This window comes from Peromyscus californicus, unplaced genomic scaffold, assembly GCF_007827085.1.
Source record: "Peromyscus californicus insignis strain IS unplaced genomic scaffold, ASM782708v3 Scaffold_24__1_contigs__length_46423439, whole genome shotgun sequence".
Taxonomy (NCBI): domain Eukaryota; kingdom Metazoa; phylum Chordata; class Mammalia; order Rodentia; family Cricetidae; genus Peromyscus; species Peromyscus californicus.
Window position 1 is genome coordinate 16,743,553 of NW_026294535.1, and position 144,179 is coordinate 16,887,731.

Consider the following 144,179-nt stretch of genomic DNA (forward strand, 5'->3'; position numbering starts at 1 on the left):
GAAGGTAAATCCTTTTTACTGTTTGATCTCTTATAGAGTTCCGAAGAGCAGAGCAGGGAACACAACTTAAAGTCAGTAGGTGTCTTGCTCTTCCTCCCAGTAAAATGCCTTGCTTTGGGAAATGTGATGTTTTCAAACACAAAAGCCTAGAACTGTGTGTAGAAGGAAAGGCCAAATTTCCCCCACTGAGACACTGAGCTTGATGATTCATAGAGTCAACCAATTGTTTGTTGTTGTTTTTAAGAAACATTGCAATGTCGGTTTAAGGTATGAAAGATGATATGGTAGGATCCCTAGAAACAGAAAAAATGGTAACTACAGAGAAACGAATTAACACGTCCATCACTTCAAGTTATGTCCTTTGCTTTTGTGGCAAGAGTTGGCACAATGTAGTCATCTTCTCAAAGGCAGGCATTTTTATCAGCCAGAGTCTTCATCCTACATGCCAGATCCTCAGACTTTTCATCCTATGGGTCTGCTATTTTGCATCTTTTAAATTATATTTTTCATTTCCTTCCCTGATTTCCCCCTGCTGCTTTTTTTAATTATTCTCTATCTCTGCATGTTTAACCTTTTAAAAAAACTCCCTGAGTAGGTGTGAACATGTAGTGTTTTTCTTTCTTTGTTTTATTTCCCCTAACAAAATGCCCTTCAAGTTCATCCATTCAATGGCAATTAGAAGTACCACCTTTTCAAGGCTGAGCAACATTTTATGCTGTGGATATCGCTCTGTATAAATAAAACACTGATTGGCCAGTAGCCAGACAGGAAGTATAGGCAGGACAAGGAGAGAAGAGAATTCTGGGAAATGGAAGGCTGAGGCAGAGAGACACTGCCAGCTGCTGCCATGACAAGCAACATATAAAAGATACCGGTAAGCCACAAGCCATGTGGCAACTTATAGATTAATAGAAATGGGTTAATTTAAGATACAAAAACAGTTAGCAAGAAGCCTGCCACGGCCATACAGTTTGTAAGCAATATAAGTCTCTGTGTGTTTACTTGGTTGGGTCTGAGCAGCTGTGGGCCTGGCGGGTAAGAGAGATTTACCTGACTATGGGCCAGGCAGGAAAACTCCAGCTACAATTTTATTGTTTATTCATGTTCATATGGAAGAGTCAAAGGATAGGATAAATCTTCTAAAGTCACATCTCTAGGGACCCATCTCCTCTAACTTGGCCTCACCTCCTAACGTTCACCTATGAACCCATCATTGTTAATCAACTGTTGTAATCAGAGCCCTCACGATCCTGTCACTGCTAAGGATACCACCAACTGAGGATAGGGCCTTGAACCCTTGAGTCTTTCGGGGGATACCTCAGACTCCAGCCATAACAAGCATCTTTCCGCATACCTGTCATCCATTTGTACGTATTCTTTGGAGAAATGTCTATTTGAGCCCTTTATCTATTTTTAACTGCTGTTTGCTTTCATACTACTGAGTGATGAAGTTCAGTATAACTTCTTATCAGAGAAATCATTTGCAAGCGTCTCAATCCACAGGCAGCTGTTTCATTTTGCTAATTTTCTCTTTTGCTGTGGAGAATAATTTTAGGATGATGCAGTGTTGGCTTTGCTTTTGTGGTCTGAACGGTCATTGCAATATCTAAAAGCTCATTACCAGGACCATCCAGGTGTGTTTCCCCTGGGCTCTTTTCCAGGTGATTTATAGTGTCAGGCCTGACATGCCAAGACCATATCCCCTTAGAGCCAGTTTTTGTTCAAGTGTAAAATAAAGATGCAATTTTTTGCATGTGCAAATTTAATTTCCCCCACATTGTTTCCTAAATACACTATCCTTTGCCTGCTTTGACCTTTTGATGCTCTTGCCAAAGCTCTGTTTCTGGTCTCTGTTCAGGTTTATCTCTAGGATTTCTGCCCTGCTCCATGAGCCAGGTGTCTGAATTATGACCATAAGGCTGTTTTTCCTTCTATCTCTTCCTTTTCAAGGGCGTATATTTGTCATACAACACCTTATGCTAGAAGGTTGATCCAGGGTGTGAATTGTCCTCTAGAGTATAATGTGCGTCATTCTAGGGTGTGAATTGTGCCTTCTTCACTAGGCAAGACTGCTCTGCAGCTTTCAATGGTCACGTGATCACCCTGTCATTCAGACCCTTTGGGGAAGACACAGTATGCGATCACACCAGTGGTATAATTCAATGCAGCGTGATATATATAAATAAATACAAGAGAAAAAAATAGTACCCTGCCTTTATTCAGTCTGCATCCTGTGCTGTAAGATAAAGCCCTCTAAACAGAAAATTATGACCCAAAGCTGAATCTTTTCAACAATGTACCATTAAAAATGGTAGAGCTATAAGAGAAATGGACACATCCACCATTACCCTGGAAGAGTTCAATTTACTTCTATGAATAATTCTAAATATGAAATAGTAGCAACAACAAAAACTTTAAAAACACAGAACATTTTAGTAAGGCAAATAGGCTGATAGGAAGGCATCATAAGGAAGGCAACTATGATATAAAAGAGGATATATATTAGTTGATTGACAACTTCTTTCCAGTATTCAAGAAGCCCTTCCAAAGGAAGGAGGCAACCAACAATCCCGCCCAGTTATGGAACCTATGACCCACAACAACCAGCATGACACACTAACTAACACTAATGGTGCAGTAGCAGCACTCAGACCTTGGGCAGTAGTGAATAGATCTCTAATTGGACTTAAGACTCTCTCAGCAAGAGGGAAATCATGCCTAGACTACTGAAGTCATGGATCTTGGAGGAGAACCCATAACCATGACTTTTCTAAGCCAGCATAACAGCACATCCCCCTAACTACATTCTAAATATGTGTTTTTATACCCACTTCACCCCTTTTCAAGGAAACTTTCTTTTGCAACAGACAGAGGCCATTCCAGAAAACCACAGTCAATCAAAATGCAGAGTTGAGGAGCTCAATCCAAATGAATACATCTATAAAATAACTCCCACATCTAAGGCTCAGGGATCATTGTAAAAGAAGGGTCAGAAAGATTGTAAGAGCCAGGGGATAAAGGAGTATACTGTGAGACTGTGTCTTCTAGCTCTGTCAGAACCTACACCCCCGAAGTCTCACTGAAATGACTACCTAAACATGAGCTGAACAAGGTCAACAACAATAGACATGCCAAAGTGGAGAGAGGAAAGCTCACAGTGCCTCAATTCTACACACACAAAAAAAATTACAGACAACTAAGGAATGCTGAGAATGAGAGAAATAATCTTCCCCAGGGAAGAACACACCAATTGGTTATCCAATGCCAATGGTAAGTTCTGAAAACATATGTTCAAGTAACATGTGTAGATAGATAGACTTATAAAAACACAGTAACAATTAAGGAAGAAGAGGTCGTGAACTTGAACATGAGAAAGTGTGGGTATATATGAGAGCTTGGAGAGAGAAAAGGAAAGGATTGGAATGATGAAATTTTATGATAATCTCAAAATAAGAAATAACTTTTAAAAAGAAGCAAATAATCCTATTTTTAAAGAGAATTGCTGGAGATAAACAAATTTCAATTTTATTTATGAGGCTATTAAATATTCTTGCTAAAATACAACACAGATAGTATTAGAAAAGTTCTCAATACGATATCGCATGACCGACCCCAATGATGTGAACTAGAGCCAATGCACACTGACTATCCGGTTTACCCCAGGAAAGCACAGATTGTTAACATTAGAAAATAGATTAAAATAATTCATCACAGCAATGAATTTTACAGCAGCAACAACCACGATCTCCATAGCTGATAAAATTCACTATCTTCATTGTTCAAAGGAAAAAAAAAAGATTATCAGAAAATTAGAAATAGAATTAGCTACTTAACCTGATGAACGGCATTCTGTGCTCCCTCACCTCCATCCCCGAGAAACAAAACAAAGAAGTCACAACAACAACAACAAAATTTCTTTCATGCTCGCTTCCAAAGAAAGCATTTCCTCTATGATCATGTCAGTTGAAGACTGTGTTTGTCATCACCAGAGGATTAAAGCAACAAAATTAAATTAAAATCAAATCATTGATGGACTATAACGAAGCTTAGTTGATGCGTAAAATGCAAAATGAACTTACACTGACATGACATTACATCTTGAACATTGTAAACATGTATGTGATGCATTTGTATACCATATATGTGATATATATTGATATATATACATATATACCATATATGTGAGATATATATGTGTGTGTGTATATATATATATATATATATATATATGTATGTATCGAAGGATAATTTCAATAGGATAAAAGAGTACTTAGGAATAAATTTTCCTAAATGTGCAAAAGTTTTATAATGAAACTGTATAAACCATTTGCTAAGCTTTGGTTTTCCTCTGTGTGCAAATGTCTGCCAGTATGTCATAACACACGTGTGGAGATCAGAGAACAGCTTCTGGGGAACCAGTTCATCACAGCATGAGTATCTCAGGGATCAAACTCAAGTCATCAGGCCTGCAGGCTTAGAAATCATTTTTTTTTTTTGAGGAATATAAAACAATCTATATCCTGAAATAAACCATGCCTGGAAGGCTCCATGTGACCTGAGGAATAGTAAGAAATTTAAGTAATCTGCCACAAGAAGAGTTATCACCAAGTCACATCTTCAAAACCCAACTAGTAAATAAAGATTGCCCTGAGAATAATATAGGGGTACATTCTAAGGACATACATAGAAGAGCTGATTTATGACATCAGGGGAAAGAGCTCTTTAACAATATATCTCTTAAAAATATATATATATCTTAAAGAAAACAAACTATTAGCTAAACTTCAGTTCATCAAAAACAATACAATGATTTTTTTGAAGATACATTTGGAAAAAAACTGTTTATAAAATAAAAAGGTAGCATTATTGACAGCACTTAAGAGAAGAAATTTAAGATACATGAAACAACATAAATATTTAGGAGGAAATGTTTGTGAAAAAAAGAAAGCCACAGAATTGCTTGGTGTGCTTCTATTTCTATAGTTTTAGATCACACAAAGTAGCAGCTTTATTTTTAGGAGCAGATCTTGGAGACTGTCTCTTTCCTTAGAGATGAATCATCTCAGCTTAGAGCTGATTGCCAGAGCCTTAAAGAAGGCATACACACAACTACCTGTAGATAACGTGATATTTAAAATAACTGTAGCTATAGATAGAATGGGAATTTATTAAAGTGGGATAATTGATGAGGAATTTGAGTAATATATTTCCATGTCACATATTTTAAGACAACCAGAATTATGATTGACACTCTAAGTGGGGCATATGTGGTGATGCTGACAGACTTCTAGGGGCTCATGTGCCTTTACCAGTCGTCAGTAACATGCTCACATGCAGCTGAGAAGTTACCTGTGGCTTCTTATGCAACCATGCTTCCCATTCAACTTAACCGATTGCAGAAACCTAATGATTTGAGTACCTTTATTGTTCACAAAGAGAAAGAAAGAACACAAGATTTTCCAGGGGTCCTCTGGAAAATCTCATAGGCAGTTTTCAAACAGCATTGTGTTCAGGATTTGATTCTGGGAAAGCAAAAGATCTAGAGTTGAAAAAAAAACATATCAAAAATTTGCACACAATTAAATAGGCTCACAGAGTACCATAAAACAATGCTTGGGCATCTAACCAAGTGGCAAAGGAAGAGAGAAGAGGCTGGAAGAGGGAGTATTTCTATACACACTGCCTTTTAAAAGTAATACTGAAAGAAATTTTCCTAAGTAGCAAAAGACATGATTAAAAACACTGGAAAATAAATATTCTGATAAAAGAATCTTTATCTTATGTCCAATTTATTTAAAATAAAGCAACTCGCCTAGTAATTTATTTGGGAAATAACAAAATAGTCCAAGAATATGTCTTTTTTAACACAGACAGAGAGAAAAGAGAAGTCTGGTTTTTTTTTGTCCAAATCTTAGCCAACATGACCTTAAAGGATTATCTCTCTTTCTCACAAACCTCTTCCAATTTTCTGTATCTGTTCAGATTTTTTTCTGTACTCTCCACCCCATTCAGTGTTGTTTTATTTTTGAAAAGATAATCTTCCTTTCTTTTACTCTTAGCAAAGAACCTCCTACATGGCCTGCCTACCTGATGTGTAGAATATTCACATTCGTCTTCACTGTTTTCATAATTTTATGTACACGATTGCAGTTACTAACATTTAGTGTCCTTTTCTTAAGAAAGGACACTGGCAGCTATCGAGATGGCTCAGTCAGCAGAGTGCTTGACTTGCAGTCAGCAGAACTTGAGTTTGATCCCCAGAATCCACGTTAAAAAACAAAAGTGCCAGGTATTGTGGTATAGACTTGCAGTCCCAGGTCTGTGAAGGCAGAGACAAGAAGATCCGTTGAAGTATGACCAGCCATATTTGACTATGTGGCCAGCTCCAGCCCAGTGAGATAGCCTGTCACACACACACACACACACACACACACACACACACACACACACACACACACACACACACACATACACACACAAACAGTCCTTAAGGTGCAACAATCAAGGTTGTCTTCTGACCTCCATATGAATGCACACATGTGCTGCATATGCACCTGAGCACATATACATGCATCTATGTGTGCATACACACAAAAACATATGCACAAACATCAAAGAAAAAAACTAAAAATTGTTCTACCTTATGATCTAGTGCCGTGACTCCTGGGTATTTCCTTGTCATTGTATCACAGGAATACTTGCTGATCAATGTTCACTGCAGCGCTGTTCACAATAAGTTATAAAGCAGACTGGATGTCCATCAGCAGAGAAATAATTGAGAGATGTGATATATCCACACAAGGGAATTTCACTCAGCCATCAAGAAGAACAAAGTCAAGTCCTTTGCAGGAAAAGAAATGGATGTCTCTCCTCTGCAGATAATCATATTAAGTGAATTGGTAACTTGTGATATCCTGACACTCACACACATATGTGTATCTGTGCACACACATACAAGCATGTGTACCTAGAGGCACAGACACACACACACACACACACTTAGATAATACACACTGAACAGTAAACTATCTATCATATTACAGCATTCTGTAGCAGCTTAACAAATTTCATAAATATATAATCTTGAAATTTCTGAACAGATTTACTTTTGGATGGCACAAGAATTTTTTTTCAATTTGATGAAAGTTTGTGCTTATTTAATTGATCTAAATATATCATTAGTCATATTAGAAATAAAGGGCTAATGGTGCATAAATTTAAAATTTTGAGTTCTTGAATATTTTATCTTATTTAGAAATCGTAGGTGGAGTTTTCCTGTCCTACCAGCCATACTCCCAAATTACTACACAGAGAATTAATATTAATTACAAATGCTCAGCCAATAGCTCAGACTTACTACTTAAATTAACACATTTCTATTCATCTATGTGCTGCCCAAGGCTTGTGGCATTTACCTCTCTAGCATATCTTGCTTACTCTCTGTCTAGCTGTCAACTGTCTCTCTGATTCCACCCTCCGTCTTCCCAGCCTCCTCTGTGTCTAGCTGTCCTGCCTATACTTCATGTCTAGCTACCGGCCAGTCAGCTTTTTATTAAACCAATTCAAGTGACAAATTTTCACAGTCTACAAAAGAATTATTCCGTAGCAAAAACTAAGCTTGGTATTTAATGAATATCTCTTGCTTAGCTTTCAGACTTAAAATTGCCAAAAATATCTTGCTAGCTTTTTATGGGCAAATATAATATCATTGTCATTTTCTGTATTGTATTCCTTTAGGTACATAGGATTGTTTTTCACTTTCTAGTATAGTTCTTACGTATTTTTAATTTTACACCATAGCATTTAAGCTTTACAAAATGAAGGAGAAGGCGGAATAGACTCAATATCATTAGTTCATTGTCTGGAGAAAGTAGCCATTCCATTTCAGCTGTGGTAGAGACATGATAGTATGTTCAGTATAATTCAACTTCTAACCACCCTTATTTGGAGCATGGGTACAAACTAGTGAAATGTAACAATAGGTAGACTTATTATGATTAAGTAACTAGACCATGGGATGCTCAAATATTTAGTTAAACATTACTCTGGGTGTTTTTCTAATCATGCTTTAGGTGAGTTTAACATTTAAATCTACAAAACAAATGAGGCCAATTGTCTTCTCTAGTATAGGCAGGCCTCCTCAGATTTGGAATTCCACAACAGAACAAACAGGGACAACTGCCCACAAGTGAGAGATAATTGTTGCTTGGTTGCCTTCAAACCAGGCCCTAAGTTTTCCCTGTCTGAGGCCTAGAATGGGAAGGCTCAGTCTTTCTGGTTTTCGGGCCTTGACATTGAACTACACCCTGGGTCCTTGTGCTTTTCTGGCTTTTGCCCCCGCACTGAACTGACTCTGCTTCTCTAGAGAACTGTGACTAACTAAGATCTTATTCTAAAGCGTGACTATTTCTGAAAGTTATCATCATAAACCTTTCATGCCACATATGTCAACGTGAATTCATATGTTCCTAATAATTGTACTTGGACTGTGAAAATGACATAAACCATTAAACAAAGCTACACAATATCACATGTTATTTCATTTTTATTGTTTCTTCAATAACACATTAGACAACTATCAAAAAAAAAAACCCACAAAAACAAACAGCCAAGAAGTTAAACTTGCAGTTAAACAATTGTTTAACTGCCGTGCTTAACATCTGAAGTCATGGCAATCGTATGGTTCCATTCATTTGTTTATTTTTATTTACTGTTTTCTTCATCATTTATTACATAGTAGATATAAAAGAAGCTTCTTTGCCTTATAAATCCCAACAGAATAAAAAAAATGTATGTTCATGTCATATCCAGTTCTTATGCCTCAGAAGGCCCAGCGACTTTTATTAAACCAGCCATGATAAACTAGTCTTGTTTTGTTTTGTTTCAAGACAGGGTTTCTCCATGTAGTTTTGGTTCCTGTCCTGGATCTGACTCTGTAGACCAGGCTGGCCTTGAACTCACAGAGATCCGCCTGGCTCTGCCTCCCGAGTGCTGGGATTAAAGGCGTGCGCCACCGCCATCTGGTATAAACTAGTCTTGTTCACCAAATGTCTACCCAGATCATGTGAACTTGAAAATATTTACATTAATACTTATATTTTTGGCATTTTTAAACATGTGCTTTATTTTATTTGTGGTTTGTGTGTGTGGGTACCTGTGTAGGCCAGAAGGCACATCAGTTCCCTCGGAGCTGGTGCTGCAGGTGTTTGTGAGCAGCTCAGTTTGGGGGCTGGGATCCAAATTCTCATCCTCACCACAGAGCAGCAACAATTCTTAATCACAGGGCCATCTCTCCAGCCCCTGTTTATGGAAATTTTAAGAATAGTTAACCCAGGCAGGCAGGTCTTTAATTTTGGGACTAGACTAGTCTACATAGTTCTAGGACAGTCAGAGCTGCACAGAGAAACTCTGTCTCAAAAAACAAAAACAAAAACAAACAAAAGAAGAATAGATAATCTATATAAGCACTTGCTTCTCCCTCAGCCAATTAAAGTTGAGTTTAATAAAACCATTCAGAAGACAGAAAATATCATATATATGGCCACAGATGGAATCAATTTCAAATTATTATGACTTTCGTTCCAAAATTTTAGCACTACATCAAGCATAAATGCAAGAATACATAACTCGTGTGTGTGTCCTTTGTCTATGTATATTTTTATCCAGAATACATTTCAGGCAGATGGAAGAAATTGTCACCTGCTCAATTTAGGGCCTAAAGTTTTTGTTCCAATACTAATGAAATAGTCTTTTAAGGTTTTGTTTGTTCCTGTGTATACTATTACAGGTACAGTCAACTAAATTTTGGTGAAGAGACCAAGGGGTCAGGAAAAATGGATGTCTTCAAATCCTGGCTGAGGGCATTCAACATCCAGTCTATTTCTCAGCCTCTCCAGTCTTAGGTGGTTTTTCTGTGGTTTCTGAGTCCCACAGGACATGCCCCACTCCCAACCCATCGACAGTCCCAAGCCCTAGAAAAGGATTAGAAGCCACAGTTCCAGTAACTGCAGGCTGAAACCAGAAGAGAAGGTTTTATCAAAGCAGGCCAGAAGGTCTTACCTGAAGCTCTAATTTATCCCTAGTAAAGGCAAGCCAGCAAGAAAAGAGAGACCATCTTTGCATGCACAGACAGAGCTTACCATCACCCAGACATTGAAAAGGAAAAGTTGGGGACAGGTTTCAGCTTACTGAGAAGTTCCCATGCCAGTGCAAGGTCGAGGAGGGAGAGCAAAGAGTCTTAAAACAAACAAACAAACAAAAAAAAAAACAGGAAGAAAATTTAAAAGAAGAATGAATTCTCACCCAGTTTCAGAGAGTACAGTCATACTAAATGAAATTCAAATCAATACCCTTTTTTATGGCTTCCACACGATACAAGTCACATCTTCCAAAAAGATGTATAATATGCATCGCCATGATCCAACGTCACTCTCAGATGAGGAGAAAGACGCAAGGATCCATGTTATACCAGGCAGCCAGCAAAGGCATAGGAAAGATGCAAGGACCTTGGTAGCTGCAAGACTTAAATTTAGATGAAGGCCCAGGAAGTTGGTAAAGGGTAACAGGATGCCAGCTGCAAATAGGGGTGCCCTGGATACCTGTGTTTCTGTCCGCCTATATTACTTTCATAAAGTCTGTCATCAAACACCTGCCAAGAAGCAACTTGACAAAGGAACAGGTTATTTTGGCTCGTAGTCTGAAGTTACAGCCCACTGGGGTGAGGAATGCATTCGGACAGTAATACGTGGGTAGTTGCTCATTTGTAGATGAGTCTGGAACAGAAGCATGAGTTCCTGTGATCCGATGACCTTCCTCTTTTACCCTCTGGTCCAATCCAGTATCCTAGCCAATGGGATGGTGCCATGTACATCTGGGCAAGTGTTACTGCTTCAGTTAATCCGTTCCTGGAAAAGTCCTCAGGATGACAAACAAGAGAGCATGTGTCTCACTAATACCCTGGGCATTTCCAATACAGTCAAATTGACAGTGAAGTTGAACCACACTGGCCAACCACAAGTGAATTCTCAGTCCTTAAACTGATAACTGGCCATTTTAAAGGACAGACCCAGAAGTATAGGCTGCCCAGCAAGCAGGAAAACAAACGTTGCTCTCTATACCCTTGCAAGCACTCAAGACACAAAATCAAGATGGAAAAAAACCTCATCCAGTATGATTAGTGTCCACAAACTTGCCAGTTGATGAGGCCATCTCAAAGAAAAGTCTTTTTTTGGGTTGGTTTTTTTTTTTTTTTTTTTTGCTTTTGTTTTTTGTGGATTTGTATGTTTGTTTGTTTGTAGTTCAAATGAGAGATGTCTATCATGGGTTCTTGCATTTGAACACTTAGTCCTTGGTGGTTCTCATACTACCTAGGTGGTAACTCGTACTGTTCGAGCAGGTTACGGAACCTTTATGAGATGGAGCCTTGAAAGAGGAAGTACAATATGGGGATGGACCTTGAGGGTTTATAACCTCACCCCATTTTCTGTTCTCTCTTCTCCCTTTGTATGGATAAAAATGGGGTTCCCAAGATTCTTGCTCCCACCACCATGCTTTCCTTGACTTTTGTGATGCTTCAGCCATCATGTTGGACTCTACCAGTTTTGGAACCCTAAGCCAAAATCAACCCTTTCTTCAGTAGTGGTTCTCAACCTTCCTAATGCTGTGACCTCTTAATACAGCTCCTCATATTATGGTGACCCCCAACCAGAACATTATTTTCATTGCTCCTTCATAACTGTCATTTTGCTACATTATGAATTGTAGTGTAAATATCTTTGCTTTCTGATGTTCTTAGGCAATCTCTGTGTAAGGATCAATTGACACCCCCCAAGGGGTTGTGACCTACAGGTTGAGAATGACTGTAATACATCCTAACATACCATGTCCTACCTGTATCCCATCCCATGATTCTCCATTTATTACAAAGAAGACAGAAGACATTGGAGAATGAACAGGACACAATGGCTGCCCCCGGGAAGGAAAACATCTATAACCAAGATTCACCATACTCAAATGTTTTAACCTGCCAATCTAAAATCTAAAAAGCAAGATGTGAGGTTTATAACTACTTCAACTGTATCTCAAGCAGGGATCTAATCATTTGACAAGAATGTTTACCTTCATACTCTCAGAGGGTCCATGCTCTTAGCTTTGGGGCACACAGAGAACAGGGACTACCCAACATTCCCTCTAAACCATAAAACCTGTTCACAGATAGTTTTTCATTCTATACCCTCTTAGATCTAAATGGGTGAAGGCTTGCAAAACAGCCTTCAAACACATAGCAAGAATACAGGATAAAGTTTATCAACACATGCATGCAAATCATTCAAAGCTATCCACTTACTGACTCGGAGTCACAGGCATCAAAATCACATGGTTTGGGCTCCAACAGGAAAAGAGAAAAAGGCTCTACAGTTTTGTGCCAGTGACATGGATAATCTCTATTCTCTTGGAATTTGCAGGAAACTGCCTGGAATGAGGCTAAGGACAACAGCCTTTTCAGGAGGTCCTGTTTGAGTCAGATAAGAGAAATTGAGATTAGATTTCAAATGTTTTCACTTTGTAAGAACTAAATAGCAAGAGATAGAAACAAAGCATTATTTTATTCAGAAGATGTTTTCATAATTCAACTATGGCAGTTGCTGAAATATCTATGGACTTGGTTGATATTCTCACAAAACAATATGGAATTCTTCTTCTTGTTGTGAATTATGTCAATAGGGACATTATGAGTTTGACACCAAGTGATTTCATTATTAAAGAAAAGGAAAAAAAAAAGGAGTCTTCAGGGGCAACCTTCCACCTTATTAATCTTGCCCGCCATTTGCTGTTACTGAGTCAGTGGCTAGTCCTCTATATTTCACATCATCTTAAGCACTAAGTATGTCGTTAACTTATACTGTTCCTGCATTTGTAATTCAATTGCTAATCTTTGTCCAGATTTGCATATTAATTGCCAGCTTCAATATGCTAGTAAATCATTTTTCAATTGTGTACCATGTAAGAGCTCAATGTAGGAAATGTGTATTCTGCTGAGGGACTTCTCATGTTGGTTCCTGAGAACTGTACCTAGATGTGAGCTACCTGAGGCACAGCTCACACTTGAGAAGAAACAAAGATTACAGATGAAAAATAATTGATGAATAATTATCAATAATATGAAAAAATAATTGCTGATAGTGTAAGAACATTACTTCAGAGGGAGCTTTTGAATGATAAATATATAAAGACAAAGATAATTTCAGTGTTTTATGATTTATTAATTTAAACATTTATTGATTTTCGTTATTTCAAAGATCATATTTATTTACATGCATGCACACATGTGTGCATGCCAGTTGTGTGTGTATGTGTGTGTGTGTGTGTGTGTGTGTGTGTGTGTGTGTGTGTGTGTGTGTGTATGTATGCCACACTGGTTTGGGTGCCATGGATTCAAGGAAAGGCGCTACATCCCTTTGGTACTGGAGTTACAGGCAGTAGTGAGCTGCTTGACCCAGGTGCTAGTGGAAACTGAAGTCAGGTTCTCTGGAAGAACAAGAAGCATATTTAACTGCTTAACTGTCTCCAGCCTCTTCAACACTTATTAATTACCAGTAATTGTGGTGGAATCTGGAGATACATAAATACGTTTGTGTTCCCACTGAGAAGGCTGTAGAAATGGTAGACTTTTAATTAATTTTAATGTTGGGAGCTATTTGCTGTAATATGGATGAGCTTTGACCGTTGCTACTCTCTCTGACTAGAATGCCTTCCCTGCCATCTCCAGAGCCGTACCTGTAAATTCTCTACACTACTACAGGACTCAACACCATGAAATGTTTGTGATTTTTTTTCCCCACCCAATGGTCATCTCTCACCTCCTTCATCTGCCAAAATTTTACATGCAGCTACCTGATCGCGCCTTTTTTTAACATCTGAAATTCTGTTTTTAGACCTGTCTGTGTACATGCTTTGTATGTGTGGTTTAATAATTCATGTAGCAGGCTCGTAGAAGCTGCTTTGACTGGACAACAGTGACCATTCACATGGCCCACACTGGGACTGAAACCAAAGAGAAAGCCTGGTGCTAGAGGGTCAAACCCCTGCTTGATTCTACAAAGACGTGATAATGATTAAAGAATGTTTGTCCGCTTAATCTGCCTCACCACCCTTCCCAGTTCAGGGCACAGAGACAAGTCATTGTCCTAACCCTGCAGTTCACTGGGATTCCAGTAGAATGGAACTCAGCCATGGAGCCACACAGGACAAATCACTCACCAGAGTTAAACAAATACGGTAGAGAAGCCTGATGAAGTCATATGATCTTGTAAGAACTGGATTGGACACCTCCAGGTGGTGCTGTATAACAGAAATCTTGCCAATTCCTCAGCTGATTCTGTTTCCTCAGACTGGAAGCCTCTGAGTCCTCATCCAGAATGGATCTCAGCTGAACTGCTGCTAGAAGCCTAAAAGCTTAACCAGGCTCTAGTTCCTGGTCCTCACGCCTTATATGCTTTTCTGTTTCCTGCCATCACTTCCAGGTATTAAAGGTGTGTGGCACCATGCCTGGCTGCTTCCAGTGTGGCTTTGAACTCACAGAGATCCAGACAGATCTCTCTGCCTTTGGAATGCTGGAATAACCTTTAGGGGTGTGTGCCACCATTTTCTGGCCTCTATATCTAGTGGCTGTTCTGTTCTCTGACCCCAGATAAGTTTATTAGGGTGCACAATATTTTGGGGAACACAATATCACCACAGTGGAGGAGATGAAGACCGTGAATAACAAATGATTACTTTTCTCCTTGATGTGATAAAATACACTGACGAGAGCAACTTTATCAGATTTGAAGGGATAGCCCATCAAGGTGGGGAAGTCATGAAGACAAGCGCTTGGGGCAGCTGCATCCACACCTAGGAAAGAGAGAGAGATAAATGCTAGGTACTTAGGTCATTTCCCACTTTTGCTCAGTCTAGGACCACAGTCTACAGGATGGTGCCATCCGTAATATCCATAATTAAGGTAGGTCTTCCCAAGTCAATTAGCCTAATTTAAATAATTCCTCACGGGCGTGCCTAGAAGCTAACTTAATCCAGGTAATTCCCCTCAAGGATGTACAGAGGCCTGTCTCCTAGGTGATCTTGTCAAATTGACAGTCATCGGTAACCATCACAACAACAATTTAATAAATTATTAGACTCCCTCGCAAGACCTAAGTTATACAATGTTAGATGAGACCTTGCCTTGCGCAGAACCATTTAGTTTTCCATACCTGTTGCCCTCTGATATAGTTCTTCTACTTACAAATTCATTTCAGTATCCTAAAGATAAATTTAGGGTCACTAAACCCTGTTTAACACCACACATTGATTAAATCTTCTCTGATTCTGACCGTTACTCAAATCTTTAATCAGCATATGGATGGACCCTAACTTGTTGAGACTGTCAGTCAATAGGTTCACACTTAAATTTGGGTTTCTCTCTCTCTCTCCCTCTCTCTCTCTCTCTCTCTCTCTCTCTCTCTCTCACACACACACACACACACACACACACACACACACACACACACACACACACACGGCCTCACTTCATTTTGAATTCCTGCAAAAGTTGGGAGCAGGGCAAATTGTTTAGCCTTTATAAAACATGAAATAGTATTTTTCATGTAATAGACAACAAAACCATCTGTGAAAGCCTATGCTAGATATTTCTCATTTGTCTACCTAGACCTGTACTCCATCCTGTTATCTGTGCTGGCCCACTGATCTATGGACCTCATAAACAGACAATTCAGAGAAAAGGACAAGAAATCAGATTCAAATTTTAACCTTTTCAAAGTCATACTGTATAGCAGGCTTTCTTGGACCACCAGCCCCCAAATCATGACGTGGAGACTTATTATTAATCATGAATGCTCGGCCTTAACTTAGGCTTGTTTCTAGCTAGCTTCTTTAAACTTTAATTAACCCATTTCTATTAATCTATGTGCTTCCCCAAGGCTCATATACCTCATCTGTGTGTTGTCCATCCTGCTTTCCTGCTTCCTTGGTATCTGGCTGGCTATTCCCTGACTGGCTGGTTGACTGGCTCCCCTTTTCTCTCTGTCCATGAGCCCTCCTCTGCCTAGCTATTGGCCATCCAGCTTTTTATTAGACCAATCAGGTGCCTTAGGCAGGCAAGGTAAAACATCAACACATCTTTACATAATTAAACAAATGCAGCATAAATAAATGAAACACATCTTTAGTTGAACAAATATTCTATCCCACAACAATACTTACCTGATATTATTCATCCAATGAATTTCATTGTTCTCTGAATATAATCAACTCTTAAAGATGTTATTTCAACACTGAGAGGCCACTCTTTTTCACTTGACAATTTGGACATAGAGGTTCCTATCCTTAGGTGACTATCCACCTCTGACCTTTGTAAAGAATCGCTTTAATAACCTCCTCCTTCTTGAATAATCTTAATTTGAATATGCCCCTCCCCCACTAAAGCTACCTGCTCAGTGATTATAGAGATGTTTTTAGGTAAATTGGAGAGAACGCAGGAATGAATGTGTCCAGTGAGAAGAAAAAGGTTTTGTGTAGATTGAGAAAGACAACTGTGTTGTTGGACGCTAGAGGAAATTGAAAACGAATTAAAACAAGTGGCGAGGAAAACACTCTAGGAGGTTTGTTAATGGTAAATAAAAGGGCCCTGGAACAGCATGGAGGGCCTAATTTCACAGAACTCAATTGGCAAGCTCCCTCGACTATCTCTAGCAATGCATAGCAAAACAAGATTAAGAGGATTGTTAAAAGAAAATGAAACAAAGTAAAAGAAAACAGGAGTGAGAGCTCGGCTGAATGGGGCATAATAGGAAATTAAGTCCTGACTTTCAAAGGGACAGAAAGGGTCACAGGCAGGAAAGAAATAGAAATCTGAAGGGAGACTCATGAAGCCTAGAGGTTGATGGGTAATCTTCGCTCTTCGTTCCATTAGATGTAAGGTACATCAGACTAATTGCACAACACTACAGGCAGCCCAAGTTATAAGCACACACAGTTTGGCCTGTTTGCAGTACGGTTTATGCGCCCATTATTAAGCTTCTGATAATTTATACTATCTTTTCAAACCACAAGATGAGGAGAACATCTTTGTTATTGTTCAGAAATTCCTCTCTGGGCATCCTCGGAAATTTTTATTTTACAAATCCCTACTTACAGTTTCTAGAATTTAAATCTTCAAAATTCCTCTAAACTTTGCCTCCTTGGTTCTTCTCATTTGCTTCCAAGAATTTGCATTTCTGACGAATTAAGAACCACCACCAGATTTTAGGTCTAGCTGTAAAAGTAAGCACAAGGGAAAGGAAAAAAAGAAAACAGAAGAAAATGCAAAATAACCACATTAAGGAAACAATCAAGCTCTGGATTGCAATATAAAAACAGGAGGAGCTGTTGTGTGCTGCCTCGCAGGCTCCACACGAGGGTTGCCAGGGGAACCATCCTTATGAGTTTCCTGGTTCTCAAAAGTGTACCCCTGTGATGTGTTTGTGTCTATCTCTTTTCTTTTCCTTTGGAAAGCTCATCCTCAAGTCTCCTAGCTTCTGATTTGCTTATTTTTTCACCTCTTAAAAATTCCTTGTGTGTGTGTGTGTGTGTGTGTGTGTGTGTGTGTGTGTGTGTGTGTTCATATCATAGAATCCATTAGATTGGCAGTATATAAAAAGGCATTGATTTTTTTTCCCATCAGAAGGTATGAGTGCAATATGCAATAGAATTTTCTGCTTTCCCTGAAGCCTGTAAAACTCAGAAAGTGTAAATTGAGTTTGCCTGTCAGTATCTTTCTTCTTTTTTTTTCTTTCTTTTTTTTTGTTGTTGTTTTACAGTCTATGTACTACTTTTAGATTATAAGTTCCTTCAGGGCAGGCACAAGATCCACAATTTTTCATAGAATCCCCCACAGAAATTAGATAAGCTTACAGCCATGAGAAGTAAATAACTCTTCTTAGCTGTTATTACACATAAGATTAAAAATGAATTTTGAAAATTGTTAACTAACTTTTATGTTCAATTAGCCAACTTGGGTATGGATTTTTCCCCTTTTTTACTTGCCACAGGTAAACAATTATATTTAAGAAACAAGAGAGGAAAGAGAAAACTGTTTTTGTTGTATGATGGGTAATACATGATGGTCCTGTCCTGGTTGAAGTGTTTGGAAGCAGAATGAAAGGACATTGTCATTTCTTCTGGTGTTGTTTTTTGTTTGTTTGTTTGTTTGTTTGTTTGTTTGTTTGTTTTTCAGACTATTGGCTCTAGTCTAAGTGCAGCCTTTAGTTTGAGTAACAGAACCTTGAACAAATGGATTAAGCCAAAACAAAATACAAGACCCAGCTATACCACTCTTGGGCATATACCCAAGGAATGCTCAATCATGCCACAAGGGCACATGCTCAACTATGTTCATAGCAGCATTATTTGTAATAGCCAGAACCTGGAAACAACCTAGATGCCCTTCAACTTAAGAATGGATAAATAAAATGTGGTATATATACATAATGGAGTACTACTCAGCAGAGAAAAACAATGACATCATGAGGTTTGCAGGCAAATGGATGGATCTAGAAAAAAAAAATCATCCTGAGTGAGGTAACCCAGACTCAGAAAGACAAACATGGTATGTACTCACTCATAGGTGGATTCTAAATATAAAGCAAAGGATGACTAGACTGCTACTCACAACTCCAGGGAGGCTACCTAGTAAAGAGGATCCTAAGAAAGATACAGGGTTTGCCCAATGACAGAGAAATGGATGAGATCTACATGAGCAAACTGGATGTGAGGGGGGTTAATGAAGGGCAAGTGTCGGGGGGAAAGAGAGCTTAGGGGAGAGGGAGATCCCAGCTGGATCAAGAACAGAGAGGGAGAACAAGGAAAGAGATACCGTGATAAATGAAGACCCCACAGGAATAGAAGAAGCAGAGTGCTAAAGAGGTCCCCAGAAATCCACAAAGATGACTCTACTATAGACTGCTGGCAATGGTCGAGAGAGTGCCTGAGATGACCTACTCTGGTGATCGGATGGCCGAACACCCTAACTGTCATGATAGAACTCTCATCCAGTGACTGATGGAAGCAGATGCAGAGATCCACAGCCAAGCCCCAGATGGAGCTCCAGGAGTCCAATCAATGAGAGAGAGAGGAGGGATTATATGAGCAAGAGATATTGAGACCATGATTGGAAAAAGCACAGGGACAAATAGCCAAACTAGTGGAAATACATAAACTGTGAACCAATAGCTAAGGAGCACCCATGGAACTGGACTAGGCCTTCTGGATCAGCGAGACAGTTGATTAACTTGAACTGTTTAGGAGTCCCCCAGGCAGTGGGACCGGGACCTGTCCTTGGTGCATGAGCTGGCTTTTTGGAACCTAGGGCCTATGTTGAGACACTTTGCTCAGCCTTGGTGCAGGGAGGAGGGGAGTGGACCTGCCTCAACTGAATGTACCAGGCACTGCTGACTCCCCAGGGGAGTCCTTACCTTGGAGGAGGTGGGAATGGGGGGGGGAGGATTAGGGGGAAGGCTGGGGGTTGGGAGGAGGGAGGACAGGGGAATCTGTGGCTGATATATAACACGACTAGAAAATCTCTTATATAAAATTAAAAAAAAGAATGTTGAACTATCAGCATCCTGTTAGGAAAGTTTATTACTTTAAAAAAAAAGACTATATTTACTGATTTACTAATAAACTATACATAATGAATTACTATAAACATAATATAAAATCAGTAACTAAGATGATTGATTCAAAACCTATAGTGATAAAAAATGAATCCCTAGCTATAATATGAAAGATTATGACAAGAAAAATTAATTAATTCAGCTGTAAAACATATATGTGCAGATCCACCAAATGTATATTATACCTTCATGTATATGTATTAAGTAGAGTGGGCATATGAATTTAAAATAGAAAACAACATTTTTATGTTGAAGGAGCTTAACATGTGTGAATATGTTTCCATGGGAAAATAATGATCACTGTTTATAATTCTAGTCTTGCCTGCTTTTTGAGCACTGTTTCAATTTTAGATACAAGTGTTACAGAAAAAAAAAATCTGACATGTGTTAAGACATTAAAATTGCAAGAAAAACCCTATTTAGTACTATTGCAATAGGTGCTGCCATGCTTAATATTAACTGTCAACTTGACAGACTCTAGAATCATCTAGACAAGTCTCTGGGCTTGCCTGTGAAAGATTATCTAGAAGAGGTTAACTTTTGGGCACACCTGTGAGGAAGTGTCTATATCAGGTAATGGAGACAGAAAGACCCACCCTGAATGTGGGCAGTGCCATTCCTAGGACTGGGGTTCTGGGTTGCATAAACAGGAGAAAGTTGAGCACCAGCCCTCGTCTCCACCTGTGGGTTGCAACCCCTTTGGCAAACTTCTATCTCCAAAAAAATTTATACCTTATGATTCATAACAATAGCAAAATTACAATTATGAGGAATGAAAATAATTTTATGGTTGGGGGTCACCTCAACATGAGGAACTGTATTAAAGTTCTGTGACAGGATTAGGAAGGCTGAGAATCACCAACTTACAGCCTCTTGATTATGGATGCAGTATGACCAGCTGCCGCAAGCTGCTGCTAATATGATGTCACCACCACAGATTATACTCTAAAATTGTGAGCCAAGATAACCACCACCCACTTCTTCCTTTAGGTTCTTTCATAAGGTTTTTGTCACACCAACAAGGAAAGTAACTAATATAGTGTCAAAGATTTTGTTATAGGGGAGAAAGATCTGGCTCCATTCCCAACACAGCAGACTACTAAGAGTTTGTATCTGATGAGCAGTGAGTTGGGGAACTGCCTATGGGTGTAGTCCTTGTATCTAAAATGAAATGTCATTGCACAGGGCGGGGTCCTGCTAAACCAACTTAATGGGGTTTAGAGAACACAGGGGCTAAGAAATTTGATCATGTGTCAAGGGTAGGCAGATGTTTGTCTGAGATAGACTAGGCAAAAGAGATGACCCAAGGGTTACAGTAGCATTTAAATTCACAAACCTACAGCTGCTTCGAATAATTAGCAGATGCATTGATAGAGGAAAATGGACTTATTTACAGTTTGGTCAAAATACAGAATGTTCTCTAAAAGAAGGCACACCAACATGGAGCAGTCTAGAAGGCTGAGTGACATATTGGAGCAGCAGTTCTCAACCTATAGGCCACAACTCCTTTGGCAAACCTCTATCTCCAAAAACATTTATATTACAATTCTTAACAATAGCAAAATTACAGTTATGAAGTAGCAAGGAAAATAATTATATGGTTGGGGATCAGCACAACATGAGGAACTGTGTTAAAGGGTCACAGCATTAGGAAAGTTGAAAACGGCTGGATTAGAACTTCAATGGTGGTGGAATGTTGCAGATCAGGAGCCACCTAGTGCTGCGAGCCACAGAAATATGAAGTAGGAAGTCAGCTGACAATGCCAAAAGCTATTACCTGGAAGAGTCAAGAACTCTTCCAGAGGATAAAGCCAAGACTCAAGGAGTCTTGGTGATGTTGGCTTTTGATTATATTAGCCATTTCCTGCAGTGAATTTCTTGTGTGCTATTGTAGCTTTCCCATTTGATTCTTTTCCCAAGAACTTCTGACAGTGTGGGTGATCATCCATTGGGCACAATTTCCCTTATACTATTGGGGTATTTGGATAACATCCCCCAGCTGTGTTGACAACAGTCACATCGTCAAGACCCCGTTTTTCCAGGCCTCTGTTCCTTTTTAGCATTAGACTCAGAAGTCTGCCTTTCTGTAATTATCTTCATTAGCCAGCGTCCAGCCAGGTCCATCTCTAGACAAAAGGATTTCATCTGATATACTTCTCAAACATCCAAGGACAGACTGCAGATAGAGAAGCATTCAGATCACCTGCTAGTTTCCTGAGAAAAGGTAAAAATATCTTACTGAGACAACCACCAAAGCCAGGTAGATGTTAGGTACAAAACTTTATTTCTTGTGCAAATTAAGCTTAAACTCCCCTTTCTACCATAGCCCAAGTGGTATCCCTAGTTCTAAAAGATTCCCCCTTTAACAATTAATTTAAAACAAAGGGGCTTTTACCTGCCAGGTGCATCAGGCTGTGATGCAGGCTACCTAGCTAACGAGTACACTCGCCCCGCCCAACCAGAAAGCAGCGCAGCCACAGAACTGGTGATTGTGTGTATATATAAGCTGAAAACTTGAGAGAAGGATGGAAAAGGAAGATGGAAAGAACTAAGACAGAACAATGAGAGAACAGCAGGAGAAGGGACAAAGAGGAGCTAAGTATGAGAACAGAAAAGAAGCTGTGTAGAATTGATTTAGAAGAATAAAGTGAATGGACTAAAGAGCTCAGTGTACTTAGATTCACTCAACTTCCCTCAGATCAACTCTTCGCCACTGGTAGCATTTCTTCTGGAACTCTTGGAAAAGGCTATAAGGGGTGGGACCTCTATAGTCTTTATTAACCTAGCCTGGGCTAATTTAACCCTCCTTAATAGGCATTCATTGCCCAACTCTGTGTCTGATTTAATATCCTTGTGACTGTCACCTGAAACCTTTTGGAGTTTAACAGACCACTGGCTTGCACCGCCCACCCCATGCTAAGAATGTTGTCAGGTAGTATCTGAGGCTAAAGCAGAAGTTTTCCCACTTCACTGTACCCTGCCCACCTGTGGTGCCCACCAATGTATTTGAAGTTTGTCCATTTATGACTTTCTTTGTTCTGTGTGAAGAAACATCCTGAAACACTTACCCTAGTAGGATATGGAATTTAGGATGGCAGAAACCTGTGCTCTGGGGCCAACATCATTCATATGTGTCTCTAGAATTAAGTGTCTCCTATCCACCTGTAAGTGAAAGCTGTTTTCAAAACCCCAGAAGAAGAGGATTCCTGCTTTCTCTCTGCCTTTTCTGTGTCAATATTACCATTTTGTTTTTTGGTGTTTTTTTGTTTTTTTAAAGAAAAAGATGAAATAAAATCCAGGAAACATGCATATGTCAAGTTGTCACAACTGTGTGAAATCTCTTCCTGGGAGGCAAGTTCCTGCTCTGGCTGGCAGCAGGCTTTGGCCTTTCCCCCTCTCCCAGTGTGGGATTCAGGGAGAAATTTTACCTCTTACTGTTTCTGTAGTCTCATAATGAATGGAAAGGCACGCTTGTCTGTCTTTAGCATAGCTCCTTTCCTGCAAGGAGAGTTGCACAAGGGCAGGAGGTTACAAGAGGAGAGTGCTCAGATTGAAGCTGTGTTGATGAATTATTTAAAGTCACACCTTGGCGCTGGGAAGACGGCTCAGCAGGTAAAGTACTCGCTGACGCGAAGTACCAGGACCAGAGTTCAGACCCCCAGCACCTAAATAAAGGCCAGGCAAGCATGTTGGCTTGCCCGCAACCCCAGCACTCAGGAGGTAAAGATAGGGGCTCCCCTGGGCAATCTAGCTATCTAGATCAACCAAATCTGTGAGCTCTGTGTTCAAGTGAGAAACCTTCTCTCTCAACATATAGGGTGGAGAGCATCCAAGAAGATATTCAGCATCAATGCCTCCACATGCACACCCATGAATATGCACCTGCATACACATATGCCCAGACACACACACATGAAAATACATGTGCACACACTCATGAACAACACACACACACACACACACACACACACACACACACACACACACACACACACACGCACACTCACATACATTTAAGAAAAAAATCAGAACTCAGTTGAGATTTGAACTCTACACATTGAATGACAAAGACGGTAATTCCAGCTGAAAGATCTTTCTGGTAGATATCAGGGACTGCTCATTCCCTTATCCTCTACGATAGGATGGCTCCATCACTTTTCAATTTAGGCTGAAATTCCTCATCTGTGAACTAGGGAATGGGCATGTCTGTGTTTACAGACTTAAAATACACTGAAAATACATTGAGAACTGATTTATCATGAAGATAAAAGTGGTTTTTTGTTTGGTTTTGGTTTTGGTTTTGGCTTGGTTTTGTTTGTTTCTGTGGTTAGGAGCATCTGTGTCTTCTGTGTTCATCCAGTGAATCAGAGCAACCAGTTCTGATGCTTTCTGGACCACCAAAAGAGGCAGCCATTACCCCCTGTATTTAACTCCCTCTGTGTTTTGTTTAGCCTTTTAGTGAACATTCCTGGTAGTGTGCAACAGTTATCCAGTTGCATAGCTTTCCATCCCACACCCTTTCCTTAAGGCAGCCAATTCAATGATGGACTTCTCTGCATCTCTAATCGCCATGGCACAGATTGAGGTTTCAATAGATGTTTGTTGAAAAGATGAAAAATAGTTCTTTTTTTGAATACCTACTTTGAGTGCCTTGTCTCTAGTTTCTCTGAAGTCATATTCTCCAGCCACCGAAGAAATTCTTTCTAAGCTCTCCAAATCCCTTTCTATGGCAATGCGCTAAAGATGTATTGGATGTAATTGATACTCAAGATAAGCATGAGAAACAGAAATCTGAGAGAACCAAAATTGTATGTGAAAATTGTCTTAAGAAGCCCTTTGTTTCCTTTCTTGCTCTTTTTATAATCTTTCATTAGGGCAGAGAAAGAAAAAGAACCAGAGGAAAGAGAATCTTCCACATTGACAGCAACACGCACACAACGTGCACATGATGCATTCCACAGATGGGGCCTTATTTCCACTTCCTCCATCTCCAGACCCAGGACCATGAAACTTTGTCTTTAGATCCCAATCAGATCTGGCCTCTGTTGAAAGCAGTGCAATACACCAAAATGCTATAATTGATTATCCTGGGGGCAACCAGCAGCCAATTGTTGGCTGGACGAATTTGGTCTGACTCTGATATTTAATCCCAACTGCCACTAATCAGTTTCTGCCATTTTCTGAAATCTCATTCAGTGTCACAGCTCTTGATTCATGCTCCACCAAGTTAACTATATTCCTCCCCTTTCCCTGATGATTTGGTTTCTGTCTGAGAAATCTCACAGAAAGGCTGTACCTCTGGGTATTAGAAGTAGACATAAAATTGTTAATTAGCTTCCACAGGTCTGCATGGAAAGATGTTTCACCTCCTCTCATACTCTCCCTCCCATTTTATGTTTTCAGAAGGTTTTTCCTGTCGATTCCTCACCTTACATTGCTAACAAACCCATCAGGTCTTATTTCCTGCTTCCAGCTCAACAGCTATGTCTAGAACCCGCCACTCTATTGCTGCTCTTAACCCCACCACCACAGAAGTATATCTAAATTAAGATGAATGACTGACTTTTTTAAAGAACCAGACTGTTATTGTTAACTGTAACTAGTAGAATTTGAAGACAATGAATCCATTTATCACAGAAATAATACATGAAACATTAATGTGCTTCTTTATACATAATAGATTTTTGTGTTTTAAGGAAAATTAATATATCCAGAAATTAATCTGGATGTTTAGAGTTGTGGAAAGAGCATTGTTTATGGAACTAGCTTCAACATAGGAATGAGTTTAAAACCTCTATGGACTGTGGTCAAGTATGATCTCATAGAAGAATGAGGTCTAGGCCACAGTGTAAGATCTACTGAAAAGGGAAGATGTGCTTCCTTCTATCTCAGAGTAAGAAGTCATTTAGCCATTTAGCATAACATTCAGCAGTTCCAATTTCTTCACATTCTTGCCAACACTTACTATCTCTCCTTTTGAAAAAGCAATAGCTTTCCTAGCAGGTATAAGATGATACATCATTATGGTAAGTAAGAAGAGCCAATCAAAGGAAAATCCATGGTACACCATATGAGGTATCTAAAACTGGCACTCACGTGGGAACAGTAAGATTCACTGTATCAAGACAAACTAATTAATTTAATTCCCACTCACATGAACAGATTATAATGACTTTTGTTTGGATCTGGATGAAGAATAAATGGAGGGAGCTATTGAATGGATATAAAAATTTATAAATGTAAGCTAAATAAGGCCTAGAGATCTGGTATACAGCATGTGCCCACTGGACAATATTGTATTACAGACTTAAAATTTGATAAGAAGCTAGAACTCAATTTAAATTTGCTAAGTGGGGGCGGGGGTGACCTATTTCCTGATCTGGGTCATGAGGTGGATTCAGAATGTGTTGGAAATAATGTGTAAAATCAGGTGAAGGAGGAAGGCAATAATGATGAGTAAGCGTGTTGAATAGACTCATCAGAAAACTCAATGCTGGTTTTTATGGGCACTTAAATCCTTTGAATAAGGACATTGAATAAGATGTGATAAGAGATAGATAGGTCTTGCTTCATAAGATAATATGATTCAAATTAATTCTTTCCTACTGCTATTTCTTCTGCAGACAGTTGAGTGTCTTTGACACAACTGCACAAACATAGGACACTCATGGGCCCTTCACAGGTTCTTGGTTGGATAAATAATCAAAATGAATCTCAGGAGCATGAGTGTAAATCTCGTCTCATGTTCAAAGGCACTTATTTCATGTGATTCAAAACTCTCTTCTAAAAGAAAATAAAATGCTTTAGGCTTGAAGAACACAGTTCAGTTTTCTTTGTTGTTGTCTTTCTTTTGTTTTTGAGAGAGAGTCTGACTATGTAGCTCAAGCTAGCACTGAACTTACTATCCTCTTGACTCTGTGACCCTTCCTCCGCTGTTGGTATTACATATATGCACTACTGTACCAGAATGGACTTCTATTTCTGTCTCACTAATTTTTGAAGGCCTATGTGATGCTTTATATTATGGCTTTGTAAAGTGATAGTAATCACTCTTGATTAAAAAGAAATTGATTTATTTGCTATGTGTAGGCATATGTGCTTACATAAGTTTCTGTACATCTCATAGGTATAGGTTCTGGAGGGGGTTGCAAAGGCATCAGATCCCCTAGAACTGGAGTCACAGGTGGTTGTGAACCATTTGATGTGGGTGGGTGGGGGAACTGAACCCAGGCCCTCCGCAAAAGCCAAAAGTACTCTTAACCACTGAGCCATCTCTTCAGTCCCAAGTATAAACACCCACACAGCTTCTCGCAAGCCATGTTTTTGTGCCTTATGAAACTCTGTATATTAATTGCATCAAAATTGAAGAAAAGTGGGTTTTAGTAACCATAGTTAAGTCCTCTGTATGGCACAGTTAAAACTAGCTTGTTAGAAGTGCTAATGGACCATTCATTCTGTGCAGTTTATAGAAGCAAAGATAGTGGGGTTGGAAGATGATTCAGTGGTTAGAGCACTTGACATACAAGCATGAGAACTGGAGTTGGGATCTCCAGGAACTCCTGTAAAGGCTAAATGGGTATGACAGTGGCCTATAATTTCAGACTCAACAAGTAGAGATTGTTCCCCAGAGCAAGCCTTCTAGCAAGATTAGCCATATCAGTGTGCACCAGGTTTCACCAAGACACTCAATTTCAGTGAAGAAGGTAAAGAATGATGAATAATGATTCCCAGTGTTAACCTTGGATGTACAACACACGCAAGCATACACACACACACACACACACACACACACACACACACACAAACATCCTTAAACACATTCACACTGAACATACATACAAGAAAAATTGAAAAAGAAAAAAGTGTAATATGTCATGGAGAATAAAATGGTCGAAGAGTGTATGTACTTGAGTCATACACACACTGGTACAGGTAGTACAAATGGTACAAGTGGTCCTGGTTTATAGGAGGGAAACTAGATTATTAACAGTGTGATTTTTCCCTGAAGCCCTTTCCAATTTCATACAAAGCATGACGATATATATATATATATATATATATATATATATATATATATATATATATATATATATATATATATAGTATATGCTAATCTCTTTTCCCAACTACAACCAAAACTTCGGTTTTTCGAGACAGGGTTTCTCTGTGTAGCTTTGCGCCTGTCCTGGAACTCACTTGGTAGCCCAGGCTGGCCTCGAACTCACGGAGATCAGCCTGGCTCTGCCTCCCGAGTGCTGGGATTAAAGGCGTGCGCCACCACCGCCCGGCACAACCAAAACTTTTAAGCCACACACTTCAAAAAAAAATCCTCCATTTTTCCCATACTGGAAAAAACAGTTATTGCAGTCTTATTGAAAGAATTTGGCATACTGATAAACTTTAGGATAAGACAAATATTTTTCTACAAAGAGCAACATGAGAACACAGCATTACAAATTCACATTAAGAAGCAATTATCAGCAGTCTGAGGCACACTGGGCTTTCAGAGCATCCAAACAGGAAGACAATTGTATAAAAATAATTTAACTTCCAATCAGGTCCAGCACAGAAAATTCCCTCCATTGTTACCACCATCAACCCACTGTAATTAACATCAGCAACAAAAAATATTGTTGCTGTGAAGGCTGTTGACAAGGGGAAGGAAGCGTTCCTAATTTATCTAAGATTAGGCTTTTCCTTGTGTGTTAATTGCCTGGGAACCAACAACTATCATCCCATTTCTGGGTTTGTTTGCTAATTTATACCTTAGATGCACACATGTGGGCTTGGTGCGTGGACAGCTAAGTCTTTAAGCTGAGTTTTTAGCCATGTCATTTGAATCCCCCTCATGATGAGGGGGTTCTGAGAACAATATTCTCATTTCCATAATGTCAAGCCAATAAATGTTCTTCTTGTCTCTTACTTGAGTGGATAAATTCTGTATAACCTTTAACTTGGTTTGAACTTTAACTCACGTTTGCAAAGAAAGTCAATCGTTAAAGTCTCCGGGGTGGGGGATGATGTATATCTTTCAATTTGTTTAATAATTTGTAAGAGAATTTGAGGACCATGTGCCACAGCTGCTCCAGGCAGCATGGACTGAATGAGAAGATGAAAAACCTAACTAACTAACTAAAACAGAGTCAGAGAATAGGTAAAAGGTCTTAAGAACTGTTTTTCTTTTTTGTTTAATGATTTTTTTTTTCCTCACAGGCAACAAAATTTGTAAAGATTCTCTTACTACTCATCACAACTTCTAACAGCTCCATCCACACACACACCCAAGCTATGTGCCACCTACACCCATTTTGCCTTAGAGGTGGAGCAGGAATTTTGAAATTGTGACTGATGAACATCCCTCTTATTATTCTCAAGGCATTTTCAAATCCCTATGACTTCCTGTTCAAACAAGTCAATGCCTCTGCAGGGTGTGTGGGCAACCAATGTCGCCAAGTCATCTCTTACTTTGTGAGAATTGTATTCCTAGATAAATATCAATCTTCCTTTCATAGTCTCCTCATCTTTCCTAAATGTCTTGAAATTTCTGGTGTTTGATAAGACACTAAAATCAGTAAATATTACAAAATACTAGACAGTGGAAGTCTCTAAGTCAAATGCATGTTCTAACTGCAGCCAATACTGCAAAATTCTAACACTTAGCCAATAATTCCAATTAGTATTAACTTCCATGATGATACTAAAGAATGAAGTTTGTTTTGCAGAAAATAATTGGCTATTTATTTGTATTAAATGGAGCTTGGTTTTGTATAGTTTGTTAATCTTGGAAAAATTAAAGAAAAGTGACTTGAAGACATGAATATCATTTGAACATCCTTTTACCTTACATGTAGATAATAAATTCAATGGTTTCTCATGTAGTTCACTACAATAATCAGAATTCTCCAATAGAATAAAACCAAAAGTGTATGTGTGTGTGTGTGTACGTGTGTGTGTGTGTGTGTGTGTGTGTGTGTGTGTGTGTGTGAGAGAGAGAGAGAGAGAGAGAGAGAGAGAGAGAGAGAGAGAGAGAGAATGTAGTAAAATTTACAAATAGCTATATATTCCATTTTTATGTTAATATATTATATATTTATAGAATAGATATACACAAAATTTCCATGTATACATGCCCCTCCTAGGGCACTTTATATACATCATCTCTATATAAGGAGAGTTATTATATGACCTTGGCTCACAGTCTTACAAAGGCTGAGAATCCCTGGGAAACACAACAAGCTGGTGGCCTAAGACAAATTCTGGTGTAGCTCCAGTCTGGATCAAAAGGTCTGAGAGGGAGAGAAACTAGTAATTTAAATACAAGCCTCATTCTTGAGTTCAGAGGCAGAAGGAAACCAGTGTCTAGCATAGAGGGGATGATTTCTTCCTTTTTATTCCACCCAAGCCTTCAATTGTATAGATGAGGAAAACATGGTCGACAGGGGGGTGGGCTCTGCTTTATTGAGCTCAGCAACTCTAATAGCATCTTACTGAGAAAAACCCTCACAGACACAGTTACAACAGTGTTTGGGCAATATCTGGGAACTCGTGGCCCATTCAGGCCGTGGCATAGCATTAGCTACAGCCCATATCATCTTTAAAGGATGCATTGCCCACCAAATTATATCAAAACTAACAAAATCCTTTGAAATTTTGTCTCAATAACTAAAAGGAATGCTAGATCATCCCATTCCTGGAGGCAGGTTAATTGAGGGTTTTTAAAATTTAGTATTATAATATAATTGAAACAATGCATCTTAAGCATCTTTTGTGTTTTGGGGAAACTTTCACATAATAATACTTTTTCCATTTTTCATCTCTAAAATCCTTTAAATTTCCACATTGTCAGAATAAATGTGCTAGTTAGTATTTTTCTAGTGCATGTGAAGGTTTCAGTCAACATTATGCAAATTTGACTTAGGATACTCTGCAGTCGATCATAGAAACTTTAAGGTAGAAATGATATTTAGGAAAATGTACATTTGATAGGAGTCTTTCCTCCAGACAAGAAACATCAAACTGTGACACGATGTGAAGTGAGTTTTTCAAAACTCACTTAAGCTTTGCCTTTGTTTACTACACAGTTAGAAAACCACGCATTTTCCTAATTCACTGACAGAATTCTTCAAGTGGAATTTCATCCCTTGCATTCAACTGCACGAGCAAGGGATTCCAATTGAATTCAAACTAAATTAATTGGGACAAGACGTCAGTCATATGTGTTTACATGTCAATGACAACATAGACATTTCACGGTAACTTCAGGAGCAGCTACCAGTTCTGACAAAGAGTATTTTTGTGATTAACAAAGGCAGCGAGTTTCCATAAGCGACAGAGTATCAAGTTCTTTTTCCGGTACAGTTGGATAGTTTATAGTTTCCTTGTAACATTCCATCTCAGAGAAGATTGGTCCAGCAATTTTTTTCTGCAGGATACATATTTAGAACATCTGAACAGAAGTTGCTAAGGGACACACAGCAGCCATAGCCCAACCACTATGACAGATGAAGAAACTAAGCCTGAAGGTTAAAAAACGTCCCTTCCATCCCTGAGCAAGGATTCACCAGGAGAAAAATTCAAATACAGTGTGGCTCAGACTGATGTAGTTGTTATAATGTTGAAGTGTTTCTTCTGTTGTGAATCGCTCTGTGTTTCCCCTGCTGTCCCCTCAAGAGTCAAGTAGACTTTCTCTCTACTTAGAAACTAAAAGGCAATGACTGATTTAGCAGGAGATGTCAGTGTTCCAGGTTTGTAGAGTTTACGCCATCTAATTGTTCAATATTTTTATTCTCGCCCTTGGGTAGGACTCTGCTGACAAGTGCTTTCTCTCACACCAAGTCATATCTTCACTTAATAATCACTTGATCGAGGTTCCCCCGAATTCTTAGATTTAAAAACAAAAGTAACGTGTTTTTATTTCTCTTTAGAGCATTGTCATTTGTGAAAGGGAAAAGCAAGGCTAGAGATTCAAAAAAAAAAACCTTCTGTCATCAGGGGCAGCTCACCCAAGAATGCCAATTTATAAAACGTAATGTTTGACAGGTGGGTAACAGTCTTACTTCCCTTGTGAAACGCTTAGCAAACTGAAAAAGAAGAATCCAGGGACATAAAAGGAATCTATCTTCAGCACTCATAACAGACAGAAAGTACAGTCTTGAATACATAAGATTTTATAATTTTTCACATCCATAATTTATGACCAAAGTTGCTTTTCAGTAAGATGCCAAGAGAAAGCAGGCCTAGGGACCCATTAGACTGCATAACACTGTGCAACTGAGTTACTTTCCTCCAGGAAACACTGCTGTTACGACAGTATCCTTCACATTTATACCTCTTGGCATCTGGTTATGACAGCTGCATTTAGCAACAAAACATGCAGAATAAGTGTCTTCCCAGTATTGCTTGTTAACCATAAATTATTCTTAAATTCTCAAAATGCAAAATCCCTAGACTTTCTAGGCCCTTGATCAATAATGAGTGAGTCATTATACAAATACTGCTGGGATGATCAGCCCTGATCCGAGAAGTGGAAGATAGATTTTCTGATCTTTCCTGGCACCCAATTCAGCTGCAAAATAAATGTGTCATAATTTATTTAAAGTTCAGGGAAAGGAGAAAGCCCAAAAGCTCCCAGAGTCTAATGTACTTATTTCATAGAAAAATTGTAAACCACTGGATGACCACTGCTACTGGAATTTAAAACTAATAGTAAATGTAGTAGTATAGTGGATACAACCAAAGACTGGAGAAGCCACAAGATCTTCAAAGTAAACTCCAAATGTTCTCATTTGTGGACTCAGTTTTAAAAATCCTTGGTATCCAAGTAAACATGGTACTATGAAAGTATACTCCTTCCAAAACCCACTGAAATATGTGTAATTTCTAACATGACTGCTGCTCACATAATCCCAATAAACGTGCACGTGGAAATCAGACAATGACGGCATAAACTTAGAGGATGGTAATGACATTTGCTGTAACAGAAACACAAGCTGAAGCCAACCATTTACATTTATCATTCACCTATTGTGTACAAAGCAACCAGCCATTTACAAGCAATATTTTAGAGAGAAACCATTGAACGATCACCAGAAGAAGCATAAGCTCTGTCCCTAAAGAGCTCAAATAGAAGAAGCTGATGAGAACCATTCAGAGATTGAAGACAAAAGAACAAAGTAGCCTGAGTGAGCATGAGTATGAATGGTGATTAATAACCCTAGCTTTGATCCTTAGCACTATAAGTGACTCCAGAATTCCCAGAATTTGGGTGATGGCAAGGAGGTCAGAATTTCAAGGTATTCTTTGGCTTCACAGTGAGTTACAGACCAGTCTGGGCTATATGAGATGAGAGAGGGGAAAGAAAGAGAGAGAGACAGAGAGACAGAGACAGAGAGAGACAGAGAGACAGAGAGAGACAGAGACAGAGAGACAGAGAAAGACAGAGACAGAGAGACAGAGACAGAGAGAAATTCTGGTTAAAAGATAACCAGATTTCTACTCATCTTTCCCTAACTAGTACACTTGGGACTACTCCATTGTCACTATAGATCATCATAAATTCGCTTCAGCAGAAAATGCAAACAAGCAGACTGGAGAAAAGGGATGAAACACTGTGTTGAAACTTGAGAGGAATTAAGTAATCATCTATTTAACTGGGGTATCCATAATTATAGACTGTATAAATCTCTTCTGAATCTCACATTCATACTGAAACTCTATGTCTCATCGTGACAGCAACTGGGGCCTTTAAGAGGTAAATCAGTTTCCATGAGTTCAGGAGACTGGGAAGTCCACTATGATGTTGATCATCTTATTGGAAGAGTCTTCAGCAATCTGGCCCACAATGCCCTCACACAGTAAAGAAATCACAAGATAACAAGGTATCAGATATCTATAAAACAGGAACTGGGACAATTCTTCAAGACTTCAGAACAAAATGGAAAAAATTGTCTGTTGTTTAAGATGCTAATACATAATCTATGCTTTGTTAGGGCAGCCCTGATAACCCAGGACACTCACCCAATCCTCACTGTCTCCTGATTAGTACACAGACTATAAGACTTGGATGTTTTTGTTTTGTTTTGTTTGGAGGACTCTTGGAGATGGGGAGGCGGACCATCCTATGATATAGTGGTGGATGCTCCAACATGTGTTAACACTACGCAGTGTAGTGTTGCCTTCTTAAATGTGAATGGTCAGTCAAGAAACTCTGTGTTGAGTTACAAGAACAAGAATAAAACACAGAATAGAAACAAAGGGGAGAGAAGAAAGAGACTGCGGACAATAAAAATCTTAATACAAACTTAAAGAACCAGTGTTTATCCCAAGTGAGAGAAGATAATAGATACTTTAAAAAAGAAAAAAAAAATAATGGCCGGGCGGTGGTGGCGCACGCCTTTAATCCCAGCACTCGGGAGGCAGAGCCAGGCGGATCTCTGTGAGTTCGAGGCCAGCCTGGGCTACCAAGTGAGTCCCAGGAAAGGCCCAAAGCTACACAGAGAAACCCTGTCTCGAAAAACCAAAAAATAAATAAATAAATAAATAAATAAATAAAAGAAAAAAGAAAAGAGAATGAAGGCCCAAAGCAGATCCAAAGAATAATAAAAAAAAAAACTTATAAATTAAAGATTTAACTGTGTACATCAAGCATTTCAAAGGAAAATGTGGAGAAAAAAATTAAAAAGTTTGTGAAGAAACCTAATAGGAAGCAGAACAAAGGGGCAGAGAACTGTGGAATCCATTCAGAAGCCGGAATTCCCCTTTAGGAGGTACAGGACAGACAGAAAAAAAAAAGAAACCAATGACTTAAAACAAGAAAGAAAGGTATACAGAACTGGACAGAGAGTTCCCACACAGCAAAAGATCACCGAGTATCTATTACTGTGAATAACGACAGAGCACATACAATTTCACGATTCCATGGATGCTTCGGAGAGTAAAGAACACTCCTAAAGGCTTCCAGAGCTTGCTAAGATGAAAGGTGACGCACGATGAACATGAAATCAAAATGGCATTAGACTCCCAACAGCAACCCCAGAAACTGAGAGTAATGCAGTGGCATCACCAAGTTCTGTGAAGAAATTCTTCTACTATTATCCATCTGCCATTCAACATTAAGATAAAAGTGGAGATATATATGTGTGTGTGTGTGTGTGTGTGTGTGTGTGTGTGTGTGTACCCAAATATATATATATATATATATATATATTTATATATATCCAAATATAGATATTTATATACCCCAAAAGCTCATAAACATTTACTTATTTTGAATTATCTGTGAGTCACTTCAAGTGCAATCTACCAATGTGAGTGTGTGATTTAGATATGATTAGAAAATCAGAAATGTTCACATGGTGAAGAATAGTCGACTCAAAATAAATACTGAAACTAATAACTTTTGACATCTGGTGGTGAAACTAGCATGAAGTCTGAAGTCACTGTAAATTAACCAACAGAGTTGGCAAGGAAAGTTGGATATAGGCAGAGGAAAGGGCCATCTAGGACAAATGAGGATGTACTGGAAGCTTCATTTGGTAAGAGACTACCCAGGAACACACAAGACAAAGTCTGCCGAGAACCCAGTCTGTTTTCTGCTGAGCATGTTGAGACTCAGTGAAGGCAGAACATGGAATACCCTGTGGAGATGTACAAACCCTGACTAAGAACTTGAGGAAGAGTCTAAGAGGGCATAGAGGGTCTGTGGTATACCGTGCTACCAATGCAGGGTCAGTGAGTCTGTTGCATGGGTTGTGGTGTCCTGCTTCACTTCTGTCCTCCAAACCTGGAGCAAATGTCTCCCGCAGCCAGTACTAACCAAAAATCCTGCAAGGGGTACCGGGGCATTATGGGAAGAGAATCCTACTTTATTTAAGTGAACACAGTCCAAGTCTGTCACAAAGAGGAAGATTAGGGACTCATAGACTAGAGAATCTACTAACAGAGTAAGACAAGCTATTCTGAGGGAAATAGCAAAGAAAACGTGAAAGAAAAACACAGCTAAGGAAAATGCCTCAATTCAGATTAGAGTCAAGAGCAAGGGGTTCTCAAAAAAAAAAAATACAAATTCAAAAGATGTGAACCAATAGACAGATCTTTGATTGTAATTAGACATGTCTTTCACTTCTTGGTGGAAAGTAATTAAAACTACAGAAAAAAAAAAAAGAATACCTATACAAGAAACAAAGTGTAATCACAATTTACAGCACTGCTGAGTTGCTAATGATGTTTACATCATCGTAATCATCGCCACATTGAATAGTGATTCAACACAAAAGAAATACCTGGAGAAAAGTGGAGGCTAGTGGTGGAAAACCAAGACAACTTCAGAGCGACGAGAATTCAGAATAGGATGCACTTACTTTAACCAATAACATTATAGAACAACATGTGTGTTTGATTATTTACTAAGAACAATTAAATATGCATATAGTAAAATGATAAGCGATTGGCAGGCAGTTATGGAGTGAGAGGAATTTTCAAGTCAGTGCAATTAATCTATATAATAATGTAGTAGTGGGGGGATCCTGTCTTTCTTTCATTCTCCACCTGAACACATAACAGTATGATATAAAGTGTGAGCCTTAACATATGCAGGGAACTTTAGTTAATAATGATTCACCAGACTGAAAAAAAAATGACTCAACAGCACTGGCTGGTAGTCTAGAGGACCGGTTTTGATTATCAGCACTGTGGCCCACAACTGTCTGTAACTCCAGTTCTAGGGAACTTGATATGCTCTTCTGGCCTCCTTGGGCAACAGGCACATATGTTATTCTTGGACATACATGCAGGCAAAACATCCCCACATATAAAATTTTTTTAAAAAAAAGATGATTAAAAAACATAATGGATTATCAATGTTTGTCCTCTGATTATAATTATACTACACTGAAACATGATGAGAATGATATGAGCAACTTTGTGTAGGGTTACTTGAGAACTGTGTGTAAGGTATGTACAACATTTCTAAAAATCTAAAATTTATAAAGGAGGGTTAATGCTGTTTGCAGATTCTACAAGCATAATGTAGGTGTTACAGCAACATCTTGTACTACAGTAATGCTGTCTAACAAACATTCCTTGGGTGATTTACCACAACAAACAACTCCTTGGTCTTGCACAACTCTCTAAATGTTGGCTGAAGATGGTTATTGTTGCTTTGTTTGGGGATTTTAGTGTGTGTGTTGACAGTCTTACCATCCATAGGATTCCTATGCAGCATACACTATTCTCAGACCTGCAGGTTCCTCCTTCGGCTTCTCAAATGCTGTAGTTACATGTATGTGCCACTATCCCCAACTTTGATCATGTTTTATGCTGTAATTACATGCATGTACCGTGTGATAAGAAAATGACTCTGTTTTTGAAGGAACTCCAACAATGTATATTATAGACTTTAAAAATATGTGGAACCTATGACTCCACAATCCTGATGTTTAGAATTCATCGAGAGGACTATCTGGCAAAATTAAAGGCCCCTGTCTCGTTTGAAATGGCAAAAATATGGAAAATTGTGTGTGGGGGGGCTAACTAAATTATTCAAATAACTCCATAATTTAATTGCAGAGGTCAGTGCCATACACAATCCTGGGTGCAGAGGCTACTTAGGAAACGAATGATTCACAAAAATAGCAAGCAGAATTTTTGGTCCTATGTATACATTAAAAAGCACAGAATTATATGAGCCAAAGTATCAACAAACATTGCTGGCAATGACATCATAGATGAGTTATTTTAATTTGTTTATCTGCACTTCCCATTTGCTACAAATTTTATAATGCTTCATTTGATAAAGCTTGAAAGTTAGGAGGGTAATGAGAAAATGATTTCCCAATCAGCGGGTGAGACAAAGATCAGAACCCTGAAGATAAACTTTGGCCAGTCAGGATCGTGGAAACGCTGTGAAAGGTTATAGAGCAATCCCAGAGAATCTGCCAATGACCCAGAAGCCTCCAGCGGCTTCTACTCCTCTGAGGGTAATAGCAGCGGAGCAAAGAACTTGTGTGATAAATGGTGATCCCACAGAGGCTATTTGACAACAAACATGCCCCTGTCCTTTTCCTTGTTGTTTAAGATTTCTTGTCAAAAGTTCACTCATAAATCGTGCACCACTAAATCTGCGTGGTGTCCTACATTTGGACTCATCTGCTACAGCACACGGAACCTGTTGACAAATGTCTCTCTCTCTCTCTCTCTCTCTCTCTCTCTCTCTCTCTCTCTCTCTCTCTCTCTCTCTCTCTCTCTCTCTCCTCTTTTTTTTTTTTTTCACGGCCTTCATGGTACGACGACTCATTCCCTGGTGGATGGTAGGTAGCTTTGCCCTCGGTCACTAAGTGAATGATTTGCAAAGCCTTTGTGGCTGAACATATTGCAGCTAAATGATGCAGGGGGAAAGACGGGGTCAGAGAAAGAGCATAGCGCTGCAGGTTGTCAAGTGGTGCGTGGCAGGCGCCAGCAACGCCGCACAGATGGAGAGGCTGTGGATACATTGCAGATAGTGCAGCAATTAGAGCTCGCAGAAATCCATACAGGTTCCCTTGGATATTGGAATATGGTGTCAGTATTCTCAAAAATACAGATGGTGTTTCCATACACGTAATAGCCTCACCTCTTACCATCTGGAGCCAAGAGTCTTCTGCTTGGATTCCCTGATCAGTGACCATGGTTTGCTGCATTAGTAACAATTAGAAGTCACAGTTCTCCTCTCTCTCTCTCTCTCTCTCTCTCTCTCTCTCTCTCTCTCTCTCTCTCTCTCTCTCTCTCTCTCTCTCTCATCACACACACACACACACACACACACACACACACACACACACACACACACACACACACACACACACATTCTCTCTCTCCCTCTCTTCTCTGACCTCCTCGGCCTTTTCTGTTTAGAAACGAGGGGGGGGGGGGGTCTCTGATTCTACCCAGTTCTTCCCTGCTCCTCGTTCATCACATGCTAGCATGCTTGTAGATGGAGTAAAGCCAGCGCAAACTTCATACTCCAAGAAGAGGCGAGGTGTCTGTCCGCCAGGCAGAGGAAGAAATCTCTGACATGAGTTCTCATGGTCTGTGGCACAGCTGGAGAAGAAGACCGCCACTTCCACAGCTGCACTGGAGACACCGCAAACCGATTGCTCAAAATGACAGGGACAATCTTTGACACTTGATTTGTGCTTTGCTCCGCTTACGCGTTAAGGAAAAAGCCAGGCTCCTCCTGCATGGATGCCTTGAAGGACCGTGACGTTACTAGGCTGACAGCATAATCGGCACACAGACATTTATTTCCTGTAACTGAGTTTCTGGGTAAAACCTACTAATAACTGAATAAGAATAATAGGAAATAAACGTGTTGTGGTTGAATTGTGTTGTTCCAAAATGATACTTTCCAGTCTTAATCCCGGTACCTGTGAATCGGACCTAATTTGGAAATACAGCCTTTGCACAATCAAGTTAGGATAAAGTAAAGCTGAACTGAATGGGCTTTAATTCCATGACTTATGCCCTGTGTGAGCACAATAGCACAAAGATCTTGGGAAGAACACCCTGTGATGGTGGAGGCAGAGGTTTGAATGTAGCAAGGCAAGGGATGCTAACAATCTCCAGCAACCAACAGAAGTTAACAGAGAGGAAACAGATCCCAGAAGAAACCAATTTTGCCCATATTGTGTTGTGATATGTCAGTCTCTATAACTTTGAAAGAACAAATTTCTATTGTTGTAAACAACTCAGTTTGGGTAAATTTTTATGGAAGCTGTAGCAATCTACTTCCAAAAACAAAGGCCTTTTGGGTAAAATGAGATTCTTCTGATGATATAACAAGATCATGGTTAATATAAGAAAGATCTCTGGCCTGTGCTGCACTATACCTACTTCATTTAGTGGTAAGCAGCAATATAGATGATGTCTCAACTGTTTGTTTTTCTGCCTTACAAAAGAGAGAAGAGATTTCATCTAAGCCACAGCCATGCTCAGCATCCCCTAGCACTTATTTTTATACTTGGTGTCTTCATGGCCAGCAACCAGGAGCTGGCAACAGGACCCAGGACCAAGCACCTAAGATCTTGAAATGGTGGACTGAGACTTATCCTAGCCAATCCATGGAAACACCTTGGAAAAGTATAGAGAGCCTCACCCAGTTACATCATGCATTTCTGCAAGGGAAGAGGGTGTATCTCACAGTGCTTGCCTACAACTCAATGCTTTTGAAGTCAGAAGTCAAACTGAGTTAAGGAATAGAGTCTAAACACATTTCTTTTGTAATATTTTTATGATTGGCTACCCTTCACTTTGATCTGCAGTGCTGCACATAAATAAAAAAAAAGAATAAAAAAATGTAACATTTTCATTATGTTTATATCCCTAATTCACACAGTTACACTCTGGTCTCTAGGGAAATCTCAACTGATTGGGATATGATTTAGGATTTGATTCTTTAAGTGAGTCCTTAGGGAAAAGACTGAAGATCCACTCTTCCTGACTATACCCCACACCCTCTCCAGTCAGTCATTTCATAGAGTAATCACTGCACAGGATGGAAGATCATTTCACCATGGGCATGAATAAAACTATCCCACTAGTCAGTACGATATTGTTGCCTCTGGAATGCATGCCCTGCTTTGACTCTCACTCCAATACCATCACAGAACTGAAGGCTTGAGAGGAAAGTCACCTCTAGAAGCTGGAGCTTTTCATTTTGAGCCTCAGTTGAAGCCACACTTCATGATGCTCCAGTATATTTGACCCCATCTGCTAACGTCGATTTCTTTTCTCACGGTGACACATTGCAAAGGTACATGTCAGAGTGGAGGCTGCCAATTTTCCATAAAATATGCCAAACCTTCACTTTTATAGCTGAGAGCCAAAGGAATTTAGTACATGGCAAAGATCATACAAACGAGCTACAACTTTTCAACTCTGTCCTCAGTAATGAGTATAATTGACGGTATGGTGGTATGTATTTGTGTCTTAACTGACAGGCATATTTGCCAAGTGAAGGTGTTCATCAAAAGTCTTACTGTTGAAAATAATATCTAATGTATATATGTATATATGTGTGTGTGATACTTACCTATAAAAACTTAATAATTATCCATATCTCTAAGATTTTCTTTTAATTTAATAAAAAATCCTGACTTTAGCCAAAGACATTAAAAAACAAAGAAAGAGGTATGCTTCTTGGCTTGTGATGCTGGGCCCATAGTCCTCTCAAGCATCATAACCTGAATTTTCTTTGTTGCTGGCTTATACTTGCAGAATGACTGTGTAAAAGAGATTTTCTTGGACAATCTTTGTTCATTTTTCAGATAAACTCCATGGCTAAACATCAACATGCAAATATTTCACAGGCAGTAGTTAGAAGTCTAAAAGACTAGGAGAACCATGGCTAGTCTAGCCCTGAACTCTTAAGGATGGCAGGATATGGCACGAAGCAGTCATTTGCATGACCTCATGAGGATTAGGAGAGCTATGAGCTGTCCAAAGTTACTATGCAAATGCCAGCATATTATAAGTTGGTAACTCATTAGCCAGGAGAGGCCTATAGAAGACAGATGGATTAGGGAGCTGTCACAGTTTTTAATCTTTCACATTTCCATTTCTGTGCTTGTCATGAATAAAATTAGTCATTTGGAGGCCAGCAACACATAATAATAAGTTTAATAAATACGACTTTGGAAGATATGCTGTTCAATTATATAAAAGGGTTTTTCATTTCACCTAAAGTTACCTTCTTGAACCTTTGCAGGTGCGATGATATTATGTCGTACAATGAGCCCTCATTATTGACACAGATGCCTTATTTTTAGTAAAATAGCTCCCAGAATACTTTATATCACCTACACACAGAAAGAAATCTACATCTTAAAGAGTACAGCAAAGCTGTCAATTTGAACATGCAATTACATAACAAACTCTTGAGAACTTATTTCAGGAAACAGGGCTGTGCAATAACAACTTTCTCTTGGTGTTTTCCAAGTCATTGTTGGCAAGTCAGCTGTCCTTGGGATATCCTGGTCGGTATTTAGAACATTAAGTATGTCTCAGAACTTGCCTAATCTAATTGTACAATGACTATGGAAAAAAAATTGATGACTGACAAACTTTTCTTGGAAGGAGAAGACTTCAGCTCTTAGAAGTATTTAAAACGTGATAGTTCATACCCAGACTTCAAGAAACACAGTCTAGTCAGGAAAAGATAAGGACACCACTTAGTTAGTGTCACTTTGGCTTTGCAAGTCTTACAAAATTTTAGATTACTTCAGCATTTTCAAACTTTATGCAAATATATGAGAAACAAAAGCCCACTGGGCAATAACTTCCAATTTTTATAATTCTTGTGAAAAACAATGACACCTAGAAAATATTAGACCTTCAAATTGCAGTTGAATAATTTATACAAAAATGCACTTCAAATAATATATTTGGGACTAAACTCTTTCCACTGCAGTGGGACATTTCAGAAGACTGAATTCTGAGAATGTCTTCCCACTCTTCTCTGAAATGAAAAACATATTTATAAAGAAGATTCAACTTCCTGTGTGCTTTCTCTGTTCACAAAATGTGTGTAGAGTTTTGTCACAGATACTTTCGACAACTCCTTTTGACATTTCCAAACACTTTGGTTCTTAAATATTGTGAAAGAGGTCAGGTTCTCCTGGTTCTAATCTTCAAAACTAAGACGCCTTAAGACCTCATTTCTATTCCTTTCAAGACTCCTAATTGAAATTGAAGTCAAGATCTCTACAGTTAGGAATGATTTCCACTTAATTTCTACCTAGTGTATTATTAGAGCTCAGTCTAAGCTAATTGGGAGGGAGAAAGCACCTTTAGATACAACAGGCCCAGCAAACAGACACTTATCTCTGAATGTTGTAACTGCTCAAGGAGGTTGGTATTATTCAGGATCTCTTCTTGGTGCATTACTTTTTTTGTCTCAAAAACGTGGTTTCTGAGACTGATGTATCTGTCATACATATCTCCCACCATAAAAATCACTATGAATCTTGTACAGTTTCTCTCAGGCAGATCGTAACAGACAGGGTGCCCAGAGCTTGCAAATATTTGCAAAGCATAAGATAAGGCCAAGCTTATGACTCATGCCTGTAATCCTAGTATTTGTGGAATCCAGACAGGAAGATTATCATCCTGGGCTACATAGTGAAATTGGGCTAGCCTCAGCTACAGGGTGAGACCTTGTTTCAAAAGAGGAAAAAGGAGAGGTAGAATTCTGTGTCCATCATTTTCATTCAGTTTCTACTGCTTGAAAGTTACTAACATGATGACACCTAATGGCTAAGAAGGCTGTTAGTTATCCATGCAGGGCATCTGTGTGCCCAAGGCAGAGTCCACTGTTTAGAAACATCTAAGAGCTTGAAAAGCTCTCTGACACATCTAGACAATAGCCCATCTCATCCTAAATGAATATGATTTTCAAGAAATAAAGTTCAGGCTAGGAAGATGATTCAATAAATACAGTGCTTGTTTCATAAACAGGAAGACCTGAGCTTAGAGACAGAGCCCCCATTTGAAACATGGAGCCTGTAAATCTAGCATGTACCTATAAATCTAGCAGTGGGGCAGTAAGAATGGGAATCCTTGGAACTTGCTGGCCAACCAGATCAGCCAATCAGCAAACTCTAGGTTCAGTGAGAGACTTGACTTTTTTAAAAGGCAATTGAGGATGGCATTCAACATTGACCTCTGGACTCCGCATGCCTACACACACACACACACACACACACACACACACACACACACACACACGCACACGCACATGCACACGCACACGCACACACATGCACTCATGCACGCACGCACGCACGCATGCATGCACACACACAAATGCTCAAGTTTGTAATAAAGTAAGCCATGCATTTTGGGGGCTGTTTCTGTTCCTTCTCCATTCTGCATATTCTGAACAAAACTGTGATATTTCTGGTAGCAACCCATCTATCAAACATCATTTGGCAGGAGAAAGTGACAGGAATTTCTTGTTCAATAGCCATGTTTCTGTCTTGTCGGGCTCAGGGGCTTTGCTCATATCTACAGAACACTGAGAGTTCTCCTTGGCAGATTTAAGGAAGAAAAAGAAACTTGGTCCATGTTTGAAAACCCGAAAAATATGAGTTAGACAAAATCGAAAAGTTCTAGGCACATCAGGCTACTAAGAATGCAACACCAGGAAACTGTCTCATGAGATTATCTGAACATTTTACAACAGCAAGAGATGCTGTTCTGGAGAAAGGGGAGGGGGCTATTTGGCCAGATTGCAAGATGTTTGTGAATACAGAGAATACTCTTGGGTCATGCAGCTAGGGAGCCTTACTTACTTAGCCTTTAAGTTTTAATTTCTATGAAAACCCATTATTTTTCATCTTCTCCTGTAAACTCTGGGTCTAGACCTTTAAATGTAGCTGTTATCTCTTCTCACAAATGGCAGTGAGTATCCAGACATCTATAGGCCAGCATTTGCACATACGATAGGCATTTAGTGAGGTCAAACATTCAAGATCATTTCTGCACTTCATTTATGTTTACATTTTTTTTCACTTGGTGCATATTGTTGAGAATTTATTGCTATAACTTACCACTAGAAATTTTGATTTCTGGCTTACCACTGTGTCATTAAATGGCCCAGTCCTAAAAACATCTTATTTGTATACCACTCTTTGCACAACAATCTTTCCTCTGCCCCCCCCCCTTAGAGGATCTGGATTCTCACATTTTACCTTCTACTTTGGCAGTTACAGGATGTAGGTGGGGGTGAGGGGTCTAGAAACCTAATAGCATATGCCATTCAATAAATAATAACAGTGCCTTTGCTGTGGGCATAGGGTTCTACCAAGCAATGTGGGGACTATGAAGGAGGGACTTTCTTTGATGCATATGGGGTCTATAGTTACACAGAGAAAAAGCAAAACTGTGTACGACATATACAGAACAAAACAAATGTTTACCTGGTACTCACAAAAGCAGTAGAAATAAATTGTCTCTATCATTTAAAACAACTCCTTCCCACAATGTGATTAGCCAAGTCAGAAATGTATTTTGGGACCGGGTGATTCATTTAATGCTCTAAATGTTGTACTTTGGAGGCATGAATATGTACAGTTTGCAATAGAATTACATTTTCTGTGGGGTGCAATTTTCCATGGCATCTATTATCATCAGACGAAATAGTGTTTGCTTTATTCCTTTACTGGCACTAAAAGTTATAAGCAAATACAACAGGAAATAAAAACATGAAAGTCTACCACAGTGCACAAAAGGGGGAGATTTCTTGTCAATCTTTCTCTAACTTATTAATTTAGGTATTGAGGGGGCAACACACTGAAATATGTGCTTGACTCCTATGAAGTGATATATTCTAGGAACTGATTTCACACATAATTAAGAAAATCAATATCATTGATAAGCAGTGGATTTTTTGGCATTTGTTTGTTTGGTTGTTTGGTTGGTTGGTTGGTTGTTGGCTAGTTATTTTGGTTGACCCACAGTATCAGAAAAACAAAGACCACACTCTTTGCTGGTGAATCAGTACTTTCACTTCAAATTCTAGACTGAACATCCTGTCAGAAGAATGGATTATCTATGGCTCTAGCTTGTACCCCAGAACCTAATACAGTACCTGCAATGTGTAAGTGCCCCAAAAGTACCTTTTGAAGTTGACAGGACTCAGGGTAGGTGTGGTATACCAAATAATATGCTTATCTATGGTATCTAGAAGCTTCTTCCAGAAGCCTGTGATTATGTCAGATTCTATGATAAAGGGTGACCTCCTTACTGAGAAGATTATCTAGGTCATCTCCAGGTAATAATGAAGAACGTCAATACGTAGATAGAACATGAGACAAAGAATATACCGGGGAAAGTCATGCTACAGAAGATCATGATCCAAGGAGACTGGGCTGCATCTAGAAGCTATGAATGACAGGAAAATGGGTGCACTTTTAGAGCCATCACAAAGGAACAGTCCTGCCAACAACTTCATTCTAGACGCTGAGACTCCTTTTGGACTTCCGACGTCCAATCTGTTGTTTTGTAACAAGACTTTTCCTCGTGAGCTGCAACACATGCATCGACTAGACCAAAGTGTGGGTGCCACCAAAGTTCAGCTTGGTGAACCAATGAGTTTTATGGGGGTCACTTATAGAAGCAGGAATGAATGACTCAGACAACTTTGCCTCACTGAACCCCCCTCAGAACATGTAACAAAAGCTGGGAAGCTAGAGCACACGGCACACACAGCCTGCAGGGGACTCAACAGGTTAGAGAGCATCCTTTCCACATAACTCAGTTACTCTAAACTGCTCCCAGGCCGAGTACCTTCTTCTCACCTCCCCAGGCATTTTATACATGTAATGCACGACATATATGCAGGCAAAACACCTGTATACATCAAATAAAAATAATAATAACATTTTATAAGGAAACATGAGAAGTTAATCAAAGGTAATACTTTTGACCTAGTAAAACATGAATCAGAGCAAGAGACAAAATTTTGGACTAAACTACTGGTTGGTCCTGTTGTTAGGATCTGATATGCATACCATAAAGAGATGCACATGTAAACAACCAGAATATACAAATTTGGCATGAGTCACACGACACTTAAACAGCATAACAGCTATGAGGAGTGACTAACTCAGCTACACAAGTCATGGGAAGGCTTCAAGAACTATCTGAGTAGGCAAAAGCAAACGATAAGGATTTAAATAGAGTGGAAGGGGAAAGGAAAGAAGGAAGAGTGTTAATCTCTAACAAATAAGCCTTTCCTGTAGGCTCAACAAATGGCATATGCTATCTTTAACCGGCAAGCCCACTGTTTTCTAGACAACACTACGTTCTACCCCAATTCGCCTCTGAACTGTCTTCCCAAATGCCATCTCATTCATTGCCGCTACCATCCAAAATACCATCGCCTAGGAGACTTAAACCAAAGAAATTCCTTTTCTCAATGTTCTGGAGGATAGAAGTCTGAGATCAGAAAAGACTGAGTACTCATTCATCCCTCACTTAACCTCAGCACGGTGTGCAGTAGGGAGTCTCTGTATTTATCACCATTCACTGAGGAGAGAGGCTTCTCTGATTAAAGCTGAAGGTGACATGCATCTACGAATATAAATATAATTATTTAGAAGGCAGTTTGATACTCTGTTGATTTAGTTAAACAACAGTATTCATATTGAGCTAACAGTTCCATCATCTACCCTGCCATGGCTTTTTGACCAGGTCTACAGCAGTAGACATGGATTCCCTCCTGTGAATCAAGGATCAAATCCAATCAGGAAAAGACTGGGTTACACCCATATCAGTAGTGCCGATACTTAGCAGTGAAGGCATCTTGCCTGGCAGTTATCTTTGTAGCTTATAGGAGCACACAGCGGGGTTGAACTACAGATGGCCCTTTCTCCCCCAGAATCCTGTATAGTACCTTCTGGGGTTATGAAAGCTAACTGACAAAGAGAAAGCTTCCAACTCAATTCCATCTTGACTTCTCTGTATGATAGAACCAATGTGTGTGGTATTTTTAGCAATAGGCTCTCATCATCCTGTTATGATGAACGAAGAGAAATAACAAGAACTTGTATTGTTCTGATGGCCTCTTGGGACTCGCTGCCCAAAACTCATAAGGAAAAGAAATCTCACTGCTAGCACTGGGGTTCTGTGTAATAACTCAAGGCTTCTAGGAGCGGCATCTCATGGGAAGACTTCTCAATCTTGCCAGTGAAACCCTAGAATTCTTACAGGAATCTGGTGTCTGCATTCAGAAGCTTCTGGGCAGTAATACTCATGTACCCATGCACCCAGCCCACTCTTTGATTTATTTCCCCTCATTTCCTGCTCCTATGACATAATCCCACTCTCACCCAGGCACCTATTCTGATGTTTCAGCTATTTTAGACTCTGTGAGAGGAGTTGGGAGCCCCTCTTATTCTAGGCCTAATATATGCTATGTGGCAGCTCATCAGAGAAGGCAATAATGGAACAACAGAGGCTGCTTACCTAGAAAGTGAAATAATCTTGTTTCCACATTGGGCTATAATTCTTACCTATAAAGCAACTTCACTTTCTAATGGGGAACTTCAAGAAGGAGATTGGTGGGTGTTTAAATTCAGGAACCAAAACCATACTTTCCCCAAACTTCATCACCAAAAACAGCTTGATCTGAGACTTGTGGGATATGTGGGATTTTCCACATATTCTGTGTTTCCCAAGTGAGGGGTAGTAGGTGGGGGTGGGAGGTAGCTAGAACAAGCTACATACGGAGGGAGCAAAGCAAACAGTGTCAGTAAGATTCCGATACAACCTGATGAGTGCAAGCAGGAGAATAAGGCAGCAATGCTGGATAGACGCAGGTCTACGTCAAAAGATCCTGGTTGTACGCTGATGTGGCTAGGATTGATTCTGCAGGCTAGCATAGGCTGTGGAAGTAATTTCAGCAAAAGCAGAGTGTAAAGAAAGAACAACACGGTGAAGGAATGCCTTGGGAGAGCATTTTGAAGGAGTGTAGATAATCAGCTAGAGAAGGAAAAGAACAGATAGGGGTAAATACCATCCATAACCTGTAACACAAATTGCTAAACAGTCTTATAAATAGAAAACCCAGAGCCAGATATTGGGGTGAAAGCTGAACGATCAGAGAGGGAGAGAGCAAGCCACTAGTTCTTACCCGGTTGAAATCCTCTGCCAAAAGAGAGTTCTGTTTCCTCATGCCTTATATACTTTTCTATGTCCTGCCATATTACTTCCTGGAATTAAAGGCATGTGTCCTTCCCAAGCAAGCACATGAGCTCTCAAGTCCTGGGATTAAAGGTGTGTGCCACCACTGCCTGGCTCTGTTCCCAGTGTGGCCTTGAACTCACAGAGACCCAGATGGATCTCTGCCTCCCGAGTGATGGGATTAAGGGTGTGTGGCACCACTGTCTGGCCTCTATGTCTAATCTAGTGGCTCTTCTGTTCTCTGACCCCCAGATAAGTTTATTAGGATGCACAATATACCGGGGTACACAATATATCACCACAATAACCCAAGTAAAAGACAGTGGTAAAAGAGAGAAGAATATTTGAATGCCAGAATGTAATCTACAAGATAGTGTTAGAAGTTCTAGGCTAGTCACACCCATTTCTTTTAGTTCTCAAAATAACTTTGTGCAAATAGAAGAAGCATCTTATTTTGCAGTAGGAGACTGGCACTAAGAGATTGCATGGTGTTTACCCTGGAGCATCAGTAGCCATGAAATAGAAGAGCCCAGATCGGAGCCACGTCTGCTGGGTTCCCACTCTTATTCTTCTTTCACAATAAACTGTCTTTCACGCCAGAGGGACTGAAGAAATCAATACAGATATGAGAAACCAGGAGGTCAGAATAATGGAAAAAGTAATTAGATAACCTGGGAGGAGGAAGACAGAGGATCCGCTTGACTTGAAGTGGAGACAATAGACTGCATTCAAGTTATCACAGTCAGTGCTCAGGGCAGCCAGACATTCTCTGTAGCACACTAGGCTGCTCTATGTGAGAAGTACAGACTCGAGTGTCATCAACACACAGAACAGCATTCCCCAGGGACAGCCGACAGGGCATGAAGCAGTGAAGGGAATAAGGATAGAGTGTATCCACCAGAAATCACAACATTTTGTTTTGTCTTTCTGTTTTGGATGGAGCAGTTGTTACTGGGATGCTGATCCCAAAGAAGTGTTTTGGACCTCTGCAGTGCAATCATTCCCTCATGCTGTATAACCGAGTAAAAGTCATACCTGAAAACAGCACTCATTAACAAAGTTTTGTAAGAAATGTCTTTCTACACAGCTAAAACTCAAGTGTTAGCCAGAGCTTGGCTTAAGGTTGTCTATCAAGATTTTGGGTTAATGGAATAATTGATTTCCTTGAAGTCGTAAGTCTACAGTCCCTGGCATTTTGCTGATGATCAGATGGGGATCATTTTCAGTTTCTAGGTAACTTTACTCTTTTCTATGTGGCCCCTTTCAAAAATGTCTTGCCGGACAATGGTGGCCCATGCCTTTAATCCTAGCACTCAAGAGGCAGAACCAAGTGGATCTCTGTGAGTTCAAGGCCAGCTTGGTCTACAGAGCAAGATCCAGGACAGCCACCAAAACTACACAGAGAAACCCTGTCTTGAAAAAAAATAAATAAAAATTTAAAAAAGAATAAATCTTGTACTCAAATGGTCTTAAACATTTAATCTCTCTTGCTAGGAAAGATACATTTTGGTTGAACTCACCTGATTAGGCTAGGCCCACCAATGAACATCCATATTTTAAGAGCAACTAGTTTTAGACCTTAATTATATGTCTAGAACTCCTTCATAGAAGCACTGTGTTCTGATGGGGAAACCCACAGAGACAGCTGACCCGAGCTAGTGGGAGCTCATGAACTGAACTAGGCCCTCTAATTGTGAGTGGCAGGTGTATGGCTTGGTCAGTTTGTGGGGACCCTGGCAGTGGGACCAGGATTTATCCCTGGTCCATGAGCTGGCTTTTTGGAGCCCATTCCCTATGGAGGAATACATTGCTCAGCCTTGATGCAGAGCGGGGAGGGTCTGCCTCAACTTGATATGTCAGACTTTGTTTACTACCCATAGGAGGCCTTACCCTCTCTGAGGAGTGAAAGGAGGGAGGGTAAGTGGAGGGGGGAGCGGGAAACGGGGAAGGAAGGGGAACTGTAGCTGGTATGTAAAAATAAAAAAAAGTTAAATAACATAAAATTTAAAACAGAAGCACTGTTTGTTTTCTTAAATGGTAATTGTGTGTGTGTGTGTGTGTGTGTGTGTGTGTGTGTGTGTGTGTGTGTTGCGCACACACACATGCACTCGCACACCCATGCATTAAGTAAAAGAACTAAAGTATCCTATAGAAATGGTCAAGACCTTTCTCTACCTTATGTTTTCCAGTCTCGTCTACTATCCTTTCTTGGAAGAGTTTATGAATCAGTCTTCTAGATGAATACAAACTGGGGTAACAGAATCTTTATCTCCAATTCACAAAATAGATGATACCAGAATGGGTTTGAAGTGAGAAGTGATCACAGATGCATCAGAGAACATCAGTGCTGTTGGTGAAGTTGCAGAGGGAGCATGAACTAGGGAGGGCGGGCTATAAGATGATTGGCAGACTAAGTATCATCAGCATAATTCGGGAACTCTCTTTATTTCAAAGTGATATTTTGACTATTTGTAATGCACAGATGATCCTAACTCCTAATTCTATGTACCACATAACTTGGAGCCAATTTAGAACACTTTACTGGGCTCCTCTACACTACTCCAAAGTAGGAGGACAATGTGTCTCTGTATTAGAATAACAGACATCTAGGTGAGCCGGAAAAACTTAAAGGAGTCTATCACAGCTTCTGACAGAGATTAAAGACCACTAGAAACCGGTAGAAATCTTCATTCCCAGCTTCATTTTGGGTAATGGACCAGACTTGGGGGAGTGTGGTGACAAATTGCCTGGAATTTTATTATTCTCTACAACAGTTTAATGTGATAGTTTGCAAAATTCAGGGAGAAAAAAAAGTGTGATTTTTTTTTTCAGCAGTTAATGTGTTTCTAAATCAATCACAGCAGAGGTGTGGAAGGAGACTGAGAGATGGAGGATAATAGCCAGGTAGGATCACCACCTTTCAACATTTCTACCTATCCAACCCCTTAATTATATGCTCAAACAACCGACAACAGAAATGCAAAACTAAGGAAAACCTCTTCAGAGCCTACTTTTCACTTTCAGCATTAAACTTAAAATGTGCATATCATGATGGTGTCACATTTACCTAGAGATTAATGAATTCCTGCTCTTCAGAACTCTTAGGAACAGGCAAGGAGAAACTCATAAATATGCATTCACCTACCCCTCTGCTAAAGTGAAAAGAGAGATGATTTTTTTAATGTATCAGTGTGTCCTCTGATTATTTAATCTACCCCCACCAGGGACAAGTACTGTGGTGATTGAAGCCTATCACTGAATAACCCAGGTACGGGAACACTATTGGAAGGAAAGTCACCAACACAGCCACAGATTAGCCAATGATGCCATTAATACCTGGGCTTCTTAATATAGAACGTGAGAGAGAAATGTTATTCCACTGCTTGTCCCATCTGCCCAGAAAGCAATGTGTTACTTGCCCAAGAGCATGTCAACTTGCATAGACAAAACCAAGAATCTCTATAGAGTTCTGGTTGTTTCCAACTATGGTTGTTTAAAAGAAAATGGCCCCCACAGGGAGTGGCACTATTAGGAGTTGGGACTTGGTTGAAGTAGGTATGTCCTTGTTGGAGGAAGTGTGTCACTGTGAGGGTAGGCTTTGAGGTCTCCTATGCTCAAGCTATGCCCAGTGACACAGTTCACTTCCTGTTGCCAGCAGATCAAGATGTAGAACTCTCAGCTCCTTCTGCAGCATGTCTGCCTGGAGGCTGCCGTGTCCTACCATGATGATAATGGACTAAACCTCTGAAACTGTAAACCACCCCAGTGAAATGTTTTCCTTTGTAAGTGTTTTCATGGTCAGGGCAAACCATTTGCTTTGGACAGTCTCATAGCAGAATTCAGTTCCATGGTAAACATACACAAACACAGCCATCTCCATGCCCCTGGATCCTGAGTCCCATGTTAAAGGTCCAAATGAAGTGCTCACTATGAGTCTTTCTATCTTTAAGGCTTCCACCAGTCTATACAACATTTCAGTGTGGTTTGCAAGAATCTGTCTCTAGGAATATTTTTTTAAAATATTCTATTGGTTTTTAAAATGTTCTATTGGTCAGAAACACCCATCAAGAAAAAAAGAAATTGCTGTGTTCAAAGAAAAAGGTACCTTTTTATCTAGGGTTCAGTTCTCTTTGCAGGCACCTAGGTAGTTGCACTAAAATATATTTGTCTTGCGGTATTAAACACAGCTGCATCAGAACAGAAGATAGGTATCCATATGATATTGAATGGGTGTCACGGTTGGTTTTGCCAACTTGTTTGTATTTAAACACACACAGAAAATACTCCTAGATACACTTGTCTCTGAGGGAATTTCCAGAGTTAATTAACCCATAGGAAAGAATCACTCCAAATGAGCGTGGAATTTTCCAACAAGTGACACAGATATTAAAAGATCAGAGAAAACAGCAATTGGCCCAGTCCTACCTTCTCTTCTTTCTCATCAAGTGAATCTATTGACAATGTATCCCACCTTCTTTAAAATTCTGCCGTGGACTCAACGACAGCAACTTTTCAGGATGTTCCATTGTTTCAGTAATAGATTGGGACTGCTAAGAGATCCAGCCTCATGGGATGAGATGCTACCAAGATGCTACCTGTTACTCTAACATGTGCAGAGCCTGTTGTTGGACTATGCAGCCCCTAAAAGCCAGACAGATGATATCAATGAGAGAAAAAGTGACATTTTAAGTTTTAATTTCTGTGCCTTAGAGATGCACGAAACAAACACGCCTCTGATCTGCAGGCCCCTTGCCCAAGGATAGATAGTTCCTGAAATGCTGGAGGCTATTGTTTATGGGAGACACCAAGCCACATGTTTTCACTCCCCTAAACAAGTTTGTTTGACCCATATGCATGGGATGTGCTTGATCACATGAGGGTGGGAGGTTCACAGGCAGGAAATATATCAGAGTGGATGCTTGCCCCTGATTGCGTGTAGGCTGGAGGTACGTCAGAATGTATGCTTGCCCCTGATTGGACTTGATGGGAAATGCAATTAATTATGGGTTTTCCTTCTTAAACACTAGTCATACTTGATTTTGGACCATTTCCTAAAAACCTGGGTATGGACCTAGCCAGAACCCATCCACCCAGCCAGTATTTAATTAAAGCTTGCTTCAAATTTGGCTTTAAACTCTGGTAGTGGTCTTATTCTCTATTGGTGGGACCAAGAGGATCGGAGGGATATACATAATATTTATACATTATGTCGATTCTGTTCTTCTTAAAACCCTGCCTATTACAATACACTTAAAGTAATGTTTAATATCAACATTTTATCTTATTTTTATTTGTTTGTTTTTTGTGATAGGCATATGTATATTCAATGTGGGAGAAGAATGTGTGTAGGTTGGAGGACAGCTTTATGGAATCTATTCTCTCTTTCTGCCTTATATGGGCTCTAAGGGGGGAACTTGGGTTGTCAGATGGCTTACACAGAAGTACCTTTACCTGCTGAGCCATCTGAACAATCCAATATTAACATTCTTTAAAAATTCATCTATTAGTTAAGAATCCCCTCCTTAACTTCTGAGCAAGGATATATCAAAGGAAAGGTTGAAACAATAACTTTTTTGGGGGGTGTATAAAGAGAGAACAAAAGAGAAAAACATGACTGAAATTCATTATGTGAATCATATATGTGAGTCCTTGACTTTGCTCCCTCGAGGCTCCCAGGCTCTCAGACTCCCATTCACATATGTGAGCATGCGTACACATGCTCTGCACATGCCATTAGAACATCTTCATTTCAGTTGATCACACACTGTGTTCATGAAAGAATGACTGCTCAGCCTCTGTCCTGGTTAAGTTTACGTCAACACGACACACACAAGAGTCACTGGAGATGTCGAGCCTCAGTTGAGAAAATGCCTCAATATACTCAATATATGCTGCCCAGCCTGGCCTCGAACTCATGATCCTCCTGCCTCAGCCTCCTTCAGCAAATCTTTCCGGCGTGTGCCACCCAAACTGGCAAGCAAGTTTCTGGGGGCATTTTCTTAAGTAGTGGTTGATACGGGAGGTCCCAGTCCATTGTGGGTGGGGCTGCCCCTGGACTGGTGGTCCTGGGTTCTATAAGAAATCAGGCTGAGCAAGCCAGGGAGAGCAAGTCAGTAAACAGCTCCCTTACATGGTCTCTGCATCGGCTCCTGCCTTCAGGTTCCAGCCTTGAGTTCCTGCCCTGACATCCTTTGACAATGAACAGTGATGTGGAAGCATAAGCCAATTAAGCCTTTCCCTCCCCAGTTGCTTTGGTCATAGTGTTTCATCACAGCAATAGGAACCAGAACTAGGACCCCCTCAATGACTGAAAATTTGTGATTAAAATAAAAATAAAAACAGAAATGTTGTCCATAAGCTCAGGTATTTCAGTTTTAGTTTTTGATCTAAAGTTACCATTTCTATAATTCTTAGTCAACTAGACAAGCACTCCCATTTTGAGGTCTATGCTTTTAATTTATTCAATGAAAACACAGAAATGGGCCATAGGGAATATCAAAAATAACCTGCCCTTTGTTTCTTACCTAACAATGAAAGGAATTTAAACACAATTAAGAATAGTTTAAGTAAAAGTTAGACAATATATTTACCAATTGTGCTGCATATCATATTTTTATTTAACAGAAACTATACACTGACACCATTTTAGGACTGTAAAAATTGTAAACAAAGTCTTTTAGATAAATACAGTCTTCCTATGGTAAAAATAATAAAACAAAACTGTTCAGAATAAAGAATATTTGAGATAATTTCTACCAAATGAGTAAATATTCTTTCAAAATTTAACAGCACTTTTCAGTAAGTGACACACATTTAGTAATTTTATTTTTTATGTTTTCTGCACTCAAAATTCATTTGGTTAGCTGATTCTGAAATAAATGTCAAATATTCAAAATTCATAATCTTTTGATTATCAAAAGTAAAGCATATTAATGACCTCTAGTGCATAGGCATATGTCCTATAATTTTTTAAGTTTTTAATATAGTTTTGATGCACTACAAATATGAATTATAAAACTGACTTTGGTGGGGGAAAGAGAAGAAATAAATAGAAAGAAAAGTGATTCACAAAAAGAATGTAATTCCAAATCTTCATTTGAACCCTAAATTAAATTATATCCTGAGAATAGTTTAACTCCTAACTTTAGTGGTTACACTAGATCTCTGTGAGAGTTTTTCTTTACACTTACAGTGGATTTGCATTTCACAATGCACTCATTAACATGAGCAGGAAAGCCAGACTCTCACATTCTGTCTCAGTGAACCAGTATTGAAATCCATTATGATGGAGGTTGTATAGGAACTGTGACAAATAGCTGGAGGGTGGAGATAAGAAGTTTTAGATTCTGTACAAGAGATAGAAATCAAACCAGTTATTTTTCAATATCTTTTTAGCAAGGAAAAAAATGAACACTTGTGGAAGAAATTGAAAAATGTGATTTTCCTTCCATTTTGGATAGCCAATAAATAAATAATGCAAATAATTGAAAAGTGCTTATGTGCTATGTTTATTATATCTAATGTGTTACATTTATACTAATGATGTTAATAAAATATTTAAATGTTTGAATGTATTATGTAGTTTTGTAATGTAAAATATTCTAAAACACCTGGTCATAAAGAGGTGTCCAGATCTGGCAAGGGACTTGGTTCCAGACTGCCATTTGGAAACACAATTCCTCAATCTTGTAGCTTGGCCAGCATCATTATCATTGTTTTGATGTAGCACAAAGGCCTTCCACAGACACAGGTACCATGCTCCTGGACTTCTTAGCACTCAGAACTGTGGTCCAAGTAAACTACTGCTCATAATTTTCCCAACCCGATGTTGAGAATTTAGCACGAGCTGTTCTATTAAAGCAACAACAACATAATATCCTAGGACAATAAAAGCAAATAATTGTAATAAATTCAGTTTTTATTTCGTAAGTTGCAATAAAACTAAGCTCACAATATTATGAGATCTCTGAGGAACTGAGTAAATGTGTATTAATTCTACCATGTTCATCAGTACATATTATTTTCCTCACCCAAAGATGTTTTTTTTTATTTTTGTAATATAGTAGATATTCATAATAAAGGTATTGACATTTGTTGAAGCATAACTGAATCGAAGACTAATACGATCAAGCTGTGGAGAGTCACTACCCTTTATCCTTTGTTAGACATCCATTACATCATCATAGTCCTTTTGAGCTAATTGCAGAAGAAATAACAAACTTAAAAATATGAAATGCAGGCTATGCCATATCAAAACATATCAAAAACAGTGACCCAGTTCTCAAAGCAGTTGATAAAGGGGTAGAGGTCCTGTCCAGAAGATGAAGGACACACAGGGTAGTGGTGGGACTAAGAGATTTATCCATTTTTGATTTAAGCATTAAAATAGTATGGTAGGTAAAAACTAAGAAAGCCATGTGCTTGGAAAAATTCAACAGGAACACAGATATTGCCAATTCTGTACAGCAAGAAAACTTCCCGTTGCAGCCGCTGTCGAGTCAGTCAGATGCTTTTGAATCAGCCTCACAATCACCTGCTCTGTCGACTGCTAATGATCTGCCTAAATTCATCCCCAACTCCCTATCAAGAAATCCTTCTGCACATCAGGAATCAGTTTCTTCTGTCTGCCGGGAACATTGAGAGAGCTACAAGGTGCCCAGTTACTCTGGGCCATGGTTTTTAATATGTGTGCTCAGACCTTAACACCAAGCTTGTTTCACTGCATTGAAATTACAGGTACATTAGGTCATATTCAATACTTAGGCCATTATAGCAAAACAAACATCCCATAGTATGTTTTGTCTATTTGGAATTGACACACCCGATTTTTGAGCATTTTACTTTCAGTGTTCTATTTTACATGAAAAGGGTGATGCAATTGTTCTTTCAGACCCAAACCAGATTATTTCTAAATACTTGCTCCCTATTCCAGTCACATACACTGATATCAAAACCCAAGTTTCTCAGACTTCTTCAACCAAAAGGCTGAAGTTTCAGATGCAATCTTCACGCATCTTGCTGTGTTGTTAAGTTATTATATATCACTTATAATACCTAACTCAATATAAATGCTATGTAAATAACTGTTATACTGTATTTTTAGGGAATAACAATAGGGAAAAGTGCCTTCACATGTTTAATACAGGTTCAATATTTTTAATATTTTAATTCCACTGTTGGTTGAACTCATGGATGCAAAACACAAAGACATGGATGGTTAATTGTATTCTGTATGAATATATGAACATACATATATTATCAATGAATTTTTATTGTAAATCAAAATAGCTATAGATACTAAGCCAAGCTTTAAAGAGTGAGAGGACAGTGTAATAAAGAGTCCAGCTATCATTGAAATAACATCAAAGAATACCATGAGATATTTAAGAAATAATTAAATCTACTGACTCCTACAAAATTTAAAGGTCCAATTTCAGACCAAAGTCCCATGTCGTCTTCCAGACTCTAACGTAGGCGACGATAAAGACTTCAAGCAGAAGGTTTCATGGGGAAAGATGCCCTCCTAATACCAGATTGACCAAGTCCTGTGGTTACCATGTATTCAACTCCAAATCAGCACCTTCAAGCAATCTTATGAATGTATCCCTAAAAACACCCTTACTGCTCCTTCTCACTGTGAGGCCCCTGCAAGTCTCAGCACTTCAAACACCAATTCCTCTCAGTCCAGAGCTTTCCATAACAAAGTTCTAAAGGTCAATTCCCTTTGCTGTCAACCAAGAGTCTTCCTATTGCCTGGACAATGCAATTCAGATATCACTGTCTGTATCATTGATGGCTAGTTTATGTTGTCATAATTCAAGACAGTCATCATCATCTGTAACACTGAGAGAACATATCAGATCCTTCTAATTGATTGATCCAGTATAATGTTTACAGATAATTTGGCCAGTGCTTCCCCAAACTGTCAGGATCCTCAAAAGGAAGGAAATTCTCAGAAACTGGTCATGGGCAAAATAAGCATAAGGAAATGGAGCAAGTAAATATAATGCAACATTTTGGGTGGCATATTGGGATATATAGAGGACATTAGTGTAGCTGAAGTCTTCAGATTTGGACTTTCTGGACAGTGAGACACATCTGCTCCTAGCAGGACCGATTTACTTCAGAGAGAATGGGCATCGAAGACACTCCATATGGAGTTTATCTTCTTCTTGACAAAAATAGCCATTTGGGCAAGAAACTGTTCTTGCCTGAACTGCTTGACAAAATGTTGTATCGGCTGAACATGCAGGACCCATAGGAAGGTGACCACTGAACTTGGCAAGGAGAGATGGTCCTTCAGGTTCCTGCTTCGCAGCAGAAACTGCCAGACATTCTACAGGACACCAAGAGAAGCGACCGAGGGACTTTAGGCCTGTGGGCTGAAGATGGATACCCCAAAGTTACAGAGGAACTTTGGATGACTGTCCAGGCAGGCAGCTGTCTCTGTCATTCTAGATTTTTGGAAGCTGCTTACAATGCATTTCCTGTTTACTTGGGTAATATTGTATCCTTCTGAGGTCTTTGATGCAGTTGAAGACTATATAGTTACAATTATCCTTAGTTATGATAAAAGATGAATTAGATATAAAACTTTAGACTCACAAATATAGGGTAAATAGGATAACTTCTTTAATTTTGCCAAATATAAATAGACTAGATATTATAACTATAATTCTTGCTTGATAATTGTTTTGTTATATATAATTTTACTATGTTAAAGTTAAAACCTTCCTTTTTGAAAAAAGAAAAGGGGAAGTGCTGGGGATGTCTTTCTGTATGCTGTGAATGTGTGTTGCTCTGATTTGGTTGATAAATAAAATGCTAATTGGCCAGTAGCCAGGCAGGAAGTATAGTATAGGCGGGCTAAGCAAAGAGGAGAATTCTGGGAACAGGAAGGCTGAGTCAGGAGTCGCCAGCCAGACGCAGAGGAAGCAAGATATGAAGGCAGAACTGAGAAAAGGTACCAAGCCACATGGCTAAACAAAAATAAGAATTATGGGTTAATTTAAGCGTAAGAGCTAGTCAGTGGTAGGCCTGAGCTAATGACCGAGCAATTTTAATTAATATAAGCTTCTGAGTGATTATTTTATAAGTGGGCTGCAGGACTCTGCTGGCCCTGGCTGGACTGAAGAAAACTCTAGCTACACATTAGTGAAAACTGAGTAAATTTTGTTAAATTATTGATTTTCATTCAGAATACTTGATATTGACTCATTAGTTGTAGCCAGTATATTATATGAATATGTGAATGTGGTATACAGAAATGCTAAGGTGCTTGGTAGGCCTACAAATCTTAAAACTGTCTTGAAAGTAAGTTATTAAAACACACCACAGAATGTGCAATGATTACAGGTTTTGCATTATTCCAGAGAGTATATTCCCTGCACAGATTTCTCCAAATCTCTCTATTATCCAACCCTGCCATTCCTTTCTTAGAAGCATACAGATTTCCTCTTTCTCTTGAGCAGATGGGTGAGGTTGCTTAAGGTCAGGTTATCTACAATTGTTAGAACTGACTTCATTTGGAGTAGAAAAGAGAACACTTGAAATCATTTTTAGTTAATTATTTATTCCTGAGCTTCCTGACTCTTCCACTTGTATATTGATCTAGGAGAGCACAATCAAACAACTCAGCTGCCTTAGAAGGGTTTCATTAAGCATTCATTCTCTATCCTCAAAATGCACCTTCTCCACTGACCCATTTTCTGCCATCTAAACACCTGCAGAAAGAAGATAATGTCCCCTCCTTCAGCACCATGGATAATGGAACACAGACTGATCTAGGAAAAATAGACACTCACCCAGTTAATAGGTTTTGTTTGTTTTATCTGGAGCAAGATCTGTACTTTTGCTTCTGTCTCTGCAGCAGAAATCATACTCATGTGCTGCAAAGATGAAGTGAAATATCACATTTGCTATGCTTAGTAGAGGGCCTCCCACACAATACAGTCTCAATAAATGCTTGTGTAGAGAATAAGCAATCTTGTCACTCACTACAAAGTTCAGTGCAGAAGTGCTTCGTGAAGGAAAAGTGAACAAGGAAAAATATGCAAATTAATATAAATTTTTCATGACACAGGAATGTACAGAAACAAAGACAAAAGGAATCAGGAAGCTACATTTACTTTCTGTTACTTGGAAGAGTGGACAGTCATAAGAAAGTATGATTGTATCAAAGCATCTGACATACCAGTTATATAATAAGCTTGGGAAAACTTGATAGGCCCTTCCTATCTAGAATCTCTTGACATTATTAAGTCTTTAAGGATAAAGATGCTCCTTTCCTCTCTGTCTAGGGAGGACACATCTAGAATGAAGAGCTTAAACTGTAACTTGGAGAAAAGGACAACAGGAAGTTAGGAATGACTATCCCACCCACCCAACAGCCAAGGTGTCATGGTTTGGGGTCAATGTATCCTGAGACTCCCAGGCAGCTATTACCTTCAGAGTTATGGCTAGCTATAAATAGCCCTGCAAAAGACAAGCATAACAAGCCACTTACGGTAAAGTAGGTAAGACATAAATCCCTGCCAAGGTGCAGGAACTCCGACTACTGGGAGCTGAGACAATGAGAACTCAGTAGTAAAATCATATACCACAGGAGCAAGGGGAGTAAGGCTGCATAGTGAAGGAGAAATATGATGGGCTCATGTTGAAGCTCTGTGGGATCTGTCCACATGCAAGAGCTGCTGCCAGACAGCTGTCTCCTGTCTAAAGAAACTCCAAACACTGTGGTACGGAATTTAAGGAAAAAATTTTGAAGCTCACTCTGACATTAGCAGGGACAAAAGGAAGATAAGCAAAAAGTCATTATTATGCACACCATAATAGCTCTCCAGGAGGCAAAAAAATAAAATTGCAGGGCTTTATTCGGTAAATATTTGGGCCAAAATTGGTCGCCAATAGTTACCTAATTGAGCACTGCGCATGTGACATGCACACTACATATTGCCTCTTACTTAATGTTCACAATGAACCATCGAGAGAGATCTATGTCACTCTCATTTTAGAGAGAAAAAAAATAAAGCAAGAGACTCAACAGCATGCCCCAAGACACACAGCCAGGAAAATGGAATGGAGGCCAAGTCTAACTCCAGATTAGATACCGGAATGCTTATTCATTGCACAGACACTAGTGGTCATGTGACCTGACTCCTGTACTGAAGGAGCGGGAGCTGGCAGTGCAAGGAAGAAACAGATGGACTATATGGTTCCTCAGGTAGACTTCTACCAGCATTCAAAGAGTTAACATCCATGGTTCACTTCACTGAGCAATGTACATTTCACAAATGGCTCAGATATGTGAGGTCTTTACAACAGGGAGTAAGTATATCTGATTCTCGTGAAGGATCATGTGATAGGTATCACCTCAACACATCTACTTATAGAGGGTGTATGTGGTTTGGGATATTCAGTTTTCTCACCTATTAAAGAGGGATGCTAATAACATTATTTTTTCATAGGAAGATAACTTTAGGAGTCACATAGAACAGATTCATGAGACATAAATATATGTTTGAGTCCTTCCTCCTGGCAATTAGCACAAGGTGTGACAACAACCGTATGCAACCAGTTAACATTTCTCATCAAGCGGGGGGTCATGTAACTTTGAATACATTGAAATTTTAGACAACTCTGCAAATGAACTCACATATTAGGTTTTCACAAACATTTGCCACAAACATTGTGGCAAATGTTTTTTTTGTTTTTTGTTTTTTGTTTTTTGGCTTTTTTTTTTTTTTTTTTTTTTTTTTTTTTTTGCTTAGTAGAGTAGATCCTTGCAGTCCAGTACAATGAAATGGGTCAACAGAAGTAGAGTAGAATATGAGTAGTATACCTAGTATAAGGGTATACCTACACTTTAGTGTTACTAGAATAGCAAATGCCAAAGAGCTCTAAGGACTTAGTGGAGAGACTAAGTCTTGAGCAATCTCACTCTGATATGAAGAAATTAGGAATCATGTCAATAGGAAGAGTACAGTAGCAAGGTAGCATTAACCAAATAAAACATATACGTAGCAGTAATAATAGTGGATGTGAATAACTATAAAAAAAATTGTTCCTTTAAAAGTGGCTCCAAATACATGCCCAGGATCCCAAAACTCATTGTAACTCACTTCACATGATTATAGAGTGCAGAACAGATTTTCAGGTGGAATTTTGTTCTATTATAATTCCATTCTAGTGTACCTTATCATTAAAGTAGAATATTAATGGTATTTTTATTATAATTGTCAAAGAGTTATGGACAGGATTCCAAAAACATAAAAGTTTAGAATGAGAATAAAAAAACCTTCATTTCTCAAATATATTGTTTGAAAGCATCCAAATTCTTAAGAAAGTAATGCATAATGACTCATTTATCATGGGTATTTATTATTCCAAAATCATATTAATGCTCAATTGAATCAAAATGCAACATAAAAAATCAATATAGAAGAATAATTAGCTTAGACTCCATTCAGAGCAGTTCTGAAGGGATTCTGTGTGTTGGTGTTGACTTTAATGTTCATTTATGTAAAGCAATACTTTCCCACCACTGTATCTGCTCTGAAAGAACACATTCAAGTCAAAAGTTCTTTGGGGGATAGTAAAGTGGTGGTTTTGGCTCCCAAAATGATTATGTGTAACCTCAACCACGAAAATGTGTCTTGTTTTAAATTCCCACGGACACAATTAGTATGAATCCTGAACCACTGTTTCCTGTGGAAAGTACTAGCCTAGTCCTGGGAGTGTTTTCCACTAAAATCTTGCTGGTTTTATACACCAGTTTGACAGTACTGTAAGGAAAAGTATTTCTTGCTTTTTAAAATTGTTTTTTTATCTATAGTGTTGAATTAACTCTTAACATCTTAAATTTTGAATAAAATGTAATCTTATGTTCTTAAATTTTGAATAAAATGTATTCAGAAATATATTTCAACATTGAGGGGCTAAGGAAAGTGTGTGATATTTAATGTCTTTTCTACTTTTGATATTACTTTATTTTATGTTTCTTTCCTTTTCAGATCATAGTTAACAAATTAATCCATTAGCTACATTCAGAACATCCACTTTAGTCATTGAGAATCTTCTCTTTAGGAGGAAAAAAAATTGTCTAGAACCCAGAAGGAAACCACACAAACTTATCAATAAAATCAAAATTTATTCAATAAAACTTCCCTAACTAAACTCACCTGTTTTATCTAAAACCACAGAAGACTGGAATGCATTTGGAATTTGTAAAGGAAGGAAAAAATTATTTTAGTTGTCACAAATTTCTTTTATTCAACCTACAATATCCATAGTACATCACTGGGTCTATGCTCATGATTCTAATTTTCCCTCATTTTCAAACACCACTCAGACCATTGTGGCTATAGAGAATCCGAATGTTGATTAGTGACTACTTTCCTATTGTCCAGGGTTATAAAAAAGAAGAGAGGAAATACTGAAAAGGAATCACAAATAAAGGCAAAACAAGTTTGAATTCGCCTCAAAGGACAACCTAAGTGTTGCTGACATTCTTGATTCTTGGCAGCCTCATTCTTCTGTTGAATTCTATACCAAGATTATCAAAGCATGTCACTCATGATTGAAGAGCATATACAATAATTTTTCAGTATTGCTGAATATGCTTCTATCTTATTTGAGCTTCATAAAGGCAATATTTCAAACTCCAGACAAAATATTTCTTAAATACAACCCGATTTCAATAGAGAGAGTTGAGAAACAGATTCTGAAAGGAATTTGAAATTTAAAAGAATAAATGTGCAAGTAATGAGCTACCTGCTTGTATGGCATTAGTATGAAAATGACAACAGAAATACCTGTAGTTTTCTAGCCTCAAGGCTTTTCCTGGAGAAACACGAGCACACTTCTAGATGCCTCACTAAAACTGCACCCAGCGCTCCCTGTCCAACTTGCATTCAGCTCCACTGGAGAGTCCCCCAGCCCAACAATTGTTTACTGATTTTTACTGTTTGGGAGCTACCTGATGAATCTTGCAACTTTCTGTCCTTCTTGATTGTTGTTTCTTTAAATTTCTGAGTCTTATAAACCTTCCTTTTATAATTCAAAGGAAATAAAAATAAGTACCAAATAATTCTCCCTTTCCTCTAGTTCTTACTTTAGTTCTGTGCCTCAACCTGTAATGTTTCCTGAGCCTTGGAGGGGTGATGTAAATATCTGATTATTTTCTATTTATGGATAAGTAATTAGCCCACGTTGTCTCTTATTCTCAGGAGCTTGACAGGTTTTGACTCTGCAATAAGTACCATCCAATGGGGAAAAAAATGCTACTACCCAGATTGACAACAGCATAATCTATGAATATAAACACAAACAAATATTTAGAAGGCAATTTGACAAGCACATCAGCTGTGTAGCTGTTGGCTAAGAGACTAAAAACCTTCCATTTTAGAGGAAGGTTCATTAGACTCAGGATGTTAATGGAAGGCAAAACAACAGGATGTTCTTAGGAGAAAACTCCTTAAGATATAGGATGTTCAAGGGGAAATGAAATAGTGGGATGTTCTAAGGGTTGTAAAGCATTCTATTCTCAAGAGAAGATTGTTAAGCTCAGGAAATAAATGATTCAGTGTTTTCAGGAAGTCACTGAAACTGACAAGATTAACTAGGCCCCTTATTCCCCTAGCATATATTCTCAGTAAGAACTCTGAAAACACTGTTAGACAAGCTGATCTATCTAGAAGAAGCTCAGACCTGCCAGACTTCCTGAAAGAAACAGATTATCCAAGCCACTTAGAAGAAGCAGATGTGAGCCAAGCCACCTGGGAAAAATCAAAGGACAAGTTCTGTTACCCAGAAGAGGCTCAGACTCACTGAGTTGCCTGGAAGGACATTTTCCAACCTGTTGAGCTGCCCTGAGATGCTCCAGTGTGCTCCAGGCCTTGAGCTTTCATGATCTGTAGTCCATGCTGAGGTGAACTTGGTGATACCTCTGTCTTCAAGCCATTTTTGTGCTTGTAAGTAATCCCAGTAAAGCTCAATGGTTCACTAAAATGGATTTTGATGTTAATCCATACTTTGGTCTGTGATTAAATCTGTATCTTAGAAGAGTAGTCATTTGGTCATGTCTCCCCAAGAACAGTGTCACACAATAATACTACATCCATTTAACAAGACAGTGGCAATCATCTCACCACTAGAACCTCAGACCTTCATAGCCATTGACTCATCGTTCTAGCTTAATAGCAGAGGTGAATTCCAGCCTGTGATACAGGCTTTCAATCCAACCAGAAATCATTTGCTTGCAGAACTACATGAACTTTCTCTGGAGTGGCAAAGAATGTCTATTCATTCCAGGGAAGTCACCAATGACACACCACGAAGATACATCCACTAAAATCTAGCTTAGTAAAGCAGTAAATTTAGTTAGATTTACCTACAGGAGCATAGGTAGGTAAAGGGTTCCAAATAAGAGCGTTAGTGATTTGACAGTAGCTAGGGTGCTGATGTAACTGTAGGGTGGCTGTGTACCTCTAGCTTCCAGTGGTTTCAGTGAGACTGGGTTGCTTCCAAACAGACCCATTCACCTGCTGTGCCCTTCTCTCCTCTCCCTCTCTCTTGACTTCATGATTACCTTATGAACCTGATTCTATTCTAACTCATAAGTATCACATCTAATTATGGAACTCAGCAAAACCACTAAAGCGTGCATACCAGTTCCAAAGTATCTGCTGAATTACCCTACTTCTTAACTGACCTGTGAACACAATCTCTTCAGTACCAATAAAGTGTTTATCAAATACCATCCTTCACATGCCCTGTTCCCTCAAAATTCCCACCCTTCACCCTTGCTGAAGTCTCTTCCAGTCACTCATACTTATGTTTGTCTCGGCCAATGATAATCAAGTGTTGCTAATGGCCCATAACAGCAGATCTATCAGGGAGGCATTGATTTCCATTATTTTCCCTCAAAGAGAGATGGGTAGTTATAGCATTAAGTATCTTGACTTCCACAGCACTAAGACTGATCCAGTTTTAATTAGTGCCATGCATCATAACCAATCATACTACCCCCAGCTGTTTATCTGAAAGGTTCCAGGTCAATATATCACAGAGATAGTTGGACATCAGTGTTTACGGTGGCATTATTATTCACAACAACTAAGTTATAAGCACAACCTAGGTGTCCAACAACAGAGCTCTGGGCTTGTCATTGTTAATCTTATGAACTCGGTGGGATTTTAAAACACCATGGAAACATGCTTCTGGGTTTATTCAAGAGGGTATTTTTAGAAACATTTAGCTAAAAAGGGGAAGACCTGTGTTAAATATAGGCAGCACCTTTCTGTCTTTTTGACTACATAAAATTGAGAAAATGCCTGGGGGCACTAGAATTTCTTGTTCTGCTTCCTGATTGTGAATGGCAGGTGACCAGCTGCCTCACACCCCTGATGTCATGTCTTCCCCATTACAGTTTTTAACCTTTCTTTCACATGAGCCAAAATAAGTGCTACTTTGTAGGCTGAGCTTTCTTTCCCAGCTGCCAGTCCCAAGTAACCACACGGAGGTTCATATTAATTACAAATGCCCAGACAATAGTTCAGGCTTGTTATTAGCTAATTCTTACATTTAAATTAACCCATTCTTCTTATCTATGCTCTGCCATGCAGCTTGGTACCTTTTCTCAGTATGTCATGCTCACCTCACTTTGCCCTGTGTCTGCTGGCAACTCCTCTGACTCTGCCCTTCTTCTTCCCATCATTCTTAGTTTGGCTCTCCCAACTAACTTTATCCTGTTCAGTTACTGGGCAGTCACCTTCTTTATTAAACCACAACAAATCTTCACAGTGTCCAGAAGGATTATTCCACAGCACTACCTCCTTTAAGTTGTTTCTTTTCAGGTATTTTGATATAACAATGAGAAAAGTAATTAATACAGACAGTAAAGGAAGGCATTTTCATACGAAAGAAAACCAAGCAAAATTGTCACAATAGCATGTACTATAAAAAATGCTAAAAGACAATCTCTTTTTTAAAAGATTTATATGTGTGTTCATGTGTGTTTTGCCTGCATGGATCTCTGTGCTGTATGTATATGCAGTGCCCACAGAGGCCAGAAGAAGGTATCAGATCCCATGAGACTGGAGCTACTGACAGTTGTGGTCCACCATGTGAGTGCTTGAAATCATCTTGGATTTTCTTGAAGAGCAGCATCCTGTCCTCTTAACCACCAAGTCATCTCCCCAGCCCTAAAACCTAACGTTAAGCTCAAAGGAAGTAGAGCATTGGGTCATCAGAAAGAAATGCAGACCATCAGAAGAGTTCAGTGCATGGTAACTATGAAAGACTATTTCCTTCCAACTTCTAAAAAATACAGTTATTCAAAGCAAATATAATTACTTTATGAGTTTATAGTGTGTGACAAAGGGCTATATCCTAATGAGGAATAGAAAAGTATGAATGAAGCTGCGCAGTTTCTACATTGTACCTGAAATGATAAAAGATTAACAATTGAGTAGAATATGAAAAGTTAGAATTTGTACTACAATCCTGAAAACAGTCATTAAAACAAATAATGTGACAATAACAGCTAACCAAGATGGTAAAAATATATTCTATAAACATTTAAGATACAAAAAAGTTATAGATAGATTGAAAATGGATGAATGGAACCAATAGACCTAAATCAATTGAATATGAATAGTTGTAGCAAACAATTATGCAATACGCACTCCATTTTAAAGGTAGTATTCTTAAGACAGACTCAGTCAATCTGCCATATGACACAACTGAACCACTCCTGCATAGTCACCTGAAGGACTCTCATTCAGCTTATCTCAGCCTTATGAAACAAAGAACCTCCAAAGATGCCATTGAGTTTGTTTTGTCTTGTTCAACTACTGGAGACAACACCTACATAACTCACTGAACACGGAGAAGTCAAGCTGGTACCTACCTTGATTCTTCAACCCTATAAGCTAGTGTTCTTAATACAGAAAGGTACTCTGCATCCTACTAATGGAGAAACATAAACACCAACCCAGCTACAAACCTGTCAGTCTACAATGGTGTCCTGCCTGCAACATATGTTAGTGTGATAGTGGTACAAAGTTTGTGGGAGTAACCAATCAATATCTGATTTGACTTAAGGACTAGCTGATGTTCCTTGGGTAGCCAAGAACCTGAGACTAGATAAACTAGAGACCTAGGAAAAAAACAAATACTACTGTTCTACTAAAGCAACCTTGTAGTAGGAATCTTAACAGGTCTTATTAATAAAATCAAACCTGAAGCCAAGTATTGGAGTGAATGCTGAAAGATCAGAGAGACAGAATAAGCCACAGCCACCTCACCTTGCCAATTCCTCAGCTGATCCTGTTTCCTCAGACTGGAAGTCTCTGAGTCCTCATCCAAATTGATCTCAGCTGAACTGCTGCTAAAAGCCTAAAAGCTTAACCAGCTCTAGTCCCTGGTTTTCATGCCTTATATACCTTTCCGCTTTCTGTCATCACTTCCTGGGATTAAAGGCGTGTGTCACCATGCCTGGCTGTTTCCACTGTGGCTTTGAATTCACAGAGATCCGGATGGATCTCTGCCTCTAGAAGGCTAGGATTAAAGGTGTGTGTGCCACCATTTTCTGGCCTCTATGTCTGTCTAGCGGTTGTTTTGTTCTCTGACCCCAGATAAATTTATTAGGGTACACAATATTTTGGGGAACACAATATCACCACACAACCTAGCAATAGAATGACTCCTCTTGATACTGTGCTAAACTCATGGAGCAGTGCCTTGCTCAACCATCACCAGAGAAGCTTCCTTCTGCTGCAGGTGGGAACAACTACAGGGAACCATACCCAGACAATAGGCAGAGAGTAAGAGAATTCAAAACACTAAACCCTAAATGGGATGTCTTCAACATATCTCTACCCTCAGGTTTCACGGAACCCTGAGGAAGAAGAGGGAGAAATAATATAAGAGCCAGAGGGGATAGAGAACACCAAGAAAGCAAGGCCCTCTAAATCAATATGATTGATGCTCTTCCTCTATGTATCTCAATGCTGTGGTGGTTTCCTACTCTCCCGTCATAGTTGGTAGACCTTTTCTCAGCCAGAATATTAGCCAACTTATCAAGTATGATCATGGGAATAAAAGAATAGAGAATCTACCCAGCTCGCAGACCAAAAATATATTTATGGCTAGCAGAGGCCCATGGTTCTCAAAACTGGAAAGTTGCTAAAGTGAAGACAACCCTGGTGGACGTCAGACCCTGGTTCAACACAGGCTCAATGCCAACATAAACCACAGGAAATAAAAGGTACCACAAGTCCAGTGGGAACTCCTATTCCATGATATACCTGGAGTTCTCTCAAGTTTCAAGGACTCAAAAGGAAACTACTCCAAACTTGCTTTCCAACTTTCTCATTGGGAAATAATTTTATGACTATTTTCTTTTACTCTAACGCAGCACTCTTTGCTCTGTCCCCGGGTTACTTTTTCTCCGCTCCTTTTCTTCTTTTTCCTTTCATTTACTTAACTTTGGCCAGTCTCTATTTCCCCTCTTTCCTTCTTCCTTACTCTCTCATTATTTCCACATTTACTGTAAGTGAATCCTTTTTTCTTTTTACTTTCACGGCACATTCTATACTAGTTATTATCATTTTATATTCAACAATTTGTGGTGATACACTAGTGAATTTTAATCAATTTTAAGTTTTTCTCAATATTTTGTGTATTTAGGTGTTACAATTTGTGGCGGTTTTGTTTTTTGTTTTGTTTTGGTTTGTTTGTTTGTTTGTTTTACCTCCCTGGGTTGGATTGGAGTCACAAAAGTTTGCTACAAAATAATATGATCACCAGATAAAGTCAAGCTAGCTCTCAAGCCAGCAAATGGACAAGTGGCAACTCTGAAATACAAGAAACATGAATGGTGAAGAAGAGGACTTCCCTGAAGATCTTAACTCTCCAGCTACTGATTCAAAGGTACTGAGATAGGTAAAACATTGGATGAAGATTTCCAAAGTTTGCTGATGAAAATTATGATTACCTCAGAAGGATTCACATAAAAGGGAGAAGTCAGTCCAGGACATAAAGAGAAAAAACAGGAAAAGTTTGTGAGAAAACCACCAATATGATAAAAAGTTAAGAATACAAATGAAAAATTCAGAAAAGAAGTTGAGATTTTGGAAAAAAAAACACAGAACAATTATACATGAAAGCTTCAATGAATAGAATTAAAAGTATAGTAGAAATTACTGCCAATAGACTCAGACAACAAGAAGAAATTAAATCAGAGATGGAGGACATAATTGAAGAAATACCACATTTAAACATCAATAAAGAAAGAAAAACAAACAAGAAATAAGCATTACAACAATATTCAAGTACTCTGGGACATGATCAAAATACCAAACCTAGGAATCCATGGGCAAAAAATTATCTGAGATAAAAGTTAACAACATAGAACACATATTAAATATAACCATAGGAAATGATTCCCAAATCTAAACAATGAAATGGGCAACAACAATAGGCATTTAAACTCTCAAATACACATGATGAATAAACAATCCATAACATATTATAACAAAAATGCCAAAAAGACAACAACAACACAAAACAATGTTAAAAGTTGAAACAGAAATGGCCAACTCATCTATAAGGGCACACAGGTCAGAATGAGATCACATATCTCATTGGCGATCCTAAAGCACAGGAAAGGGTAGAATGATGTATTTTAAGACCAAACAGTAAATAGCTGCCAACCTAATATTGCTGTGTAAATCAAAGCTGTCTTTTAAGATTGATAGAAAAGCAAGAACATTTCAACATAGGTACAAACTGAGACAGTCCGTGACCATCAAGCTGGTACCACAGATGGTGCGTAAAGTATTATAATGCATAGAGAAGGAAAAATCACAGGTCTCAGGATAAGAGAGAGATGACTCAGTAGCTATGAGCACTTGTTGCTGATATAGAGGACTAGAGTTCAATTCTCAGTACCTACATGATGTCTCACAACCACCTATAGCTCCAGTTCCAGGGCATCCAGTATCTTTTTCTGACCTCCCTGGGTATGTGGTATACATACGAACACTCAGGTGCACAAACATATGCACAAATTATTATTATTATTATTATTATTATTATTATTATTATTAATGTCTCAAACATAAAATCAAAGGGAAGGATCAGTTTCATTAGAGGAATTGATGAACAAAGAAGAGCTAGAAATTAATTCATCCATACTAATATTAATGGAAGGGAAAGAACAGAACAAACAATCTAACAGCCAGAAAAACAACCAACAAAATTATAGGAATTAGTAAACAACTCTTATTAATAACTTTAAATGTAAATAGATTCAAATCAACAATGAAGAGATGTAGACTAACTGACCATATCACAAAGCAAGGTCAAGCTATTAGTTTTGTTCAAAGACACACAGACCCACAGACCAAGATCAAAGGATGAAAGTCAGTCTGTCAAGCAAATAGAAGCTGAAAACAAGCTGGCACTACTATATGACAATCCAGAATCCAAAACAAAATTATTCAGCCAAAGAACACTACATATTAATCAAAATAATAATTCATGAGATGATACAGCTACTGTAAATATGCATACATATTTACAACCGATTCTTGGCATTTCTAATTTCATAACACAAACAGTAATGGGGATAAAATGTCACATGGGACCTGATACAATAATAATAGGTGACTTCAATACTCCACCCTCAGATAGGCTATCCAAACCAAAATTCAAAAACCTTCCAATTTAAACTGTATCATAAACCAACTAAGAGATACCTACAGAATAGTCTATCCAAAACTAAGGAATACACATTTTTTAGCAGCCATCCTATGGAATCTTCTCTAAATAAATCACACTATGAGAGACGAAGCAAGTCCCAACAAATTCAAAGGCCTTAAAGTGATTCTTGTATCACTAGACCACAGCAAAACAACTAGAGAAACTATAGAAATACTTGGAGACTGAGCCACACACTCTCATGAATGGTGAACCATCAAAATGATCAGAAATTTAAAACTTCCTAGAATCAAATGAAAATGAAGGAAAACTTATCAGAATCTTTGGGATACAGCAAAGACAGTTCCAAGAAGAAGGTTTCTGCCTATGAATACTTAAGTTTAAAAAAAAAATCAGGCCTCCAATAAACTAATCAGTCCAGTTTTTAGAAAAATAAAATACAGGTGAACACACAAGTACTGAATGACAGCACATAATAAAGACAGGTGCTGTGGGATGGTCTGTATGTCAAATGTGTTGCTCTGATTGGTCAATAAATAAAACACTGATTGGCCAGTGGCCAGGCAGGAAGTATAGGCAGGACTAACAAAGAGGAGAATGGAGAGAACAGGAAGGCGGAGGGAGACACTGCCAGGCCCCACCATGACAAGCAGCATGTGAAGATGCTGGTAAGCCACGAGCCACGTGGCAAGGTATAGATTTATGGAAATGGATTAATTTAAGCTACAAGAACAGTTAGCAAGAATCCTGCCACAGCCATACAGTTTGTAAGCAATATAAGTCTCTGTGTTTACTTGGTTGGGTCTGAGCGGCTATGGGACTGGCGGGTGACAGAGATTTGTCCTGACTGTGGGCCAAGCAGGAAAACTCTAGCTACAGACAGGGACATAAATTAATGAAATGGACACTAAAGGACATGGGTTCCACAGATGTCATGAAAATGTTGGTTCTTTATAAAGAAAAACAAAACTAAACAACCACCACAAAAACAGAAAAACATCCCTCACCTGGCCAAACTAATCAAAAGTGAAACAGAGAAGATCCAAATAGATAGAAAAGGGGTGTGATAACAGACTCCAGTAAAAACTAGAGGATCATGAAGGACAACTACAAATAAAAGTTTTTATTCCCAAAGCTGGAAAATGTAGATTACTTTTATCATTGTATCAGATTGGCAAAAACCCAATTTTAGCAGCTTTGGTACTGGGTGGGGGGAATGGTCATTGGTTTACATGCCTGATGGGAACATGAAAGATATTAGCACTTTTGAGAAGAACTTTCTAATATTTAGCTATATAGTTGGTAATGTTTGTACAATTTGATCCAATAATTCAATATCTAAATGTTAATAAATTGTTCCAAAAAAAACCAAAAACTACTTTGTATCTAATGACTAAATATGACATTCTATGTGATGGGAAAATGCTGGAGAAAGTCTTTCTATTGATAAGGAACTAGTTCAATAACTGACAGTATGAATACTGTGATATCAGATACCAACATGAGTGATTGTTGGTATCAATCATTATTTTCTGACAGAACATGGGCTTCAGGGTATATTTTTAAGGGTAAAAAAGAAAAGGTCAGATGTGTCACATGGCAAACTGTAGAAAACCTTTGTGGAAAGAAAACAGTGAGTGTGTGTGTGTGTGTGTGTGTGTGTGTGTGTGTGTGTGTGTGTATCTGTCTGTCTGTCTGTCTGTGTCTGTGTGTGTGTCTGTCTGTGTGTGTCTGTGTCTGTGTGTGTCTGTGTGTATGTGTGTCTGTGTGTGTCTGTGTCTGTGTGTGTGTCTGTGTGTATGTATGTCTGTGTGTCTGTCTGTGTCTCTGTGTGTCTGTCTGTGTCTCTGTGTCTCTGTGTGTGTGTGTGTATCTGTCTGTCTGTGTGTCTCTGTGTGTGTCTGTGTGTCTGTGTGTGTGTGTGTGTCTGTGTGTGTGTATGTGTGTCTGTGTGTGTGTGTCTGTGTGTGTGTGTGTGTGTGTGTGTGTGTGTGTGTGTGTGTGTGTGTGTGTGTTCTGGAAAAGCAAAACTGAAATGGCTTGTACTAGTGTCATGGAAACATAGGAGTCCTGATTAGAAAAGATTTCTATTAATGTCCGTTTGCTATATACTTTTATTTTATTGTTTTTGCATATTCAAAAACAATATAAAAGAAAAGGCAATGCTAATAACAGAAAAGAAACAGAATAAATAAATTTAACTGTATATCATGTTATATCCAGAATCATGTGGGGGAAAAAATTAACTTGTATGATTTAGAAACATAATATTATTTTGAGGATCCTTGATGGGGTAAATTTTAAGGATCGATACAGCTATAAAGAAATCTTATGCTACTCCAGTTTTGATAGTTTTATATGCATTGGGGTAAAGTTAAAACAGAATTGGACTAATGTCAAGAATATTATTGGAAACAACAACATCCCATGTAAGATTATTTAGTACAATTTTTGTACTGGTGAAAATTGATGAATGGATGAAAATTATAACTAAACTCTGTAAATAAAATACAAATTGAGTGAGTCAAAAGTCAAAGTTCTGAAAAGGCATGCAATGTACTAGTTTTTACAATTCTGGAGACAGTAAAAGGAAGTACATATGAGGAAGGTGGCCTCCTAGATGCTGCCTATAATCTTCCTTCTTGCCCTTCTTGTGGCTACTCAGTGCCTCTCCCCTTGCGTAGGGGCTGGACTTCCTGCCCCACTTCCAGTACAGATCAACAAGAGATCAGATTCCAAGAAGTTCCTTCTGTCTTAGTGCCACCTCCTATTTTTTCCCACTTGCTACCGTGGGTTCAATTCTGTCTACCGAAAAGAGGTGAGTTGAGGTATCAAATCTTAGTAACTCAGAACATGACCTGATTGGAAACAGCACTCCTGCAGGTCCAGTGAGCTGAAATGAGGTCATACAGTGAGCCGGAATGAAATCATATTGGAAGAGGGGAGGAGCCTACTCTGGTTTCAGTGGTGTCCATGTGTTCACCTTCAGAAAGGTGGTCATGTGACCACAGAGACAACAGTGAAATGTAATGGGATGATGAAGGCAGAGAATGGAGTTAGGTGGCCAAAGCCAAACACACATGGAGTGATTACTATAGGCCACACCAAAACCAGGAAAATGTGAGGAAATAACCCTTTGCAGGTTTCTGGTGGAGTATAGCCCTGCTGACATCTTCATGAAAGACTTTTAACTTCTGGAACTGCCAAGGAGCAAAAATATTACGTTCTTTTCACTGACCTAGTTTTCAGTACTTAGTTATGACTTCCTTGAAAACCAATATACTTGCTGTGACTCAAAAACCGAAATAATAGGTTTTGCTATTCTGCAACAGTTGAATTATAGAGCAGCGTTCTATGACCTAATACATAGCAGATATATGTGCTGCTTTGAACTATATTGTCAGTCTATTTTGTGGAATAGCAGCGTCATATTTATAACAGTTTTAAAAGAAAAAGCCAAGGGAAAATCCTGTTAAATATGCTGTTTACTCACAGGAACAAGGAAGAGATGGAGATACAGAGAGGAGTGAGAAGTTATATTCAACTCTAGTAGCATAACATCAGTTCTTAAATTGGGCTTGATGTTCAAGAGTGTCCATCCAAATCCTATGCTTTATATGACGAGATGGAAAAAAGCAATGTTATGTCACTTATATCAATATCAAGTTGCAAAAGAACATAGACACTATTCTTTATTAGAACTGAAAATATGATGTAGGGGGAAATCCTGTCTAGTCATTCTCTTTATAAAAGATAACAAACTTGCAGACTTCTTTGGTGATCATTAATGTCTCAAAATGTCTTGATTCCAAGAGGCAGGGAGGTTAGTCACCACTTATTATCCAAAAAGCATTAGCCAACCTCAACTTGAGACTCTAACTATAATAGCTAGAATAATAATAAACATAAGGACCACTAGTTATTGCTATGGTTTGAATGCCTGGATTGCCTCTATCCTGGTGCTGAATGCACCTCCAATCTGATGGTATTTGAAGATGGAGGTTTGGAGCACTATTAAGGTTTTCTGAGACATTGATGCCATGAAGGAATTGATCCTGGACTTCCAGCCTCCACAAATGTGAGAAATTAATTACCACTACCTCAATCACCTAGTGTGGGCTAGTTGCTTATGGCTGCCCCCTCAGAACAAGACAGTTACCCAAAGCCCACAGATAGTGCATGTGATGACAATGATGATCAGAGCTGTGTTTTCACAAGCCAAATGCCCACTGTAGACTTTGGAACTCTGGCTCAGCTCACTTGTCATTAAAGCTCCTGGTCTTTATAGTGCCCCACACCAGGTTGAACCTTTGGATTCAACAGCATTAGAGCATGGCATTTCCACCTTAACTGCTACTATATACTACAGCCTCGAGTTCGGAAATAGACAACAGAATTTTATGAAGCTGCAGAACACTGCTAATTTGAGTTAGTTGTTTTATAGTCTTGCCCTTTTGTCTGGGTATTCCCATTAGGCCAATCTTGTGATCATGCAACTAATGCAGCTCTACAAGGCTCAGAACTCAGAGGGTCCTTGAAGTGGACATTTATGTTCACCATAAAAGTGTTTCTTTGAGGATACATTTTGTAAGTGGATCCCAATGACCCAGCAGAGCACGCACGAGGTCCTGGAGCCTTTAACTACAAAGTCTTGCATTCGGAACCTTCCTACCTTTCTGCCACAGGTTCTTGGCCATCTGTTCTTACAGCTATTAGTATTCTTTGCCCTTGTGGGTTCTTTGAGAGAGATAAACTCAGATGTTCATGACCCAGAAAAAAAAATGATGCTGTGGATACATAAAGACCTACACAGGCTATGTAATAACCTCTGCAGTGTAGGAACTGTAACGTTGCAACAGGGAAGAAACCATCAGACATCAAGGAAGAGACTACCAAGGAAGAAATATGTTCTGTTTTTTACTGTGTGATGTGTGATGTGTGTGTGTGTGTGTGTGTGTGTGTGTGTGTGTGTGTGTGTGTGTGTGTGTGTATGTGTGTACGTGCATATTTGTATGGATGAGGGTATCTGTGCACACATTTGTGGCAGTCAGAGGTAACCTTAGGTACTGTTCTGCAGATACCATTTACATTTCCCCTTTCCTTCCTTTTTAATACCTTTTAGCAGAGTCTCTAGCTGGGTTTGAGCTCACCAATTGGTACAGGCTGGCTGACTAGCAGACCCCAGGATCCCACCTTTCCCAGTCTGGGATTGCAAGCATACTCCACTCCTTGCTGTTTCGCCCGGCTTCTAGAGATCACACTTGGGTCCTCGAGTACACAAAGCCAGCATGTTAGCAACTGAGTCATTTCTCTAGCTCCATCCTCATTGAAGGGAGAAGACCCTGTTTCGTTGTAGTTATTGTGGTTGTTTGTTTGTTTCACACTTTATGAATTTTGGTTGAGATTTTCTAGTGCTAATGGTGACTTGGCTGTAATGGAGCATCTTCAATTCTAACACAACAGACTCTATTCTAACTGGCTTTAAAAACTCTCCCCCTGCAGATGTGAATTTCAGCTCTACCATTTGAAGCTTACAGCACCTAAATGGACAACCAGGAAGGCAGTTTGCCAATACAAGAACATCCCATTCATTTCATCAGTGCTAACTGCCAAATGCCTTACATTCCCTATCACTTCCAGGCCAGGGTAGTGTACTTTCTGGCCTCCTTACTTTTGGATCTGGGCCTAGACTTTCAGCCAGTAAGTAGAGAGTAGAAGTAAAGTGCCACTTCAGGAGAAGCATTTGTTTGTCATTGTGAAAGTTCTTCTCTCTGTCATAGCAACCAGTATTGCGAAAGACCATAGGAAACTGTATTGTTGCAGTTAGAATTATTTCATTTTTATGAGTCCCTCCTTGAAGACCCAGTTGGTTTTTGTTTTATTTTTCTTTGGAGAGTTTCATACATGAGTACTGTGTTTATATCATTACACACGTACACACACACACACACACACACACACACACACACACACACGCACACGCACACACACACACACACACACTGCGTGTTCAGTAGCTGAGCACGCTGTCGCCATTTAGTTTCCATCCCATTCCTGTCCATCTCAGTCATCACCCTCAAACGCAGCACAACACACTCCTTTCTTTTGTGAAGAAGACACTGGACTGGAAAATGCACTTCATTTGTGTAATCTGTCATGTTCCATGAAGTGAACCGTGTCTAAGCTTTTGCGCTTAGAATGATTGAGAATGAGCACTTCAGCATAACAGACATATAACCCAAGTATGGCTACTCCACCTATTGGGTTCTGATTAGAGAGAGATAATATGATGGGCTTAAAACACCCTTAACTAAATAAACATATCTCCTCATGTGCATTATCCAGTGTCCCACACAATTATCATGCTTGAATGTTACACTAACTTATCATCATCATCATCATTGTCCTCAACAGTTTGCTGCATTGGCAGGTTTAATGTTTTATGGAACAAATTAATCTCATTTCTATTTGTGTTCAGTAATAAGCTGTGTGCTTATACTGTATGACCTGAAATATGGATAGTCATATAATACATATATATATTAATATGATATTTTAATTTGTTGCCAAGATAAACCATGCATGAAGCATGGATTTTACATGTCTATCAAAATGTGTTTTTAAAAAACTGCTGCTATTAATGGAAGAAATGTGAAGCAAGCATCAACTACTCTGCTGTTTAGAAATGCAGATAATCCAGCTCACATGCTACTGACAGATGCTTTACCCTATCTGTAAGAGTTAAAGAGGGGAAGTACCACGCCTTAGAGAAAAAGAAATGACCAAAATTAAACACTTTCAGAAAATTTTCTTTGTAGTGTTGGAAGCAGTGAAGAAAACTGGCAAAAAAAAAAAAACCTGAATTTTAAATATTTTATTCATAGCTTGTAACAAACATGAGGGAGAGAAATCCAGAAACACAACACTGTCACAGAGTCATTTCACTGCAACAGAAAGCTTTGGCAAGATGGCTCAGTGCTTGCCAGACAAGCCCGAGGAGCTGAGTTCAGATCCCCAACCCTTCTGTAAATGCCTGGCATGGCAGCACTTATCTAGCAATGAAGAGGAAGGTAGCAGAGTCTAGCAGATCCCTGAAGCTCGTGGCCTAGCCGGTCTATTTGAATCCATGAGCTCCAAATTCAGAGAGAGATCTTGTCTCAAAAATGAAGGCAGAGAGGAACCGAGGATGCCTGTCATTGACTTCTGCTTCAGCACAAATGCATACTTGATGAATATCTACCTGCAGGCATGAATACATCCACACAGAGACATGTACATAAACAACACACACACACATACACACAGAGCCTTCTTATTTCTCTCACATACCTTTAAGAGTATTGAAGCCAACTCCACAAGGTGGAACTCACTGGTACTGTTATCTGAGCAAAACCCCTAATACTATTATTATGATAACTGGCATAGTATTACGCTGTCCTCTATGTTCTTGCCATTAAAGCTATAGACTAATCCCTCATCAAAGAAGCTTCTTTTTGCAGTAGATAGCAACTTACCAAAGACCAACAAGGAGTCAATGTGTGGAGAATAAAAAAGTGTGTCCAGCTCAGCTCTAAAGGAGACATCTCTGGCATACCTACTCTCCCCAAAGCTCAGGGATCATTATGGAAGAAAGGGTCCAAAGGCTATAAGTGCCAGAGGTAGTGGACAGTGAAACAGTATCTATGGTCATTGTACTCAAGAACTCACAGTGGCTGTGACTGCATGAACAATATCCACATGTTACTTTTGAGGGGAAATGTGCTAAGTCACAGGTCCATATTCCTAACTACAGTCCATGAGAAATTCTTCGCTGTCCAGCCCATAATCTAGCACACAATTTATATCTTTTTCCCTCATCTTTTAGGATATATGCTTAAGTGGTAATTTTTGTCTTAATAATCTATGAGTTAAACACTAAAAAGAAAATATGTATTGAGCACTATATGAATTTAGACAATCTCAACTGTGAAAGACAGAATCAACGTACCCTCTGTAAGTTGAAAGAAGTGGTAGCACTTCCTTACCCTTGCTTACCACATGGCAGGTCTCCATCTGTGAGAGGCCTTGGCCCATGCAGACAGCTGGCCAGTTCAGCTGTACTCTCCAACAGAGTTCACTTGTCTGACAGTGTCAGTAACTGAAGCCTCTTAGGGCACCATAGAATCCCCAAACAATTACTGAGTCCTAAAGAATGTGATCCCCTCATTGGCTAGGCTTGTTATTCCTCGAGCACAGAATGCCTGTAGCCTCTCTTAACAAATAAATACCACGATTCAGACTTGATAGCTCACCCAGGGGAATCCTGCTACTCTCCCCGGAATAAGGGCAGTAATAACATTCAATTCCTCTGCAATTTCTTTACATGTTTAAGGCATTTTCCCCTCTGATTTTTTTGTTCTGCAGCCTGCTTAAGACCAGCATTCCTTTTGTCTAGATGGAAATCAATACAAACTTAGCTTGAAGCCCAAAGACTCTTAGAATTAAGGCATTGAAACAGAAATGACTCTAGTCTAACCCCTTCTATTACAGACGGCAAAACTAAAACTCACGAAGGTTAAGTGATTTACCTAACAGTGAATTTACCCCAAAGTTACAGAATTGATGTTTTGGGGGGGTTTTGTTTGTTTGTTTGTTTTCTTTTTATTTATTTTTTCTCATGACAGGGTTTCTCTGTGTAGTTTTGGTGCCTGTCCTGGATCTCACTCTGTAGACCAGGCTGGCCTCAAACTCACAGAGATCCGCCTGGCTCTGCCTCCCAAGTGCTGGGATTAAAGACATGCATCACCGTTGCCCAGAGAGTGATGTTTTTATAACTGGGCACAGGCTGCTACATCTTTTAACCCCCATCCTCATCTGTCATCTTCACATTCTCTCCAGTTAGGCCACAGGTTAATCTGAGGAAAGGTATTGGAATGGCAGCAGTTGGTAAAGAGAAAATGTCGTGCAAGTTGTAAATAAAAGGATTAGATGCATGAACAAGTGGTACATGGTTCTGGAAGAAAACAGAACAGCAAAAATCAAATTTCCCCCCACAGAAAAATGGCTTAGTCCATGCCTGGCAATAAGGTATGTGATGTGCACACACAATGTCTTTGCATTGTATACTCTGCCTTCCCAATCCTGACAAATGGTTCCTGTTGTGCAAACTTAAATGATTCTCCCAACCCTGGATGTAGAAAGGAGTTATAGAAAGAATCATGACCACTGGAATTTCAAGAAGGTTGAGTGAACTGCTTCCTATGAAATGTACTATTCCAAGCTTGGAATGAATTTCAAAGGTGAAGAACATATCTAGCATGCATGAGTCCCTGTCTTCAATCCTTTGTACCAATGTGTGTGGGGGGCGGGGGTTGGAAATCCTTCTACAAAAGCTATGCTTCAGTCCTTAAACAAGGATGAGGTACATTAGGACAGAGGATGCAATAAGATGCTGGAGGCCTCCCCGCAACATATAAATGTCCTCAAAAGGAAACTTTTTCAGGGAGTCAAGTTAACTCATTCACACACTCAGGAATCAAAACCCATTCATTCACACAATCAGGAATGCCATAAAAAATTACTAATCTAAAAACTATAATATATATTCAGAGTACCTAAAGACTTTGAAGAAATGATATAAGTACCTTAGGTTTCGTTACAGACCATGAAATTAACACCATCAAAATAAGACAGACATTTGTTCCCAATGAACTAATAGTTTACATGAGATAGACTGCATGGAGTTCTTCAAGTTCCTTTCTTTACCATCATAGATCTAGCCTACAGCAATTCAAGTCTACATAAAGAACAGGGGAAGGGAAACTTAGATCAGACTCTTAGCTCTCTCCCTCCATAAAACACACACACACACACACACACACACACACACACACACACACACACACACAAACACTGAGAGAGAGAGAGAGAAACAGAGAGAGAGAGAGAGAGAGAGAGAGAGAGAGAGAGAGAGAGAGAGAGAGAGAGGAGAATTGATTGAATATGCAGTATTAAGGAAAAGAAGTAACCAAACAGAGCACAGCGTCACATCTTAGTAAACAGAAAAGACAGTTTCGACATAAGTCAGTGGTTTACATTCTATTTTTCAGAGAGAAGAAAGCGTACTTCATAATTATTCTCACCAAGTTACAGGGGAATGGGTCTTCTCCTATCTTATGATTTTAAAGGTTTGTGGTTGTTTTAGGTTGTCAATTTGTGTCTGCAGAAAGAGGATTGTATGCAAGCATTTAAAACATAAGTAAATAGTTAGCTAAATAAAATAGTAAAAAACAAGAATCGCATTGGATTTATTACAGGCTACCTTTTGTAGTTGAATCACGTTAATGCTCCACAAGTCACACACTTACCAATTCCTGCCACATCATGAATGATGGGACTCTGATGGGGCTCCATCCTCCCTACACTGGCTTGTTCTGGAGAGTGCTGCTGGCTTAGGTTCTATGTAACTGGCTGACATGAACATCCTGAACCAGCTTTGGAAGGTCTCTTTGCATTCCTGTCAGTGGGCCACCTCAGGGGAACAGGCAGCAGCCAGCTCTTGGCCAGCTCAGGTGGACATGCTCTTTCCAGCAGGTGCTGTGTACAGCATCCTGGGCTGGAGTCTGTGCATACCCAGTGTTCTTTCTGAGTGATCTACTCTAGGTTTTCAATCCCTTGAAGGCCACCAGAGCTCCGATCATTACCAAACAAAGTACTCAGAGACTGAGCACAACCTTCTGGAAATGCAGATGCCTTGCAGAATTAATCTACCCCCAGAGAACTGCTTTTTGAAGTGAAGGGATACAAAAGCCGAAGTCTGAATACATAGCTTAAGGGAGACATTGTTCCTAAGTCCTTCTTTATTGAGCCTCTCATCTTCATTCTACACTAGTGAAATATAAACATTTTTTAAAATAAAATATTCATTGTCTTCTATATTTTAAGGTTCCATCATCTGGAAGATGTTTCAAGAGAAAAAAAAAATCCAAAATCCCTATAAAACTTTCCAAAGCAGAACATGCATTGGAAAAACAGACCCATGGAACATATTTACCTTGGGAGAAAAACCTGGTTTAAATTTGTTGGGATTACATGAATAATTACTCAGCTTAACTGAACAGAGAACCTTGTGTAAAGTACACTCAAAACAGAGTTATAAACGCTGCTCTCTCTCTCTCTCTCTCTCTCTCTCTCTCTCTCTCTCTCTCTCTCTCTCTCTCTTTGCTTATTTGAAACTGATATATCTAAAACAAGTATTTCTTGCATGTGTCCCAAACTTATCAATCCTATAGACTTTTAATCTAAGTTGTGAGCTCCTCATCTGTCATTCATTTAATCTGAAAGTCACTGGAATTACAGGTCCATGCCACCATAAATGGCATTCTCCATTCTGTATCAGAAAAGGTCATCAAAGCCTTCAAAGGCTTCATCCTCTGTGTCACTTCAGTATTTTGATTTGTGTCTCTCTTATGATCCAGGATACAATCCGATCCTCCCCCACTCCCCCCACAACCCCAAGCATCATTTTGGCCCAAATATTTACTATCTACAGAAGTTTATCTTTCATACTGCTCTAAAGATGGCTCTTTATAAAAGATGAATGGCAGACCTACCATTACCAGCTTGAAAGTTCCATAGTAGAAATCACAAAATTTTTTCCTCCAACCCTCACTACCTACCCAATATGATGTCCACAACATCATATCAACTGCACTTTGCCAACACTCTCGACTGTTTTTGATAATTTGACATGGTCTCCAGTGTCTCTGTTTGTGTCTTGGAATACAAAACTCTCCTACTAACTATAACAAGGTAGTTAAATGATTCAAAGATTGAGGGGAACGCAGTGAAATGGTTGGAAAAAAATATAGGAATGGTTGCAGAAAAAGTCAGCACCCCTTGAGCTGAGTAGAGCATGTGAGGAAGACTCCCCTCCCCGCAAGACTGAGATCTAGGCAGCATCAGAACAGGCATGGCCACAGCTCAGTGATGACACAGAAGTCACTGTTGCACTGGACTTGGGGACCTGACTGGGGAGTCATTATCTGGTATTTGTTCATGAGGAGGTGTCTCCCCAGGAGCACTGGCCATGCTGCTGAGTGACTACTGGGGACAACTGCTGATTCTGCTGCTGACAGCTGTGGCTTGCTGCAGGGACCCAATCCAGAAAAGCCATGAGAGTACAGGATTTCAACACACATCTCAACACTGGAAAGTGAAGTCTTCCTCTTTTCTCAGGCACCTACTACCAACAAAGAAGAACACAGAGTGAGCTGGCAAAAGGACATGGTTAATGATTCTGTCTCTGCTGTAGGCAATAAAGGATGAACAGTCAATAAGAAGAGAATTTGGACCGAAGAGACAATAAATCAACAACAGGCACTTGCTCTAGCTCCCTTTCAACAGGAATCCTTCTCTGCAAAGCCTTGCTCACCATCTCACCATCCTTGATGAATTCAATAATTCTTCAGAATGTTGCCTTCATCATCATTGCAAACAGCCTTGTTCATAGCTTAGCTCCACAACTCATGCTATTTCTTTCTTTATATGACACTGGAACCATGACTCTGGCTTCTGAATGTTAGAGCTCATAAGACAAGATATAAGATTAGAGTAAACAATCAACTGGTAGAGAATTTCAGAATATATAAAAAATGGAGGCTGGGCGGTGGTGGCGTACGCCTTTAGCCCCAGCACTCGGGAGGCAGAGCCAGGCGGATCTCTGTGAGTTCGAGGCCAGCCTGGTCTCCAAAGCGAGTTCCAGGAAAGGCGCAAAGCTACACAGAGAAACCCTGTCTACACAGAGAAACCCTGTCTCGAAAAAACCAAAAAAAAAAAAAAAAAAAAATGGAGAAACTAGAAATTGCTGAGGAACAATGCTTTAGGATGCTAGCCATTACATTTTTTAAGTGTGTGTGTGTGTGTGTGTGTGTGTGTGTGTTTGCATGTATACCCATGCATGCACATGCACAAAACATAGGGGTGCATTTGGAGGTCAGAAGTCAACTTAAGTGAGCCTTTTCTCTCTTGCCACTGAGTAGGGCCCAAGGAATCAAACTTAGGCCATCAAACTTGATGTGGAGCATCTTGACTCACTGAGCATCATACTAGACAGACATTGTTTATTTCAAGTTAGATGGATCCAGCTTTCACACTTCTCTCCTTTAGTAAACAAAGCCTAGAATGATCAAAAACACTTATGAAGTACTATGTAATATAGTGAATGGAAAAATAGAAACAACCACTCAGTTGTCAGATATTCTCAAACTTTTCACACTCTTTAATGATACTTCCATTAAATGTAAGTTGCACAGTACATTGTATTTCAATTTTAATTTTTCCCAAAATTCGTCTTTCGTCTAATAACATTCCTATTAAGAACATTTTCATCTTCATAGTATCAAAAATAGGATCATGAAGTAAGAAAACATGAAGACCGTGTTCTTACATATCAAATGTTCCCTTCTTTCATTTGTATTTATTTATTTATTTGTTTGTTTGTTTGTTTGTTTGTTTTTCTCTCTCCTCTCCTCCCCCTCTCCTCTCCTCCTCCTCCATGTCTCTTCTGATAAGGACAGGCCTTCCATGGATACCAAGCAGCCATGGTATATCAAGTTCCAATGCTCCCTTCTACTGCGTGTTCATCATTCTCTGCTCTGTTTGTAATTTCTTCTCCACCTTTTCATCTGTCTTCATTAAGGCTCTCTAGCACTGGAATAACAGACACACATTAACACTAGCTTAATTAGAGGAGATAAAGTGGGTCTCACAAGGCACTGAAAACAGAATATTTCCCCTTCGACTCTCCAACCTGTCTATACTAACTTGTTTCACCATCTACTTTCAGCTGCCTCGATTTTTTTAAGTTGTCACTACAAATCCCAGAGAGACAGAGGTTGACTAAACTTACCTGGATCAGGAGGCCAGTTCAACTGTAATCAACTATGACCAGAGCTGAAGCAGATTTTTTTTTCTCTACTCTGCCTTTAAATACCTTCCCTGGCAGAACAGGATGGTTATGCCTAACTAATGGAAGGGGACTGTGTTGTAAATCAGAAACTTTGGGGCTTACTGTAATTTGTACTTAAGTTCCCTATATCCCCAGGCCCAGCTTAAGGAACACTACATAACCCATCCTTCTAGGAACCAAATTTAGTTACTCTTGGTTTTATGTCTCCACCACAACTCAGTTAATTCTTCCAATTACACATTTTTGCTTAGATAATAATCTTTTTTCATCCACATGACTCATCTTTCTATCCCCCAAAGCACTTAAACAATAGCATTAGACAGTGCAAGTTGCTTGGTATAAATGGCACACTGAAGGGTTTCTTGTGTCTCTGAACACCTATGATGCACTTGCTTCCCTATTACTTAGGCAATTATTTATTGAGCTTTCCCAGTTATGCAGAAACTTTGGTAGATATCACATACACAAAAATGAACAAAACAGACTGCCTTTGTGAAGTTCAGTCTCTATTGTAGGATTTTTAAAAGCAACCAAGTCAATATGATGCTATAAATTATGATTAATATTAACAGTCATTAATTGACATAATTGTGATTAATAGTGAAATTATGATTAACAATTGGTTAATAAATTGTGATTAATATTAATAGAAAATAAGGAGGCCATGTCACTATCACAAAGAAGCCTAACTTAGAACACGTGGTCATTACCAAACATTGGTAGTGAGTTTCTGTAGTGTCAGTACTCATGAGGCTGACCCTGAAGGATTGTAAATCCAAGGCTACATAGTGAACACTAGGCCAGCATGGACTACAAAGCAAGAGCTTCTAAGAAAATCAGAGAAGTTCTAAGGAATGGCCAGAAAGCCTAAGTTAACAGCATAGTTTGGAAGAAGATGTTAGGAGGATCCCAGGGACAGATTTTTATGAGAATAGGGAACATGTATGGGTACTCTGAGTGGGCATGAAGTTGGTGCTTCCAAAAACAACAGAAGATCGATGCATTTAAAGAGAAAGTGAGCAATCAGCCCAGCGGGACAAAGTGTTCCATAAGAGGTATGTCCAAACCAGCTTACAGAGACAGTGCTGGCTGTATTTGATCCCAAAAGCTCCAGTGCTTGACCGGGTGCTGCAGACAGGCCAACATCATGGTATCCATCTGAATTTTTAAACTATACTGTCTCAGTTACTTTTCTGTTGCTGAGAAGAGACACTATGACCAAGCCAACTTATAGAAGACAGAGTTTATCGGGGCTGACAGTTTCAGAGGATGAGTCCATGATGAGGTGGGGAGAGCGGCAACAGACCAATCAGGCATGGCACTGGAACAATAGCTGAGAACTTTTATCTGATCCATAAGCATGAGGCAGAGAGAGAGGCGGAGAATTAACTGAGAATGGTATGGGCTTTGAAACCTCAAAGCCCACCCCCAGGGATACACCTCCCTCAACAATCCTTCCCAAACAACTCCACTGGCTAGGAACCAAGTTTCCAAATAAATGTCCTATGGAAGATATTCTCATTCAAACTACCACATGATTGCTGTGGGATGTTCTGTATGGCAAATGTGTTGCTAATTAGTCAATAAATAAAACACTGATTGGCCATTGGCTAGGCAGGAAGTGTAGGCGGGACAAGGAGGAGAATAAAGCTGGGAAGTGGAAGGCTGAGTGAGAGAGACACTGCCAGCCGCCACGATGACAAACAGCATGTGAAGATCCCGGTAAGCCACGATCCATGTGGCAAGGTACAGACTTATAGAAATGGATTAATTTAAGCTGTAAGAACAGTTAGCAAGAAGCCTGCCACGGCCATACAGTTTGTAACCAATATAAGTCTCTGTGTTTACTTGGTCGGGTTTGAGCGGCTGTGGGACTGGCAGGTGATAGAGATTTGTCCTGACTGTGGGCCAGGCAGGAAAACTCCAGCTACACATGATCTCTAAATTCAGAATGGGAAATGGATTAGAAACTGGAGGCAGTGTTAAACTAGAAACAAATCCTGAGACCAGTTCGGCAGGGCAAGACCCAATTTCCCTGCAGGAGTCTGCCCACTCTCATTTCTGAATTTCCATCCTACCTCACCTTCAGGATTCCTTTTCATCTCAATCACTTCCCTTTCACTTCCCTTTGTGGCTGAATCATGGCCTTCTCTTTCTGACATTCCTCTTTCCGTCTCCCATCTGCTCTTGGGCAAACACTCTGTCCTCTTAAACAACAACTCCTATATTTCTATCTCTGGCTTTGGAATTTCAGGGATAGTCAGTGTGACCAAAATAGTGTATGAGTTCATGTAGTTTAAGAAATTGTGACAGAGACCAAGTCATTGGTATCAGGTAAGGAATCTTTTCAAAGCACACATTTTCTAGGTTTGCTTGCAATCATTTCCAATCAGCAGGCCTGTGGTGGGGCTGAGACATTTGTGTCTTTAAATAAATTCCCCAAATAACACCAAGGACCATCCATGTTTGAGAACCTTTGGCTGTCCGACAATGACCAAGTTGATATCATAGCATTTTAGCTCAAATGACTTTCTCACATCTTTTGCTTCCAGGAGTCACTGTTAAGACATGTTGCCAGCCACACCTATTTAGAAGTCATAAACCAAACATTTTTCAATGATTTTTTTTCAAGACCAGTCATATCCTCTACTGTGGTGACTGTAGTTACTGTTTATAGACTAAAGACACCTGTCCTCAGTGAAAGAGAAGAACTGTTTTTCAAATGTAAAATTCCAACGTGGGATTTTCTAGATCCTGCAGCCCCATTTTATTAACAGATTGATACCAGTTGTGCTTAATCCTGGCAGTACCGAGAAGCATCATGCTCATGCTTCATATTAAGAGAAACAAAGCTTCCTAATTTCTTATTACTCACTCACTTATAAGGTTGATGTATCAGGTAATGTGAGAGACGTGAAGGATATAAGCTTACGTGATCTGCTTTAAACCAAAGCAACAAAAGCAAATTCAAAAACTCTGAGCTCCCAAATTTCTTGTCTTCTGTTTCTCGCCTGGAGCCCATACTACCTCCCACACTGCACATGCTGTAAACTTTATGTGGCCCATCTGTTAAGGAGTTTGTTTTCCAAATTTGCAGGGGTTTGGCTCTTCTGGACTGAGTACCAGAACTAAATGTGACACAGATTTTTACCTACTTAATAATTTTCAATTGCAAGGGCATTGATGTTGGAAAAGGTCGGGGGGAGGGGGGGGAGAAAACAGAGAAACAGCACTGTGACTGTTAAACACCGGGACTCAGGCAACCATGTACTTAACTTCCGCCATGATGACAGGCATAGCTGTGTGGAGGGGATATTGAATTTCCAGGTTGGCTGTGGGCTGAATGTGGGCACAGCTTGGCATTTAAAATGAGGCAGATTCAGACCATGATGTTTCCTCACAGTTAATGCAGAGACCATAGATAATAATTATGTTGCTGAGCCGACAGAGAATTTTTACGACTGAACCTCTATTAAAGTGGCAAAACAAGAGGATAATGTCTCCAGCACTAACAAGTTGGCAGAGAAGTCGCTGGCAGCTCCGCCCACTGATGTTCCATCTGTGCGAACCTTCAGCAGGATCTAGGATATTGTTTCCCTACACAGGTTGTTCCCGCGGTATAATAGAGAGAGACCGAGTGTAGATATCTTTATTGTTTTTGAAAAATCATTGCCACTTCAGGGAAAGCAGCTCCCGGGGCTGGGCAGCAATGCTGTTAAGTCATGCTAGGGAACAGCATCCATTCGGTGACGTCGGCAGGAAAAGAACCGTTTCTAATCACTGGCTTGTCCAAATGATACAAAGGCACAGAACAAGAAGACCCACTTTGAATCAGGATTCGTCTTAGAAAAGCTTTTTGAGTCCTTTCATGGAAATTTAAGAAATTGCTTTTGTTTAAAAATACCATTTTTGCTAGTGGCTAATAACAGAGGGCATTTCCCTAACCTTGGCTCTCCTCTGGTGTCCTGGTTACTGGCTCGGATTGTCCTCTTAAAAAAATAACAGTTACAAGGTAAGGGAGAAAGACTCTTGTGCAGGCAAAGGGAGTATATAAACCAGCTGAGTCAAATCCTGAGTTTGACCCCTGACATGACATCTGTCATTGTACACTGTGGTGCTATGCAGAAGTGGTCCCTAGGCAAGCTAGGCAGCAGCCACAGCTGCCTCCACGGATTTCCTAAACACTCATTTGATATTTAAGAAATGCTTTTATAGTGAAATTGCTGCATATTGTGACTTATTCATTGTGTGCCCAGAATAGAGTCTCGTTGGACATACTTTTGTGCTCTGGCTACAGAAATGGATTTTAAGTCATCCTTTGGAGCCTGTAGATGAGGGAGTATTGGGCTACTCACTTTGGTAAAGGATTCTATGTGGAGAGCAAGTAAAATGGACAGCATCCTGGGGTTGTATGTGCCTGTCAGGTTATCAGTATTTAATAGATTTAAATCTCACACCAGTAAGTAAACACTGTCATCATATCCTGTTTTGCAGATGAAGGAATCAAGGCTCAAAAGTAACTAAGACTGTGTGAGATCTAACAGCTAGTGAGGTTAGAGCTTTACAAAGCTCAAGTTCTCGAGCCCTTCTCTGGATGGGACCCCTAAAGTAGGACTTTCAATCCTGCCAAACCATTTTTAAAGTATCTCTAAGACCTTATGAAAGTCATCAGCATAAAGCCGGCAAAGGAGGTTTTCATTATCTGACATGTCATGTGTTCTCCTCCACGGAATTCACTTTGAATACATTTCCATTGCTTAAGGCGGTTCACGAAATGATTTCCCTCTATCTTGTCTTTATGTATTCATCCCCACACTCCTACCCTACATTTGTTCAGCCCCACCCCTCCCCCGCCAAACAACACAGAAGCAAAGACAAATATTAATGCTTTGGGAGACACTGACAGGTACCTACGCAGTTCCTCCTTCTCTGGAAATTTCCATCATTATGTGATTCACTCAGCAACTCTTGGAACTCTTGTTCATTCAAACATGGCCCCAGAAGAGCTAGCTGTTCCTTACCTGAAGGCACCCTTGTTTTTTCCTACTGGTCTTTGTTCTGGGTTACAGCTCAGTGTCTTTTTTGGAAGTCTGCTGTTTAATTACATTGAGATCTCACTCCACCCCACCTGGAAGTCACTGCACAATAGAGGCAGAGTCTTTGAGTTACTTAGTATTCTTAGTTCTGTGTATTAGAGCGGACCTGTTCAATGTCTCTTCTGAATGCATGACTCTATGAACCCTTCATTTCATAGAGGAAAATTTAGCATTGGTGGTAGAAGCGATGGTTTGCTTCACACTACAGCTTCAGTAATCAGTGGAAAAGCTGGGGGCCTGCCCCTATAGTTTCCATCGTGAATGCTGAGCTCTCCAAAGCTGTAATCAAACCTGACTGTTTAAATACCTGGAGACAATTGCCCGGCATTAATAGCCCTGTCTTCTGGATTATGTGTGTGCTCTATCTATCTATTGTACTTACTTAGCCCTGGGTACACAGGTACATATTTCACTTACCTGCCTAGATTGTGATTATCTAGAAGTTATAAATGCCGACAGTTCCACCCGTCTTTTCACAATGCCTTGACTACTTGAGTGTCTGAATGTGGGAAAACTAGAAGTTGATCATCGTATCAACTTATTCAGAAAAATGGAGGAAAGGATACCATTTCTTTGCTCAATATTTCACCATTATCTATAGCTTCAAAATTTTGATTGGTGCCCTCTCCTCTCCTATCCAAATCTAATCCCTTCCTTTAGGATGGAGAAAATAGAGAAAAAATGTCAGGCTTTACCAAGTTCTGTAGTCCTACGACGTGGTCCCCAGTTTCTAACATCCAAAGGGATTGTTAGATCCCCAAGCACCGCAAAAATACTCAAAGCAACCATAAATGAAGGGAATAAGGAAAGAAATGTCCTCTTTCTTTTTAAAGAAACTTCCCGGAGTTTTTCTTCCCTCAATGGTTAGTACTGTTGGGGTGACCAACCTGAGCCAAGAAGAAGTGAGAATAAGGATGACACCTTTGATCAACCAAGAATCAAGAATTCAGGATTCATTAATCCTAACCTTCAGGGTCTTTTAATTTTTATTTATTTGTGTGTGTGTGTGTGTGTGTGTGTGTGTGTGTGTGTGTAGTTGCCAATCATGTGATTGATTCCCTTGTGTTTTGTGTACAGGGCAAACACTCCTAGACTGAGCCACAGTCTTAGCTACCCAACTTATTTTCCTCGATCTGATCCACATGTCCATAGCTTTAGATGCTCATAACAATCTTCCCGCCTTTTAAATATCTTGTCTTTCCTTGAGCATAGTGCTAAGGAACTGAGCCAATATTTCCCTTCTGGTCATTCTTCACTTTTGTTCAGTTTCTCAGCTTCCTTTCTGCCTAAGTGTCGTTGTCCTAAAGCCTCTGTAACTCCCTCATCATCACATCTCCTGTTTCCACTCACAACCCCCCACCCCACACACACTTTCCAATTCTCCTTCCTTTTCCCTCTCTTTCCTTCTCAATTCCATATTCTACAAACTTGCTTTAGACCACTGGTCACTTAAAATTATTCCACCAATTAAAGCCTTAACATTTCAAGAAAAAAAAAAAAAAAACAGGTCCAATCCCAGGGGAGTCCTTGCCCTGGAGGAGATGGGAATGGGGAATGGAGTGGGGAGTGGGGGAAGGGGGCGAGAGGAGGGAGGACGGGAATCCGTGGCTGATATGTAAAATTAAATTAAATTATAAAATAAAATAAAAGAAAAAAAACAATATTGAGTTCCAAGGAAATAAATCATATTTAAAATACAATGCAGAAAAATTTCACTAGGGAAACACTCTCTGATTTCCATATTTGGTGAAGTCATTTGTTACATGTCATATCACAGGCCTACAACAACTAGAACTGTTAACTACTTGTGGGATGATTTAGTCAATGTCTATATGTCTTTGTACTTCCTATGAAGTACTAAGTCTTAAGGACAAGAAAAGTATCTTTCTTGTGAAGCATTTTATCTCCTGGTACTAACAATCATGAGGGGGAAAAAACAGAACTAGCAAATGGACAAATAAAAGTATCATTTACTTGTCTCCCTAATGTGCTCAAGGGTGAAACTATTTTAGGTCCTCATTTATTGCTTCTTTTCTTTAAACCTACAGTCAGTGGATGCATACTCACTGACATTATCAACCCCTACATTCATAAGATTGTGCCCTAACTACATTTCCAAAGAGAGATGCAATACCATCAAATACAAAGAATTCTATCTATGTGATGTTGGGAAACGGGCATAAGGAGTCAAAATATATTCCAGACATTACTGGATGACCACAAAATCAAATCAGAACAATGTGCCCAGTCAGTGATTCAATGCATAGTGACTCTAGACCCGGATATATTATTATTCAAATCTTAACAAGGAGAATGATTTCCATCATGAGATAATGATGTATTGTATTTACTCTTTTTTATACAATTCTTGAGAACATGGTAGATTTGGACTTGAGTTTCAGCCTGAACAAGCATGTGACCTTGAACAAACATGTGACCTTGAACAAGCATGTGACCTTGAACAAGCATGTGACCTTGAACAAGTTTGAGTCCTTGAACATTTTTTTTTTTTACTTTGCTTTCTGCTTCCTTATGAAAAATCTAAAGGGGGAATACCAATACTTAACTCAGGGGGTATTGTGAGGATTGATAGAGTAATTATGGAAGCCTTCTGAGGATGATTAACCTCTTTTTTAATTAACATATGTCTGATATTTCAAGCTACACCCCAGCCCCATTGGCAGGGGAATCTATTTTTAATATGTCTATTCTCACATGTTTTGTGCTGATTGAATAGCTGAATTCTCACAGGTTCTGCTTTCCTGTCGCCTGCTCATCATAGTCTACAAAAAGTTATAGTAATAATTACTATAATAATAATAATAATAATAATAATAATAATAATAATAACAATAATTTACGTTTCCTGATTTCTGTTCCTGTTTACTACCGGAAAATCTCCAGCTACCAAGAGAGCGCTTTCGAATAGCTCACCGGCAGAACATCTCCTGGTGTTGCTCTTGAATGGCAGTTGGGACAGTCCTGCTGCAGTGAAGGGTTCCTTCATCTCCACCCTCTCCTGCTTTCCTTTATCACTGGGCTGGCTTGCTCCTTCTTTCCCAAAGAACAACCCAGTCTTTGCAGGGTCCCTGTTTAGATTCAGTCAGAATACCATACTCACTTGTCACGTCAGTTTTACCTTGTCGGGTTATTACATACTGGTATTCCTCCTTTCCCATCATTTCTTCTCCAATGATTCCTCTTTGCGCGGACTGTATTTTTGGTAATGAAAGCGAATTTCTGACTAGTCCCATATTCCTTCTCTTCTAGTTTTCTCACAATCATTTCCGATTATACTGTAAATTTAACTTCAGGCATCACTCTTTCTAACTCCTTCTCACTCAGTGTTCACAGCTGTCAACTGAGATGAATCATTAACCCTCTTGCCTGGATTGCTGAAAAATTCTGCTAATTTATCTCTTCATCACTTCTAGTTTCCCTGCTTCTATACAACAGTTTTCTTGTCTATAGATTTCGACACATGACTGACTATTGCTGCTCCAAGAGACAAGGAGTCTGGGAAAATCAAGTCAAACTGACCAGAAATTGTCCTCTCAGTTTACATGACTGTTTCCATCTATTTGGAGGTAAATCAGTCAACTAGGTCATTTTTTTTTTTCCTGGTTCACACTAAAAGCAAGTTGTTAGAAGCCAAATTCTACCCCTTTGAAAAACCAAAAGTAAGTGTCCTAGATTTCCAATGTAGACGTGATGGAGATGTCCCCTACTGGAGGTTCTGCGGTAGGGCTACTTTCATCTAAATTAGATAAAAGGTAATTCTGAGAACCATCTGGAATCATCCGCGGGCAGTTGTGAGTAGCCTTTGTGGTATAAGAGCAAAATGGCTATTCATACATTCACCTCGATGCTAAAAATTCTATGGGAACAGGGCAGTGTCTAATTTCTGTCCTCAACTCTTAGCATACTCGACCTGACACAAAGTTGATAGCAGATCATTCATTATTGATTGAACAGTTGAAAGAATGGATAGCTTCCCACCATGTCATTTCAAAGCTCTCTAGAACTTATCAATCAACTTATCAACTTTCAATACCTGGCTTATCCCCTATCCCTGCAGGGTTTTTATTATGTCAGATAAGACATTCAAACAGTTCTATGAATGATTTACTTTAATTATAGCTACATGCAGCTATAACACCAGTGATGGTAATATATAACTGAATCACATCATTAAAGAGCGTGTTTCTTCTCAGCTTCTACAGTCCAAAGAGAAAACTTTTAACATGTGAGATAACTCAGAGGACAGCAAGAAGCCCTCCTCCAAAGGAACTCCCAGTCATGTGGGAAGTGACGTTGATTTTTCCCAGCATTGGGCACTTCATTCGCAGGCTCCATTATTGTATTTTGGAAGAAAAACCCAGTAATTTTACATCTCTAGAATAATATAAGAAGATTTTCCATGAAAGACTATTTGTTAGATTTGTGGTCAGATGACAAGGTATTTAGTAGCCAAGAACTTTGTAGAGTTCCTCTATACTCAAAGCTCAAATGCCATAGAAAAGAGACTGATTCCTTGATTCCTTCAGCCTTGACTTCCAAATGCATTCGTTCAGAGAAGAGAAGGTGGTGTAAAGTGGTCTTCTGAAACATGAACTGAGAAATAGGTTATCACTGCTGCTGTTGTTGTCTTTATTGCAAATACTAATGACCCTAATTTGAATTATAAAGATAACTAAATGCTGATAACCAACCTCAATGTACAGTCCTAAAATATGGCTCCCTGTTTAATAAGATTACAAAGACTTCTAGGAAATTAAATCTCCCTGAGTGAATTCTCGGTGTGGGATACCCTACACTCACTAGGTTCCATGTGCAGATTCTACGGCAACTCAAGGGAGTGAAAGGTGATGCGCATTTGAGTGAAGCAAGAAACTAGATCAAACAAGGTCATTAGCATCACATAGGGGAGACAGCGAGATAAATGAATTGTTCATCTAGGATACTGGAAATTTCCGACTATACCAAAGTGTAACAAATATAACACCTTGTTTTTATTTTTCAAAAAAAAAAAAAAACTCTGAATCTTTCATTTAACAACTAAGCTTATTCAGTTTCTTTCCTCTATTGTCCCTTATCTCTATTGGTATTTGTCCCTATAGTTAGTTCTCTGTTTGCTAATTTCGTAATTCCACATTTTTAACTTCTACTTCTTGTTTTAAAACAAAACCAAAAAAAAAAAATATTTCCCCCTTATCCCATCTTCTCTTTGAATCATTTTTTTTTCCTTATTTTCCCTATTTCCATTCTTCTTCATGCTTTTAGTCTCCCCTCTTCAGTCTGTGACTGCTGGAGTGCTTACGAGTTCTTAACATGTCCTCTGCTGTTCTGCTCCCTCCCTTTCACAATCCTACCCGTCTGTCCTCCTTTGTAAATCGTTTTTTTTTTTTTTTTTTTTTTTTTTTTAAGCATGGGTGGGTGGCCTTAAAACGCTGCAGGAACAATTCGTTACTAGGATATTTGGGAAGGGGGTGAAGCCACAGTAGAACTCATTTATTCTGAGGAGCAGGCTTCTGAAGCGTGTTGGGGGCAGATGGCTGACTGACATCGCTAGGTGGCAGTATTCCAGACAGGATTCCAATCGCAGAGCTGTGTGAGCCCTCCCCACCCCCAGTCCTGGGTGTCAATGGCCTCTATGGTGATTTTGATTCAGAAATTTATCTGCTTTGAAATCTTGGGCCTGTCACATCACTTCTCAAAAATAACGTAACTTAACACCTTAGGATGCATGACTGCTGATCTGAGTCTCAACTAGACAGAAAATGGTTTCATAGATTTGCTTTTTTTTCCCTTGCATAAAAAAATACCAATGTAAAGGCCTTTATATATGAATTTTCAGATCAACGAAATTCTAAAGACTAGTACAACGTATTGTTTATGAAGTAGAATGTCTTCATCAGTATTAACTAATTAATGTATTTCATGAAAACATGCCTTTCCAGATGTCCAAATGTTAAATATTTGATCGCCTAAATAATCCACAGTATGTCCCATGAAGTACAGGATGCAGAGTTGCTGGGTTTGGCCATGTTGAGCACATTCAATTTTAGGAACTGGCCTGCTTCATAATGTACTATCTAGAAGAAATTTAGCACATTATGAAACCTTACCCTGCCTTAGTTTCCCCATTTGTAAATGGGGATATGAGTAAATACACTGTTCATGGAAATATTGTAGAGTTTAAATGGGTTAATATGATTAAAAAATTATAACCATATCTGGCATACTGAACAGCCTTAGGTTAGCTACTCTGTGTTCAAAATATCCTTAGACTCCCTATTTATCCTTAGTGCATGAATATGTGTATGTGTATATATGTTTTATATATACATATATACACACACTTTCTTGGACATGGGCATCAGCCATCCAAAGTCAGACCTCATGCTTGCACAATAGACACTTTACAGACTGACCCATGATTACCTTCATCCCCAAGATTACCAATTTTTTATTATTTTATTTGTATTTTTGGATTGTGATATGATTACATCATTTCTGTCTTCCCTTTTCTCCCTCCAAACCCTTCCATATATACCCCTCCTTTGCTATCTTTCAAATGCATGGCCTCTTTTTTCATTTACCATTGTTACATGTATGGCATCTACATCTCAGCACTGGACTGAGATGAATATAAAAGGGACTTATCTTCAATGTAAAGTGTTTTAAAAGATTTAATATTCCAGGGGGAGCTGGAGAGATGGCTCAGAGGTTAAGAGCACTGACTGCTCTTCCAGAGGACCTGGGTTCAATTCCCAGCACCCACATGGCAGCTCACAGCTGTCTGTAATTCCACTTCCAGATGATCTGACACCCTCATACCAACATACATTAAATAAATAAATCTTTTTTTAAAAAAGATTTAACATTCCTTATTTTATGTGTCAGTGCCTCCATGTGTCACTACGAGCTCACCCCATGTGTGCTTGGTGATCAATGAGGTCAGAAGAGGACACCAGATCTCCTAGAACTGGGGTTTCTAGAGGTTGTGAGCTGAGAACCAAACCCAGGTCTTCTGCAAGAGCAACAAGCGCTTTCGGCTGCTCAGCCATCATCCTCCAGCCTCCATGTTGTAAATCTTAAAGGATGCAGATGAGATACAGGTGCTATTAAGGGGTGACAGAATTCTATGGGATGAAAAAGGATCAACTACCACACTAACAGTGTGTGAGAGAGAGAAAGGACACACTTCCAGATAAAGATACTTCAGTTGAAACTAGAGCTTAAGCACGCTTGAATGTGTGAGCCAGTAAAAAAGAATGTTCAGGGAAGTTTCTTGCAGAGAAATGGCATACACTTATCCTGATAAGAATGGCTAAGAAGGAAATATTGGCATTATTCAAGAACTAGGTCATTTTTCCTTAATGCTCACAGGTATCTGTGAATAATTCATTTTGATTCCCCACAAAGCACAGGGAAAGGAATGATTTCAAGGGCCAAGAAAAAGCTATTATACTCTGGCCTACTGAAGTGTGACTGTGAACTAACAAAACAAATCTTTAGACAAAATGTGACATGAATCTTTTCTCAGATAATATGCTGACCTCCTTCCTATAAAATGCTACTAAATATTTTTGAATAAAGAATGCATCCACGAGCTGTGTCTTCCAGGAGGAGTGATGGGGTTATACTGAGTCATCTGTTATTCCTCTCTGTGGGGCTAATTGCATGAATGTGCAAATCAGCTTGACATGAGCTAGACAAAAAGCACAATCAGGGGCTGGTCACAAAATGAAGTTGTAGATCTTGAGAGCCATAAAAAGGAAGAGGCACCAAGATCATGATGGGGAAAACTACAGAGACAACCAAACAGAGTTAGTGGGGACTCATGAACTTCAGACCAATAGCTGTGGAACCTCCATGGGACTGGACTAGGCCCTCTGCATAAGTGAGACAGTTGTGTAGCTTGATCTGCTTAAGGGGCCCCTGGCAGTAGGATCAGGATCCATCCCTGGTGCATGAGCAGGCTTTTTGGAGCCCATTGCCTATGGTGGGACACCTTGCACAGCCTTGATACAGGGGGAGGAGCTTGGATTTGCCTCTGCTGAATGTACCAGGCTCTACTGACTCCCAATGGGAAAGCCTTACCTTCTTGGAGGGGGGAATGTGAGGTGGCTTGGGGGAAGTCTGGGATGGTAGGAGGAGGGAAGAGAGAAGGATCTGTGGTTGGTATATAAAATGAATAAAAAAATTTCTTAATAAAAAAATTTTTGAAAAAAAAAACCCAGAGGATTAAAGGCCATCCTTTTCAAAAGCTATTTACGATAAGCTGACCATAAGATTTTGTCCCTGGAATGAGGTCAGCAGGGTTTGTATTTGGAGGAAATGAGTTCTCTTCAACCTCTAGTTCTAACCTGTGATCTTATGGATAAAACACACTTTCTTTAATGTGTAAATTCTGAGCTTGTTTTGCTCTTAAATGTTTTTTCTTTTATTTTTGGGGGGAGAGGGGGTTGTTTGTAGAGAAACTTTGGAAGTTCTGTGTTAGAATCTATGAAAAAGTTTTATATATAGATAGTTGTATTATTAAATTTGGAGCCATAGTCAGAAGATTCAGATCATAATTGGCTCATTTTTCTATTTCCTTAACTATTGTAATTGCCAATTGTATAATAGTAATTTTGATTTGAAAAATAATTTTTTTACCCATCAAAATCTTTGCTGTTATGGTCTGCAGCCTTTAATGACTGTGGTGCTTGTATGACCAGTGGAAAGAAACCCTGTACCCATGGAAGTGAGGTGCTGCATTGAGGTGTGAGTCATGGTTAGTAAGATTCGAGACTTCTGTGGTGATCACTGTCCCCATGAGAGACGTCTGGATGCATTCATGAGGATGCTTTTGTTTCCAAATGAAAATTTGCTACTTTGGCAGTTTCCATTAGAAAAAAATTCTTTCTTCTTGTTTGAATACAATAGTTTTAAGATGTACTATGAATAATGGTGTAAGTAACACACAATGAATTGTAAGTAGCATGTCATTCAGAGAATATATCGACAGGTTTTTTTAAATCTTAATGTTTCTTTTCTTTTTTTTTTATTTTTCGAGACGGAGTTTCTCTGTGTAGCTTTGCGCCTTTCCTGGAACTCACTTTGTAGACCAGGCTGGCCTCGAACTCACAGAGATCCGCCAGACTCTGCTTCCCAAGTGCTGGAATTAAAGGCGTGTGCCACCACCGCCTGAATGTTTCTTTTCTATTTATAACTTCAAACCTTCATGAAGTATTTTAAGAACATAAATTTCTTTACAGTGAGCTGAACTACTCTTTTTTGCTATGATAGGTCCTTAAACATGCCACTCACTTACAAATGGACTTCTTTATCATCTAGAATATTGACATTAATTTAAATTGCAGTGTCTTTTTGCAACTTGATATATTAATGTTCCTCTAAGTGGTACTGATAGTTGGTTCAGAAGAGATAAGAGTAATATTTATTCATGGTAATTGATGAAATAATTTGCCTAACTTAAGGAAACTAAACACTATGGAAAACTGAATTTATATGCAACTCTCAGTTTGACTTGAGGCCACAGAAGACAGTCTGAATCTACCTGTGGGATATGTGGAATCTGTTGCTTTATTTTCAGTGTTTAGAGATACGTTCATCCTTAATTGGTTTGGAAAGATGCCATATAATCTTAAGTTAACCTGCATGCTATAAATGTGCTGTGTGTGTGAGTAAAGGAAAACCTTTTTTGAAATGTTAAAAAAAAAGGAAAGAAAGAAAGAAAATCTCAGAAATATGGAACAATGAGTTTAGCAAACCAAAACTTGAGGAGGAAAGCCATTTACAAATCCTTTCAGGAAAGATATGTTTCTGCAAGGAAGGTAATCATGGATACTTTGATGAGATATGTAAGTGTGAAGCCTCAAGGGGCTATGTAGGGATGCAAAGTGATTAAGCTGAGCACTTACTGTAATTGCTTTCTACCATTTAGTCCAGGAATGATTAAAGCGAGAGCTATGCAATTTGGGTGGCAGGAGGGTCAAGCGTGTTCCCAGCTACAGCGTCTCTATTTCTAATCCTTCTCCTTCTATGCAGCTCCCCGTCCATATTAACACTATACAGCTCCAGAATTAAGCCACGTTCCTTCATCTGCCTCTCTTCTAACTTCCAGAACTCAAATTTAGAGATTAAGTAGAGTCAGAAGTAAATACTCCCCCATGAATGGTAGGAAAAAAAAAAAAAAAAGCTTGAGTAAGTGTGGGCTGCCTGAAATAAACCTGAGAGGAATGTTTGCACAATACCTTCCTGCTGGCTGGGGAATTGTTCCCACAAAGCATTCTCTATCCTGAAGGCTGCATTTCAGCAACCTTGGAAGTATTTCCCTACCAAGGGGCTCACTCATCTTCGGTAGTTTCTCCCATACTGCCCCTTCTTCCTCCCACCTGGACTGTGGAAAACCCCTTCTCCTCTGAGCAACTTGAAATATTTGGTTCTTTAGGGATTTCACGGGAGAGAGAGCAAGGGACCTGAAGTACTGGGCTTTTCTTTATGCTTTTTAACTTTCCAGTAAAACCATACAAAGTCATATGATTCTGATGTCATCAACACACGTTTCTTCTCTCATTTTATGACCCTGATGAAAAGTATTTCTACTTGACCGAAAGAAACCTACCAACACAGTCATTTAAAACCTTGTGGTAATTTTCCATCTTTATTGCCAATTGGTTGCCATTACTTCATGGCTTTATGATAATGTCTCATAAAGCTCAAACAAAATGAACGTTTCAACAATGCCTACATACTGAGCACTGGTATGTGTGGAATACTATCTAATTCATTTAATTCTGCCCATCCTACCGTTATTGTCTAATTTCATCTTCAGTATGTGAAATAAAACTGTTCAGGTCTTCCTTCCTACTTCAGTTACTACCTTAAGACACACAGGTATAGCATCTCATTCAAAACTGGACACAGTAGAGCATGCCAAGAACCCCAATACTCAAAATGTAGAGGCTAGATGATCAGTAGTTCAAGGACAACGTCAACTACATAGTGAATTACGCTATGAATTCAAGGTCAGCCTGGGCTACTTGAGAGGGGTGTGTATGTGTGTGTTGTTTTCTATACCTCACATAAAAAGACATTCTGCATCTCTACCAAATACAATGATTTTCTTTCTTTTATCATTTCTTTTCTTTAATTTACTTTTTGTGGGGGTATGTGTGTGTAATGTGTATGGTATACCCTAGAAGAAAAGCCAGAGGACATCCAACATCTTGCTCTATCATTCTCCATTTCATTCCCTTGAAACAGGGTATCTCATGAAACTCAGAGCTAAACCAGCAGCCAACAAGCCCCAGATGTCCTCCGGAGGTGACAGGCACAGTCCTGTGTGATGATGCTGAGGTTTTTACATGGATTCTGGGGATTTAAACACAAGACCTCATGCTTGGGGCAGCAAGCATTCTTACCCACTGAGCAATCTCCTAAGCCAAAAGAGAGGGGTTTTTTTTGTTTTTTTTTTTTTTCAATAGCACATGATCCGGTGTATCTAGTGTCTCTTCTGCTTGGGAAAAGTCAGCCTGCATTCTCTACCCATCTGTAGCCCTGGTAAGAACAGCTCCGGTTCAAAGGAGTCCTGAACAAAGATGCTCCATCTTTTGGTCCCATTTTAGGTTTCCAAGATGGCACATTTTATGACTATGATTTTTCCCCCTTGATCTTTTTTGCACATCACTTATGAATTTGGTTTTTTTATGACTCACTGAATAGCAAATTTTAGTAAACTAAAGTTTTTCCGAATCAGAAGATAAACTTGCCCTATACCATCACACTGAGATAGGACGAAGATAATGAAAAGCAGTCATTGAAACTAACCGAGTTCTGAAGGAAAAGTGTCAAAGCAATTACCAACAACTGCATGACATTTCTTTAATGTTCTCAGCATGGCCAGGTAATTACAGCTCTTGAATTTTTATCAATACTCTTAAAGAAACTGAAACAATGTTTTAAATCCTAAACTGCTAGAGTCTGTTGAAAGTAAAAACATGAAGGCAGATACTATTCTTTTATTATACCCATAATTCCTGCTGGCATAAAAATACACATGAATAATCAGGCATCAACTGGAGGGAGGGCTTCCAGGAAATAGTAACATTCATGAGAAGAGAGAGCTAAGGTGGACAGTTATTCTGGACTTAAATTCCATGAGCCATTATAGTTATCTCTCTTTTTTTCCAGTGCTTCCTTCTCTCTCTCCCTCCCTCTCCCTCTCTCTCCCTCTCTCTCCCTCCCTCTCCCTCTCTCTCATTCACTCCCTCTTTCTTCCTCCCTCTCTCTGTCTCTGTTTCTCTCTGTGTCTATCTGTCTGCCTGGCCATCTGTCTCTGTCTTTGTCTCTGTCTTTCTCTTTCCCCCACCTCACCTCCCATCAAGAATTGTAAAGCCTGACCCAGCAACTCTGGTCAGAATGAGCTCCGCCTTTAGATAAAAGAGGTGACATTAAGTTTTTCTCAGCCATTGCCCTATGGCATTTGCCCAGTAGCTCAATTTCCAAGAATATCTATTTTCTGTCTTGCTCAATCCCTGCTCCCAAGGGAAACCACAGAGTAGAAACTCTTTTGGTCCTAAGGTTGTTTTAAGCATCAGCAAAATGTTTGCATTGGTTTTATCCCATGTCTTGTTTCATCCAAATGAACTCATGAATCTCAGCTCACACAAGCCAAATGCCCACCGGACACATCAGTAAGATTGTCCTCTGTAACATGAATGGAAACTGGAGTTAAAACCGGAGGCCAAGTGACCTCTAGAATGTATATTTGATTGAATGACAGGTAGGGCAATTGAGAACTGACATCGGGTGCCTCAGTCTTGAATTTTAAATATGGCCTTGGGTCACAATTTCATGTTATTTACTAGTGAAGGGAACTCTTTAACAATCCTTCTTGGACCAACTCACAAAGAAACTTAACGAGGAAAACAGAGTATTTCTGAAAATTCATTTGTAATGGAAAATGAAAGGCAGAATGAGGACTCAGCAAAAGAAGAAAAAATGTGCAGCTTTATCCAGGCTTGAATACTAACAGAACAAAAACTACCCTTCAAGGAAATTTATTTTGCCACTTGATTGAAATTAGAATATTTATGGATGTGTCCACAAACTTAAGAGTGAAAATGAGTCATTTTTTTTTCTTAATCTGTCAGTCTAAACTTTCACAGAAACAGGAGTTCAGTAGAAAACCACACAGTTAAGTTACCCCAGAACCCAGGTAAACGAGAATCAGCAATGCCCATCTGTAAGCCAAATGTGCCTACAGTAAATAAGACAGAGACAGAAGAGTCTCCCCAGAAATCCCCAGTCCAGCCAGTTTCTCTAATGCAGCAGTGAACAAGAAGTACCCCACTTCAAAACAAATGAGAAAATGAGGACCAGCACTTGAGGGTGACCTCTGACCTCTACACGTATGCCAGGGCGTATGTGCCTACACTCAAACATATGAGCATGCACACATACACAAAGAAGGAGGAGGAGGAGAAGAGGAGGAGGAAGAGGAAGAGGAAAGAAACAAACGAACAAAGAACAAAGAATGAAAGAGAAAGAAAGAAAGAAAGAAAGAAAGAAAGAAAGAAAGAAAGAAAGAAAGAAAGAAAGAAAGAAAGAAAGAAAGAAAGAAAGAGAGAAAGAGAGAGGGAGAGGGAAGGAGGGAGGGAGGGAGGGAGGGAGGGAGGGAGGAGGGAGGGAGGGAGGGAGGAAGGAAGGAAGGAAGGAAGGAAGGAAGGAAGGAAGGAAGGAAGAAAAGAGAAGGGAAAGGAAGGAGAGGAGAGGAGAGGAGAGGAGAGGGGTGGGGAGGGGAAGAAAAGGAGAAGGGAGAGGAAGGGAAGGGAAGGGGAGGAGAGGAAATGGGAGGGCAGGGGAAGGGAAGAGAAATCAGTGTTGACATTCAAAGCCCGTCTAGAAAATCCACTCCATCTACTCATCTGGATGGATGGAGCATCTAAATTACATCTGCAAAGATCTGTACCCCTTTGAAAGCCAACATTCGTAGGGTCTGAATATTAATTAGCACAAGGACATCTTTTAGGGATGTGCAGGGGCATTTTCAGCTTGACACTGTCGTATTGAACAGCAGTCCCTTAAAGTCCTGAAATGTCATTCTATTCCATCCTAGCCCCCACCCCTATGGTCTGTACACTATTAGCAACTGGAATTTTTCCTTTTGAAGGTTAAAAACACAGTATTAAAATACTTTATCATAGTCTTCTTATGGAAAAAGGCCAGCGTTTATCATGCTTGGTACAATTATTGCCTCAAAAGCCTCAGATTCTCAAACACAGAAAGCATGATGTCATTATTCACCTTTCCAACGACAGACCTGCCTCCTTGTTCTATGAATTGCAGACTCTGTAGTCACATCCCAAGGAGGGAAAAAATAATCTACTTGCTCCTGGACCGCTACCTTGGGAAAATGAGGGGATTTCCCTGTACATCACAAGTTAGTAGCTCATCTAAGGACATCCCATGTAGCTCCAGGTTCTCTCCACACTGACGGAAAGCAAGTCACTGCATGCAGTCCTGAAACAAATATATTCCCATCTGCTGTGAGATGACGTGGAAACCACAGGGCTCCAGAGGAGAACTGCTTTCTTTGGGCTCTCACATGCTTTCAAGTAAGTTTCCTCATTGCCATTTATGCTAAGCTTCATGGTGAGTATTCTTTTTCCTCCGGACTTTTCTGCTTAGCCTAGGCCGTGGATAATATGTAAGGATGCGAAAAATGCAGACTCAAGTCAAAGGAAAGCTGAAGTTGGAAGCCATGTGCAGCTTCTCCTGGTTGTGAAGTCGTGAACAAACACCCAAGTCACCTTTGTGTATTTGTTCGTGATATGGAAAACCAATGTGTTTGCTCACTATCTACTATGAAGGTTAAATAAATCCAGCACAGACTGCCTGACGCTCTGTGAACAGTAGACACTGGCCATTGCCCTCTTTCACTTCCCTGTTCTATTCATGGACAGAACTACCATTGGCTCATTCTTCCTCAGTCACTGAAGGTTCCATGTAAAGTCTATAGGCTTCTTTTCTATCATAAAAATATTGATAGGTGATTTTGGCATCCTACATGATGGCTTATTTCATGTTCTCAATATCTAGGCATAGAGTTGCTTTACTTAATAAAATTTAAGCTTTACAAACACCCACACCTATCCATACTCACCCACCCACCCACCCAACCCCCACACAGAGAGAGAGAGAGAGAGAGAGAGAGAGAGACAGAGACAGAGACAGAGACAGAGACAGAGACAGAGACAGACAGACAGAACCACAGGTTCTGGGCCAAGACTTCAGCACCTGCCTCAGTCATTGAATTCATAATTTGAATTCTATTTTTCAAAAGGCTTTTGTTCAATAATATAAGCTTTAGACTCCATAAAACTTGCTTTCATATCCGTCCCCTCAGTGATTTTCTGACATACAATCTGTGATTTTTCTAGAAAATAACATCAGTTTACCTACCATTAGCCAAAATCATTTTTTCCTACCATGACATCCCACTGCCTCTAGGGTTCTATATAATTTCTGACCTCTGAGTTTGGTGAGTTTATCGTCACTTTGATCTACATAAATTTATAATTCACCTTTCTTGAGTAACAGAAATTACATGGTTACATATTTCTAATCAATTGATAACTCAACATCTTAATTATTCTTGCATGTGGCATGCCTAATGTATTAGGATCATGACAAAGAATCCTTATGCTCAATGAATTTAAAAATACTGTAGTGAAGTTACAGGCTAACTCAGAGGGTAAATGAAGTCATTTTTGAAGTCTATTGTGACGGATTCCCAGCTTCCCTATTTTGAAGTCAGGACTTCCTTCCATTCAGTGGTTGCAGAGGGTACTCACACTGAAATTATTTTCTAGTCACAAAAGCACACCCAGTGTTACCTGTCCCTAAGACCTTGATCCCACAGAACTGACAAGTTTATGTGAGTAAGGGTTTTGCTTTGCATTTGTCACGAGCCCCAAGCCAAACTTCCAGGACCCCAGCCATCATAATTCTAAACTCAAGCTTTAGAAATTGAAACCAGGCCGGGCAGTGATGGTTCATACCTTTAATCCCAGGACTCGGGAGGCAGAGCCAGGTGGATCTCTGTGAGTTCGAGGCCAACCTGGTTTACAGAGCAAGTTCCAGGAAAGGCACCAAAACTACATAGAGAAACTCTGTCTCAAAAAAACAAAAAGAAAAAAGAAATTGAAACCAAAGGTGGTCCACCTCACAGAAACTTCAGAAGTCTGTCTAAACATGATGCTGTTGTTGTTGCAGAACAGTGGGATAGTGAGCAAATATATTTTTAGTTTCTTTATTATTTATTGTTATTATTATTATTATTATTATTATTATTATTATTATTACCTCATATATTACATTCTGACTACAGTTTCCCTTGCCTCTCCTCCCCAAATCCCTCTCCCCCTCCCCTCTCCCTCAGATCCACCCACCCCATTGCCTCCCCTCAGAAAAGAGGAGACCTCCTGGGGACATCAACCAAACAGGACATAACAAGCTACAATAAGACCAGGCACATACCATCATGTCAAGGCTGGACTAGGCAACCTTGTAGGAGGAAAAGGGTCACAAGAGCAGGCCAAAGAGTTAGAGACAGCTCCTACTCCCACTGTTAGGATTCCTACAAGAACACCAAGCTACTCACCCATAACATATATGCAGAGGACCTAGGTCAGACCCCTATAGGAGGCTCCCTGATCTCTGTGAGCCCCCATAAGTCTCAGTCAGTTGATTCTGTGGGCCGTGTTCTCTTGGTACCCTTGACCCCTCCTTCCTCCTTCTCCTCTGCAGGATTCCCTGAGCTCTGCCTAATAATGTTTAGCTATGGGACTCTGCATCTGCTCCCATCAGTTGCTGAATGAAAAGTTTCTGGTCTCTGTGGTGATGATTCTGCTAGGCTCTGGTCCCAGAACACTCTGTAAGCAGGACAAGCTGCAGGTCAAAGGTTTCGTGGTTGGGTTGGCATCCGAATCTCTCCACTTGAGGCCTTGTCTGGTTACAGAAGATGACCGGTTCAGGCTCCGTGCCCCCCAATTACTAGGAGTCTTTGCTAAGCTTACTCGTGTAGATTCTATGGAGTTAGCATTACACTAGGTTTCCACCTTGCCTCAAAATGTCCCCCAAACCAGTAGTTTCTCCCCCCCCCCCATTCCATTCTGTTCCCAGCCCACTCCGATTCCACCCTCAAAATCTATTGTATTTCCCGTTCCCAGGGTGATCCAAGTGTCTTCCCTCAAGCCCTCTTTGTTACTTAGCTTCTTTGGGTTTGTGGATTGTAGCATGGTTATCTTTTACTTTACAGCTACTATCCACTTATAAGTGAGTACATGTTTCTGTTTCTGGACCTAGGTTACCTCACTCAGGATGATTTTTTTTCTAGTTCCGTCCATTTGCCTGTAAATTTCATGATGTCATTGTTTTTAACAGCTGTGTAATACTCCATTGTGTAAATGTACCACATTTTCTTTATCCATTCTTTGGGTGAAGAACATCTAGGTTGTTTCCAGTTTCTGGCTATTATGAATAAATCTATAATGAACATGGTCGAGCAAGTGTCCTTGTAGTAGGATGGGTCATCCTTTGGGTACATGCCCAGAAGTGATATAGCTGTGTCTTGAGGTGGATCCATTCCCAATTTCCTGAGAAACTACCATATTGATTTCCAAAGTGGCTGTACAAGTTTGCACTCCCACCAGCAATATAGGAGTGTTCCCCTTGCTCCACATCTTTTCCAGCGTGAGCTGTCACTTGTGTTTTGATCTTAACCATTCTGACAGGTATACGATGGAATCTCAGAGTCGTTTTGATTTGCATTTCTCTGATGGCTAAGGATGGTGAACATTCCTTTAAGTGTTTCTCAGCCATTTGAGATTCCTGTTTAGATCTGTACCCCATTTTTAATTAGATTATTTAGTTTGTTGATTTCTAGTTCCTTGAGTTCATTATATAGTTTGAATAGTAGCCCTCTATCAGATGTGGAGTTGGTGAACATCTTTTCTCATTCTATGAGCTGCCATTTTGTCCTATTTATGGTGTCCTTTGCCTAGGGCCAGATGGTTTTAGCACAAAATTCTACCAGACTTTCAAAGAAGAGCTAATACCAATACTCCTCAAATTATTCCACAAAATAGAAACAGAAAGAACATTGCCAAATTCATCATATGAGACCACAGTCGCCCTGGTACCCAAACCACACAAAGCTTCAACAAAAAAAAGAGAGTTGCATACCAATTTCCCTCATGAACATACTTGCAAACTTGATCCAAGAACAACATATCAAAAATATCATCCACCATGTTCAAGTAGGCTTCATCCCAGAGATGCAAGGGATGGTTCAACATATGAAAATCTGTCAATGAAATCCACCATATAAATATACTGAAAGAAAAAAACCACACAATCATCTCATTAGATCATTAGCTGCAACTTCTGGATCTTAATTCCCATCTATTAATTGGCAGCTATGAGGACATGGTCGAACCAACTGTCCTTCCTTGCCTTTTTTTTCTGTAAAAGGAACTTATATAGTTTCTCTATGTTGAGGTTCTTTTTTGAGAGTGAAGTAACTTAAAATGTTGTACAGTTTCTGGCTCAGAGTAAACACTCTACCCATATTGGCTATTTTTATTACCAACTATTATTTCAAATATGTAGGGCTTTTTTGAGATAATGAATATTTCGGATTTTGTTGTGATTCTAATTTTGTGTAATATTTTATCTTGGCAGGGCCAACCAAAATGTAAAAATAATAGAGATTTTACCTTCTGCATAGACTAGACTAGAATTTGCTCCTGAAATAACAAATTGTTTGAGAAGCACTTTGTGCTTTTATTATCTAAACTGTAGGAGTAATGGTAAAATTACAAATGAACTGTCTCGAAATATGCATTTACATGTAGTCTACATAGGAACTCCAAAGATTAAAAGTATGTTGAAGACTTTGTGTCTTGCCAAAGGAGAGTGTTTTTGGAAGCAATGTCCTTATAAGGATGCCACGGTGATATCACTGAGAAAAAATATTAACACACTGTCAAGAGTTACATTCAAGTAAGAGGAAAGACAACTAAACACATTTCTGTAACACTATGTAAAGTATTATAGTAGATGAATACATACAGCATGAGAGTATTTAGGCTTCAGTTTTCACTTAATTGTAAGTTAGATTCCCTCTCTATATAAGTTTATGTTAGCCACATGAACTTTTGGCATGTATTTGTGTGTGTGTGTGTGTGTGTGTGTGTGTGTGTGTGTGTATGTGTGTGTGTGTTAGACTTAAAAAAATCTAGTTACATCATTTCTTTCTCCTACTCTTCACATGTCCAACCCCCACCTTCCCAAATTCACAGCCTCCTCTTCTTTAACCACCATTATTGGGTGTGTGTGTGTGTGTGTGTGTGTGTGTGTGTGTGTGTGTGTGTGTGTAAATAAATCTATAAATACAACCTGCTGAGTCTGTGCAGTGTTCCTTACATGTATATGTTTCTAGGTCCTACCACTCTATTGGATAACCATTCACTAACTATTACAGGAAAACAGCCATGATCTCTCAACAACATGATTGCCTGAACAAGACCTGAACAAGAGTTGACATACTAGTGTAAATGGGAGAAGCCTCACAGGGGCCCATCCCTAGATAAAGAACTATGGGCAATAAACAACTTGAGAGAGGGATGGAAGGAAGGAGAGAGATAGACAGACAGACAGAGACAGAAAGACAGAGGATTAAACTTTATAGTTATTAGGGGAGTTAATTTTTTTTACCTCACTATTTGAGACCACAAAAGCATGTTTACTTACCTTAATAAAGTTTTAGTGTGAGAGAAATGGTAATAGTAATTTTTCTTTAAGCAAATTAAATACAGAACCATCTGTTATTACTCAATACAGGTGCCCAACTCAGAGTTTTAGAGAGGTAATAAACCCATTTTCCTCCTTACCAAATCAGTATCCAGAAAAAAGAAATCTCATGGGAGTATTAGTGTAAATTAGGAGACACAGGTAATCCAACACTCAAGGAGGGGGCTTACATTTCAATTGAAGGCACACAGTGGTCTGTATTTGGATTTCAAATACAGAAAATCAGAATGCTTCTGTTGAAGGCTGCTGATAAAACATCTCTTATGAGTCATTCCAGTCTGCAGGGTAAAAATTTTGAGAACTTTTTCCTAAGCGTGAAAAGATATGGAAGCTATTCTCGCACCCACTAGGTGGGGTGGAATGGCTTGATGCATCACTGGGTGACTGGATTGTGATATGCCATGAATAAATTCCCAGCAATGCAATTTCTTGGAGCAGTCCATAACCAGGCTCCCTTAGCATCACAGCACAGATTAGAGACTCCCTTCACATCCCAGCATAAAAAATCAAAGGAACCAGCAGAATGCAAAAGTGGGGTGTCCTGTGGGGGAGTCATTTTCAGCTCTTTGAGTTCATGAAGAGGTCTAGAAGACAGATGGATGTGAGGCGAATTATACATCTCAGCCTCTTTTACTCTTATCTAGCATGAATAGACAGCTTTGTCATACAGCTGCCCAAGGCTAATCCTCCACACTCCCTCAATCTTCTCAGTCTACTGCCTGAGTATCTCTGAAGCCAGGACTTAAACCCTAAAATTAGAAGCAGGATTACTGGTTGCAGACTGCTGAAAAGCTTACTGCTTCCTGGAAAGAGCAGGGAATGATGGATGATTGCCTGTGAAGGGATAAACGTAGAAAGGGCATGTCAATTTTAAGAGAAATAGTGAAGCCCAACTTAGCAGATTTTCAATAAATCTGACTACTCTTTTCCTGACCGTCAGACATATTCATAGACTACCATTTAGTTATGTAGAAAAATTTTACCCAGTTAACTGGGGTCTTTATTTATTAAATGTCCCATTCTCATACAACGATCTCTCTCTCTCTCTCTCTCTCTCTCTCTCTCTCTCTCTCTCTCTCTCTCTCTCTCCCTTTCAATCAATAATCCATACACCATTGCTAAGCTTGTCAAAAAATATCCAGCACTGATTCTGCTGTCTCATTTGTGGTTTATTTTTTGATGGAGTTTTCCAGTGGGCAACCCTAGTCTAACCAGGTTTCTATGATTGTGTTATAGTTAGGAGTGATTATTGCCCTGGAGAAAAGGTTCAGCAAAGTGTCATCTCTATTGGTTGAGCAGTCAAGCTTTGTGCATATGCCTACCAACTTATAATGTGGTCACATGCCTATAAACCTCCAAACTGAAAATCCTGTAAGTTCAAAATGCTTTTGATAAGGTTGGCTCAGCGACAGAGTGCATTACAGTGTATCAGTGGTTTCTCCTTGTGATTGCACAGCTCTGATCTAGCATTCCAAGAGAGTGTAGTACTATATATTACTTGTCTAAGAAAAGATCAAATTTCAAGGCATGCTTTCTAATGAATGCATATTGCTTTCCTACCATCATGGAGTTGAAAGATCTCAAGTCAAACCATTGGAAATCAGGCACCATCTGTATATATTTTCATAAATCAAGGCCATCTAGATTAGCACAGAGTAAAAGTTAATAAGTGTAGTTCAGTAATTGCATTTGATACTGTATTTGGAATTCATAATGAATGAAATTCTTGTAAGTACCTGGAGTGCAAGGACTATGAACCTACTTATTTCCATATTTGTTCCAGTTGCATTAGGTCGGCATTTTCTCATTCTAATGAGCTCAGCTGTGTCTATGCAATTTCTTTTGACCAACGAGTGTGTATTATGAAAGTCATTTCCAATCAGAGGATTTATGAAACACTGTGGATGCTTCCACAAACTCTTTTGCTTCTCTTATGCTGAATGGAGATATTCTGGATGGAGAGAGAATCATCAAGTGTGGCCAATAATGACAGGGGAACAAAGAGCCCAGCCAATCATTTGTGGCCAGCAATAACCCTTCTTTTGTATACATGCATGACATTTATCACTACAGTAGGACCTAGTCAACCCCCACTACCTCATACTAAAAATATATCTTGTGATTTTGCAAGAGATCCTGATTTTCCAGTCACATCTTTTGAGGAGCCTGGATTCCACTGAATGAATATCTTCAAAGCAATTTTACACATCTTAAAGGCACTAATGGGAAAAGATAGATTAGTTGAAACCTAATGAAACCCTGGCAGACTACAGGCAGGAAGAGCCCCAGCTGTTCTCTGGCTTCTATTGGATGGATATTTTCACAAGGAAATGGTTTTGCAGACAATCTAAGTGTATCCTCTCCCAATCTTTCACTAGGGTAAAAGCAAATTCATTACCTTCCTAATGCTGAGAAACAATGTTTATTCTCAGTTCACCAACACGTGACTGAGGAATATTATTAAGCTGACAAATATTTGTTAAAGTAAACAGGTAGAGCTCCAGCTCCAATCTAATGAGGCAAACATTTCAGTGCTCCAGAGAATACTAATAGGACAACATCGTATTAATATCCAACATCCTTCTGGGAATCCCAAAGGAACTGTTCTCTAATCACTTCCCTTGTCATTAATTGAAATTATTTTTACCCACTTGTAATTTTTCTCCAGAGTCAGTTTTATTTTAAGATTCATCAAATTACAGTATTACCTGTCTATTTTCCATGTAGATTAGTACACCAATCTGCTTTCCTCTAGAAACAAAAAGCTAACCCTAGAATCCCTTTAAAAGTTACCTAGCTGAACTCCACAGCATTTGAACTTCTGTTTAGTGATATAACAAAAGCTATGTGTCTCATCAAGGTCTCCTTAGTGATGGGGTAAACATGACACATAGTGCCTTAGGTAGCAGGAAACTGTTGCCCGGTGCACAGGGCAGACATTCTCTCAGAAATGCCCAGTTCCAGATGAAGCCTGGAAACTCCTTAGTGACTCTGACTGGAAGCAGCTATTTTCTAGAAGAAACAAAACAAAGCTGAAGCCATAGTGTCTCCCATACATCAGTTTCCTATTGGCCATGGAGAATACTAATCAGATTAACAGTAATGGGGACTCCTCTGTTTGTGGATCAGAAAGAAGCTAGGGAGGGATATTATGAGGAGGGGCAGAATCTACATAGCTGTGTCTTTGGACAGCATATATTGTGATGAGAAATGTGAATTAACAAACCAGAAATGATAGAAAGGACAGTAATAGTGGGTTCTCAGAGTAGTAAGAGCGTGGATCAAAAGTGCCTACTCTGTGCCAGGAAGGTTAGGAATGAGAGAGGATGCGGGTGTACCACTTTAAGCATGTGACTTCTGAGACAATACTGGCCATGACAAAATATGCAAACACTTCTCTGGTTGCTGAAATCAAAAGAAAGCAACTCTGGACATGAAATCATGATGATAGTATTAAGAAAACTCAGGTGAGATTATGGCATACACAGCTGGGAACCCCTGTCACAGATGTCCTCCACAGATCTGAAAACAGGAGACATGAAGCCACGGAGTGAAAAGAAGCAAAATGGAGATGAGGTCAAGGTAGAAAAGAACAGAAAGAACAGACAAATGAACATGAAAGTGCTATGGCCTAGAAGGGAGGTGGTCCTGCCAAGGAGGCAGACCATCTATATTAATGATTTTATTCAACTACCACTATACATATGCAAAGTGGGGATCATATCAACTCACCTTAGTGAGTCAAATGTGGCTTAGAGGCATCAGGTAAGCTAGCTCCCTGTATATCTCAGTCCTGAATTCTGAAGTAATAGCATTATTTCTTACTAAAATTGTATATCAGGGATATGTAATGAGGTTTTCTTTTCACTCTAACACACCTCCTTGACCAACTAAATCAAGTCCAGAGTGGTGAGGTTCAGATACAAACATGTTTAAACACTTTTTAGATGATTTTATTGTATGGCATTAACAACCACCAAGGTCTAAGACACTAGATGATGAATATAAACACATATACCATATATATATATATGTATATGTATATGTATAGTGTATACATATATTCATATGTGTGTTATACATATATACATAGTATATATTACATATATATGATGTGTACATATGTGTGCATATGTGGATATAATCATATATGTGTGAATATATTTTCCACTTGGACTTTTTAATTAGTAAGTTGGGAAGCTGAGACTAAATGATATCCGAGGTCCTTTCCAGATGAATTATTTTATAGTTCCATCAAAACACAGTTCTGTTAAAATAAATACTTCCAAGAGACTTGAAAATGGGTAAGGGAATTCGTGGCTTTAAAGGATCATTAATTGCATAGGATTTATCTTGTCAGTAGTTAGAATCTTGATGTGTATTTACAGATCATGAAAACCCATGTCTTCCAAAAATGAGTCTACTATTAGAATTCAGTAAGGGAATGATATAATCACTCCAGTGCTGTCTAATGTGATGGATTAGAGAAGACAGGAAGAAGGAGAAGTCAATTCCAGTTAGGATCTGAGGTGATACATAAGCCATCGCAGTGACAATTATGTAAAATTATGAGGCTTGCTATTTTTAGAATTGCTGTGCTGCCTCTATGCACTTTCTTCCTAGAAGATCCCTACAGCAAAGATTTTTCCACAAAGCCCCTCAACTGATACAGCTATGAAATGGAGTTCATCACTTAAGGGTAGAGATGTAGAAGCCAGGACCTTCTAATGAGAAGAGGTCAGTTAAGATTGACAGAATACTTTTCATGTTTAAGGGAGCAGAGTGAAGAAAAAGCGTGTGCAAGAAATCAGGTAAAGAACTGATAAGTGAGACAGATGTCTATATGGATTCATAATTTTAAAAACAACACATAATAAAAAAAATAACCTCCAGGGAGATAAACTAAGGCCCTCGGAGAGAGAATAGAGAGAAAAATCATTTCTGTTTTTTAGAAATAAGGAGTGAGTAGATAAGCAGAAAGGAGTGTAGCCCTTACGTGAATAAAGGAAAATCTTTCTGAGACATCATTTTTCGAGATAGCCTGGACCGCCCTGGAACTCACTTTGTAGACCAAGCTAGTCTCACGTTGTTGGAGGCTCCTACTTCAGCCATCTAAGTGCTGGTTTTGTAGACAAATGTCATTCCACCTGGCTCCCTTACACCATTTTTAACTTTTCAAATCTGCCCTAAGCTTGAGAGCCATAACTTCATAGCACTGTATGCATTTGAAACATAGTGAAAGCAGAAATGTTTATGTAAAAAAATTCAAACTCTTCTCATCACAATAAAATAATGGTTGGACACGAGATATAATCAGATGTAATCTTTCTAGCTAAAAAATAGCCACAGCAATCCACAGGGACTCTTCATACAGAATAGGTGAGACAATAATCTGATTTGGGAATGATTTGGTGTCTTCCTCGTTGGCATTAATGCAGAATCGCTAAAGAATAACATCTGGTGGGCTAACCATTTCCTGTGAATGTTGCCGTCTTAGTCAGGAATTAAATACTTAAAGACACTAAGGGGTCAATCGTGTTCCTCAAGGGCTCAGCACAGGGTTTTAGGTCATTACTAATTCTCCTAAAGAACGTGACACATACACAAAATGGGTGCTATCTAGTATAATGTTAATCTTCTGTCCTTTTGTGCCAAATGTATTTATCACGGTGAGATTTATCTATAGATGTTGCTTTTAAAGAAGGTAAGCAAAAAGAAGAGGCCCTGCAAAGGAATGACATGGAAGTCATTCATATGAAATTGAAACAAAAAATAAAATAAAGAAATTGAAGGTAGGGAAAGGAAGAGAAATAGAAAGGACCTATAAATAAAAGACAAAATATGACTCAAGGTTGATGATGTGAACAACAGACAAACAGCACTCAACTATGTTTGGGAAGGTTCTAGTTCCATTACGACAGAGATACATTGCTACTATCAGAGTACTAAGGGACATAACCTAAATCACTCTTGCCTATTAATTAAGGAGCACACAGCTCCTTGGAATAAGTTGACACACATATTCACATTTAAATATTCAACTAAAAACTATCTTTTCAGTAAGTATTATGTACTAGATCTCATTTTGAGCCACACAAAAAGTAACGCTATATCACAAGTTCTATGCCAGCAGTAAGAATAAACAATAACGAAAGGACAGACAAAGAGAATCATGGGTAGCTTATATGATGAGGTCATGGAATGATTCAGCAAACATTGTCATCAAAGTCCTGGGCACCGGCACCAGACCTCACACTTACCCGCTGTGTGACTTGAACACGCTTCAAAATCATCATCACTCACTGCAGCCCTGTTGGAAAACGCTTATTTCGTCTAATCCTCTGACAAGTCTAATAATAGTGCTGCACAGCCAAACGCACAGATTAAAGCCATCGAAAGAACACTCCTTCTCCACTACCCACAAAGATGACTCAAGCGAATGTTCCAAATATAAAAGTCTGCAACTGAGCAACTGGTCTGTGCTGATCACCTTCTTAGAAAAACAGGGTTGAGAACTAAAAGCATGCAGAAAAGAAATCCAGTACTTGTTTTCATCCCACTAAATACGGTGGAAACAAAACAAGGAACATGAAACTACGCTGGGCACAGAACTTTAACAGGTACACCTATGCTGTTGAGTCCTTACTTGCTTTTGGTACACTGTAAGGAGAGAATTTGGGGTTTATCATTTTGTAGTGGCATATAGTACCGAAACCGTTTTAAACATTGCCTTCCCCAATTCCTGCTTTCGATCCTAAGAGAACTGACATGGAATGATATTTCAAAGTTGGAGACTAGACGATAAAGAATCTAGCAGGCATGGTTATATCACTCAGGAAGTGTGTGGTCAAGTTTTGACATGGTGGTGGGAAAAGAATGATGAGTTGTGAACCTTCCAGGGAGAATACTGTGATCACGCTGAATCAATCAAGAAGGAAACGACCACAGAGAAAGATAGAAAGTAACAGGAGAACTAATAAAAAATTAACTTATTTTTCAACATCTATAACCCATCTGCTCTTTGAATATTTTAAAGGAAATATTGAGTACCAGAGGAATAAATTCCACGCTTATGTTTTTGCATCTAACAGAGAGTTAGAGTTTCTGTCGTGTCGGGAAAGAAAACCAATTTCTTCTCTATGCGTGAAATATTACCAGGTAAAAACTAAGTAACCAATAAATAGCTGCAGACAAGCAAATCTCTAGAGTTCCTCCAGGTAAAACTTGTATGTCTGTGCTAAGAAGTCTAGTTTGGAGTGAGCTAGAATGCACCAAACACCTCTATATAAGTTCCACCAGTATCTTTTTTCTTATCTTAACCACCATCATGGTATTAATCAGCGTTCTATAATTGTAACAAATTCCTGAGATAATCAACATAGAAAGTGAAATTTTTTATTTGGGTTCACAATTTTGCACATTCCAGTCCATGATCTATAAGGGCTCATTAATTTCAGGTTTGTGGGAATGCAGTGCACTGTGGCAAGATGTCTTAGTTAGGGTTTTTTATTGCTGTGAAGAGACACCATGGCCATGGCAACTCTTATAAATAAAAACATTTAATTGAGGTGTCTCGCTTACAGTTCAGAAGTTCAGTCCATCATCATCAGGATGGGGAACATGGCAGCATGCAGGCAGATGTGGTGCTGGAGCTGAGAGTGTTACATCTTGACTCAGAGGCAACAGGAAGTCGACTGACTGTCACACTGAGGGAAGCTTGAGAAAAAGAGAACTCAAAGCCCACCCACACAGTGGCACACTTCCTCTAACAAGGCCATACCTCCTACTAGTTCTTCCCCCTTCGGGGCCATACCAGGACACAGGGCATAAGAAGACATTTACCTAATAACCAGAAAGCAAAAACAGAAGGAAGAACAGGTTAGCCTCAGTGACCTAAAGACCTACCAGTACACTCTACATCTTACATGCTTCATCTCCTCTCAATAGCACTTCCCTGCAGAGTACCCTCTAACAAACAGGCCCTGGGAGGACATTGAAGACCAGACTCATAGCAATTTTGCAATATATTATGAATATATCAATATGTATTTGTTATTTTTTTCAAAAATAGGTTTAAATGTTACCTTTAAGAGTTCAGCCTAATCATTGCATCCAATCATACCAACCCTTTAGTAAAACTCATATCAGAAAAATCTTTAACAACAACCCCTTCCTCCTTTTTTTTCCCCCACATGTTGGCAACTCCTCACCAGATCATTGCTGCTATATATGCAATGGCAGAAGAGAAAATCAGGGAAGGGGAGAAACCTGGGGCTCCTATTGGGATACAACGTGCTGTTTATGGAAGAGTTTCAGTAACTCTTGGTTAATATAGCTGTTTATGGTTCATCTCATAAATCATTGGTATTCAAATATGTGGTCTGTGCCAAGTGTGCATGTGTCTGACAATTCTCATAATAACGCTGCACATCCAAATTCACAGATTAAAACCACCAAAAGAACACCCTTTCTCCACTACCCACAAAGGTGGCCCAAGCAGGTTTTCCAAATACAAAAGTCTGCAGTTGAACAACTAGTCTGTGCTGATTGCCTTTCTAGATAAACAGGGTTGAGAACTAAAAGCATGCAGAAAAGGCATCCAATACCAGCTCTCTGCCCATTTGATAAGGTGGTGACAGAAACAAGGAACCTGAAGTTGTGTTGGGCACAAATGCCCATGGCTGTTCATTCCCACAACTGCTTTTGGTATATTGTAGAAGAAGTTTCTCCAGTCCTGCCCACCGAGCAGTCCCATAGCTGCTTATAAAATAATCATTCAGAGGCTCATATGAATTACCAACTGCATGGTCTATTACAAGCTTCTTGCTAGCTACCTCTTTCATCTTAAATTAACTAATTAAATTAATTAATTAAATTTCATCATTTTTATTAATCTATGATTCACCACATGTTCTGTAGATTTACCTGTGTCCCATTACATGTTGCTCCTTGGGTGGCAGTCTCGCATCTCCCCCCTACTCTCCCTTCTCTCACTCTCTCTCCTGAATTTTCCCACCTGCTCCATCCTGCCCAGCCATAGGCCAATGCAGCTTTATTTATAAACCAATCAGAGCAACACATATTCACAGCATACAGAATGACATCCCACAGCAGTACTCATAGGGTGGAGGAAGAAAATAGTCAATAGTATCTTAAATAGTCATTACAGTATCTTAAACCACTTCAACACTTTGAGTCACACCTTTTAGGAACAAGTGACAAAATTTGCTCATTCCTTACTCGTTTATAAATGGGTTAAACAAAGTCTACAATTGTCAGTTACTTCTGTTAGCACAAGATTGAACAGTGGACAAATGGAAACTAAGGTTCTTTACTGCCAAGATTAACAACAACGTCCATCACACACAATGCTTTAATGATTTGTGTTTAGCTGGTGGCTTTGGAAATGGTTCCTGAATTACTTTAGTAAATGTTTTATTTCCTTGTGTATGTATTCTCATTGCTATGACACAACAGGCTACAATTTAAGAAAGGAAAAAGAAGAAGTAGGAAGAGAGGAGGGAGGAGGGAGGACGTCAGACAAGCTCATTTTATTTGGGTTCAGAGTTTCAGGTAGAGTCCATCATGGTGTGGAAGGCCTGGTAGCAGTAGCATGAGGCAGCTGGTCACACTGTATTCAGTAAGAGAAAAAAAAAATGGTGACTGCTGGCATTCAGCACTTCCCTTTGTCTTTTACTCAACTGGGATCCAGGCTCGTGGAAGGATGTCGCCAGAATTTAAGGTGGCCCTTTCCAATGTAATAACTCCAATCTAGAAATCCCTTCACAGACCAGCTCAGAGGTTGAGCTTCTTAGAGATTCTACCTCCTGTTAAATTTATACCGTTAACCATCACAATGTGTTAGAGACAGTTCTCTGCTATTACCAGATATCTGAAGGAAACGACTTAAAGCAGGTAGGCTTAATTTAGGCTTGCTGCCTCCCATGTTTCAATTCATAGTCTCCATTGCTTTGGGCCTCAGGTGAAACAGTGCACAAGGCAGTGGGAACACAGAGTGCTGCAAAGCAGCTTAGTTCATGGCAGGCAGGAGAGGAAAGGGAAGGAGGGAAGAGGAAGGAAGTTAGATAGAGAGAAAGATGTCTAATTTCTTGAGTTCCTTATATATTCTGGATATCAGTCCTCTGTCAGATGTGGGGTTGGTGAAGATCTTTTCTCATTCTGTAGGCTGTCGCTTTGCCTTATTGACCGTATCCTTTGCTCTACAAAAGCTTCTCAGTTTCAAGAGGTCCCATTGATTGATTGTTTCTCTCACTGTCTGTGCTACTGCTGTTCTATTTAGGAAGTGGTCTCCTATGCCAATGCGTTCAAGACTACTTCCTACTTTCTCTTCTAGCAGATTCAGAGTAGCTGGATTTATGTTGAGGTCCTTGATCCACTTGAACTTAAGTTTTGTGCACAGTGATAGATATGGATCTATTTGTAGCCTTCTACGTGTTGATATCCAGTTATGCCAGCACCATTTGTTGAAGATGCTTTCTTTTTTCCATTGTGCACTTTTGGCTTCTTTGTCAAAATAGAGAGAAAGAAAACATCCCCTTCAAAGACATGGGTCAGTCCATGATGAAAATAGCATTCTCATGACCAAGAGCCCCCATCTATTGTGAAGTCTTCAACACAGGAACCTGTGGGGACATTTTATCCAAGGCTTGACCTACCTTTCATAAATTACTTTGTTTATTGCTGTTACAAAATGTCTGGCAAAGGAACTTAAGGAAAGATCGGTTTCCTCTTCTTCACGGTTTTAGAAAGCATAGAGTCACACATGTCAGGGAAAGCACAGCACACCATCAGAAATGTAAAATGATGAGTCATATTGCCTCTGTAGTCAGAGCAAAGAGCAATGAACTCTTGTGCTTCACTTGCTTCTGCCTTTCTATTCAGTCCAGGACCCCAGTCCATTGGATGGTGCCACTCACATTCAGGGTGGATCATTACACCACACTGAAAAGACAAGACATCTATGTTAAGTTTAATGTAAATCCTATCCAGTTGGCAGGGTCAACCATCACATATCCTATCTGCCCCTCAACCCACATGCACACATCTCTGATTGAGCTCTTGGGCCCACTAAGCAAATGATCACTTCTTTCTGAATGGAAACAATGAATGAATGGAATGAATTCAAAGCTTCCTAAACACTGTTGACCAAAACTACCTTTTTCATGTTTTCTATCTACATTTCCTTGACTTTGTGTCTCATAATCTCAGAGCTTTCTATGTGAATTCTACTTTCTCAACAAATAACTACTCTGATTCACACTCATGTTACCAGACCATGAATGAGATCATTCTTTACTTCTTATCACGAATGAAATTCAAAAGCATTCTAAATTTCTGAATGTATCCTTCTCCTTTGCCTTCCCGGCCTCAAAGAAGTTTTCATTGCAAATGTCATGAAACAGCATTGGAATGGAAGAGACATGTCAGTTAAGGCTTGCGTCTGTCTATCCTGGATGCTGTGTGATCTCACCAATCAGCGAATAAACAACTGACTGCGTAAATGTCACAATTTGCTAATCTGCACTGGACAAATCACTATCTTTTGAAGACTTGGTTGTCATTTCTGCAATTATAATCTGTGATGTTGGAATAAAATGAAATATCAAGTACACTGTGCCAACTTATAAATGTACAGAGAATTACACAGATGTGATGTAGCCACACATTCACCATTATTAACCCATATTACATTAGAAGCAAAATGAAATTCACCAACCTCAATGACCCAAAGTCACAGAGTGAGGAAATAGCAGAACTAATGTTCAATCTTGGGTCTATCTGTCTCCAAAGTCACTGTTCTTGACCTCCCCCTGACACTGCTTCTCATTATATTTCTAGTTATTTATCTTCCAGTGAACTTGATGCTACTAGCCTGTGCTTGGAGTGAGGGCTAAGTGTAGGAACACTGTGTGGGACTGAGAAGAAAGATTGCTGAGGTTCGCTGATTTCCAGCCTGTCTCCGGGTCCAGTGAGAGACCCTGCCTCAGGAGAATAAAATGGCTTGATTGTAATAGAAAAGAACACCCAGTGTCTTCATCTGGCCTCTGTGTACACGCAGGTGCTTGTACACACACACACACACACACACACACACACACACACACACACACACACAAGTATATGCCACTTATACATGCACCACATACAAACTACACACACACATACACATACACACACACACACACATACACACACACACACACACACACACACACACACATACACACACAATTCTAGAATTCATATTGGGTGTCACTTCCTATAACTAATAGACCAATAGAATAATTATATCACAAGAGACACAAATAAGGATCTCAATTTAAAAAATTGTATTTCTTCTCAATATTCACTCACAGCAGACACTTTTAGAGTTCTTTATTAAACAGCATTTAAAATTTTTTTGACAGTTGAGAGAAGTTTTCAAGAGCCTTCCCTTTTTCCCTCCCTAATTCACTGAAAGTTTGATTATTCTAGTATATACATGCGTGTGTGCGTGCGTGTGTGTGTGTGTGTGTGTGTGTGTGTGTGTGTGTGTGTGTGTGCACGCATATTTCCAAATAATCTCCTCAGAATTTTCTGCATCCATTTTCTCTTCCCATTTCTGGCTGCTGAAAGAGAATTATTCATCAGCAATATTCACTTCAATGCTTCTTCCGATCTAAAACTAAAGGTTCCCAACAAAAGGACAGCAAAGTCTATAGGTTTATGAGTCTTCTGCCTATGCCCAACAAAACATGTTTTTTAAATATGTTCTGCTTTTAAAACTGTTCCATGTGCCCCATGTATAACAGGAAGACTGTTTTATAATCATTTTCCACATTCTTTAACTTCATTTTCATGTGTTTTTTCATTTCATTAAGATGAGTTTGGGAACAGAAGGAAGCAATCCTGCTCATTTGAAGAGGTGAGGTAGACCAGAAAATTCATGGGTTCTTTATGATTTGCAATTAAAATTTGGTTTATATAAAATAGAGTGTATTACTAAGCTTTGAGATCAGTTATAATAAGTTTTCCTTCAGAGTCATCCTGGTGAAACCAGAGCTTGCCAATGTCATCCCATTCTATTTCCCTGAAGCCTAATGTTCATTATATATACTCATTAGATTTTGAGTATATGGAATAATAATCTTGAGACATCATAATGTTAATAAGTACCAAGTAGCCTATGAATACCACACAATCATGTGAAAGAGGACACAGTCTAGAATTTTCAATAACAAAGATTCAAGTAAAAAGTATTAATAGAATTGACCCTTAAAGAGCCAGGAACTGTATTAAAATAAAACTAAATAGAACAACCCATTTACCAAGAAATCTGGCTAGTCACATGTTCTAGAGCATTTCATACTTGAATTCACAAGGGCAGGATGATCCTGCTGTCACTGAAGTTAATTTTAGGTTGATTCATGTATAAACAGGTATTACAGGGAAACCAGGCCAAGTGTTCCTGCAGGAAGCCAGCTGAGTTTTATGGTTGCTCCGCTCCCATAGTGGGAGGCAGGAGAGAAGAAAGGATAAAAAGAGACATAAAGGCCTCAGGGGTCAAATGCCAAGTTCAATCGAGTTCAGTTCACAGGGCTCCACTTATCCAACCTGACTACATCGTAGCAGGGACCACAGTGCCAGGAGCCAGATGTAAATATCCCCTCTCCAAGCTGTCAGACATTTTTGGTGGTTCACCAGCCTGACCTTCAAAATCACGGTCATGACATTTATCGTAAGCCTGGAAGTTCCATCCTGGAGAATTTTAACTGTGTAAGCATAGGAACAGCAACTTCTTCATGAAGTGCAAAACCCACATCTCTATCCAAAAAAAAAAAAAAAAACCCTTAGTCCCACCACTAAATCTTAAAATCCTGTTATTTCATAGTTGAGGAGGAGAAGAAAATGTGTAGAAATCCCTGCTTTGTTATTTTTATGAAACCAGCTTGAAGCAACTGGTTTAAAATTGAAGAGAGGAGACTTTTTTCACATATAAACTTCACGAAAAAGGTCACGTAAGATTGAGTTTGTCGATGTTCCCCATCCAAGTGTTTCCTTTTCCTGTACGTGTTTTCTGTTTGTTTTTGCATTCTCAAAAGCATACTAAAAATTCACCCAGTGGCACTGTCGAGACAGCTCAGCAGTTAGAAGATCTTGCTTGGGATCTGGGTTCAGTTCTGAGCAGTTACATATAGTGGTCTACAACCAGCTGCAATTTCAGTTCCAAGTGATCGGATGCCCTCTTCTGACCTCTGTGGGTGCCAGGCTCATGACAGACATACACATATGCAGGCATTCCATATACTCTCTCTTTTTCTCTGCCTCTCTATTTCTCTCTCTCCCTTCTCTACACACATATGTGTGTGTGTGTGTGTGTGTGTGTGTGTGTGTGTGTGTGTGTGTATATATATATATATATATATATAGAGAGAGAGAGAGAGAGAGAGAGAGGTATAGGTGTGTGTGTGTATGTAAAATAACAGTATTTTTTCTAAATATGAGTGTTTCTATAGCCAACACTATGTGTGTCTTTCCAGGGTAGAACACACTCTATATTGTCCTCTAAATGAGATAGACATAAACAACTCAATTTTATTAGGGTACTTTCCTGAAATATAAGGCTACATTTCATAAAAAATAACTACATATTTGCAGGAAAACAAGAGCAAGCCCACCTATCTGTTTAGCCTGCCTGTGGATCTCTCCAACAGTTCTGTCCTCCTCCACCTCTGATTATACTTGCAAATAGGTCAACAGCAAACATCCAGGCACTTTCTAAGGGTTGATATAAACTAAGCCATAAGCACCTGCACCTTGAGGAAGAAATATATTGTCTTTATTTTCTTCGATATTCTCCAGTGCTCGGCCAGTATTTAAGAAATACTTGCTGAAATATTTATTGCCCCTTCGAAACCATGAAGTTACATCCAAATGTGATAGAAAATCACCTGGAAAGATAGAAGGAGACTTTCCTATCAGGTGGCACAGATACTCCATCTACCAGATAGAGGAGCAAAAGCTGAAGTAAATCTATGTTGTACTTCCCCAGGCATGCAGAAGGGAAAGCGGGGCTTGCCTTCTTCAATGAAGTCCCCACTGATACTTAGCACCTCATACCTGGGGCTCACCCGGCTAAGTGGGCCAGCCGACTAAGGCAATTATCCAGGTGACGCATGGAAATAAGCCATTTTTAGCTGAAATACTCAAGCTAAAGTAGGTTGTTCTCTGGGTCATTCAGGCAAAAAACAGATTGTTTTGTTCAAATGTTCTTGTTGGGGGAGGGGGCAGGGAGTAGAGACCAACTGAATCAAAGACTCAGCAATAAGAATTCTCAAAACGTCACTGCTGCTTGTGATGTGGCAAGCCAGCTTCACGAGCTACCGAGCAGAAGAAGGGATCCATTCTCTCAATCTACTGCATGCACAGAGACAGTGTTAATTTGAAATACAGAGTTTTTGATGTTAAGATATTAATTATCTCCATAAGATGGAACCTATTCCTGACACTACTAAATTGGCCCAGAACCTGAGACTAGGTAGGTCACAGGCCTAGGGGAAGAATCTACTGCTATGAACTCTACTAAAGGAACATAGAAATAAAATGCCACCTAATGGTACGTCACTGTGCCCATAGATCAATGTCTCCCTCAGCCCTCATCAGAGAAGTTTCTTCTTGCTATGGGAATTAATAGAGACTCACAACTGGAAAACATTCAGAGAGGGAGGGACTGTGGAACACTCAGTCCTGAATGGGATGTCTTCATCAAACCCCTCCCCTCAAGGCTCAGGAATCCATGAGGAAATGGAGGTGGAAAGATGTGTGGATGACGCCAAGGAAACAACCAGTTCCAGACACAGCAGGCCTGACACACACATAGGAACCCACAGTGGCTGTCGCAGCATGCATGAGACCTACACAGGTTCAAACTACACAAAATCCCAGCACTGAAAAGGGAAATGATTGCTCCTAACCAAGAAAAAAAAAATCCATTTGCAGCTGGTACCCGCTAGGGGAGGTAAAACCAGTTTTCATCAATGGAGGGTCACTGTGTATGTTAACCACATTCCAAGACAGGTCTCATGTGCAGGAGCAGTTGACCACCACAAAATGGACTCCATGTTTTTCTTTGTCTTCTCTTTGTGTGTGTGTGTATGTGTGTTTCTATTATGGTATTTTTCAATCTTATTTTCTTCTTTTATTTGTTTGTCTGTTTTTATTCTCAGTTTTGATTGCTAGCTTGTTTTTCCTGGTATTTTTTTTTTGAGAGAGAGAGAGAAAGTGAGAAAGAAAAGAAGTTGACTGGGTTAGGAGGTAAAGAGGATTTAGGAGCAGTTGGAAGTGGAAAGCATATGATCAAAATATATTGTATTAAAAATTTTAAAAAGAAACTCTTAAAAATGAAAAATAAAATAAAACAAGTTAAAAATTTAAAGTTAAATGAAAGCTGTTATCTTTTACCATCAAGGATCCATACAGAGAAGAAAACTTGACCATAGTAGTTCTGACAGTCCAAATTATGAAATGCACCTGACGGATATCCGATCATTTAACACAAGGTGTGAGCAGACACCAGAGTAAAGTTTCTGGTCTTAATGGAAATGAGTGAATAATCCCAGTGCTGTCTGTGTTGACTATGGGACCATTTCCTGGTTGTTATATCTGATCACCCGAGCTTGTTGTATACTGTGGCCAAAGGGATATGTCATTGTGAGAGCCCAGTCATGAGTCAAGAGCACTGTAGAAGAATTTCTAAACGGTCTTATTAAATAAAAAAAAAAAAACACAGAGCCAAATATAGGGGTGAAAGTCTTAGAGAGATCAGGCAAATAAGGAAAGTCACCAGCCAACCTTACCTCACCAACTCTGAAGCTTCCAAATGCGAGGTACTTCCTGTCTTACCCACACCTTTTATTGCCTTGCTGTTCTGCTCTCTCATTGGCTATCTTAGCCTAGCTACCTCACTTCCTTGTCATTGTCTATCTGTACAGACCTCCAGGTCTCTATGGTTGGTACTAGGATTAAAGACGTGTGTCACCACACTTGGGTCTGTTCCCTAGTTTTATGGCCTTGAACACACAGAGACCCTGCCTGATAAGTGATTGGATTAAGGGTGTGTGCTGCCTGACTTTGTTTACTTAAAATGGCTGGCCTTTTCCCCCTGATCTCCAGGCAAGCTTTATTAAAGCACAAATGAAGTATCACCACAGAGCATCTCTGTCATGAGTCTTCCTCTGAGCTTTGTGGGAAACCTAATTGTCTCCATGTCCATGGTGTTTTCTGCCTACACCAAAATAGGCTTGCTTCCTTGGCTTTCCACCACAGCGCTGCTTGGTCATGTGTCTCAGTACAATGTTCCTCGTTTTATTTGCATAAACTGTAGCTATAACTCTAAAAACCAAGGATGCTACCATAACCTTGTGGTTTTCTAGACTGCAACATATCTAGCTTCAATGAAGTGAGCCACAGAAGGATGTAACAGGGAAGTGGAGAAAAGATGAAATACGTTAAGGAGTAAGGATGCTAACTCAGCCTGCAAGGATGTCTCCTGATCACTGACTAGTTCAACAGTCCCCTTGTTACTTAGTAGCTCTTAGTACAGACTCTAGGGTCGTATTACGCAGGCTAGGAATTCTAGTTTTTATATGGATTAGCAAAATGACTTGGAAAATGTCTTTAACTTTTCGAAACCTTCAGTATCCCTGTCTGCAAAGTCACTATAAATATGAATGTTGCCTTCCACAGAGTCTAAGATTACATGAGATAATGTCTGTAAAGCTCTTAGAGCAGGGGTGTGTGAAAATTTTAGCTCTTCAGTCCCTCACATCATCATTTTCTTCCTAGGGATGGTCCTGCTTGTTGCTCCTCATGAGTGAGAGTGAGATTTCTTCCCTGTGAACACCACAAGATAAGTGTGAACACAGACTCACAAGGTAAAGGCACTTGCCACCAAGTCTGATGATCGGAGTTTAATCCTTGACACCCACACGGCAGAAGGAGAAAACTGACTCCTCCAAGCTGTCCTCTGAGCGCCACACTTAAATCTGCTATGTGTGTGCATACGTGTGTGCAGGCGTGCATGCACGAGCACACACATGCACATACTATAAATCAGCCAACCAATATATATAAAATAAAAAGGTGGCTTAATCATTTTTACCCCTTGTTTATAACTCCAAATTAGACTCTAGGCCTGACTGCCATTTTCTAAGCTATTTAACCACTAATAATATGCAGAAAAGTGAGGATAAGACTTCCGATTACAAACCCCTTTTCATTGATTTGGTGGATTAGAAATGTTTTAAAAATAATTACAGTCATTTGTGAATATGTAGAGCTGTGTTTAGAAGGACTTGGAGATTAAAGATGTAAGAACTGAGTCTTCTTTAAAGAAAGAAGTGGGGTGCAAGTTGTAGTGAACACTTACTTCGAAGATAGAGCTCCTAGGGATGTATATTCAAGTTTTCAGAATAAGATGGTATGAGAAAGAACAGGAGCAGGAGAAAATTCTACCTGTGTGTCAGAGAAGGGGAAATTTGATGCTATCAAATATAGCATTGATATCAAATATGGCTATTTCTTCAAGTAGAGGAGACATATATGGCTGTCTAAAGCATCAAAGTACCTGATATGTAAGACAATATCTTATATTAAGATTTTTCTAGAAAATTCAAGTTTGGCGTTTACTACAAGATAGAAAGACATCTTTTTTATTCTCTTATACATTATATCCCAACCACAGTTTCCTCTCCCTCCACTCCTTCCAGTTCCCCACACACATACCTCCCCTCTTCCCTGGATTCACTCCTCCTCCATTTCCACTCTTCTTCCTTTTCCCTTCAGAAAAGAGCAAACCTCCCAAGAATATCAACTGAAAATGGCATAACAAGTACAATAAGACTTTGCACAAACCTTCATATCAAGGCTGGACAAGGCAACCCAGTAGAAGGAAAAGAGTCCCAAGAACAGGTAAAAGAGTCAGAGATATCCCCTTTCACTCCCATTTTGGGGAGCCCCACAAGAACACCAAGCTATACCACCCACCATAAAGCATATACAGTGGACATAGCTCAGACCCCTACAAGTTCCAAAATTGCCACTTCAGTCTCTATGAGCCCCTATGAGGCTTGCTTAGTTGATCCTTTGGACTGTGTTCTCATGGTGTCTTCCACCACTCTGGCTCCTCTAATCTCTCCTTCTCCTTTTCTGTGGGGTTTCCTGAGCTCCACCTTTTGTTTGGCTGGGGGGTCTCTGCATCTAGTTTCTAGATGATTGTCTCTTATGACAGTTGAGCATCAAGAAGGACTGATCTATGAGTATAGCAGAATATCATTAGGAATCATTTCACTGACTTTTTTTTTTTTTTTTGCCAGTCGTGTTTGGTTCTATCTTAGGTCTCTGGGCTATCCAACCTCTGGTTCCTGGCCATTCAGGCAGTGTCAGGCATGGGCCTCAAATTGGACCAGTCATTGGGTGGTTATTCCCACAAGTTCTGTTCCACCATTTCCTCAGCACAACTTGCAAGTAGGACAAATTGTAGGTTGGAGGTTTTGGTTTGATGTCCCAGTCCCACCATTGGAAGCCTTGCCTAGTTACAGAAGATGGATGGTTCAAGCTCCATATCCTCCATTACTAGACTTCACTAGGGTCACCCTTGTAGATTCTAGGGGTCTCCACTGCACAAGTTTTACACATCACCTTCTAAACGCTCCCCAATTCCAGTCATCGAAAAGCACTCCAATGGTCCCATCATGTACGTAACAGAGTTTGGGATGTTTGTTTTTATTCTAGTGTGAAGTCCCTTTTCATGCCAACACTTTATTGCATGAAACCATTGGAAACCATTGTAATTGGTTCCCATCTGTATTGGACAAAGTAAGTGCTTCAAGTAGCATTCTTGGCCTTTAGACATTGCATTTCTTCTTTGGACATGAAAAGGCTGCACTCCATATTTTTGCTTTTTTTGTAATCATTTGCCAAGGCATTTTGAAATTCACCTGAGCTACATCACAGGCAGAGATAATCTTTTTTCTTTAATTAAAAGTTTATCTGATTACATTTTTGTTCTTTGGCATTTGGCCAGACAAGAGAAAAAGAGAACCACCACTTCTAACACCTCCCAGGTAGATAACTAAACTCAGCAGATGGACCACTTCCAAATGTTTACCTGTTACAGTGCAATGAAGCAAGAAAAATGTGTTTATCCAGTTGCATTAAAAACTGTCTTCTTTACTATTGTCCAAAGAAATTAGAGAAAATTCTACCCCATATTCCCTGATGTTATTCTTTCTAGGTAGTTATGATGTTACAAATGCAACATTGCTGTGATGACAGCTGACTAATACCACGGACACTTTAAAATAAATGACAGAATTTGTTTACAGTGTTTAACTTTCTAAATACTTACAAAGCTAGCAGCCAATAATAATTTTGCTTTTCTTTTAATGTTTTTCTGCTCGGCCATATATTTACTATTAGAATTAGAATAGCTAGAATGAACACGTGTGAATTTATCAATAGATAAATGTAATAAAAATAAAAAAGTTAATGATGTAAAATGGAAATTTACACTCAATGATCCAGGTTATATCTATTAGTAGACTGACTGAGACTCAGAATGTTAGAGAACTGTACTTGCGACATACCTGCTCATAAAATTAAGTTATAATAAACATCTTGAAAAAAGAATTTCAACTCTAGTGTCCCACAATGCTGTCAACTGAGAACTGAAAGGGCTCTATAATTGCCCAAGTGACAGTGAGCATCACATAAAATGTCTCCTATCTCCTGGTCTCTGTTTCCAGGAACCACATATACTTTTACTGAATTCTTCCAAAGAGCTAAAGCCATTCCTCTCCCAGGCCTGCTGCATGGACAGATGTCTTTACTTAAATAGTCTTGATATTCACCCCATCTCCCTTCCCTTCTTTCCCACTGCAGGGGTTCTTAGAATACTGTACTTACCCTTCACAGTGTGCGTCCACAATCACAATCCACTGTAGTGTTATCTTGTTCTGCCTTTTGATGCAGATTTTAATGAGACTACACATTGTATCCTTCATATTCATTGATCTGCTCAGTGCTCACTACAGAAAAGTGCATAGTAGGTATTCAATAAGCATCGATTGGCTGATGGACTAAAAACTAAATTTACCAGTGACAACTGTAAAATTATCTTACAGCTGAGTCGTCCTTGCTAAAGAATACTATAGTAATTCTATGAAGCTGTAGCTTTCATAGGCACTCAGGGTGAATCCACAGATGATGTGGAGCAAGGGGAACACTCCTACACTGTTGATGGGAGTGTAAACTTGTACAGCCACTTTGGAAATTAGTGTGGTGGTTTCTCAGAAAATTGTGAATCAATCTACTTCAAGACCCAATGATACCACTCTTGGGCATATATCCAAGGGATGCTCAAGCATACCATGAAGACACTTGCTCAACTATGATCATAGCAGCATTATTCATAATAGCCAGAACCTGGAAACAACCTAGATGCCTCTCAACCAAAGAATGGATAGAGAAAATGTGGTACACAATGGAGTATTACTCAGCTGTAAAAAAAAAAATAACATTATGAAATTTGCAGGCAAATGGATGGAACTAGAAAATAGCATCCTGAGTTAGGTAACCCAGACTCAGAAAGACAAACATAGTATGTACTCACTCATAAGTAGATACTAGATGTAAAGCAAAGGATAATCACACTACAACCCACAGCTCCAGAGAATCTAGAAAACAAGGAGGACCCTAAGAGGGGTGTACAGATCACCTGGGGAAGGGGAAACAGAGGAGATCCCAATGAGTAAACCGGGGGGGGGGGGGGGAGCAATAGAGGGTAGAGGATGGGGGATGAGAACATGAAAGAACAGGATGGTCGAGCTGGGGGAGGGACAGAGTGAGAGAGCAATGAAAGAGACATCTTGATAGAGGGAGACTTTATGGGGTAAGTGTAGGTGGGGTTTCTCCAGTCCTGCCCAGCCCCATGGTCAGGACAAATCTCTCCCACCTGTGTCCGACAGCCACTTGGTCCCAAGTGAACACACAGAGGCTTATATTACTTACAAACTGTATGGCCTGTGGGCCTAGCTTCTTGCTAGCTAGCTTGTAGAACCTAACTCAACCCATTTCTATTGATCTATATGTTGCCATGGCCATGGCGTCACCAGTCTGCAGGCATCTTGTTGTTCCTTGGGTGGCAGGCTGGGTTCTCCCTTCACTCTTCCCTTCTTCATCTCCAGCTTCAGTTTGAATGTACTACCTAGCCTTATCCTGCCCTGCTATAGGCCAATGCAGCTTTATTTATCAACCAATCGGAGCAACACATATTCACAGCATACAGAAAGACAGCCCACAGCACTTCTCCTCTTCTGTGTAATCAAAAAGAAAGGTTTTAACTTTAACACAGTAAAATTACATATAATAGAACAGCTATCAAGCAAGAATTACAGTTATAATGCCTAGTCTATTTGTATTTGACAAAATAAGAAAATATTCTGTCATCTATCCTATATTTGTGAGCCTAAAGTTTCATATCTAGTTTATCTTTTATCATAACCAAGGAAAATTATAATTATAACTATCTAGTCTTCAACTACATCAAAGACCCCAGAAGGATATAATATTACCTAAGTAAACAAGAAGTGCATTGTAAGCAATTTCCAAAGTTCTAGAAATGACAGAGACATCTGGCTGCCTGGACAGTCACCCAAGTTCCTCTGCAATGTTGGGGCATCTATTTTTAGCCTAAAGGCCTAGAGTCTCTGACAGACCTCTTAATGAAGCAGGAAATTTGAAGGATTGTCTCACCTATTGGTAAAGTTCATCAGTTGCTTCTCCTTGTGTCCTACAGAATGTCTGGCGATTTCCTCTGTGAAGCAGGAAACTTAAGGACCATTTTACCCTGTTTTGGCAAAGTTCAGTGGTCATTTCCCCACGGGTCCTGCATGTCCAGTTTATACAACATACTGTCCAGCAGTCCAGGCAAGAGCAGTACTTTGCCAAAACGGCTAACTTTTGCCATAAAGAGAGCAAACGCCATATAATTGTTTGTTATATATAATTTTACTGTATTAAAGCTAAAACCTTCCTTTTTGATTAGATAGAAAAGAGGAAGTGCTGGGGGATGTCTTTCTGTACACTGTGAATATATGTTGTTCCCAATGGTCAATAAATAAGTTGCTTTGGCCTATGGCAAGGCAGCTTAGAAGAAGGCAGGAAATCCGAGGAGAGAGACAGGAAAGGGAAAGGTAGAGTCTAGAGAGACGCCAGCACCTCCAGGAGAAGCAAGATGTCAAAGTATTGGTAAACCATAGTCACATGGCAACTTACAGATAAATAAAAATAGGTGAAGTTATAAGAGCTATCTATCAAGAAGCCTGCCACAGACCACACAGTTTGGAATTAATATAAGCCTCTGTGTATTTACTTGGGTCCGAGCAGCTGCCAGATTGTGGGTGAGGAAGATTTGTCTGGACTGCGGGAGCCAGGCGGGACTGGAGAAACCTTCCGTCGACAGGTAAAGGAGAAACCTGGTGTTAGGGAAATTTCCAGGAATCCACAAGGACAACTCCAGATTAGACTACTAGTAACAGTGGTGAGGGTGCCTGAGCTGGCCTGCCCTGGTAACCAGATTGGTGAACACCCTAACTGTCATCATAGAGCCTTCATCCAGTAACTGATGGAAGCAGATGCAGAGGTCCACAACCATGCACCAGGCCGAGTTCCAGAAGTCCAGTCCAAGAGAGGGAAGAGGGACTATATGAACAAGGGGGCTGAAGATCATGATGGGGAAATCTACAGAGACAACTGAACCAAGCTCATGGGAACTCACAAACTTTAGCCCGAAAGCTGTGAAGCCTGCATGGGATCAGACTAGACCCTCTGCATACAGGAGACAGTTGTGTAGCTGGGTCTGTTTGAGGGGTCCCTGGCAGTGTGATCAGGATCTATCCCTGTGCATGAGCTGGCTCTCTGGATCCCATTACCTATGGTCAGACACATTGCTCACCCCTGATAAATGGGGGAAAGGCTTGGCCCTGCCTCAACTGAATGTACCAGGCTTAGCTGTCCCTCCATGAGAGAACTTATCCTGTTGGAGGAGGGGATGAAGGGTGGGAGGAAGGCAGGTGTGGGGAGAGCTGGAGGAGGGATAAGAGGGGGATCTGTGGTTGGTATGTAAAATGAATTAAAAAATGACTAAAAGAAAAGAAAAAAAAACTCTTTCCAAAGTTGAATGCTGTATTTCTTTTAATCTTTAAGAATGAAATTATTGACTGAAAAACTAATTCCTAATCAAATTCTAACCCTTTTTTCTCTTTTACTCTTTTTTAGGTGTTTATGATTCACAAACACAATTCTCATGTCCCCCCCAAACGCTGTCTGCCACGACTCTACCATTGTCTAGGTGATTGTGAACAGCAGAGAAAAGTTCTGCTCACTCCTCTTCTCTGTTTTTAAGAGGCATAAACAACTGAGCACAAGCAGACCTGACAACTGCAAACAACACAGTGGATTCTGGAAATTTCAATGGAGGGAACTTGCCATCGCAGGAATATAGCTGGAAGTCACATAAATTATGTTCCTAACAATCCAAGTTGACAAGAACATCGTGACCAGCCAAGCCTCCCCTTGCACACTACATATTCCCACCCAAATGTCTGCTACACAATGCTGCTCTCCACATGTGGTTAGCACTAAAAGAGAAGGGTAGACCAATCATTCCTTGTGAGACTTTTTTAAACGGCCTGCACAAATATAAAATAACTCTCAAACTAGCCTGTCCTGACATTTAAGACACAAAATCTTTTCAAATAAATAGGATGGAAAGGCTATTTCCGAGTGTCCAAAGAGAGCTGTGTTGATGCTGGTTTCCTTCAAGCCGCCCTGTGATCAAACAGAGTCAATTGCATGAGTGTCCTTCTGGCTTCAGAGAGGGTGAGCTTAGGGAGAAGCAAAGTTTACACAGGATCACTTGCCAGAATGTGAGCATGGATTTGGCTCCACTTCCCTTAAAAAAAAAAAAAAAAGGAAAGAACTGAAAGTCTTTTCAAATGGGACATTCAGCTAAACTTCAACCAATACCAATGGTCTAAGCTGTAGTTACTAGTTACCCAGGACAAAATTGAATTGAAATGAATTGGCCTGGTCATTGCACTCCTTCTCACTCCTGGATCTCCCCCCCCCCCCCCGCCTCTCTCTCTCTCTCTCTCTCTCTCTCTCTCTCTCTCTCTCTCTCTCTCTCTCTCTCTCACACACACACACACACACACACACACACACACACACACACACACTCGCACGCATGAGAGAGAGAGAGAGAGAGACTGATACCCATGTAATTATTATTTTAAGACACATTTACATCTTGTCTCCTTTGATCCTTTTCTCTTGTGTTAATTATTTTTTCAGTATTCAAAACAATGGATTTCATTATGACATTTTCATACATTCATATCATCGTATCTTATACTTATCTGACCACCTACTGCCTTCCTTTTTTGCCACTTCTTACTGTCTGGTCCCGTTTCTTACCCCAACTTGTCTGGCCCCAACCCTGCACTCCACAGAACCTTGGCTTTCCTCTGTTGATGACTTTTGATTTAACTCCAATTAACTGTAACGTTGCCTTTGAAGGACCATGTTTAGTGGCAGGAATCTTACTGAATTTATCATTAAATCTCAATGTCTAGTTTTGTTCCACATCAGCCATTGGTTGATTAAAGAATGAATGATGCCGGGCGGTGGTGGCGCACGCCTTTAATCCCAGCACTCGGGAGGCAGAGCCAGGCGGATCTCTGTGAGTTCGAGGCCAGCCTGGACTACCAAGTGAGTTCCAGGAAAGGCGCAAAGCTACACAGAGAAACCCTGTCTCGAAAAACCAAAAAAAAAAAAAAAAAAAAAAAAAAAGAATGAATGAAAGATTTTCATTGAGAGATCCAGTTTGGAACCTCAAAAACGACTGAAAAGTAAGTATCCTACAAATCCAGACGGTTTAATATGACCTCTGGACTGTTACCCTGAGACCTGACGGAGCTTTCAACTGTTCTTTCCAGCAGCTAGTGCCATGCCCCAATTCACCAGGCTTTTCTCTTTTGAAGCCCTCTGTCCACTGAGATTCTTCCTACCCTGTCCTTCATCATCTACTAACACGTAGGGCACAACCCTGTGTAGCTCGGGAACGCTGACTCATGACTTACTTTTTCTTCTTCTATGGTCTGCACCCATCTTAGGAACCTTCGCTGCCAGCCTGCCAAATCCTTGACTCCTTCTGCTTCCACGCCTCTTATCCAAGCCTCCAGGTCTTGGTTCTCTTGTTTACTTTCCCCCTACTGGCTATTTGTCCGTGCATGGGGATGTGGATGGATAGAGGCAGAAGTGGACTCAGGCTAGGAACTGGCTGTGAGCTGTGTGACGAGAGAAAATTGGTAACTCGCGTTTGCCAGTGAAGACCAGGGAAGTAAGGTAATTCTAAAATACCAAGAAAAAATGGAGCATAATATTAGTCTGACAGATAAAAAATACATAAAAGGTTACAATAGAAGTAGTCAAAGTCTTTAGCATTCTCTTGGCTCTCCACCAGTACATTCTCTCCTCATTTGCACCCACATCCCAGGCTTTTAGCATAATCCTGAGTCCCCCATCCTTTACTTGTCTTTTTGTGATGAAGAATGGAAAGAAGGATCTAATGACCCAAGATAAGGAAGGAATTTCCTCAGGCTAGATAGAGCTGGGGAAAATTAGATATACATGGAACAGCTCATCTTGAGGGATAGAAGGATGGCATAGTGTAACGGGGTAAGAAACAGAAAACTGTAGCAGTTTACCAGAGAACTGCAAAGGAAAGGAGACAGATCTGAAAATTTGAGGAATCTCCTACAAGCTTTTCACAGACAGCCAATGGATTTCGTGCTTGTGCATGTGTGCGTGCGTGCGTGCGTAAGCGCATGCGTGCGTGTATGTCCTGCGATTTACTGGAGGCTCAAATCACATAGTTAACTACATCGGTTTAATGATCTGAACTCTAGTGTTCAGGTTTCAGATCAGACAGTAGGCCAGACTATATCCAGTCACCAATTTCACTTGTTCTTTGGAGTAGAACCAGCCAGATCCCCTGGGAACAGAGAGCATAGGGGACATAGAACCAAGTTGGGTAACTGTGATCTCCCACCACAGCTAGTTTGGAGAGTTCCAGTCCCTCACCCAGATCAACCCAACCATCTGTTTCTGTGGGCTTGCTCCCAAGCTACCAAATGCAGTTGGAGAAAAATTGGCTCTCACATAGACTTATGAATTTCAAGTTCAGCTGGACAGTCTGCACCATTCAGCAATTCTTTTACTTACCCATGATTGGTTCCCCTTTTCATTTCCAAAAACAGCAGTGCCAACATTTTATCTTTGTTTTTCAGGACACCCACCCATTCATGTATGTGTCCAACAAACCATGTACTAAAAACTTAGTATATGCAAGGAACTTTTGCAGGGGGTTATAAAAAGTAAAAAACAATTACAAAATTACAAGTTCTTTAAACCACTTCTCATTTAAAAAAAAGGGGGGGGGACCTATTGCCCTTCCTCTGAACCTGATCTGGAACTCTGATTTCTTTAGGCCAATAAAATGCAGCAAAAAATAAGATTTATGCTACTTTTAAGCAAGACCTTGGGAGTTTCTACAGTTTCTTCTTACCCACTTGGGACCCAAGAACACAATGTTCTGAAAGCTCTGACTTATATGGCTCATTCGAAGATAAAAGAAAATATGGATAGAGATACTGGTCAACTCAGCCATCATAGCTGAGACCAGCCAGCAGCCAACTGCTACCTAAATACAGCCAGCTGACCAAGCCCAGGCAAAATGATGTGCCAATTCCAGATTTCAGCATCACTGGATTAAATCTACAGCCCTTGTATCTGAGCTGTGACCTGTTCTCCTGGTTCATTGCGTGTAAAATCCTGGATTTATGCACCAATCCACCTAACTTCTGCTATAACAGAAATCTCTAAGATCTTAGTGACTTTATACAATGCTGGCTTATTTCTTCCTCTTTTAAATCCAATCAGCTGCATGTTAGCTTTTTAAGACCATGGGAGAGCCGGGCGGTGGTGGCGCACACCTTTAATCCCAGCACTCAGGGGGCAGAGGCAGGAGGATCTCTGTGAATTCGAGGCCAGTCTGGGCTACAGAGTGAGTTCCAGGAAAGGCACGAAGCTACACAGAGAAACCCTGCCAGATGGAATTAACAGGAGATAGCAAGCATTCATTTTTCTCTGCTTCTGGAATAAGGATGTAATGTGACTGCTACCTCACAGTCCTGCCACTGTGTATCCCCCACCTCAATGCCCTAGAGCCCTTCAAACTGTGAGCCAAATAAACCTTTCTTCCTCAGTTACCTTTGGTGAGGTATTTGGCCAGAGAGGGCAGAGGAGTAAGGAATTCAGACACCTGGTTCTTCATATGGATGCCACCATTGCAACCAATGCACATAGAAGGCCATCCTTCCTGCATCTGTTGCTACGAATGCACATAGCCATGTCTAAATGCAAGGATTTTTTTTAGGGTAGTATATATGCCCAGGAAGACAAGAGAATGAGTGTGACTGAATACCAAGGAGTCTGCAACTGTCCACCCTTCTGCTCACTGAGTGGATCATTGCCTCTTTTCCCAACAATTTCCTCCTTGGAGAAGACAGCCCAGAAAACCATTCGGCTCAGAGTGTAATATTACCGGGTTCTGCGCAGTTCATTCTCTTGCGTCAGCAATTTTACATATTAAATAAAAAAATAAACTCCAAAACATGTGTGAGGGGGAGTATCAAATAAAAGCTCACATTGGAAAAAGTCAAAAGTCAGCCTGGATAATTTAGAGAGACTCTAGCTCAAAATAGAAAGTAAAAAGAAGACAGAGAAGGCACCTCAGTAACAGAGCACCTGTCAGCATGTACAAGGTCCTAGACACAATCCCCAGTACAGAAACAATCGATAAAGCTAATGGCCAGGCTTCTTCAATCTGGTAGCAGTGACGGTGACATTGAAGGCTTAAAATTTACCCCCCAAAAGCCAAGGTTCCTGGGGCCTACTTCTCAGGTCAGTTTAGTGAAACAATTTCCCCATTGACAAGAAATTGGAGAATATATATGTGTGTGTGTTTACAGGTGTACTATAATTATCGATCTCTAAAGAGGTCGAGCAGTATATAATAAACGCCTACCGTAATTCTACCAAGGAATCTCCAGCTTTAAATACATTCTCAGGTTGAAACTAGATATTCATTTTAGATTTCAACACAGTTTGGCTACACACACACACACACACACACACACACACACACACACACACGCATGCACGTGAGGGGGTGGCTTAAGAAAAGCTCTGTAACTCAAGTTCAAGCCTCACTGTCCAACCGTAATGGAAATCTTCCTGTGCCCGGGTCCCTCCGATGCAGCCTTCACTTTTTTTTTTCTCGGTGATTTAATCGCTTCCTCTTGTTTAATTACTTGGAGGATTAACTGTGGGCAAATGTATTCCGATAACGGGCCAATCTGCAGAGAACAGGAAGCTTTTCCCCGAGGTCCCAAGGGAAATTTCGCACTTGCGACTGTAACTCTGCCTCACAGTTGTCATGTTGCTTTTAGCCCTTAAGCCATGTGTGTCACCTTGCCTGTTGAGGTGTTTAAAAAAAAAAAAAAAGTCGCAGGTTTCGACTGTTTACAAGCAGCCATTTGTACACAATCTCTGGCGGGAGCAAAGACGACCCTTCCTAATCCAGGCCGTACAGGAAGCTATTTCTTTCCAAATCAAGTCATTAATGCTTAAACAAGCAAACACGGCAGCCAAGACAAAAATCAATTTGCAAAAAAGCGAAGGCTTTTTTCCAAACACTCCAGCGGTCGCTGGGGGAAGACGCTTTAACAAATCCAGTGCTGGGGAGTATTAGAGTATTAGGTTAGGTTGATCCTATTTTTCTAGTTGGATTTATTTTGTTTGAGAGTCAAGGTGATTAATAGCACTGAACACTATCAGGGATGTTTCACCACCATAAGAAATCCCCTTTCTGCCAAATAACAAGCAAAGAAATCCATCCCTTGCCAGTGACCTTCATTTGACCTCTTGGGCAAGTGTGTCTGGGAGTCTTCCAATGACTGAATGCACTGTGACAGAAGTTTCCAAACTTTGCTGCACATAAGAACAACCTGGGGAGCTTTTAAAAATGCTGGTGTTCAGATTGCACCCATCTCGATTAAGTCACGGTGTCTGTGGGCTGAGAAGCAAGCATCAAAGCGTTATGGCACTCCCCGGATGTTTGGAGTGTGCACCAGAAGCTGGGAGCAGCCACTGCTCGGTGACATTTCTGGCTCTCACTGCCCCGGGTGATAAGCTCCTGCGAGAAAGAACAAAAAGGAAATTCTTTCTCTATGGTCCAGGAAATCCTGGACTTATATTTATAAAAATAGAGGGAAATATTTACATCTAGATAGAGTTCTGAAATAGTTTATGGCTTTTGATCTATGTATTATGATTTGTTAACCTGGGTTAAAGAGATAAAGATGAAGATACAATGATGACCGGTAGCAGTATCAATTAAATTTTAATTGTTAAATAAATTGTCATGTCAGTTTGCCATGACTTAGTGTATTAAGAAACAACTTTATAATGAAATACATGTTTCATTTTTTTCATTACATAAAAAGTTCTCCTGATATAATGTTAAGTGAAAAAACAAAATATGTGTATGTACTTGTTGATATACATTAACATGTATAGTATATATTATACATATGTTAAATTTGAATTATGTTCATGGACAGGTACACCTAAATACCTCAGTGCAAAAGGAAGTATCTACAAGGTCACATTTCAAAGGAGAACACCCTGAACACAGTAAGCTGTGCATAGATAAGAGAACTATCTCCTCATATTACATGTACTTCTGTATTGTTTTCATTTTTCAGCAGACTGTATATACTACTAAAATTTGAAAAGTGCAGTTAAGACAATTTGGCAATTATGCATGTATATGTTCAAAGAGTAAAAACTCATCAAAGCATAAATTAATACTTCATTACTCGTACAATACATTTATTTTGTTTGTTGCATTTTCCCACATTTAATGACTAAGAATTCATTACTTTCTTGTAGAGGAAAAAAAATGTTGGACCTACAAACAGATTCTTCTGAGCTAAGGAGGTAGCCTGGTGGACAACACCACTTGCTTTTCAAGTATGAGGACTTGAATTTGGATCCCAGAACCCATGTCAAAAGCTAGACATTTCTGTTCATTCATGCAGTCCCAGCACTGGGTGGTGGAGACAGGCAGATCCTGAGAGAGGAAGCCATCTGACATCCTGCTCTGGACTGCTTGTACTTGTGCATGGATGCTCACACCTGCACACTTATGTGAATGCAACACACACACACACACACACACACACACACACACACACACACGCAATAACTAAGCATTAAAAATAGAGTATTGTATACATATGGTCTTAAGTTTGAAGAGACTAGTTCTCAAGCCCATCCCCACAAACTAGGTCAGAATCAATGGTCATTTTTTTTAATCAGACTTCTTTTTAAATTGAGGAATTTAAAACTGCTTTATAGGATATGATTCTTATCTCTGTTTCCGTTGTCTTCTTGTCTTTTACCTATTTCAAAGGTGTCTTTGCAAGAGCAGTTAACCTGTACAACTCCATAGTTTAAAAAAAGAGGGAAAGTTTAAAGTAAAAAGAAATCTGAGCATTTCAGACAATCTACATACTTCAAGCCTGAAGCTTAGAGACTCTTCATATGGGAGCTGTGGAGATGGCTCAGGTCAGCAATTAAGAAGACTTGATCCTCACGAACAAGACCAGAGTCCAGTTCCCAGCATCCACATTAAGTGGTTCACAACAACCCACTCCAGCTCTAGGAAATCTCATGCCCTCTTCTAATTTTCATGTGCTCCTGCACACACACACACACACACACACACACACACACACACACACACACACACGTGCACACACACACACGCACATGCACACACACATTAAAACTAAAAAGAATTTTTCTTATGAAAAGATCCTTGACATAGAAAAATACCATCACTCAGATAAGGACCCACTAAACAACAAAGAGTGAAGTGAAATTATAGTGATAGTGTGTGACAAGGGACCAAGGAAAAGCTGTCCCTGCATGACTTAAAAGAGAGAACTGAGCATAGCACCAAAGACAGTGGAGGAATTGGAGATGGTAGGAAAAAGGTCTGGGAGCTCCTAGGGAAATGCAGGGATCTGGTCGTGGTTCCCAGCTTCACTTTTATTATCTGGTTATTTGATTTTTGACACTTATCAATAGCATATAGCATAAGAAAGTCTTCTTATTTGTTTTTTAACTTACTTAGAACTTGAAAACACACTTTGTCAAACCCTCCAACTCCCCAGTCTGAAGCACAGGCTTTATGGGCCTTTGTCAGTTACTAAATCTAAATATTAGGTTTATGAGAAAAGCTTGAACCGTGTTGGAGAAGAGAATAAAAATTCAGTGCACGTTCCAGGGATTCAACAGATCGTTTTTCACATATGCCATTCCATTTTGAGTCAACCATAATTTCTAAGAAAATTCAGCACCTAATCCTTTTTTCCCAGTAATAGAGATTATCTGATATTTCAAAGAAAGATGATATATTTAAAATAAATGTCCTATTGACCCAATTCTTTAAATAAACAACCAGAAAGTTGGGGTGGGTTACCATCACAGATAACTTATTTATTCACAAAGTAGTTCAATAAAAGAACGAAAGGTAATTCAGGGTCCCAAACTCCTCCCATACAATGTTCATGTCCACTATTTGGGCCTGAGAGTCTTTTCTTCCCACCAACAACTGATGAAACAGAGAGTAAACAATGTTTATGAATGGAAGGAGGAACCAGCAGATCAGTGGGGTGTTATGTCTATCACCACCATTACCCCTGTCAAATGCATGCGCTCAAATCTAAAACCTTAACATGAAGCTAGTAAGCAATAGAGCCCTTGGTAGAGTCTTAGATCTTAAAAGTGGAACTTGACTGAATGAGATTAGTGCCCCGATAGAAAAGAACCATTTATGTGAAG

General features: G+C 39.6%; 1 long non-coding RNA gene across 6 annotated transcripts; it reads right to left on the bottom strand.

Moving 5' to 3' along the window:
* Positions 1 to 3,503: 3,503 nt before the first annotated feature.
* LOC128119724 (uncharacterized) lies at positions 3,504 to 117,567 on the bottom strand. Of its 6 annotated transcripts, none has more exons than XR_008221648.1 (6): positions 117,344 to 117,567; positions 14,260 to 14,892; positions 10,189 to 12,511; positions 9,155 to 9,300; positions 6,641 to 6,872; positions 3,504 to 6,319 (listed from the first exon to the last, which is right to left on the bottom strand). It is a non-coding gene; the product is annotated as an uncharacterized LOC128119724 (long non-coding RNA). The 6 variants fall into 6 exon arrangements; XR_008221647.1 differs by having other exon boundaries at positions 3,504 to 5,539; positions 6,088 to 6,319; positions 9,155 to 12,511; XR_008221645.1 differs by adding an exon at positions 17,192 to 17,311 and having other exon boundaries at positions 9,155 to 12,511.
* Positions 117,568 to 144,179: the final 26,612 nt, after the last annotated feature.